General features: G+C 48.7%; 9 protein-coding genes and 1 non-coding gene across 17 annotated transcripts; 5 read left to right on the top strand and 5 right to left on the bottom strand.

The window, feature by feature from the left end:
• The first annotated feature begins 19,385 nt into the window (after nt 1-19,385).
• On the top strand, nt 19,386-22,190 carry Gp1ba (glycoprotein Ib platelet subunit alpha). Its single transcript, XM_051180136.1, has 2 exons — nt 19,386-19,509; nt 19,716-22,190. The coding sequence occupies exon 2, from the start codon at nt 19,722-19,724 to the stop codon at nt 21,768-21,770; it is 2,049 nt and encodes a 682-aa protein (XP_051036093.1). The 5' UTR covers nt 19,386-19,509; nt 19,716-19,721; the 3' UTR covers nt 21,771-22,190.
• A 1,972-nt stretch (nt 22,191-24,162) lies between these two features.
• Nucleotides 24,163-26,852, bottom strand: Slc25a11 (solute carrier family 25 member 11). Its single transcript, XM_051180134.1, has 7 exons — nt 26,629-26,852; nt 25,673-26,032; nt 25,394-25,484; nt 25,220-25,310; nt 25,034-25,133; nt 24,903-24,954; nt 24,163-24,768 (listed from the first exon to the last, which is right to left on the bottom strand). The coding sequence occupies exons 1-7, from the start codon at nt 26,721-26,723 to the stop codon at nt 24,613-24,615; spliced, it is 945 nt and encodes a 314-aa protein (XP_051036091.1). The 5' UTR covers nt 26,724-26,852; the 3' UTR covers nt 24,163-24,612.
• A 167-nt stretch (nt 26,853-27,019) lies between these two features.
• On the top strand, nt 27,020-31,138 carry Rnf167 (ring finger protein 167). Its single transcript, XM_051180132.1, has 10 exons — nt 27,020-27,149; nt 27,285-27,773; nt 27,855-27,935; nt 28,927-29,052; nt 29,152-29,239; nt 29,373-29,463; nt 29,661-29,766; nt 29,904-29,997; nt 30,503-30,583; nt 30,658-31,138. Exons 2-10 carry the CDS (start codon nt 27,690-27,692, stop codon nt 30,951-30,953), a joined length of 1,047 nt encoding a protein of 348 aa, XP_051036089.1. The 5' UTR covers nt 27,020-27,149; nt 27,285-27,689; the 3' UTR covers nt 30,954-31,138.
• A 420-nt stretch (nt 31,139-31,558) lies between these two features.
• On the bottom strand, nt 31,559-34,253 carry Pfn1 (profilin 1). Its single transcript, XM_051180133.1, has 3 exons — nt 33,985-34,253; nt 32,424-32,616; nt 31,559-31,907 (listed from the first exon to the last, which is right to left on the bottom strand). The coding sequence occupies exons 1-3, from the start codon at nt 34,114-34,116 to the stop codon at nt 31,810-31,812; spliced, it is 423 nt and encodes a 140-aa protein (XP_051036090.1). The 5' UTR covers nt 34,117-34,253; the 3' UTR covers nt 31,559-31,809.
• Nucleotides 34,254-36,945: 2,692 nt separating this feature from the next.
• Nucleotides 36,946-41,469, top strand: Eno3 (enolase 3). 2 transcript variants are annotated; one of them, XM_051180130.1, is made up of 12 exons: nt 36,946-37,022; nt 37,518-37,716; nt 37,979-38,074; nt 38,214-38,272; nt 38,417-38,486; nt 38,826-38,959; nt 39,678-39,900; nt 40,017-40,214; nt 40,411-40,612; nt 40,946-41,054; nt 41,176-41,234; nt 41,319-41,469. In XM_051180130.1, the coding sequence occupies exons 2-12, from the start codon at nt 37,632-37,634 to the stop codon at nt 41,386-41,388; spliced, it is 1,305 nt and encodes a 434-aa protein (XP_051036087.1). In that variant the 5' UTR covers nt 36,946-37,022; nt 37,518-37,631; the 3' UTR covers nt 41,389-41,469. The 2 variants fall into 2 exon arrangements, with proteins under 2 accessions (XP_051036087.1, XP_051036088.1); XM_051180131.1 differs by having other exon boundaries at nt 36,962-37,022; nt 37,630-37,716.
• A 1,362-nt stretch (nt 41,470-42,831) lies between these two features.
• On the bottom strand, nt 42,832-48,064 carry Spag7 (sperm associated antigen 7). Its single transcript, XM_051180129.1, has 6 exons — nt 47,897-48,064; nt 44,097-44,164; nt 43,705-43,878; nt 43,498-43,587; nt 43,239-43,395; nt 42,832-43,146 (listed from the first exon to the last, which is right to left on the bottom strand). The coding sequence occupies exons 1-6, from the start codon at nt 47,979-47,981 to the stop codon at nt 43,037-43,039; spliced, it is 684 nt and encodes a 227-aa protein (XP_051036086.1). The 5' UTR covers nt 47,982-48,064; the 3' UTR covers nt 42,832-43,036.
• Nucleotides 48,065-48,181: 117 nt separating this feature from the next.
• On the bottom strand, nt 48,182-66,367 carry Camta2 (calmodulin binding transcription activator 2). Of its 7 annotated transcripts, none has more exons than XM_051180127.1 (23): nt 66,217-66,367; nt 64,745-64,839; nt 64,468-64,571; nt 62,006-62,073; nt 61,792-61,927; nt 61,174-61,260; nt 60,814-60,967; nt 60,370-60,504; nt 58,872-59,809; nt 57,915-58,041; nt 56,638-56,772; nt 54,005-54,120; nt 53,120-53,304; nt 52,726-52,804; nt 52,341-52,563; nt 51,722-52,023; nt 50,566-50,762; nt 50,130-50,313; nt 49,739-49,810; nt 49,620-49,640; nt 49,302-49,489; nt 49,073-49,147; nt 48,182-48,985 (listed from the first exon to the last, which is right to left on the bottom strand). In XM_051180127.1, exons 2-23 carry the CDS (start codon nt 64,773-64,775, stop codon nt 48,922-48,924), a joined length of 3,621 nt encoding a protein of 1,206 aa, XP_051036084.1. In that variant the 5' UTR covers nt 64,776-64,839; nt 66,217-66,367; the 3' UTR covers nt 48,182-48,921. The 7 variants fall into 7 exon arrangements, with proteins under 7 accessions (XP_051036084.1, XP_051036079.1, XP_051036080.1 ...); XM_051180122.1 differs by having other exon boundaries at nt 64,745-64,834; nt 66,217-66,295; XM_051180123.1 differs by having other exon boundaries at nt 61,174-61,245; nt 64,745-64,834; nt 66,217-66,288.
• A 485-nt stretch (nt 66,368-66,852) lies between these two features.
• Inca1 (inhibitor of CDK, cyclin A1 interacting protein 1) lies at nt 66,853-76,423 on the bottom strand. Its single transcript, XM_051181504.1, has 7 exons — nt 76,211-76,423; nt 73,113-73,200; nt 69,139-69,252; nt 68,885-68,924; nt 68,443-68,636; nt 67,658-67,817; nt 66,853-67,209 (listed from the first exon to the last, which is right to left on the bottom strand). The coding sequence occupies exons 2-7, from the start codon at nt 73,154-73,156 to the stop codon at nt 67,066-67,068; spliced, it is 696 nt and encodes a 231-aa protein (XP_051037461.1). The 5' UTR covers nt 73,157-73,200; nt 76,211-76,423; the 3' UTR covers nt 66,853-67,065.
• A 237-nt stretch (nt 76,424-76,660) lies between these two features.
• Kif1c (kinesin family member 1C) lies at nt 76,661-106,331 on the top strand. The gene is made up of 23 exons (XM_051180120.1): nt 76,661-76,863; nt 78,564-78,669; nt 78,891-79,022; nt 79,404-79,480; nt 79,850-80,029; nt 80,624-80,689; nt 81,025-81,203; nt 81,295-81,406; nt 81,786-81,863; nt 82,021-82,086; nt 82,177-82,252; nt 82,835-82,913; nt 83,089-83,234; nt 85,056-85,225; nt 85,353-85,432; nt 85,518-85,593; nt 95,163-95,242; nt 96,334-96,428; nt 100,782-100,865; nt 101,395-101,581; nt 101,702-101,774; nt 102,510-103,124; nt 105,015-106,331. Exons 3-23 carry the CDS (start codon nt 78,917-78,919, stop codon nt 105,690-105,692), a joined length of 3,303 nt encoding a protein of 1,100 aa, XP_051036077.1. The 5' UTR covers nt 76,661-76,863; nt 78,564-78,669; nt 78,891-78,916; the 3' UTR covers nt 105,693-106,331.
• Nucleotides 83,946-84,049, top strand: LOC127219924 (U6 spliceosomal RNA). Its single transcript, XR_007834343.1, has one exon. It is a non-coding gene; the product is annotated as a U6 spliceosomal RNA (small nuclear RNA).
• Nucleotides 106,332-109,267: the final 2,936 nt, after the last annotated feature.

Here is a 109,267-nt window from a genome sequence, read left to right as displayed (position 1 = left end):
ACTACACTGGTCTCAAACTCAGAGATTCACCTGTATCTGCCTCCCAAGTGCTGGAATTAAAGGCATGAGCCATCACACCCAGCTTCTTAGTTACTCTTCTATCACTGTGCTAAAACACCATGTCCAAGGCAATGCATGAAAGCACTTAATTTGAAGACCCATGACTGCCATAGTGGAGAGCATGCAGCAGGCAGGCAGGCATGGAGACGGAGCAGCAGCTGAGGGCTCACATCTTTCAGAAGGCAACCATGAGGCACAGGGAACCCAGTTCTTTAGAAACCTCACAGCCCACCACCCCAGTGACACACCTCCTCCAACAAGGCCACCCCGCCTAATCCCACTGGGGACCAAGCATTCAAACATGAGCCTGCATGTATGTGGGGGGGGTGATCATTCAAGTCACCACCAACCCCATGCAGAATACATGCTATCATACCCTGGCAAGTCACACTAATACAGAGTTAGACGAAAAGCAGTCTCCATAAACACCTGTATTGGGTCAACTCCTTCAACATCACCCCAGGATAAGCCCATTTTGACCCCCTTATTTTGAGCAGGACACCTGCTAGTTCCTGTCTTTCTTACCACCTCTTTATCATAAGTGATACTACTGTCTTTCCAACTGCTATCCCAAATACCTTGGTGTTTCTGTGTAACCCAGGCTGGCCTTGAACTTGTGAACTTCCTGCATCAGCCACCTGGGTGCTAGGATGACAATCATGAGCCACCAGGCCTGGCTGTCTTTATTTGTTTTTAAGACAAGTCATGTATATCTATCTCAGGCTGGCCTTAGACTCCTTTGGTGCCATGAGGTACTCAGAATCTGCATTTTAAAAAAGTTATCCAGGTGTTCCTCATGGGGTAAGAAGAATAGGAATAATTTTGACTTTTTATTTTGTTGGCTTTTGAGAAAGGGAATTTCTTGAGACAAGATATCAATATATATGCCAGTCTAGTCTAGAACTTGTTGTATAGACTAAACTACACAATCCTCCTGCCTGATCTTCCAGGCACGTGCCACAATGCCCAGTTGGAAGCTCTGATGCCTTATACTTTATATATCACCTCAGCCAAGCAAAACCATCACTTCTGTCCTAAATTTGTGAAGAGTCTATAGTGGAGTGTCATTCACACAGGTGTATGGGTGTATGCATAAGACTTACTAATCAACTTTATTCGTCATGTGCCTCTGTGATTATTTCACATTTCACAGAACATTTATGGTCATTTCCTCACTTCTTTGCCTACCTGTGAAATTCCCTCAAACATCTAAGGCCAGCAGAGTCATGTGGTCCCTTGTCTGTCCCTCACACTCTCTTGAAGCCCATTTCTCCTGGTACCTGGGTTATTTCTACTTTTCCACTGCGGATCCCAGAAAGGATTTGTGGAAGTCAACTCACCATCTCAATGAGGGCCAGGGTACTGCTGCTTCATCCAGTCTCTGAGTTAGTGCTTGGGCCAAGCAGCATGGTGCTAAATGCAGACATCCGTGGGCATTTGATTCCAGCACTTGGGAGGCAGAGGAAGGTGGATCTCTCAGTTAAGGCCAGCCTGGTCTACAGAGTGAGTTCCAGGACAACACAGAGAAACCCTGTCTTTAAACCCAAGGTGCTGCGCTGAGCTATCGGACACCACAAGAAGTGAAGAGGAAGCTGCTGCTCTTTATTATAGACAGTAATGGGCCTTTATACCCAAGCCAGAGGACGGGCTAAGCATAGGAGGAAATCATGCACCACCCACACCTGGGGTCAAGGCACCGGCACTGCACACCGGAAAGTTATGAGAACAACCTTGTTTGATCAACCTTGAGAGCACTGGAGTTCTACAGCTGGGTGGGGAGGAAGAGAACTGTAAGGGACAAGTACTTAAATTTCCCAACGCCAAGGGGCTGGAGAGATGACTTGGTGGTTAAGAACCCTAACTGATCTTCCAGAGGACTCTGGTTTAATTCCTAGCTCCCTCATAGCTACTCACAACTGTCTGTAACTCCAGAGTCTGACACCCTCACACACATACATGCAGACAAAACACAAATGCACATAGAATAAATTATTAAAAACCAAAAGAGAGGGGGGCAGGGAGGGGACTTCTAGGATTTAGTAGCAGGGAAATTTATGAGGAGAAACATCTAGAAACCATGTGCAATGGTGAGATGAGCCATCAAGCTGTTGGTAGATCAGCCCCTCGAGGACCTATCAAAAACATCAAGGCTTCCTTATAGGTTTCCTGTGAACTTACCTGATGGGAGATATCATTCTGTAAATATGTTTCTCTTATTGGTTAATGAATAAAGCACTGTTGGCCAATAGCAAAGCAAGATAGGTGGGACTAGGAGACAAGGAGGATTCAGGAAGTGGTAGGAGATTAAAAATCTAGGACCAAGAGAGCAGAACTCTGAACCCTCTCTCCAGTAAGCCAAGACCACGTAGAAATACTTTGATAGAAATGGGTTAATATTTAAGACACAGCTAGCCAATAAGAAACACTAGTAACAGGCCAACAGCTTTATAACTAATACCGCATCTCTGTGTGTTATTTGGGGCTGATGCAGCAGTGGGACCAGGCTGGCAGGAAACTGGAAACTGCTTGTAACACTTACATGGTGGCTACAACACTCTGGAGCTGTGTCTGCTGGGAACTGGTCGGACCCTGCCTAACTTTCTACTGCTGCCTGGTGCTCCCCTCTCTGCTGACCAGGGTACCAGCTCCCTCTGGCCAGTCTTTTTTTTTTTTTTCTGTATACTTTCTGCCTCCTCACAATATCAACATCATTCACCATGGTCTTGGCCCCAAAATGACCTCTTGGCTTCTTTGCAGATACAGCCAGTTCAGGCTTGATTGTCATCACCACCTGCCTGAAGCCATGAAGGCAGGGATGCAGAAGCAGAAGTCATGGAATTGCTTTAAGACTCCCACTTGGCCACACTGGTGAGCTCACTGAGCTCCATAGGATAGTTCCAAACCCATGGTCACAGGGGCAGCCTCAAACCAAAAAGATACCAATGTGGGCCAGTGAGATCTCTCAGGGTAAAAGGTACTTTCTGCCAAACCTGATGACTTGAGTTTGTTCCCCTGGACACATGAAGAAAGGCGTGAGCAAACCAACTCCTGAAAGTTGTCCTCTGACCTCCACTTTCATGTACAGATAGATGTCCATCCCTGAGCATTAGGAGCAGAGCAGGAAAGGTGATAGGGATAAGCTGGGGTGTTGGAAACATGCCTGTGAGCCAGCCTTGGTTTTTGTATTTGTATAATGAAAACTCCAGTTTCCCTGGGGGTTGACTTACAAGCTAGCAAAGCTCCCTGCTCAACAGGAAGCCACTCCCTTTGCCAACTACTCTTGGCTAACAACTCTGAACAGCTGCAGCTGCCCCTGCCACAGAACTTTTGGGTTGCTTCCTAGCCACTAGGGCCCTTCTCAAAGTACCATCTCCCAGCTAGCCGCAGGAGTGCTCCCTCTGTGTTTAACACAAATAGCTGCTTCCTTTCAAAGGAAGTGGGTTAGCTGAGCAAGGCCCCCCAGAGTAAGTATCTGGTAGACACTGAGCACCACTTCCCTCATTAGTGCTCAAGCTGATGGCTGAGACCTGCTGGTTTGCTGTGTTCCAGGCATTTAGAGTCTGGCATGCTGCAGAGGCTTGATAATTATGTACTGGACAAATAAGCAGACTAAATGAACTGCTGGCATCTTTCACTGAGAACTATTTTCTCCAACCACATGTCCAGAGGGTATGATTGTGTGCTGGTTTGAATAAGAATGACCCCCATAGGCTCAAATATTTGCATGCTTAGTCCCCAGGTGGTGAACTATTAAGAGATGTGGCCTTGCTGGAACATGTGTGGCCTTATCACTGGAGTGGGCTTTGAGGTTTCAAACGCCCTCGCCAGCCTCCCCCCCCCCATCTCACCAGTGGATCTCTCAGCCACCATGCCTGTCTGCTTCTCACCATGATGATCGAAAATTAACCCTCTAAAAGTGTAAGCAAGCTCCCCATTAAATGCTTTCTTCTATAAATTGCTTTGGTCATGGTGTTTCTTCACAGCAATTGAACAGTGACTAAGACAGTTAGCCACTAAGACACTCCTACGCCTTGACCAGAAGTAACTAGTTCCAGGGAGGGTGGACACAGTCAGGGACTGTCACTATGTAGTTCTGGCTGGTCTTGAACTCAAGAGATCCACCTGTTTCTGCCTCCTGAGTGCTGAGATTAAAAGTGTGCACTGCACACCTGGCTGTCCTGACACTTCTTTTGGCTAAATGAATTACCTCACCATGTTTCCATTAAGTCCCTCATCATTAGAATTTTTAGGGTTGGGATAAAGTTCTTTGGTAAGGTAGTTGCCCAAATATCTGAAACTCCGGTTTCTTCAGCACTGGGGAAAATGGGATATTTTCTTTTCATGGTACTGGGGATCCAATTTAGGCCTCATATATCTATCATTGTTCTGTATTTCTAGGGCTAAGAAGCAGAATTTTTCTTTTTGTTTATTTGAGACTGGGTCTTTATATGTAGCTCTGGATCCTGGATGGTCTGGAACTTGCTATGTAGACTATGCTGGCCTTAAACTACAGGCCTGCCTCTGCCCCTCAAGTGCTGGGATTAAAGTCATGCACCACCATGCTGGGTGTTGGTGGTACATGCCTTTAGTCCCAGCACTCAGGAGGCAGATGAAGGCAGATCTCTGTGAGTTCGAGGCCAGCCTGGTCTACAGAGCTAGTTCCAGGACAAGCTCCAAAGCAATACAGAGAAACTCTGTCTTGAAAAACCAAAAATAAATAAAAAATAAAGATGCACCACCATGCCTGGCTAAAAAAAAAAAATAATATTTTTGCATAATAAATGTGGCTACATTTTATTTTTCAAAATATATATATTCTGAAGTTTTATGGTATATGCAAAATATTTTAAATGTCAAGATATGGAACCCATGAATCAAAAGCTTGGATTCAGAGCTGAATAACACCAACAGATTGAATAAAATGACTTCCACAATCATTTGATTTTGGCTGGGTCAGTTATGAAAGTCCTTCTAAGCCAGGTGATGATGGCACACACCTTTAATCCCAGCACCTGGGAAGCAAACACAGGTGGAGTTCTGTCACTTTGGAGCCTGGCTGGTCTACAAAGAGTTCCAGGGTAGCCAGGAGAAGCTGCCTCAAGTAAATAAATAAATAAATAAATAAATCCCTTCTAGAACCTTCTAGAAGGCAGCTTGCCTCACTGTTCTGTCCCTTCCCCCCCCAAAAAAAAAAAAAAAAAAAAAAAAAAAAAAAAAAAAAACTACTGTGTACTGCCTTCCCCCACCTGAGGAACTGCCACAAACAAGGGACCACAGGCTGGGCCCTTCAATAATGTGTTCTTTAGATTGCTCTTCAGAAAACAACATGACAGTAAAGCCCAGCAGTGAGGCTCTGGGAGTGGGTGATGGTAAGCAGCTGGTGAGCAGCTGGAAGGCAGGGAAAGTTGCTCTGGGTACTACAGAAGATATGGACCAGGGTTGCACTTTGTTTATTTGATTTTGTTTCCCTATTAGGAGACCCAAAACTAAACGCCTCAGAGGGATAGACCTAACTCCAAGGAAAACTGTTTTGTAGTTTGTTTCTTTGTTTGGTTTGTTTTTTGAGATAGGGTTTCTCTGTGTGGCTTTGGAGCCTGTCCTGAAACTAGCTCTTACAGACCAGGCTGGCCCCGAACTCACAGAGATCCTCCTGCCTCTCCTCCTGAGTGCTGGGATTAAAGACGTGCACCACTACCGCCAGGCCTGTTGTAGATCTTAATCCTAAACTAAAGTTAGGATTATTTTGCCTGACCATGGTAGCACATGCCTTTAATCCCAGCACTTGGAAGGCAGAGGCAGGTAGATCTCTTGTGAGTTTGAGGTCAGCCTGGTCTATAGCGCAAGTTCCAGAACAGACAGATATATAATTTTTTTAATGACATCAGACCTCATGCTACAGTACAGAGAAAAGGCCTTAAATAAAAAACACAAGAGCTAGATGTGACTGAGGCCCACCTTTAATCCTAGCATTGAGAAAGGAGGAAATTCTAGAGCAGCCTGGGCTACATAACAAGACTTAGTCTCCAAAAAGAGGAAATATGAGGGAGGAGCACTCAGTAGTCCCTTTGGGAATCTGAGTGCAAGCAAGGAGTCCCCAGGCCCAGAGCAAAAGTGTTTCCTTTCTAGAAACTTACAAAAAGAAAACAAGCTGGAGAAATGGCTCTATCCTCAAAAAATTCTGGCTGCTGTTTCCTGGAGACTAAAGTGATCCATTCTGAAGGGGAGCTGATTAAGACAAAAAATATACACCTCAAAATAGCTTCAAGACATCCTTGAAGCAGACAGCATTCGGTATGCTTAACCCCTATGAAGAAAACAGAGAAACCATGCCACTTAGGAGAGGATTTGACAAGCTGAGCCGCCGAGAAGATGCTCTTTAACCTGCAGCCATTCGACAGGTGTGTATATACTCCAGGTGTCCACATTTTATAAGCTGGATCTCATGCTGTTTCATGATAGCAACTGCCACTGAGTCCTGTATGCTCCATTAGGCAACTCCTTCCCCCAGAAAGCTCATTGGATATGTACACACACACACACACACACACACACACACACACACACACACAGAGAGAGAGAGAGAGAGAGAGAGAGAGAGAGAGAGAGAGAGAGGTCCTGGCTTCCATTCCCAGCACCCGTTTTCAACTCACAACCACCTGTAGCTCCCAATTCCAGGGGATCCAACACCCTCTGTTGGCCTCTCAGGGCCAGGCATGCATAGATGCACAGACACATATGCATATAAAACAAGTACAATAAAAGTCTAAAAAGAAAAAATTCCTCTGGACTTCTTCAGTACAGAAGTGTCTTGGTGAAGGATATCTCCAACCAATTTTTCCCCTCAGGTCAGAGGACTAACACAAGATGATGTAATGGGAAGGGGGTCTCATGTAGGCAGAACTGGATGGCACATTCGTAGGGAAAGCCACGGCATCACAGCTTGGGTTCAGAGAATGAGATGGTGATGGTGAGACTTCGGAGGTAATGTGAGGACTCTGATAAGCCTGAAAGGCAGGGAGGTAACAGTTCAGCTAGAACAATTAAATCCTAGTCAGCAAGCTGGGCATGTCCCCATGTACTTTTAATCCCAGCACTTGAGAGGTGGAGGTAGGAGGATCAGGAGTTCAAAGCCAGCCTGGACTACATCAGACCCTGTCTCAACAGACTAACCAACTATAGTTACCAAAGTAGTTTGAGGTAAATAAGAAAGGGGTGCAAGAGGCAATTATAAATGTGTTATAGCCTTGTGTGCTTTAATATGCTCACTACCAATATTGAGTATTTATGCTACTCATATTGAAAGTAGGTGATGCCAGGGATAATGGTACAGGCCTTTAATCCCAGTGCCAGGGAGGCAGATACAGGCCAATCTGAGTTCAAGGTCTGCCTGATCTACCCAGGTCAGCCAGAGCTACACAGTAAGACCTTGTCTAACAAATCAACAAGCAAAATTAAGTTGTATATGTGAACTGAACAGCCACTTTGGAAAGTTGATAGCTTCCTACAATGTTAAGCAAGCATTTCCCCACAGGGTCGCTCACAATCATGTTTCTCCAGTTCCAGTAGATCCTACACCCCCTTCTGGCCACTGCAGGCACTGCATGCATGTGGTGTACAGTCATTCAGGCAAACACTAAGACATACACACACAAAAAAAATTTTAAAGAAATTAACAGAAGAGTGTATATAAATAAGTGATACCTGTGTCAGTGAGTTACCTTGATATTGTAAAGATGTCCATTCTCCATAAGGTAATCTAAAATGGTTTTTAAAAGAAACTTGATACTCATTTTAAAACGTATGTAACAGTGTAAAAGGTCCATGGACAGCTTTGTCAGTTTTGAAACAGACCGGACTGTAGGAGGGACTCAGCCTACTCGATGTTAGAACACATCACACACACACACACACACACACACACACACACACACACACACACACCCACAGCAATCACTCAACAGCAGGAGTGAAGTGCTGGGACCTGGGAGAACAAGGAGGGACCCAGAGCACCTCTCTCAGGGCATCAGTGGGAGAGGAGGTTATCAACACAGCAAGGGCCTCTGTGGTGAGAAAAGCCAGTAAACTACTCCCACACCTCACACCAGATACAAAGTAAACCCAAGTGAATTAAATGTTAACAGAAAAGGAAAACTAACTGAAGAGACTGTAGGAGTCCTTTCTGATTTGGGGGTGAGAATTTTTTCTTTAAAAAAAAAAAACAATGTATCAAAACCACTATTATAAAAAAGAAACACCAGTGGTGGTGGTGGTACAGGCTTTTTAATCCCAGCATTTTGGAGGCAGGGAATCTCTGAGTTTGAGCCCAGCTTGGTCTACATAAGGAGTTCCAGGACAGCCTGTTTCAAAACCCAAAAGTGGGGTGGGGGTGGGGAACAGAGAAGAATTTATTCTGGGGCTGGAGAGATAGCTAAGAGCACTGGCTGCTCTTCCAGAGGACCTGAGTTCAATTTCCAGAATTCACATAGTGGCTCACAACTGTCTATAATAGAATATGGTGCCCTCTTCTGTCACGCAGGCATACCGGCAAACAGAGCACTCATATACTTAAAAAAATAATAAAAGCTTGGTGGTGCTGCACACCTTTAATCCCCACAGCATGCTCAGAAGGTAGAGACAGGTGGATCTCTGTGAATTCAAGGCCAGCCTGGTCTACAGAGAGCTAGTTCTAGGCAGGAAGACAGTTCAGCCAGTGTGTACAATCTGACACCCCAGGTCAAGTCCACAATATATGGAAAGATTGAAAGAGAGAAGTGACCCCACAAACTTGCTCTGGGACACCCACATACCTTCACTCACACCTCATACACATAAATAATGATTTTTCTTTTCTTTCTTTCTTTTTTTTTCCCCCTTTGAGACAGGGTTTCTCTGTTTAACCTGGAACTCATTCTATAGACCAGGCTGCAGGCTGGCCTCAAACTCTAGATCTGCCAGCCTCTGCCTTCCAAGTGCTGGGATTAAAGGCATATGCCACAACTGCCCGGCAAAATAATGTTTTTTCCAAATAGTAACATTATAAAGTTGAAGCAGTAGGTCACTCCTGCTGTTTTAGTGGATTCTCTAGAGGAACAGAACAGGGCATATAGAGAGCTTTAAAACAAACATCGCCAAGTCCCCCCTGAGCTGCCGAGAACTGGGTACCTTGTCCTTAAAGTGGAACTATAATGTTTGGAGCAGTCCCAGAGTACCTGTCATTTACTGGTGGGGGTGGGGAAGTGGGGGGGGTTACTCATTTCACAAGGTGGGGTGCCTCAGTAGCTCCAGCCTGGCCCTAGAAGCCTTTCCTGGAGAGTCGCTGGTTCCTATTCCACAATGAAGGCTTGGAGTGCTATCCAGGCAGGAATCAGCAGCAGAAACAGGAGTCAGGGCAAGGGGAAGGCTAACCTAACACAAGGCCAGAGAAGGAACATCCTTATGTCCTGCAAACCCTTTTCATCTGAAGGTAGGGTTCACAATCCAGGTGGATCTTCCCTCATCAATCAAAGCACTCAGGACTGTTCTTCAGGGTCCTCCCTACTCAGGTGATTCTAATCTGTGGCACACTGCCACAGGAGCCAATGGTAATTAATACCTGTAATCCTCCTGGGGAGACTGGGACAGGAAGATCCCTGTGACCTTAGGACTAGTGTGTTCAAGGTCAGCCTAAGCCAAACAGTGAGAGTCTGTCTTAAAAACAAGCATGATCAGACAGAGATGTGTCAGATAGAGGTACTCAATGCACAACCCTGAGACCAGATCCCCAGAACTCAAGTGACAAGCCAGATGTGACCCACACCCACCATCCCAGCATCCTCTCGGTGAAATGGGAAGCAGACAAAGACTCCTAGAGACTCTGAGGTGAGATTGCCCAGGGTACACAGCCCAGCAGCAGAGACAAGAGAGGCTGCTTCAAGGTAGATGACAAAAATCAACTCCTAGAGTTGTCCTCTGACTCCCACACGTGCACTGTGACATGGATGTACTGGTGAGAGCACACACAGTCAACAACAAGCAGGACGTGGCCTTCAATCCATGACCGGAGGCTGGAGGTCAGCTTGGCCTATGGAGTGAGTTCCAGAACAGGCAGGGTTATGGAGGGAGAGAGAGAGACAGAGACAGACAGACAGACAGAGAAGAGACGAGACAGAGACAGAACCTATCTCAAAAATAATTGAAAACAAACAAGACAGTGAAATTTCACTGTTTAGCTTAGGCTGACCTTGAGCACACTAGTCCTAAGGTCACAGGGATCTTCCTGTTCCAGTCTCCCCAGGAGGATTACAGGTATTAATTACCATTGGCTCCTATGGCAGTGTGCCACAGATTAGAATCACCTGAGTAGGGAGCCCCCTGAAGAACAGTCCTGAGTGCCTTGACTGAGGGAAGGCCCACCTGGATTGTGAACTGTACCTTCAGGCAACGTCCAGATTAAAAGGGTTTGCAGAAGGACATAAGGACATTTTCTTCATTTGCCTTTCTTTCCTTTTCTTTTTCTTTCTTTCTTTCTTTCTTTCTTTTTTTTTTTTTTTTTTTTTTTTTTGGAAGGGGGAGCAGTGGTTGAGACAGGGTGTCTCTGTATGACTGCTCTGGCTGGCCTTGAACTCAGATCCACCTGCCTCTCTCTAATGCTGGGATTAAAGGCTTTCTTTCTTTCTTTCTTTTTTTTTTTATTTCTTTTTTGTGTGTGTTGGGGGTAGGGTAGGCCTGGATTTAATAAGGATTTTTAAAAGCTTTTGTGATAGCAGGAGGCCCACACTATTTGGAAACCCACAAAGATGGTAAGAGCCTCCAGATAACCCCAAGGCTGGGTTTCTTCTGGCTTCACCTAGCAGCTGATCACTGTGGTTTAGCTAATCAGGCTGCTTTCTAGCCTCTAATTAGCTGCATGTGACTCTTGTTTCGCAAGCTTGGTTCTGTAAAATACTGGGCAGTAAATCCAAGGATGCTGTCTGTTCTTTTCAGAAACATCTCTAGTTTCACAGGCTTAACCCATTCTGTCATGGCCGTATTTACCGTGCTGCAGCAGCTGAGAGTCCTGGGGGCAGGGGCTGTGGGTTTATTTTATTTTATGTGTATGAATGTTTTGCCTGCATGTCTATCTATGTGCCATGTGTCCACAAAACAAGAGCTGAAAGAACTGGAGTTGCAGACAGCTGTGAGCCACCATGCGGTGCTGGGATTGAACCCAGGTCCTCTGCAAGAGCCGTCAGTACTCTTTCCCACTGAGCCATCCCAACCCGAGAACAACTTCTCCTCCTCCTCCTTCTTTTATTTTCAAGACAAGGTTTCTCTGTGTCCTGGAACTCACTCTGTAGGCCAGGCTGGCCTCAAAGTCACAGATCCACCTGCCTCTGCCTCTCGAGTGCTGGGGTTAAAGGCAGGTGCCACTACCACCCATTGAGACAGAGAATTTCTTAAATTTAACTTTATGTGTATAAATGTTTTGCCTGAAAATATCTCTCTGTACGCATCATGTGCATGCCCTATGCCCAGAAAGGTCAGGAGAGGACACTGGATCCCCTGGAACTGGAGTTACAGATAACTGTAAGCTACCATGTGGGTGCTAAGAGTCAAGTGCAAGTCCTTTGCAAGAACAATAAGTGTTCTTGCCCACTTAGTGTTGCTCCTATGTGCATATGTACAGAGCTGACTACCTGGACAACCAAATAGGGGACTCATCCCTGGAGAAAACTAATTCTCCTTCCCTCAGCAACCATTGATTTTAACTTTTCATCGAAGGGTGGGGACTTGTGACATTTCCCCATCAACACTGGCATGTCAACTAGTAGGGCCATTATGCAGGTCATGTTTATCCCCTCTTTGGCCCCCAGGGGGCACCAGACATACATACGTGAAGGCAAACATCTATATAAAAATAAACCTCAAAAACAAAATACCTAAATTCAACCCTAGTGACCCCTAACCTGACCCCCCCAAAAAAACTATGTTATAATAAAATGACGTTAGGGGAAGCATAAAAAAGACAGACACAAAGTTGAGTGTGGAGAAATGTCTGTAATCCTAGCACTTGAGACTTAGGCAGGAAGATTCTGAGTTTAAGGTCAGCCTGGGCTGATTTTAAAAAATGAAAACAACAGCAAAAGAAACCCCATACACAGTGAGGGGGAAAAATGTGTCCTTGGGCAGGGACAGCAGTTGTAAGAATTTATACAGTAACTAATCTGGCCCAGAGCGAGCAAAGTGCAGTTTCCCTCCTGGACATGACCCAGGGCTAAAGGCACGGAAGCACAGAGCACCTTGCTGAGAGACTGCTCCTGTTTAGAGTGCAAAGAGACCCAAGCAGGTCTCAGGCCACAGCTTAATTAGGAACTTAGTCATGCAGACACTTGCTGGAGACATTCTACTTCACAGATACACACTCTGACTCAGAATTGATCCCCTACACCCCACTTTTCCCCTCCCTTCTCCCGCCTTTTTCCTGTCTCTTTTAGATAGGGGCTTGCTATTTTGCCCAGGCTAGCCTCCAACTCCTGCTCACAGTGATCTTTTTGCCCACACTCCCAAATGTTAGAAGTAGCTGTACCAGCTCATGGAAGGCAGAGGCAGGTGGATCTCTGTAAGTTCATGGCCAGACTGGTCTACATAGTGAATTCCAGGTCAGCCATAGCTCTCTCTCTCTCTCTCTCTCTCTCTCTCTTTCTCTCTCTCTCTCTCTCTCTCTCTATATATATATATATATATATATATATATATATATATATATATGACCCTATCTCAGTGAATTCCAGGTCAGCCATAGCTATATATATATAAAAAAGACCCTATCTCAGAAAAACAGCAACAACAACAACAACAAAAACATTAGAAGGGCAACAGGTGCGAGCCCCACTGCAAATACAGAGCCCAGCCTCTCCCCTCTTCTCGGCAACTGGGTAGAACATCCTGCCACGGAGAAAGCAGTACCAAATGAAGGCAGCCAAAAGAGAGGCCTGAAATACACATCTCAGGAAAAGTGGAAAGGGCTTCACTGATAATAGGTTATCAAATCAAGAACCAGGAAGGTTTAAAACTAATGAAAATAGTCAACAGATCTCAAGCCCCAGAAGACGAAGATATCAGGCTTATCAAAAAACAAAACAAAACAAAACAAAACAATACATGTTTTGAAACTCCATGATGAAATCCACTTATGAGGTTAGGGATATGGTACGTGTGTGAGGGCCTGGGTTCAATTCCCAATCTGGATGGATGGGGGCAAGGCTATAGCAAGATGGAGCTGGGGGAGAGGGGTGGGGAAGAGGAGGAGGGAAAATAACACCAGGGAGAATACACTTAACCCCAGCATACTCGAGGCTGAGGCAGGAGGACTGAGAGTTGTAAACTATCTGGGCTATATAGTGAGACTTCCTAAGAAAGGGAAGAAAGAAAGGAAGGGAGAGAGAGAAGGAAGGAAGGAGGAAAAGAAAAGGAGGGAGGAATGGAGCAAGTACAAGGGAAATGGGCTCAGTGGTTAGATATCTTCTCCTCCAGAGGACTGGGATTTGATTCCCAGTGCCCACCTGGTGGTTCACAACCATCTGTAACTCCAGTTCCAAGGGATCTTGGCTCTTCCGGCCTCAGAGGGCTCCTGCACATGTGATTCATATAGGTTCACACACATATGCATGAATTAAAAAGAGTGTAAAAGCTAGCCACACACATGCCTACAAGGGAGGCAGAGAGGCAAGCCAACAGTGGAGTTCCTTCATGGTTTCTCCTTCAACTTCCTGTTTCCGCTCCTGATGACCCCTCTCAGTGGTGGACTGTGGCCTGGAAGTATAAGACAAATACATCTTTTCCTCCCCCAGGTTGCTTTTGGTCAGGGTGTTCTATTATACAAACAGAAATGAAACTATGACCTCAAATGAGCTAAGCCCAAAGAACTCCATTCCCAGACATCATGTGCCGGGGTTGGCCCAAAAGTCTCACACTCTTCCTGCCTCAGCATCCACAGTGGTGGGATTACTGACTAGGATGAAGATGCCTGGCTCATGATTGCATTTCCCCCCCCAAACTAAAAATCTTTTCCAGAGCCTGGCAGTGGTGGCGCACGCCTTTAATCCCAGTACTACAGAGGCAGAAGCAGGCAGATCTCTGTGAGTTCAAGGACACCCCAGTCTACAGAGTGAGTTCCAGGGCAGCTGGGGCCATTACACAGAGGAACCCTGTCTTGAATCCCCCACAAAAAAATATTTTCTAAGTCTTCCTAATTTTATTTTATGTGTATGTGTGTTCTGTCTACATATATGCCATGGCATGCTTGGTGCATGTGGAAGTCAAAAGAGTGTCCGATGCTCTGGGACTGGAGTTAGGGACAGTTGTGAGCCATCACATGGGTGCTAGTAAGCAATAGCCCCGCAACAGCAGCAAGAGTTCTTCACCACTGAGCCATCTCTCCAGCCCGCCTCACCTGATCTTCTGCTTCCATCTCCCTAGGCTGGGATCACATGTAAGTGTGCACCACCACTCTCATTGTGTTCAGGGCTGGGCCCCAACCAGGGCTATATGTGTGGCAGGCAAGCACTCTACCAAATAAACTGCTTTTCTAGCCCTAGCACAATGTTTTTTAAGTGCTGAAAAACAAAACAAAACCAGAATTGCTAACATAGAATCCTATTTCCAGCGAAAGTATTCTCAAGGAATGAAATCAAGATTAAAAAAAAAAAAAGGATCCTAAATGTGTTTATTTTTTTTGTTTGTCTTACTGGCTTGCCCGGAACTCAAGGTGTAGACCTGGTTGGCCTCACTGTGAGCACCAGGTATGTATAGGATACACATACACACATGCAGGCAAAACATCTATCTGTATATATAACATGAAATAATTTTAAATTAAAAAAAAAACAGCAACAAAAAACCTATGCAAGACTAATGAAAGAAACAAAAGACCTAAATAGTAAGTTCACAGCTAGCCTGGGCTAGTGAGGCCCTCAAATAAAAACAGAAACCATAACAGAGCTAGTGAGGTGGCTCAGTGGTTAGATAAAGCATGTGCTCTTCCTGCAGAGGACTCAGTAAGGAGACAGCAGTTTTATTCTAATTGATATACAGATTCAATAAATGTATATCAAAATCTTACTAAGAGCCAGGTGTGGTGGCAAATGATTTTAGTCCCAGCACTTAGGAGGCAGACATAGGTAGATCTTTACGACTTCAAGGCCAGCCTGGACTACACAGCAAGTTCCAAGACAGCCAAAGCTACATAGTGAAACCCTGTTTTTAAAAAAAGGGGAAAAAAAACTTAAAAAGATATTTATTTAAAAAATTTTTTTTGTAATAGCCAGGTGCTGGTGGTGCAAGCCTTAAATCCAATTCCAGCACTGTGGAGGCAGAGGAAAGCAGATCTCTGTGAGTTCAAGGCCAGTTTGGTCTACAAAGAGTTCCAGGACTGCCTGGGCTGCCACAGAGGAACCCTTTCTCATAAAAAATAAAATAAAAAAACAAAACCAACAAAAAAAACCCAACTTTGAAAAAAGTATGCATGGGTATTATTTTATAGGCACTACAAAAGCATTCCAGGCCAGCCAGGGCTACATAGTAAGACCCTGTGTCAACACAAGAAAACAAGCTAGGGAGAGGATTCAGCTGTTAAGAACACTGGCTGCTGCTGGGTGGTGGTGGTGCAAGCCTTTAGTTCTAGCACTCAGGAGGCAGAAGCAGGAGGATCTCTGTGAGTTTGAGGCCAGCCAGGAACATGGACAAAAGACACAAGAAGGCACTGTAACAAATAAGATACCTAGGATAAACAAATAAGTGGAAAAGTTTCACCATTATTATCATTAGAGAACTACATATTAAAACCACAATGAGCTGTCACTGCACATCCATCACAGCATATGTATAACATGTGTGTATGTATAACTATATGTATAACAGCACAGTGGCCAGGAGATGGGGACTGGAAAGTGTCTGCCAACTCTGGAAAGTTGTTTCTCTTCTTTTCCTTCCTTTCTTTTTGTTGTTTGGTTTTTCAAGGCAGGGTTTCTCTGTGTGGCCTTGGCTGTCCTGGAACTAGCTCTGTAGATCAGGCTGGCCTTGAACTCACAGAGATCCACCTGTCTCTGCCTCTGCCTCCTGAGCACAGGGATTAAAGGCATGTGCCACCACACCTGGCTCAGTTTCTTTCTTTTTAAAATAGCATTTCTTCTTTAATTATGTGTATATGTGGTGTCTGTGTGTGGGTATGAGCATGTGAGTCCTGTACTGCCTGTAGAGGCCAGAAGAGGGTGTCTATCATAGAAAGCTGGAGTTAAAGACAATTATAGATTCTGGGAACCAAACTCTAGTCCTCTGAAAGAGCAGTACCACTCTTAAGAGCTAAACCATCTCTTTAGTCCCAAAACAGGACCCAGAAATTGTGATCACCCACTTGTAGGAGTGAATGTGATAAAAGCAAAACAGAGAGTACTGTGTATAAGCCTACAGATACCAACATTCTTTCCCAAGTCAGAAGCCACTGCTCACCTCCAAGGTGCCCATCCCTGGTGTCTTCCAGTCACTTCACATAGTGTACCTGGATCCAAGCAAGCTGACCAGTTTATAAACTGATGGAATGGTGGCATTCCTGGAGGAAGGGGTACCAATAAATACTGAGATTCTGACTATCACATCTTCAGCTCCTAGATACAAAGGTTTGAACAAGTGAGAATAAACGAGCTATCAAAATGTCTTACCTGGCTGGTTGTAGTGGCACACACTTTTAATCCCAGTACTCAGGAGGTTCTGGAGCAATGTCTGGCTCAGCGGCTGGGGCCATGCAAGCTTCAGTATGGTCAGTATGGTCAGAGAGAGAGTTCTACTCATCAGATTGGTTCTACAGCATGGTTCTGGGAACTGTCCTTGGCCACATAACTCCATGTCTGGTTTTTCTGGCCAGAAAGCCTTTGTTTGTTTGTTTGTTTGTTTGTTTGTTTTTTCAAGACAGGGTTTCTCTGTGTAGCCCTGGCTGTCCTGGAACTCGCTCTGTAGACCAAGCTGGCCTCAAACTCACAGAGATCCGCCTGCCTCTGCCTCCCAAGTGCTGGGACTAAAGGCGTGTGCCACCAATGCCCAAACCAGAAAGTCTTTGAAAGCCAATGTTGTTTTGTTTTGGAGGTTCGGGACAGAATCTTGTTATGTAGTTCAGGCTGGCCTCAAACTCATTATGTAGCCCAAACCAACCTCAACTTGGTGACCTTCCTGCCTCAGTCTCTTCACAGTTGCTGGGGTTACAGGTATGAATCATCACATGCACACAAGACATGGTATTGCTGTTTTGCCCAGGCTGGTGTGGAACTTCCATCTCAGGCTACAGAATAACTAAGGCTACAGGCACATGCCACATTGCCTGGCTCTAGCCAATATTTTTTTTTTAAACCAAGTGCTGGGGTTAAAGATGTGTGCCACTGCACTAACCTAGGTGGTGTCTTTTTCCTGTGGCTTATGTCTGAAAAGCGATAGCAATGCAGTTGAAAACCCTCCATCCTCATCATCACAGCTTCCATCTATGCTATCCTCTGCCTCAGCTCTTGATACTCCCTTAGTTGTTCCGTGCAGCAAATGAAGTAAGTGGCAAGTCTACGAATTAGCTGTATTTAGCTTGTGTCTACCCTTTGTCCAGTCATCAGCAGGGAGAGGCACGGTCATGTTCATGATGCCCCTTCTGAGTAGCTACCTCACATCTGTTGGGCAGTGGTCCAACAGACATAATGGCTGACTTCCTGCAACAGACGACTAACCCAGCCTTGTAAAATCAGAAGTCTCCAGAGGAATGAATTCTGAGCTGGAACATGCCAGATATGTAAGAGTTAGGAAGAAAGTAATGAGTGAAAGCTCAAGCACAGGAAAGAATGATCAGGAGAGGGGAAAGCTCTGAATAAGGGCTAAGGAAGTAGGCATGCAAAACTCAGACTCTGCAAGGCCCTGAAGGCAGTGTTAGGTACCTCAGATTGCCTCCTGAGAGCCTTCATCAGCCAGTGTGAGTTCAAGTAGTTGACAGATTAGCACACTTGCAGGTCTCCCATGGAAAACAGAAGGGAAGTTAGAAATTTCAGAAATCAACCAGAAGACTACTGCAGGAAAGGGGACGATAGTGCCAGTTGGGGGTGGAAGAAGCCAGAGTTAAATGAGCAAGTCTTGATAACAGAATCCGAAGAAGGCAGTGGTATTGGGAGTGTTTAGCATGACAGGGGACATGAGTAGTTGTGGACAACAGAGGAGGAGTGCTATTTTTCTATGGGTTTGTTTGTTTTGAGATAAAGTCTCAGTATACATCCTGGACTGGCCCTGAACTCATGATCTTTTTGGTTTTGCTTGACAAGAACTAGCAGTATAGACAGCCGTGCACCTCCATGGCTAACAAATGAAGCTATTTAGAGAATGAAGTCGATTTCTGATATTATTGGAGTTTTGGTTTTAGTTGGTTTGTTGTTGTTTTAATGAGAAGCTGGCTTCAAACTCATGACCTTCCTATTTGATCCTCTCAAATAAGTACACTGTTGCTGTACTTGTCCAACTCATAAAAAGAGAGTCCAAGAGACAATCAGACATAAGTATCTAGACCTCATGAAAAAGAGTCTAGACCAGAGATTAAAAACTTGGGTCTGGGGGCTGGAGAGATAGCTCAGAAGAGCACTGACTGCTCCTCCAGGGGACCCAGGTTCAATTCCCAGCACCCACATGCCAGGTCACAATTGTCCAGTTCCAGGGGACCAGACACCCATGGCAAAACACCAATGCACATAAAATAAAAAGTAATAAAAAACAAAACAAAAATTGTAAAAAAACAAACAAACTTGAGTGTGGGGCAGAGGTGGTGATTAAAGCTGCAACAAAGTGTGTCCCAGGCACTTGTGGAGTCCATGTTAAGAAAGCCCAAGAATACTCCGGAAACAGGTTTACTACTTCAGAAAAGTAGAGGAAGAGGGAGCCACAGAGGAGTCTGAGAAGGACCAGCCACATGAGCAAAAGGAAAACCAAGAGTCACTTGTGGTCCCCAGGAGGGAGTAGCCTTGGGTATGGAAGCTGCAGAAACAGTGCAGAGAGTACCAGCCGAGTGTCCAGTTGACACAGAACAGAGGGTGCCACAGACCCAGGCTGGGGAGGGGATCAGTTCAGGGCTAGCAAAGGTGACAGTGGGGTAAAAGGAAGCAGAGAAGGAAAATTAGGCATCTCTAAGAATCGCTATGGAGGAGAAAGGGTAGCATGTGGTGGTTGGGGAGTCTCTAGATCTCCCAGGGTGGAAGGAAAGGGAGAGTGGAAAACCAAAGGAGGGCTCTGGGAAAAGCTGTGGAGAGAGGTGATAAGGGCCTATGCCCAGGAGGGAGGGAGACTGTTTCCTGGGTTGTCATTTCCTCCCCATTTCTATCTCCTTCCTGCTCTTGGCCTGGATCTCCTTGGAGCTGGAAGAGAGAAGGACCAAGTCATACCCTGGAAGAAGCTCGGTGCCTTCAGAGGTCTTTCTGCCTGACTGTAAGCTGGGGCTGGGACCAGAGAGGGAAGATCTGAGGAGGGAATAAGAACTAAGGACAGGGGCAGAAGAGAAGGGAAAAGTCTGGGAGGTATTAAAGCTATTTGTGGAAGAGATCCTGAGAGCTACTGCAGTGGAGGACTAGTGGAGCCTAGGAAAATTATGCAAAGGCCAGGGTGGCATCTCTTTAAACTCCCATTGTCCACAGGTTCATATGGCTCTCCTCATCTTCCTGTTCCTGCTGCCAAGTTCCTTACATTCCCAGCCCACTTGTGACATCTCCAAAGTGACCAGCTTGCTGGAAGTAAACTGTGAGAACCAGAAGCTGACGGCATTGCCTGCAGACCTGCCAGAAGACACAGGCATTCTCCACCTGGGCAAGAACAAACTAGGTAACTTCTCCACAGCATCTGTGGTGCATTTCACTAAACTCACTCAGCTGTACTTGGATGAATGCGAGCTGACTAGCCTGCAGACCCCTGAGAAACTGCTGAAGCTGGATACCCTGGATTTATCCCGCAATAAACTGCAAAGTCTGCCCTCCCTAGGATTGGCATTGCCTGCACTCACTACCCTTGACATCTCCTTCAACCAGTTGGGCTCACTGTCTCCTGCTGTCCTGGAAGGCCTAAGCCAACTTCAGGAGCTCTACTTGCAGAACAACCATCTGAGGAGCCTGCCCTCTGGGCTCTTGATGTCTGTAACCAATCTGAAGAAACTCAGTTTAGCCAACAACAAACTGCGTGAGCTGCCTCCTGGGCTCCTAGATGGGCTGGAAGAGCTTAATACCCTCTACCTTCAAGGGAATTGGCTTCGTACAATACCAAAGGGCTTCTTTGGGAACCTCCTCTTGCCTTTTGTTTTTCTCCATGCCAACACCTGGTATTGTGATTGTGAAATTCTCTACCTCCGTCACTGGCTCCAGCAAAATCCCAACAATGTCTACTTATGGAAGGCAAATGTGGATGTCAGGGCCATGACCCCTAATGTGGCCAGTGTACGATGTGCCAATCTGGGAAATGCACCTGTCTACTCCTACCCAGGGAAGGACTGCCCTAGTAATGGTGATAGCGATACCATGGACTATGATGACTATGATAATTTCTCTGATGTACCTGCTACAAGGACTGTGGTTAAGTTCTCTACTAACACTGAAGCCCATACTACCCACTGGGGCCTGCTTGTAGAGTCTCCTACTTCTCCAAACAGCCAAATGCCTTCTTGGTTTTCAACCCACAAACTTACTGAGAGACCGTCCACACCCACCCACATACAGATCCCAAAACAGACCATGGAATCCAAAACACCCCTTTATAGTTTAAAACTCAATACTCTATCCACCACCATCCCAACCACCCTAGGACCTACCTTTACCCTGACTATCTCAGAGGCCAGCCCTACCACCCCAGTGCCTACCACTTCCACCCTGGTGACCCCAGAGCCCAGCAGCAACCCAGTCCCTAGTACTGCTATCCTGACTACCCAAGAGCCCAGCACCACACCAATGCCTACCACCTCCACCCCGACTACCCCAGAGCCCAGCACACCAATGCCTACCACCTCCACCCCGACTACCCCAGAGCCCAGCACCACACCAATGCCTACCACCTCCACAATATCTACCCTAGATTCCACCAGCACTACCCCAACCATTCCAGTGTCTACTATCTCCCCAGTGTTCACTACCATCCTCACCACCCCGGCATCTACCCCAACTAAGACCACTTTAGAACTATTTTTCACCACAGAACTCACTTTATTCCCTATCTTAGAATCCACCACAAGGATCCCAGAGTTGAACAGCTTCCTAACTTTCCAAGCGATTGCTCAAGCAAATTCTGATACTTCCAAAAGTGACCCTTTTCTCAATTCTGACTTTTGCTGCCTCCTCCCCCTGGGCTTCTATATTTTGGGTCTCCTCTGGCTCCTATTTGCCTCTGTGATACTCATTTTGTTGCTGACCTGGATCTGGCATGTAGAACCACATGCTCTGGACTTCAGCCAATCTGCTGCATTGGCCACAAGCACACATACCACAAGTCTGGAGGTGCAGAGGGCAAGGCAAGTAACTGTGCCCCGGGCCTGGCTGCTCTTCCTTCAGGCCTCATTCCCTACTTTCCGTTCTAGCCTTTTCCTATGGGTAAGGCCTAATGGGCGTGTTGGGCCACTGGTAGCAGGACGGCGGCCCTCAGCTCTGAGTCAGGGTCGTGGTCAGGACCTACTGGGAACAGTGGGTACTAGGTACTCAGGCCACAGTCTGTGAAGGTGGGTACTTTGGAGATACTGAGAAAGACTCCAGTGAATTCTAAAGGGACCTAGCTGGGGTGGGGGCCGAAACAGCCACAGGGATATTCTATTTAATTCTCCTTCATGTGAAGGCCCCACTTTACATTCAGACCTCAAATCAAGACAGGCAGTGAGGTAGTCACAGAACCAAGCTCCCTATGTTTCTTAGAGCATTGCCAGGCCACATAGTCAGTGCTACCATTTTAGGGAAGAGGTAGAAAAAACAAATAGAAATGGAGCATGGCTCCCATATGTTCATACATGGAAGAAAACTCGGGAAGTCATTTATCAGGACAGCAGCACTACCCCTAAGCATCATGAATAGATTTTCCCTGTTTAACATTTTCTTGTTCTTCACCAGCGCTATCTGTATAATAAAAAAAAATTTTTTTTTTTTAAAAAAGAAAATGTAGCTTTCTTTGGGGGATGAGAATGGCTGACGCACCTCTTACAAGAATTCCCAAGGTCCTAATTGACCACACCCTGGTTCAAAATACCCAAGAAGCCTCCAGTTGTAGCTGAGGGTGGGTGGGTTGGACCAGGGATCTTTCCTGTACCTTTGCATTCTTCTGCAGGGTTTGAGTACCCCAGGCCACCTTAAACATCAACTTCAGACTAGAACAATGTTCTAGAACTGACAGGCAGTGCTAAAGTCTGCCTGCCTCAGCTAGGTAGCAGAGGTGGGTACATTCCTCACCACCACAGCCTCCAGAATACAATTCTCCTCACTGGCCAGGTCAGGACTGGGAAAGGGTGTGTCATCCTGGTGTCTTAGGTAGGTCTGCTGTTTTCAAAGCTGGATGTAACGGGGCCCTTCTCTCCAAATCCACTGATTCTGCCATTTGCTAATCTCACCGGCAAGGCCTTCGTCCCTGCCTCATGTCAGTTCAATCCAGGGCTTGGGCCCAGATAAGGGAAGAAGGGCTGCATCTTTATGGCTCTACAGATCACTCTTCTCCAGATGGCTCTAGATCTTCCTGTGAATCTGACTGAATCTCCTTCCTGCCTTAAACTCTTCCAGGTAGAGGACACACCTTAGAAGTTAGCCAGTAAGGACTTTTCTTCATAGACTCCACAAGCCAGTCCAGCTTCATCTCCATGTCACTGCACATCTCATGGGTCCCCTGTGCCAGCAAGGTTCCTCCTCTGAGCCTCTGTCCTCACTTCAGCTCAGAGCTCTGCTCTCCTCATTCTGACAGGTACCACAAACAAGTCTGGGCAGGGTGCAATCCACTGCTACAGACATTTCCATGTTCCTGTCATCTTTTTTAGTTTGTTTTTTTTTTGAGACAGGTTTCTGTGCGTGTAGCTTAGCTTTTTGGCTGTCCTGGAACTCACTCTGTAGACCAGGCTGGCCTGGAACTCACAGAGATCCACCTGCCTCTGCCTCCCAAGTGCTGGGATTAAACACATGCCACCACTGCCCAGCCTCCTGTCATCTTCATGCTGGACTTTCAACTCCTTAAGAAAAGGTGCAGGCTTCAAATGTCTCCACATAGCTACATGTGGCCAGGACACAATGTGCATGAAGCATTAAGGAAAGGAGCAGCAGGACAGCAGGGATGCACTACCATCTTTTTGTGTTCAGTCTGCCAAGGGGACAGCTCACACCTGCTGTCTGCCTGTTTTCTGGTCTGGCATGCAGCCCTCAGGCTGCCTAGCACTCCACCCAGTTTGACCTTCCCGTATCTTTTATGGTCCAAGGAGTTTGTAGGATCCTTGAGGGCCTTGGAATCATACTTAAGAAATGGATTGGATTTAAAAAAAAAAAAAAAAAAAAAAAAAAAAAGTCACTTTTCCCAGCCAGCCCAGTTTCTGACCAATATTCTTTTTTTGCTCAATCCTTGGGTTTGACTCCACTGTGTACCGAGAGCTCTGAACTGCTCTTTCTACCCCTGTGGCTCCAACCAACAGAAGTCCAACTTAGATTCTTTTTTTTTTTTTTTTCCTCAAGACAGGGTTTGTCTGTATAGACCTGGCTGTCCTGAAACTCACTTTGTAGACTGGGATGGCCTTGAACTCAGAAATCTGTCTTTCTCTGCCTCCTGGGTGCTGAGATTAAAGGGAGGGCCACCACACCCTACTTGCTTCAATTTAGACTCATTACCTCCTCCCTGTGCTGCAAAGGCAATCATGAGATCCCAGAGGCCCTTTCTGAGAACTGATAGGATTTGTGAGCAGTGCACAAGGCCCAGATTTCTTTGTATCAGATGCTGAGGTAGGACTTATTTACATAGCATTTTCATAAAACCAGTAGGTGATTTTCTTTAATGTTTTTTGGTTAAAAACTCCAGTTTGTTTTCCAGAGACATCAGCTTCTTTGTGGAGTTAGCTCCCACTAGGATCCTCAAGACTATCCAGATTTGGGGTTGGTGTATCAATCCAATTTATTAATTATGTCCTCGGGGAAGAAGAAGCCACAGCCTTCCACCACAGACCCTTCTGGCCATCTGGATAGCTTCTGCTCTCGCCTGTCTCCTCAGCTCTGTCTTGGTTTCTCCAGAGAGAGAGAGGTCTGTCTGTCTTGTGTGCCCTGAAACTAACACCCAAGAGGTGACTAGAAATCCTCAGGGAAATTTCTCAAGTCCTCCTAGGAATAGCCAAGGACAGAATGATCCTAAGCATCAGGCCAGGCATGGCAAGCTTGAGCAGGGGTAGAACAGGTTAAAGTTCTTTACCGCAAAGGATTAAACCACACTGTAGAGGGAAAATAAATAGAGGAGTCCAGAGTAGTAGAATCCAGGAGCCCAGGGCACATCACTATAGGAACAGTGGGTGACATGGGGGCCCTGGTTCTCTAGTCCCAGGACCTTGCCACATCAGCCACTGAGGAAGAGACGCTTGTAGGCCTTGTTCATCTGTTCCAAGAAGATGAAGGTGAGGACAGTGTGGGGACCCAGTCGGGCATAGTATGGTGTGAAGCCCTTCCACAGGCTGAAGAAACCCTCATAGCGGACGACTTTCATCAGCACATCCTAGACAGACAGGCAGGTAAGCGCTGGGCTAGGTTTGGCCTCTAGGACTCTGTCCCCTAGGCCCACCTCCCTTCATGCCCCTCCTAGGGTACCCAACACACTCTGACCCAAGCTTGCCCTCCCTGCCTCCTCACCAGCCCATTCTTGTACTCTGGCTTCCCGTCGATCATGCGCATATTTTGGATCCTGAAAGAGAGGAGGTATGTGAATGCAAGGCGGAAGGAAGGCCCTCCTAAAGCTCTCCAGTCCCAGGCTACAGGCTCACCTAGTTTTGACGATGTCCACAGGCATGGAAGCAGCAGTGGTGACGAGGCCACTGATCATGCTGGCACAGAAGTGGCATAGAATATTGTCAGAGAAGTAGCCTGGGAGGTGAAGCAGAAGGTGGTAGTCAGTCCTCAGGCAGCTCAGACCAGACTGGGCATTGAGTATTCTGCTCTGGGTCTCTTACCTGAGTCTAGCAAGAACTGCTTGGATTGGGAGTAGGAGGCAAGCTGGGCAGCATTGACGACAACAGCTCGAGCCATGGTAGGGATGCAGCCCTAGAGAGTGGAGGTAATGGAGAGGGAGTCAAAAATGCCAGACACTTGACCCCACATCCCAAGACTCTGCCCCTTTTGCTCACCCGCCACAGTGTGGGGACTCCCTCTTCCCTGGCAATTCGAATTAGGGCATTAAACACGTTTTTGTAGCCACGGCGCTGGTCAGCTGGAAGCCTGGGGAAAGGGCAGGGAAAAGCCAAGATCAGGACCGCTCGCTCGGGGTCCACAGGAACAAAGAAAGGGAGGCGTGAGCAGGTAAGTGCCCTGCTGTAGATCTTGGCTAACAAAAACATGTAAAACCTAGTCCTTTCATTCTAGATTACAGGAACGGGGCTGGAGTTAGGCTCAGACCTGTAACTCACCGGCCATCAGCAGTCATCCTGATAAGAGCCACCTCAGCAGGCGTTCCCACAAATGCGCCAGTTGCACCTGCAGTCATGCCAATCAGGGCTTTCAGCAGAAAGCCAGGGGGTGTACCATCAGCCCCAGTCAGGCGCTCAAACAACACAGTGTAGATGCCAAGACGAGTGGTGGTGTAGGTGGCCTGGCGCAGTAGGCCAGCTGACAGCCCAGTATAAATGCCCTTCAGCCCTTCTGCCTTCAGGATGCTGGTGAGGGCATGGAAGCTGGTTTTGTACTCTCGAGTCTTGGCCCCTTCACCACTCAACTGCATCCGGTTCTTCACCAAGTCCAGAGGCTGCACAAACACTGTAGCGCCCATCCTGAAGTAAGGCAGGAAAAGGAATCAGAGCTCAGCTGTTCCAGCTCGATTAGTGTCCACTGCAACCTGGCAGCAAGGTTACAAAGGTTGGGACCTGACATGCAGCTAAGGAAGGATTCAGGAGGCTGGTGAGCACCTATGTGTGTGTGCACGAAGGTCAATGTGCCAGAAAAAAAAAAAAAGTTCACTTGCCAAGTAAAAACCATGCAAATCGAAATACTTCTGCCAGTTAGCTCCTTAGAGTCCAAGTAGTATTAGACTACAGGCAGTCTGACTAAGGAGGGGTGGGAAGGGCATTCATAACCTAGGACTCCAAGCAGACCTCCAACAAAGCGTTTAAATACCTAGATCCACCACACAAACAGGCACAGTTAAGCAATGGTGGTGGAAACACGGGACTCTTGAACGAAGCCAGCCCGTAAGGGGCCTTGCAATGGGTGACTAATTCTGGCAGCCCATCAGGGACCTCGCAATAGTCTGGACATTATGGTGACCCTGCACCAGCTCAATTTACTGCAACATACCCCGAAATGCACTGGGCCCAGTTACTTGCGCCCGTCCCTTCCTCCTTTACCCAACCCTGGGGCCTGAGCTTACCCAGCCAGGCCCCCAAACAGGAACTTGACCGACTTAGGGGAGGTACGGGGCTTCCCGTCCATCCGGCCAGCCCTGGGACTCGCCGTCGCCGCCATCGCCCCTTGATGGCCCTCGGCTTTGGGTCCCGTGCACGTACAACCCCGCTCGCGCCCAAGGTGACACCAGCGTGCAACAGAGCGAGGGCGCGCGCGCGCGCACGCCCCTCCGATAGGCAAGTCTGGCTTGAGCTAAAGCTGGAAGGGGGGGCGCGCAGGCGCGTAGCGCAAAGGCGGCCGGGAATGAGGCGGGGCTAGGTTGCGTGAATGAAGAGGCGGGGCTGATTTAGGAAGCCTCTCTGTAGCCCCCGCCCTTCCAGAATTGGAATCGCGGGAAACTAGTGTTTGAAAATCTCGCGAGAACGAGTGAGGCGGTCGAGTCAGGGCCAGCAATCCTCTCGCGATAAACTTCAGCTTAGAGATGGGGTGGTAGTGGTAAGCACTCTCGCGATACTTGAGGTACCGCAGCGACCAGACGGAGGAGAGGTTTGTAAACAGGGCAGCTCCAAGATCTCGGACGCCGAGAGGAAAAAAATTAGATTGTCTCCTGGGCATCGGAGCTCCCTCCATCTCCGCAGGAACTCTCCCCATGTCTAACATTGCTTTCAACCGGCCTTTTAGGACCGGAAGTCCTCCGTCCTGAGCGTCCAATACTGGAAGCGGCCTTCCTTTACCGGAAACCCTTTTCCAGGGGATCGGAAGAAGGCCTACCTGGCCGGAAGTCCCACCTCTTTGAGATTCCCCCACCCTTCCTGAAGTTTTTCTGTTACCTGTTTGCCTTCGTTTCTATTCTCCGTTTTATTTCTGTACCAGAGAAAGATACATTGTCTCCCTCCCAGCTCCACTAAGCTGGTTTCATACCTCACTTCCCGAGTCGGAGTTCTTCCCCGACGCCCCCATGTAGCTGAGAAAGTGGGACCTGGGGGTGGTTGGACCCCTGGGATCCTGAAGTAGAGGCAGAGAGGTCGCAGAACTCGGCTTCTGCTATTAGGACGCGACCTCCTCAGCCTTCCCCCTCCCGCTGCCATGCACCTTGCAGCCTTCCCGCTTCCTGTTGTTGTGGCTACTGTGCTGTGGGGAGCATCCCCTATCCGAGGGCTTATTCGAGCGGTGAGTCTAAGGGTCGGATGGGGGAAGGGTGCTGAGAGGGGGTTTCAGGCTGAAGAGAAAAATGGAGTATTTTGTTTGCAGACCTCGGAGCACAATGACAGCATGGACTTTGCAGACCTCCCAGCTCTATTTGGGGCAGCCCTGAGCGAGGAGGGACTCCAGGTGATGGATGCTCTCCCCATTCCCTTATAGTCTATCTTGGGCAGGGGTTGAGTAGCTGTGCTCTGGATCAAACTGGATGTAGGAAATAGTCGAATTAGCAGTAGAGCTCAGTGGTAGGGTGCTTACCTAACATGAGATCGAATCACCAATAACACCCCCCCACACACACACACACAAATACTAGTAAGTACAGGACCGTGTCCAATGCAGAGTCTAAAATCTAGAGGTAGAAGGCAATATCCTAGAACTCCCAGGTTTAAGAAGTGTGAATTAAGATAAAAAAGCAGGTGCTTATCAGTAAGGTCTCCAGAGCTATTTACTGTTTGTATAGATGGCTGTGGGTGGTATTTCGTTGACCCTTAGTAAAATGGGTAATGGAAATAAACTTAGAGATGTTGCATTAACTAATAAATGAGGTAAGCATGTCTGTTGTAGTTTATTACAAAGTTCTTGCCACATAGAAAAAACTCAGTTGGAGCACAGATAGCAGTGAAGTGAAGCAAATGGAAAGTGCAGTATGTACATGAAAAGACAAATGTGAAAAAACTTGGTGAAAATGACGTGGATGATTAGCAAGCTGAATTATTATCAGTGGGAAACTGGAAAAACAGTCTAAGCTAAGAATTTGAGAAGTGAAGGGAGCGTCTGGTAAAAGGATGATGTGTACTGTAATTGCATCTTCGGGAAGCTAAGAGATGTAGATTCTGCTTGTTTGTTTTTTTTGTCCAGAACTCTGTGTATACCAGGCTGGCCTCCAACTCAAAAGACCTGCCTGCCTAACTCTGCTTTCCAGTTGCTGCAATTAAATGCTTGTGTCAGTCACCATGCCTGCCTGAGATGTAGATTTTGATTCAGGTGGGATGCTTAGAACTCAGGAATGAGTGATGAGGGTAGAGTTGTGTGTGTGTGTGTGTGTGTGTAACTACAGATAGGCCCTGTGGGAGGCAGAATGTAAAGGTGGAAAAGCCAACTGTTTGCTTTTATCCCCCAGGGATTCCTTGTGGAGGCCCACCCAGAAAATGCCTGCAGTCCCATTGCCCCACCACCGTCAGCCCCGGTCAATGGGTCAGTCTTTATTGCACTGCTTCGAAGATTCGACTGCAACTTTGACCTCAAGGTTGCTGAATGTGGAATGGGAGCTGGTAAACATGGTAAATGACACTGGGGATGAAGAAAGGCAAGGTTTTTGACTGCTATTCTTGCTTTGTCTTTTTAGGTCTTAAATGCTCAGAAAGCTGGGTATGGTGCAGCTGTGGTACACAATGTGCATTCCAATGAGCTTCTGAACATGGTGTGGAATAGTGGTAAGGCTGGGGAAATTGTACGACTGGATTTTCAGTAGAGGCCAGTTCTTTGGGTGGGATGGACAAAGTGTCAAATGGCTAGTTCCAGGGAATTGAGTGGAAGGCTAAATCCCTAATATCCTGCTCCCTACAGAGGAAATCCAACAGCAGATCTGGATCCCATCTGTATTTATCGGAGAGAGAAGTGCAGAGTACCTACGAGCCCTTTTTGTCTACGAGAAGGGGTAGGACGTATGCTTTCTTCCCACTCTTCTTCTGCCCTTTCCGTGGCAGCACGGAACCAAGTCTCACTACTATACCCACTCAGGCTCGGGGTCTTCCTTGTTTGTTTACTTACTTATTTAGCTCTCTTCTCACCAGTGCCCCGTCCCAATCCAGTTACCTGGTTTTGCCCGGCTTGAGACTTGTCTTACATTTTCAGGGCCCGGGTGCTTCTGGTTCCAGACAATAGCTTCCCCTTGGGCTATTATCTCATTCCTTTCACTGGCATAGTAGGACTGCTGGTTTTGGCCATGGGAGCAGTACTGGTAAGTAGCCATAGGAAGAACTTAAAAGGCCAGACTGGGTCTGGAGATGGGAAGTGAGGTGATTGTTGGATTTTCCACTTTTTTTTTTTTTTTTTTAAAAACACACTTAAGTCTGGTCCACACTCCCTTATTCCTAGGTAGTTCGTTGTATCCAGCACCGGAAACGGCTCCAGCGGAACCGACTTACCAAAGAACAACTGAAACAGATTCCTACTCATGACTATCAAAAAGGTAAGGGCAAGGAAACAGGGCCCATCTTAAAAGGTGTTTTGAGCCCAGTAGATAAGGGGTATTAAAGAACAGTGAGGTGTTCTTCCAACAGTGAGTTGGAAGATGCCACTTTTGCATCTCTTTTACACACAACCAGCCACAAGCAAAGATCAAGTAAAAATTTTGACCTTGTGTCGAGCATAAAGAAAGAGCTGGTGGACTCAAAGCAGGTGAGGGTTGGGTTATTTAGCCCAGGAGCCTCCAGTGCCATATAAGGTTATAGCAGAAGCCTTGTCCCTCCCACTTCTGCTTTCTCTCCCCTACCCTCCCCCCCCAACCCACTTCCCTTCTTTTATCTGCTTGTCCCCTCTAGCCCCAAGCTTTTCTATATCCTACCCTGAGAGCTTGCATTGGCTTGGTAAAACCTGGGAAAATAATTTTTACAGGTTTTAATTCTAGCCTTCCATTGACTTCTCTTGGGCTTGGTTCCGAAAGGCTCAATGAATCCTTTCTTTCCTCCTTCCAGGAGATCAGTATGATGTCTGTGCCATCTGTCTGGATGAGTATGAGGATGGGGACAAGCTTCGGGTACTTCCTTGTGCACATGGTGAGGCCACTACCTCTGCCTGTGCCCCTGCCCTACCTGCAGAGACCAGGTGTTTAACATTTTCCTCTCCATAGCCTATCACAGCCGCTGTGTGGACCCCTGGCTCACCCAGACCCGGAAGACTTGCCCTATCTGCAAACAGCCTGTCTATCGGGGTCCTGGGGATGAGGAGCAAGAGGAAGAAACTCAAGGGCAAGAGGAAGGGGATGAGGAAGGGGAGCCAAGGGATCAACCTGCTTCAGAGTGGACCCCACTCTTGGGCTCTAGCCCTACCCTTCCTACCTCCTTTGGGTCCCTAGCCCCAGCACCCGTGGTCTTTCCCGGGCCCTCCACAGATCCCCCACCTTCTTCATCTGCTGCCCTGGCCTGAAACTCCCCACACTCAGCACCCCTGGTGAGCTATTTGCACAAACTCTTCCTCCAGTCTAATAAGCTGAGGGATAGGGGACATTTCCAAGTTCTCAAACCCAGCCTCATCCTTTTGAGGTGGCTGGGAGCCATAGGGACATGGTCTTCACTTCTTGGGTTAATAAAACTTTTTGTGGACAAAAGAAAGGGTAAGACCATTTTTATACAGGTGAAATTCTGGAGAAAGAATCACCTCATGAGATAAATTAATCAGGGGGACAGCCCCAGCTGCATTTGCTATGACTCAGGGAGGGGGAGCCCCACCTACACAGGATGACTCAAAGGCCCCGCCTCACCCGCAGGCTTGGACCCATTCTCTAGTCTGGATGGCTGTGTTCCATTACACATAAATTCAAAGGGGCCTGAAATGGAAATGCCACTCTAGAAGGGCCTAGGCCACCTAATTGGGTACATGGAAGAATACCTACTTAGTCACAGGGACTAAAAAGCAGAAAAATGGAAAGGGATACAAAAGGTTCAGCCTGGACAGCCAGGAAACAAATAGCTAAGCTCAGTGGAGATGGGCCACAGTGTCTCTAATACCTCAAGTGCAAACCACACAGGACCTTGTTAGTAGAATCTTTTTTATTCAGAAAAAAAGGAAAAAAAAAAAAAACCCAAAAACAATTTTTTCCAAACACACACAGGAGGGGGTATGGGTAAGGGGAGGTATCTGTCTGTCCAGCCCCAGCCCCCAGCCCATGTGGTTTTGGCAGCAATAAGGGAAATGGGGTAATGGCCCAAAAATAATGGTGTGTGTGTGTACGGAAAGAAGGGGTGCAAAAGCTGAAAGGGGCGGTGGGGAGGGACAGATGAGGTCAGTACTGGGAGCGCCGCAGGTGGGAGGCCATTTCATAACATTTCTTGTTGATCAAACCACCGTGGACACCTTCTTTGCCCATCAGCAGGACTAGCGCTGGAGGAGAGAGAAAGGAGGCTGGAACCCAGGTGTCAATTCAACCCTGCCAGCTGTTCAGCAGCTGTCCAGCCCTAGGGGCTGTAACCTAACCTCATTCCTCCCAACCAGCTCCCCCCCCACACACAGACAGGCTGTCAGTCACCCTAAAACAATAGAGCTTTTCAAAGGGGGGGGGACTATCAGAGTAAAGGCAAAATTTAGAGGTCACGGGCTGTAAACTGCTGTGGCTAGAAATTCTGTGGACGAGCTTTCTACCTTGTCTTTACGGAACTCAAGACTGAAGCCAAATGCTGACTTAAGATCTCAACAATCCACACCAAGTAAACTAATCTCAAAAAGCTTAAGGCAGGAAGGGATTTAGGAAGTAATATTTCTTTACAAGATGGGGAAACATCAGCAGACCCTAAAGGACTCTCCAAGGTCCCCACCTCCAGCAGACTTCACCCCAAACAAAAGGAGGTAAGATACATTAGGGAATTCAAGGCTAGAGAACCCCTCAAACTGAGAACTCACTTTTGGCAGTCATGGTGACAGTAACATTGAAGGTAGGGGCTCCTCCGGTGCTCTTGGTACGAAGATCCATTGTAAATTCCCCGTCCTGCAGCAGTGAGTCCCGAATCACAGAACATTTCTGGCCCCCGAGTGTCAGCCCATTCACGAAAAAACTTGACCGGTCTTTGCCTACCAGGACACCAACCTCGGCTGGCTAGAAGAATCAGAATCAATCACCTGGTTAAGTTAGTGCACCGTTTAACTTGTTTTCCAAGAATCCACTTACTTATCCTGGAGTTGGAGGTGAATGTGCTTCATACACACCATCAAAACTTGGGGGAGGGAATGCAGAGGAAGACCATGGTCCTAAACCCTGATAAATGTGACCAGGGAAGGAGTATTTCTCTGAAGACTAAGACCTTGATGTTAAATAGGAAAAACAAATGAGAAAAATCTGGGTACCAAAAATCAATCAATGATCCAGGAGGAGCATCTGGATGCTCAGAACAGTCCCTTCAGGAAAAGCAGAAGCGGAGATGGTGAGGGAGGGGGCAGGGAAGGAGGAGAAGCAACTTTGTCCTTATTTGGTCAAAGGTTCTGCAGGCGTTGTTAGGAGCCCGGACGCCTGGGTCTCCCGGTAACCAAGAGTTTGGGTCCAGGTATCTACACCCCAAGATGGGGAAGCCGACCCCTGGGGGCTCTCTAGGACAGTCGAAAAAGTTTTAAGGGTTGGGGGACTAGGCTGTCTTGAGTCTAGACATCCCGGGGAACCTTTCTCCTTCTCCCCCCTTAAACCCCAAACCCCTATATCCGGTACCCTCCCGCCCGGAAATCCCCTTCTCCCCCATTCGAACTTCCGCCACCCCTCCCCACTTCCGGGCAGTGTGGTCAGGGAAGGTGGTGGTGGGGACAGCAGCAACCTTATTCCTTCACTTTTACCATCTCAGAACTTCTCACAAAGTTCTCCTACTCCAGGCCCGGCCGGATGGCGGGAAGGGAGGGTGAGGGGACTTCCGGGATTGGCCTCACAGGAATGTTGAGGCTAACGTGCAGAACTGGGGGGGTGTGTGTGTCGGCCTCGCCCTCTCTAACGGAGTTGGGAGGGGCAGGGAGGTCCGGCAAGGGCCCAAGGCCACGCGCCTAGAGCTCCCACCAGCATAAGGGAAACAATGGTGAAGAGAGCGCGAGCAGGCGGCCCAAAGGGGAGTCGAGGCTCCCCAAGCCCCCTTATCAATCATAATCCCAGGCTAAAATTGCAGCGCGTGCCTGCCCCGCCCTGGAGGAGGCGGAAGTGGGCCGCCGCACCGGGCGGCGCGCCCCTCCCCGCCCTGTGCCCCGGATGTAACGCCCCGTCGCAGAAAGCGGGGTGGCGGGCGGGATGGGCGCCGCTGCCGAGGGGCGTAGGGCTTGGGGGGCAACAGGGGCACCTAGATTCATGCAGCCGCCATTCGCGCCGCTTCCAGGCAGAGGACCAGATCACGGCCTCTCTCTGCCTTCGCTAGACTGCGCCCGCCCCCACCCAAGTCTCTCCCTGAGGGTCTAAGCCCGGTCAATGCCCGGGACCGCACAAGCCTCGCAGTACCGTAATGCTAACGAAGGTCTTCCCGGGGACGGCGGCCCAGACCGAGGGCGAGTCCTTGTAGCCTACGATGGCCGCGTCCTGACAGGTCCCGTCCGCCATGAGGCTGTCGATGTAGGCGTTCCACCCGGCCATGGCGCTGCTGCTGGGGCTGCTCTGCGGGCTGCTGCTGGGGCCGCGGGCTGGGCTCGGGCTGGCGGGCGGGGGGGAGGCAGAGAGCTCGGGGCACGCGCTGCCGTCCGGAACGCGGCTCTGTTAGCTGTGCAGCAGCCCTCGCACCGCCACTTCCTGCTCCTCCCCCCCCCTAGATTTTTATTTGCAAAGGGCGACGGGGCGGGGCCTGCTCCCCATTCCCTCCCTCCACCCCCCTCCTCCCCTTGCCTGGCCAGATAGCTAACTTTTGCAAATGCAATTTTAAAAAGCCCTTCCCCCTTTTGCAAAATTTGCCGAGTTCGATGGAAAGCCATGCAAAAGGCTGGAGTGGTGTTGGCAGGAGCGAGGTTAAGGTTAGGGCTCGCTCCAATTCATACTGAATTCAAACCCCTTTGGCATAAAAGGAGGAAGACGGGAAAGAAAAAGGGAAATTAGTAAGGTTGAGCAAATTAAAGTGGGTGTGGGGAAGCCAGGGTTAAACCGAATGATTCACACACACACACACACACACACACACACACACACACACACACACACACACACACACACACACACACACACACACACACACACACACACACACACACACACACACACACACACACACACACACACACACACACCCACACACACACACACACACACCACCTCCGCGGGAGGGCAGGAACGGCGGGCGGCGGCCCGGCGCGTGCGCCCGCGCCTGCGCCGGGGTAGTGAGAAGACAGCGCGTGGGGCGGTTGGGGCTAGCGGCTGGCTGCGCGAGCGCGCGCCTGGCGGGACCGATTTGGACCTTCCTAGGATGGAAGACGCGACCCCACTAGGCGGAGCGGGCAGATGCCCTAGGTGGTGCGATGCTGCCTTCTCCACCTTTTAGTTTTCATTTAGATGATAAGGGAGCAAAACTAAATTTGATATAATTCTCTGGTCAGTTTCAGTGATAAAGGTGCCCAACCAGGGCACCTGTCCCAGCCTTTTGCCGGGGACGCACATGTTGGGCTTAACATGTGCTTATTCGAGTGCATCCCTCTATATTCCAGGGGAATCGTTCCTTCGCTGGATTCTCTCCAGCTCAGAGCCTCGCCCTATTCTTGAACCCTCTCTACAGAGGTCACTGAACAGGGGAGCCAGCCGGGTGACACAGGCAGGACTCTTTGCAAGGCGGAAGAATACGAAAGTACCAAGGATGGCAACTTTCACAAGGAGGGGAAAATCCCTTCTACTTCGGGGCCATTGGGCTTTTCTTCCCCCCCACCCCACCCCGAGAAACTTTTGCTAAGTACTGTGTGCGTTCAACTCACTAGCCGCCCAGCGGGGTGGGAGTGGGGGAGGTGGCGGACGGAACAGCAGGCCGGTGTGGCTGGCGGGAGTAAATGAGTCACTCGGGACCCTTGCCGCCGAGGGGCTCGGCCGCTTCCGGTGCCTCGGAGGAGGGACGCCAGGGTTTGCAGACCCTCCCGATGTAAGAACTTTGTTCGCTGCGTCTCGGGAGCCCTGTTGCGTTCCCTGAAGTCCACCCCCAAAATCCTGGCTTCCCACGCCCCCGGAGCCCAGGTTCTTCGACAGCCGCATGGCTGAGTCACAGGCGGGGCTGCGCTGGGCACGTGGCGGCGCTCTACGCCCGCCATCCCCTGACCTCTGGCCAGCGCGCCTCCCGCCCGGGGGGTGGAAAAGTCCTGCAGGGAGCGGCAGGAGATAAGGGGGGAGGGGCGGTACTGGGACGCGACGGCAGGTGGGGACCCTAGGGTGGAGGTGAGGAGGGCGACCCCGAGGGGAGGGCAGACGGGGAGGAGCGCTCAAGAGCCGGTCTGCGAGTGAGTCACCCGCCCCAGCGCCCGAGGGTGAGAGGCCGAGGCGCTCTGGGACACTGGCCTGTTGGCTTGCCAGGCTTCCACGGAGCTCGGGACAGATCCGCCACACTCGCCACCAAGTGGAGTTACCGAGTGCAGAGACTCATTTCCTGCGGTGCTGCAAATGCATGGACAGAGTGGCCGCCAAAATGTCATCCCTTTCTAGAGTTCATGTTTTTTTACCCCCACTCGTGATGCAACATCATTCTTTGATAGTCAAGGGTTGACCGCTGAAGCGCCCATAGTCTGTGGGAGAAAGGGATCCTGACCACTATGCTTCACACTGGGCCGTCCCCAAGTGCTGCCCCAGCGCAATCTGTCAGGCGCCAGGCCAGTGCTCAGTGCCGGTCTATATTCGTCTCCTGGCCTCTCTCATCATGCTTCTCTGGCCGGGAGAGGGTAGGGTGGAGTGGTGCCGACATGGCCCTTATGAGGACCCTGAGAGGTGAAAGCGCTCGCCTTCTCTGGCAGAGTGGTGTCAACTTTAGACCACAGAGCTTGCTCAGCATCACTGGTTCCTTCCCCCAACTGTGTGGCCTGCACTGCCTGCCTCCGAGTGAGTGGAGCACGTGTCCATGTCAGTCTCGCAGCCCCTTTTCCAGGCCCCCTCCTCAGCCCGCAAGGCTCAGATTACCTCTGGCCTTTCCCAAAGGCCACTGGTTCCTCTTTAACCTTTGCAAAAGGGGAATGTAACCTTAAGGAGGGGAAAGACCCTCCTATCAGAAGCCCCTCTCCTGCTTCCTCAAAGAGTGGACTTCAAAGCAGAGACATTTATTGGGGGGACAGAAATAAAATGTAAGAGGTATGCATTAACTTTTGAGAAGGGGTACAGAGGCCAGAGGCTTCTGCTTTAGGCAGTAGTGGGCATTTGGCTGCAGGCCTGGTGTGGAAGGGGGGGGGGATGGAATGAGAGAGGCGGGGCTGGCTGGGGGACAGGGTGGCTTGGGGATAAATGCCCAGCCTGAGGGGTGAGCTGACACTGTCCCAGAGCTGCCACCTAGACGAGAAGCTTCATTCAAAGTCCCAAGGAAGACATCGAAGGTTTGATAAAACTTCAGTTACATGATGTACAGGTGTCGGGTGGTGCTGGCTTGGAAAAAGGGGAAATGTGGGCTTTTTTCTTTGTATGGCTTTGTATGGCTAGAGTACTTAAAAGAGGGTGGTCAGGTTGGAGCAAGCAGGATTGGGGAGTACCGGAGCACTGACAGATATAGGAAAGGAGGCTCTGAGCGCTGGGGAAGTAGGTAAAGAAGACAGGAGACAAAATTTGGGGTCTAGGAGGATTTGGGAATAAAACAATAGGAATTTGAGGGCTAGGAAGATGGAGCAAGCAGGCACTTAATCAGAAAAGTGGAAGAAGGCATAAGCTTGGTGAAGTATTCAGGGAGTGGTGTCATCTGGGGAGTTTATAAAGTCGTGAACCCTTCATTCTCAGAACGGGAGGGTGGAACAAGAGCCATTCTGAGTTGGGGAGGGTGGGGGAGGGGCCCCGCCTGCCTGCCTCTGGTCTGTGACCTTTTTATGGGGTATTTTTAGCTCCAGCACCTGCCTTCTTGGGGTGGAGAAGACTCTTAAAAGGGCAAGGGATTTCTAGTTCCTTAAGGGATCAACTGTCCACGCTTGCTCACTCACATCTCTTGTGGTGCAGTCATGGCCATGCAAAAAATCTTTGCCCGAGAAATCCTGGACTCCAGGGGTAACCCCACAGTGGAGGTGGACCTGCACACTGCCAAGGGTAACACTTGCCTGTTGAAATTATTTGGTTTGCCTTGGAAAACCCCCAACCTCACCTGCTCCTTCCCAAGAGTTCTATACCACATCCTGTCCTTTGTCAGAAGTTCTGTTCCCCAAACTCCTTCATAGGCCCGCTTCTCTTCCTGGCCCCAAAGCTGGGGGAGGCAGGAGGTTCTCTGTATTTTCTCCTGTCCCTGAGTCTAGGGAGGTGACCCCAGACCCTTATGAATGGAGTCCCTGATTTGCCCGTTCCTCATGCCCAGGTCGATTCCGAGCAGCTGTGCCCAGTGGAGCTTCCACGGGTATCTATGAAGCGCTGGAACTAAGAGATGGAGACAAATCGCGATACCTGGGGAAAGGTAAGCAAAGACTAACCCAGCATAGGAGGAGCCTGTGCAGGTACATGCAGGGCAGGGTAGAGGACTGGAACCCAAAGCCAAGGAGGACCCCACTTGACCTAATCCCCTCAGAAATCTGAACCCCTTCTCTGGCCTCCAGGAGTGCTGAAGGCTGTGGAGCATATCAACAAGACTCTAGGCCCTGCTCTGCTGGAAAAGGCAAGTGGAGGAGCCCGCTCCCTGTCCCCTCCCTCCCTGTGACCCTGTTCCTCACCCCAGGTAGCCCCACCCCAAATATTGTTGCTTATCCGTTATCCTGTACATTTCCTGGCTCCTGAGAAATCTGACCTCTGCCTCTTCCAGAAACTGAGTGTTGTGGATCAAGAAAAAGTTGACAAGTTTATGATTGAGCTGGATGGGACAGAGAATAAGTGTGAGTGACATGCTAGAGATGGGGAGACCGTGGCGTGCCTGTGGCAAGGGTGGGAGAGAGGCCACTGATGGCTGACTGGGTTGTTTCTGTGTCCCACATCTTGGGGCATACGGTAGCTGGATAGCCCTTTATTCATTCCACAGGCATTTCCTGGTGCCTGTCTTCTGCCAGGCCTGGCTGGCACTAGACACATGTGAACCGCTTGGCCTAGGGAAGGTGGGGGTGAACTCAGTGTCCAGTGGGTTAGGAAGCTTCTTCCTGGGGTGACCAAAATAGCCAGGAATTAACTGAAAAACCTGGGAGAGCTCTCATCCTTTTTTCCTGTTTGCCTCCCTCCAGCCAAGTTTGGGGCCAATGCAATCCTGGGTGTGTCTTTGGCCGTTTGTAAGGCAGGAGCAGCTGAGAAAGGGGTCCCTCTCTACCGACACATCGCAGATCTTGCGGGGAACCCTGATCTTGTACTTCCTGTGCCTGTGAGTATGGTTGGCCCTTCTGAATCCCTGTGGCGCCTGCCCCTCCCCAGCCAGGAATGTCTGAGTAGCCCCCCACCCCCAGAAAGTCTACCTTTCAGATCCGGCTGCAAAGAGGCATTGAAATAAGAGCTTTCCAGGCCCTCCCTCTTTCCCACAACCTAAAGCTAAGCCTCTTGATGTTCCCTTCCCTTGCCAGGTCTCTTAGTTCCTTCACATTCCTGGCTCAGGCTGGTGGCTCAGACCTCATTCCATCTTTGTACCCCATTCCTCCAATCAGATTTGAAAGCGTCCTCAGGTCAAGGACCTCAGTATCTCTGTGTATCTTCTAAGTCTGCATGAGGTCACTTCCCTCTTAATACTAACTTTGAATTGTGTAGGGTGCAGAGAAAGTCCTGAGTATATGAAGTCCTGGGTGAATGTGTGTGTTGACATGGACCAGCCTTGTCAAAGATCCCAGAGCCTCAGACCCATGGCTGAGGGATGGCAAAGCCTGTCCCCTGGGCTAAGGTTCAGAGGCATGGTAAAGCCTTCCTTGGTGTACATAATATGCCCACCATAGCTCCCTCCCCATTGGATGTTTACAGCCTGAAGACTGCTGCCTTACAGAGACTACTCTTAGTGAGATCCTCTAACCCTGTCCCCTTGGTCCAGTTGTATACCACCCTCTCACCTTTGACCCCTCATGCCACCCAGTTCTGAGCACTGCCTCCTGTCTCAGGCCTTCAACGTGATCAATGGGGGCTCTCACGCTGGAAACAAGCTGGCCATGCAGGAGTTCATGATTCTGCCAGTGGGAGCGAGCTCGTTCAAGGAAGCCATGCGCATTGGTGCTGAGGTCTACCACCACCTCAAAGGGGTCATCAAAGCCAAGTATGGGAAGGATGCCACCAATGTGGGGGATGAAGGAGGCTTTGCACCCAACATCCTGGAGAACAATGAGGGTTAGTGTAAGCATCCTGGGGCATAGACCACCTAGGTCCCCATGAGGTGGGAAGGAAGAGAGGCTACAGATACAGGGGGCAATGGTATCTCAGGTCATTACTTGCTCCTCTCCTAGCCCTGGAGCTGCTAAAGACAGCCATTCAGGCAGCTGGTTACCCAGACAAGGTGGTAATTGGCATGGATGTGGCAGCATCTGAATTCTACCGCAATGGGAAGTATGATCTGGACTTCAAGTCACCTGACGACCCTGCACGGCATATCAGTGGGGAGAAGCTTGGGGAGCTGTACAAGAACTTCATCAAGAACTATCCTGGTGAGACTTCCATGTGCTTTTCCCCGCCTTAGTCTTCTGCAGTTGCCTGACACAGGTTTCAGTGTTTTACTTTGTCACAGTTCTCGTCCTTTCCACCCTTAGCACCATCACAGCCTCCATTTAACTTGTACTTCTTGTCACCCCTCCATCAGGCCCCCTGTCTCTAACCCCAACTGTGTTCCCACACCCCTACCAGTGGTCTCCATTGAAGACCCTTTTGACCAGGATGACTGGGCCACGTGGACCTCATTCCTGTCTGGAGTGGACATTCAGATTGTGGGGGATGACCTTACAGTCACCAACCCCAAAAGGATCGCTCAGGCTGTTGAAAAGAAGGCCTGCAATTGCCTGCTACTGAAGGTCAATCAGATTGGCTCAGTGACAGAATCCATCCAGGCGTGAGTGTCTTCTGACTCAGGCTCAGAGTGGCCATGCTCAGCTCCAGCTCAACCCACTGCTGCTGTTCTTGCCCTAAGTCTGCCCTTCCCTGGGAACCTGACCCACCCAAGGCTATGACTAACCCTTGGCTTGTCCCTAAGACCTTTGCCATTGTGCTCTGCCATGTCCCTGCCATCTTCTGACCACCCTAATGATCGGAAATCTCTCCCCTCCTGTTTCCCAGAGAACTTAGGCACTGCATTCCCTGCCCAAAATGAAGAGAAAGTTCTGTCTTGCCCCTAGCTTTCTTACTGAGGTCACCTAAGGCCTCATCAAATGTCATTCCCATACAGCTGCAAACTGGCACAATCTAATGGCTGGGGGGTGATGGTGAGCCACCGCTCCGGGGAGACTGAAGACACTTTCATTGCTGACCTCGTGGTGGGACTCTGCACAGGACAGGTACTCAGCCTGTATTTAACCAAGTTTCCTTGGTCACCTTGATGTTAACCTAAGTTGGATACCACTACAGCCTGCTCATTTGAGTCCAACCCAACCCCTCCAAATCCCTTTCCCACCTCAGATCAAGACTGGTGCCCCATGCCGTTCAGAACGTCTGGCCAAATACAACCAGCTTATGAGGTATAGTGGGTACAGAGGCCTGGACAGTGGGGAGAGGAAGGCACTCCTGTGTTAGAGGTAGCAGCTCTGATTTTTGTATTACAGAATTGAGGAGGCTCTTGGAGACAAAGCTGTCTTTGCTGGACGAAAGTTCCGTAACCCAAAGGCCAAGTGAGAAGCTGAAGGCTCCAGGACTCCCAAGAACAGACACAGGCCTTCAAGCCCTTCTCCCTGAAATAAACACTGCCAAATGAGACCATGTCGTGTTTCTTGGAAGAAAGGAGAGGCAGGATTATTAGTTAGCCGGAGAGAATGGAAGTGAACAGGAGGAAGAGGCACAGAATGACATGTAACCTGCTGTGACAAGGAAGTGATGTAAAAACAGAGAAATCCACATTTTGGAATGAAGCCAGAAAAAAAGCAAATTCTGCCACCTTTTTAATCCTAGTGCTCGGGAGATAGAGGCAGGCGGCTCTCTGTGAGTTCAAGACCACCCTGAACTACAGAGCTAGTTCCAGGACAGGTTCCAAAACAATACAGAGAAACTCTGTCTCCAAAAAAAAAAAAAAAAGAAAGAAAGAAAGAAAGAAAGAAATAATCCTGTATGTGAAAAGGAGCTGGAGAGATGTATATGGGATGAGGAAACAGCTACTGAGTGGGCAGCAGTGGATGGAGAGGGAATCAGGGTTCTGATGCTTCCAGCATGAGGGATCTGGAACAGGATGCAGCCAGACTGAGTGCTTTGTAAGGATAACTGATAATGAGATCATTTACAACTTCAATGGAGCTTGTGAGAATCTGGAAGTGTTCATGATACTTGACATTGTTGACCTACATACACTTTGAAATAGTCCTATCAGAGAGTTACCATTCTTGTCCCATTTTACACACAAGAGAACCAAGATATAAAGAATTAAATGTACCCTATTCAACACAGCAGAGTTAGCAACACAAAGAGCTACAACACACAGCCAGGCTATTTGGCTTCAGCCTTAAAATACTATATCTTAGCTGGGTGTGGTGGTTCACATCTATAACCTCAGGCCTTGGGAGATAGAGATAGGATAACAAATTTCAAGGCAGCTTGAGCTATGTAGTAAGACCCTGCCTCAAAATTCCAAGCTTAGGGGGCTAGAGAGATGGCGGCTCAGTGGTCAAGGGTACTTGTTGCTCTTACAAGCACAAGGATTCAATTCCCAGCACTGACCTAGTGGCTCACAACTATCAGTAACTCCAGTTCTAGGGTTCCAGTGCCCTCTTCCGACCACCACAGACAACAGGCATGAACATGGTGCACATCCTTACATGTAGGTAAAACACTCATACACATAAATTAGAAAGAACCCCACCCCATCTTAGTGCTGCCCAATATTCATGAGGCCCTGAGTTCATTCTCTAGCACCACAAAATAAGAATAAACTGGAAAGTCACAATAACAGTGAGAATAATTGGCTTCTCTGCCTATGGACTGAGTATCCACATTCCTATGTACAAATCAGAACACTGGGTCAAACAGTGTTTATTCAATGTAAAGTAACCCCAGCCCCATGGGGAAGAAAGTTCCAAGGATAATAGAGAATAATACAGATTAAATACCCACCCACACATTTGCATTCTTACACACACACACACACACACACACACACACACAACCATACATCCAAGTTGTAGCAGTGATAAACGCCTGCTTCTCTTCCAGCCTGAGTGACAGCTGGTAGGACCTCAGAGTTTAGAGGTGGGGCTCCAGGATGGGTCCGATAGCAGCAGCCTTGTTCCTCCATGCCCCTGTCTTGCTGGAGGTAATTGGGAGTTGGGTGCAATGCCTAGGAGGTAGTTGGCAACTCTTCCCCACTCTGCCGCAGACGTTTCTTGGCTCGGATCTCATTCATGGCCTCTTCTATGGAGCGAGTGTCCCGCTTGTTGGCTACGGGCACTAGCAGCAGAGGGGAGAGTGGGCAAGACCTCAATCTCTGCTCCCCTCCCCCAGCCACGCTCTCCTGCCTCCCAGTTCCCACCATGGCTCACCACAGCCATAGGTCTTGTTGGCCTGTAGCATGTGGGCTGCATCTTTGGCTGCTCCTTTGCCAATAAGGTGGCTATACTTGTCCTTGTAGTCGCTGGCAGGACTCACCACCGCGGGTCCCTGCTGGGCTGCCTCCTCCTCCTGTTTCTGAGCCAGCTCCTAAGGGCACAGAGGTGAGGCACCTGTGCTCAAGTCCCTGACCCCAGCTGGCCTCTTCCAGGTGATGTTTACAGGCGCCAGGGCCTGCAAAGCACAGCTCACCTTTAGCTTCCGTTTCTCCTCAGCCTTCTGGGGGTCCCACTCCTCTCCATGACGGTAGGAGTCCAGCTCTTCATCTGAGGGTGCAAACTCCTGAGGATGAAGGAAAAAGCAGAATCAGAAGTCTCGGTATATGTACGACCTCATTCCTCTTCCTCCCTCAGGTAGCAGGGACAGGCAGAGAGGAGAGGGAGGAACCGAGGCCTTTACCTTTTTGAAGATCATGATATAGCGACAGTCATCATCTTCTCCAAAGGAGAAGGATGTGAGGCCTGCCACTTCTACCACATCATGGAGTATGCTCCTCTCTATCTTGTTCATAGGCTGGAACTTTTTCTTGATCTGTCCACTGTCCTGGATGAAGTCGGACACCTCTTTCTCCATCTTAGGAGAAACAAAAGGGGGACATGAGATGATAGCTCTACCCGAAACTCTCCTGGGCCAATGCCTTTCACACCTCCCACTGCTTTCCCAATTCCCAAGCCACTGGCTTTTAGTTCCACTTCTCTGGAGACGCTGTCCATACAGCCAAGTCCTCAGTCTTCCAACTCTTACTGAAAGTCCTTCCAGAAGCTGCCTTTGATCTCTCCAGTTGTTCTCACCCTTTTACGGAACTCCACTTTTTGTTGTTTGTCTTGCTCTTGTAGTTTCTTCAGGCGGGCAGCCTGCTCTAGGGTGAGAAAGGAAAGCATGAGGCCGGAGCATAGGTAGAGAGTTGGTCAGGCTTCAGAGAATGTCTGATAACCACTGGAAAGGGTTATGCTTGGACCATGAGTGGGATTAGTGTTGATTTGCCAAATATTCTCTGATGTTCCCCGTGAAACAACCTGACACTGTGCTAAGCCTCAGAGAATCAAGATGGCTGAAACACTTTCCCCCTTCCAGAGCTCAGTGTGGTAGGAGGCACAAAGGCTAGAATCATACACACCCCACTTATCAACCCTACAGAGAGTCAATTAGCATTCACTTAATGCCCAGGGTATAAAAGGAACTGTAAGGCACCCAAGGAAGTGAGAACAGCCTCAGTGCCAGGTTTTCCAACTCATTGTCTACAGGCAAGAGGAAATGATCTGGTTTTATAACTCTCTATATAATTATTATTTTGGAGACAACATTTCACTATGTAGCCCTGGCTGGCCTGGAACTCACTATGTAGACCAGGCTAGCCTCAAAAACCACAGGCACCTGCTTGCTTCTGTCTCTGGAGTGATGAGATTAAAGCACACACTCCCACAACCAGCTTTTAATTTCACATATACTATGTATATATTGGAGACATAGGGCCTGTCGCTATGTAGCCCTGACTGTCCTAGAACTCTCTATGTAGACCAGGTTGGCCTTAAACTCAGAGATCAGCCTACCTCTGCCTCCAAGCGCTAGGTTTAAAGGCATGCACCACCACCACCCAGCAAGCTTCCTATACGTATAGCGCTCCTCCAATACTTCTAAGGCCAGGATGATGCTGAAGTGGCTCATCTGGTGCCCGTCTCACCTGTCCTGTTTTTGTCAACTTGACACAAGGTGAGTTATCTGAGAGGAAGGAACTGTAACTGAGGACACGCCTCCATAAGACTGACCTGTAGGCAAGTCTGTGGAGTACTGTCTTGATTAACGACTGATGTGGCGGGAGGCAGCCCATTGTGGGTGGTGCTACCCCTGAGCAGGTGGTCTTGGAGTGGCTGGCAAGCCAGTAAGTAGCACTACACGGCCCCAGTTCCTTCCCTGACCTCCTTCAATGGTGGACTGTGGGTGGAACTGTAAGCTGAAACAAACCTTTTCCTTCCCAAGTTGCTTTTTGTTAAGTTGTGTTTTAGCACAGCAATAGAAACTCTAACAAAGACAGGCACTGGTACTGGAGAGTGAACTATTCTGACAGGCCTGGCCATTTTAGGGAGCAGGGATTACTGAGGGACTATAGAAGAAATTTGGAACTTTGGGCTAGAATGCCCATTAAATGCAGTCTTGGTGTTTTATCACAGCAACAGGCACCCTGACTAAGATATCACCCTTTCTTTGGGGAGGGGACAGGTGTCCAAAGTTAGTGAAATAAACTCTTCTCTCTTACTGAATGTTCTGCCCCTTCCTCAGATGATCCCCTCTGCCCTTAGTGGGCAGACATAACTTTTTAAAAGAGGAACACTGAAAACTGAGGGCAGGGTCTTATACTAAAGATGAGCGCCCTGCCACTGAGACACAGCCCCAACCACAAAGGTAGTGCCTGCCTGCCTTCTCTCCGTACCCACAACTTTGAGACTGGATCTCATTCTACATCCCAGGCTGGCCTCAAACTTACAGACCCACCATACTAGCCTAGGATTGCCTGATGTATTGAGGCTTGACGCTAGGGCCTTCCACATGCTAAACAACATTTCCAGCCCTCAGACTACCTTAACCTGGTCCCTTACCCTGCCTGTCTTCTTCCATGATATTTGTTTACTGCCTCTTTCTCCTGATCCTCAGCTTGAAGTGCCCCTTTCCCTCTTTTGGTATTTCAAAATTCTAGGCTCACTTCTTCCACAGGGCTGGAGTCCCCAATGTGGCACTGAAACTTCCTAATTACACCATGCCTTCATATGTTGTTCCTTCTAGTTGGAATGCTTTTCCTCCTCTTGCAAACATCGATTTCTCACTATGAGTCAAGACTTCTTCCTGTAGGTTCCAAGCACATTCACTGAAAAAGGCCTGCGTTTTTGTGTCCCCTCTTCCAGGTTATAAGCTGCTGGAGGACAGAGATCCTGTTCACCTTCTTCTGCCCAGTTATACTATGGGGCCCAGGGCCTGACAGACCCGAGGCTCTCACCCCTCTGGCTTCACTGCCTTTTTGTGTGTGTGTGTGTGTGTGTGTGTGTGTGTGTTTGAGACAGGGTTTCTCTGTGGCTTTGGAGCCTGTCCTGGAACTAGCTCTGTAGACCAGGCTGGTCACGAACTCACAGAGATCCGCCTGCCTCTGCCTCCCGGGTGCTGGGACCAAAGGCGTTCGCTACCGCCGCCTGGCTGGCTTCACTATCTTGACCATTCGTTGTTTTCTAATTGGTTTTCCAGGCTTTTCTGCATTTTGGGAGATGGATTAAGATTATGCTCAAGAACACAGGCTAAAAATGTGACTAAGAAGTCACAACTAGGTTCCAAATTCAGCTACTTAGTAACCTGAGACCCCAGGCAAATAGCTTAAGACCCCTATTCTGTCAGCTGTGAGCCATTCATCTGAACATAAGTAATTCCAACTCCTGTTTCCTATTAAACTCTGCTTTCCTGGAGCTTCCGAACGGACTTCATTCTCTTTAGCGAGTTACCTTTTCTTTAGTGCCCAGCTCATTTCAAAAAAGCCTGGGACCCCCCTCTCCATCTCAACCAATCTCTTACATATATTATTTCTCTCAGAGCACTTAATTGGTTATTAAACTGTCTGTAACTTTCTTGATAGGTATCTTTGGCTCCACAAGTTTTGAAAATAAGAGACTACAGATAAATTTAACAGTCGTCGAACATTTTGAAGGCATCCTGCCTGTTCTGCCTCCTTTGGGCAGTTGGGGAGCAAGTGCCAGGTGTGAGACTTGTCCATGGCCAGGGCCACCTAGTTGGGAGCTGTGTGCACCCAAGGCTGTCCTTCTTCTAGGGTCCTTCATTCGCCAGAGCATGAACCCCAGAGCATGAACCCACACTGAGTAGGCCTCTTCGGGCCGCGCCCTACCCTGGCTGCCAAACTCCAACAAGCTTTCTGGTTAGCTACTCAGCACAGGGGGGGCAACGGGCGAATCGGAACCTGCGATCCATTCTTAACCCTCCAATCAGCATCACGATCCGGTTGGGCAGCACAGGAATTTAAGGATATAGTTAGGGAAAGGCTGTTGAATAGTATGAGGGACTGGGTTAACTCAAGGAGGAGGGGCATAAAGAAAGGACCCAGCTAGCCAATGGGAGATGCTGAGGTTGAGGTAGGTCAGAAGGAAGGAGAAACAACACTTGGGAGGTAGAGCTTTAAGTTGAGCTAGCCAATAGAGGGGAATAGATTGTGGATGGGCGTGCCCTGAAGCTAATCGTAATAGAACTGGAGGTACATGGGACCGATGCGATGGATACAACATCCTCCAATCGGAAGAAAGGCATCCTACTAATCAGAGCTCGCCAACAGCAGACAGGCGGGCCCGTTGGCCAATCGCAAACAAGGACTGCAGAAGGCCAGGACGGGAAGAAGAGGCAGGAGGCAGGAGACAGGCTGAAGTAGCCAATCATTGTTTGCAAAGAACAGCGGGCAGGTCGGCAGGCCTTTTAGGGACTCTGAGGGTCTCAAAAGTGGCCTGTGAGGGTTTTTTTAGGGCAGGAGGTGGCATTGTTCAAAGAGGGAAGAGTGTGGTTCCAAGAACCGGGCGAAGGTATGCGGTTGTGAATTTGGGATCCTCACCTCGGGCCTTGCGCCGACTCTCCTGGTCACCGAGGCTTGGTGGCTTCTCCATGGAGCTCAGGATGGAGCCCAGTAGGTCCGCCATCTTGGGAATAACTGAGAGGGGGCGGTGCGTCTTAAAGGGAAGGGCGAAATGCCTTTAAGGCCGGAAACACGTCGGAAGCGAAAAACCGCGCTGCCCCGCCCCGCTTAAGGCTGAGAGCCCAGGCCCACCGACTTGCGTGGCGATCTTCCCGTCCCGCCCCGCCCCGCCCCGCCCCCAGCAGACATAGGCCGGAGGCTAGCTGGTGCAGAGATGTTTAATGGCAGTTCGTATAAACCAAGCCCATGCACAAGTAGAAAGTGCTCGTGGAGCCAGCCGGGGGCCCCCGCCGCGCCAGGGAACCAGACGCCCGGCCGCGCAGCGCCTTAAATAGATTCTTCACTATACTCTGTATGTTACAGTATGTACAAACCCCTCCCCACGGGAGCGGGACTCCGCCTCGCGATCCTATGTACACCCCCTCCTCTTTGGAACCCGAAGTGGGTGGCCAGAGTCAGGGTGACGGGGAAGACAAGGGCCAGGAAAGGAGAAAACAGACGCAAACATGCGGAGTCAGGGTGGGGCAGTCACCCCTGAAACACGAGGGCGCGCGCAGCGAAGGCAGCGGTGGGGACCGAGGCGGATACATTCATCATAGACTCGTCGAACAAATAAATAAGGCAAGTCAGGAAGGTCCGAGTCAGGTGCAGGCAGGAGCGGGGTTATGGAGAAGGTGCAGGCAGGGCTCCGTAGGTCACAGCTGAAGATGCAGATATGTGGGGCATGGGTCTTCTGGAGCCAGGGACCGAAAGAGGAGGCACGACCAGAAGGGAAGGAAAGTGTAGGACTAAGGCTGGGGGGACGGGCAGGGGTTCTACGAAGGGCTCCCAAAAAAGGTGAAGGAGAAAAAGCTGCCGACAGGGGGCTCCCCTAGTCCCGAAAGCCTTCTCCTTGTTAAGACAGCCCAGGAGCCCCCAGGGTGTGGAGAAAGGCGGTGGAGAGGTCAGGTGGCCAGTCCTGGCTGGGGCAACCCTTCAAGCTCCTGGTTCTGCTTCAATTCCCTCATCCTGCGGAGAGACAGAGAGGAGTCAGAGGATAGTGGTGGATAAGAAAATGTGGCAGGGCAGAGGTCCAGGAAGGTAAGGGATTAGAACCTGTGTCGGCAGCGCCGCAGGAACCTCATTATTTTCCGGGCTGCCTGGTCCTGCTTCTTGGTGAGAAAGGAGCCCCTGGTGGAAGAGAGAGACCTCACAGAACTCGGGCATTCCCGGTCTCCCACCTTAAGACTTTGGAGGGAAAAGCAGGCCGACAGACAGGCAGGAAGAGATCAGAGTGGGCATTATCAAATAGGTAAGCAAGGAGCTGTAGAGGGGTGGTCCTTACTTGCTTCGGGCTGGCAGGGGGCCTGAGGGCCTGTGAGCAGGCCCTGGCCTGCGGCGGTAGGAGCGGTAGTGCTGCTGGATAAGTACAGCCGCTCTGCGGCTCTGCTGAAACCGCTTCTGTTCATAGTAGCTTCGGAACTTGCTCTGAATGAGAATGGCCGCCTGAGTCATTTTCTTATAGAGTGCAAACTGCAGAGGAGAGGGGACAGGAGCTGAAATGGAGGGACAGAAATCCAGACCCCCGAAGGTCACCCATAGTTAGGTTGATGCAGATCCCTTTCTCTAATCCAAACTCACACCCAGGTCTCATGCCTAATACCTTAAGTGCAATCCAGGTCAGCTTGTGGAGAGAGAGGGGAAGTTAGGGCTCTCAGCACAGGGACTTGGTTAGACTGGGTAGATGTGTGTGTTGGTGTACCTTTGAGAAAAGACTCTAACCTGCTTGTACTTCCGATAACAGCGCTGGATCACAGCTGCGGCTACCTCCTGCTGCTCCTTCAGCCTCCGGCCCTACAGGAAAAAAAAAAAACGAGGCCTCATCTCAGCATCTCCCTGCCCACCTAGTAGACTCTGGACCTACTTCTTCCTCCCGAAGTCCCCTCCTCAAAATGTTTGTTTTTTACATTTATTTATCTTGTGTGTATATACAGGCATGCCTGTGTGTGGACATCAGAAGACAACTTGAGGAAGGCAGCTCTTCCACTGTGAGTTTCAGGGATCCAAGTTAGGTTGTTAGGCTTGGTGACAACTACTGGCCCCCTTGGTTCTTTCTTAGTCCTATTTAGGGCCTCTGAATGGCTAACTTACCCTGAGACCCTGGCTTTCTGACCTTGTACTTTCGGAAGGCCGTCTGGATGACTCGTGCTGCCTCATACAGTTCCCGCTGCTCATGATCTGAGAGTGTCAGCAGGGCAAAGTCACTTTCCATCTTGCCACTGGTAGAAGCAGAGAGGAACTCTGCCCAGGAAGGTGCTGGAGGGATAGCCAGACGACCCCGCTCAAAGGGCAGTTCACTGTGAGAGATAGGGAAAAGCATCAGGGAGCATCTTAAATCCCTCTTATCCCAGCTAGAGGTGGCTATTGAGGGCCCGTCCTCAGCAATAAAATGTGAAAAGAGTGGCTCTAGAGTTCATCACCCAGCTCAGGTCCCTTCTCAAACTCCCAGGGCCTCCACCAGGATGGCACTCTGGCTATAAGCAAGCCCACTTCCTCCCTCCCACCCTTCTCTGAAAAAGAATCTGGAGGCTTTGTTCTGGGCTGGTCACCTAGTAGGGGCTGAGCTGGGGAAATGGTCCACATTCTCCAGGTAACTGGCTAGCCAGGACATGGTCTCACTGAGCCCCACGGTGCCTGCCTGCTCCCTCGGTGAAGCTGCAGCTTCAGGTAACCCCGAGAAGTCCTCTCGTTTAATCCGCTCTGGTGTGGCTTCGATGATCTGCTTGGCTAGTGAGATCATGTCCACCTGGATGAAGGGAGATGCATGAACTTTCTGGGGCCCCAACTACCGATGTTCCAGTACCGCCTATGCTGTAACCTTAAGTCCCTGCTCCCTCATCTTCTTTCTAGACACCACTTCTTTTCTGCTCACTAATTCTGAACTAAAATTGCTCATTCTTTCTTTCTTACTGATTCCCTCCACACAGTTAAGTTGTGGACAACATAAGATGTGAAGGATGAGGATCTTAGTACCCTTCCTAATTGCCTACTGTCTCTCTTGGATCTGCTCCATTGCTCCTGACCAACATATATCTTCACAAGTGTAGCCCAAGCTTATGACTCTACCTTCAAATTTCCACCACATAACTCTCTTGTGAATAGCTAGCTAGCTATGAGGCATATGGTACTTCCCACTTGGTCATACTCCATTTTTGTTTTTTATTTTGAGACATTGTCTCATTGTGTAGTTCTGGCTGTCCTGGAACTCACAGAGAGCCTCTTGTCCCTGCCTCCTGAGATGGAGTTTTGATTTTTGTACTTAAACTGTTCCCTAATTATTCTCTGCCTTTCTAAAGCCAGTATATCCACAGGTCCTATCATACACCTTTAATCCCAGTACTCGGGAGGCAGAGGCAGGTAGATCTCTGGGTTTGAGGCCAGCCTGGTCTACATAGTGAGTTCCAGGACAGCCAGGGCTACATTGTGAGACACTGTCTTGAAAAAAATAGAAAGAACCTTTCCCTTCACGGGTCGACAGGTGATAGCAGCAGTACAATTCTAACTGAAGATAAAGATACTTCCCAGAATCCTCAACCTCATGACTGCTGAGTACTCAGTCTGGAAGGAGCTAAGCAAAGGGGTCCTGTGCCTATACTCAAATAGTACATGGTCTTAATTCTGCCTCATGGAAATCTGTCTCATCCCACCTCTGTACCTCTCTCCATTCCTAGCCTTTATGAACCCAATCCCATCAATAAATAGTACCGGGATCACATCCACAGCTGATGGGCTATCAGCATCCTCTGGAGGAGCCCCATCCTTCTGGGCTGGTGGGGGCCCAGGAAGGGAGAGGACAGACTCTTTGGAGCTTGTGGCTTCATAGTCCATGAGGAGTAAGGGTGTCTCGGGGGCACCAGAAGAAAGCTGGCCTGGGTTTGTCTCCATAGTAATTTCAGAGGCCAGCAGAGGAGCAGGGGGTGGACTGCCATCTGGGGCACTTGAGTAGGCCGATGTGACAGAGAAGGTGCCATCTGACAGTTCTGAGGGTGAAGAGACGCTGCTCAGACCTGAGAGAAGGGCAGAATGGGTAAGGAGAGCAGGAGCAGCAGGCTACCCTCATCTCTTACCTCAGCTGTCTCAGCTCCTCGGTCCTTTTTAAAGACTCGTTTTTATTTTATGTGTGAGGTTTTTGCCCAAATACAGGTCTGTGGTGAGCTACCCTGTGTTGCTGGGAACAGAACCCAGGTCCTCTGGACTAGCAGCTCTCCAGCACTTTCCCTGCCAGTTCTTGGCCTATTACCCCATCCCTCTCTCTGTCTCCCACCCTTTGCTTTGGGTGTGTTTTGGCCATATGCCTCTGAAGGGACCCAGACGCAGCTCTCACCGGTGTCTGGGCTAGAGGAGGGTGGAGATAGAGCAAGTGGGTGCTCGAGTGAAGGCTCCTGCCTCTGCAGTTCCTCAAGGCAGCGGGCAAGGCGCACATGACCCCGAGAATGAGCCACAGATAGGGGCAGACGGCCCAGAGAGTCAGGAATGCTCAGCGCTTGACGGTTCCAACAGAAAAGGAGCACAGCAGCCTCCAAGTGTCCCAGAGCACAAGCCCACATCTAGGGAGAGGAGGTGGAGGTGAGGCCTCTCCTTTACAGGTAGCCAGTCCTCAGGCCCTGGCCCACCCTGGTATTTCCCTGCTTTCCTCAAAGAATCACTCCTTTGAAGCATCTATTCCCATTGCTTACTGCACTGAGGAAACTTGGAAACAACATCCTCACCAGAGGGGTGCAAGAGAAATGGTCCACGTTGAGTGGGTCAACCTCTTGCTCTAAGTCCAAGCTTCCAGTTTCCACACTCCTAGAGGTTAAGGACCAGAACAAAGCCCAGTTAGGAAAGAAAAAGGGGGTGGGGGTGGGGAGAACAAAGTGGGGCAGCAGAAGGACTGGAAATGACTGTCAACTTAGTTGGTCAAGAAGTCGTGTCATAAGTCAGGATTATTAGGAGTCTTCCAAATGCCAGTCTTCCCAAGTGCACACCTTTCTATAGGACCCTAATCCTTCTAGGCAGGGATCCAAGTTCCCACCCTTTGGTGCTTCAGTCTCAATAGCTGCCCAGTGCCCCTACTCCCCAACCCACCCCCAGCACTACCCCAATCCTGGCTGTCCTGCTCACCGCCACTGGCTCAGAGTCTCAATGAGTCGAGCATAGCCCTGGGCAGCAGCTAGATGCAGAAGGCTCATGCCTCGGAAGGGGCTTCCATGGATCAGACGTTCGGCACCTCTCCATGTGGAACGTGGGATCATGCTCTCTACCAAAACCACCACACGTGCCTCGAAACCAGGACCCTGGCCTTCATCCTGCAGTACACACACCCACATGCAGATTTATGCATTTGGTCCCTGCTTTTTAGCTTCAGCTTTTAGTTCTTGTGTTCTCTCTCTCTCTCTCTCTCTCTCTCTCTCTCTCTCTCTCTCTCTCTCTCTCTCTCTCACACACACACACACACACACACACACACAGTTCCCAGGCTCTCATAGTGTAAGTCCCTATGTGGCCTCACCTACCCCTAAACCCCTCAGCTCACTTCTGACAGTTCTGGAACTGACCATATACTCTGCTGCCCATGTTGTGTGTCCATCCTAGCACTGACTGATGCCATATCCACATATGGTTTTCTCCCGAAGGAGCCATCATCTTTTTTTTTTTTTTTTTTTTTTTTTTTTTTTAAGGAGCCATCATCTTCTCTGAGCTCCCAGCCCTTTTCCTTCAGAGACTCAAAACCCACAGTTCTTAGGCCCACCATTCCTGATTCCTTCCCCTCCCTCATCTTCACCTCTACCCCTCAGATCAGAAACTACCCAAAGCCTGTCATGCTAAGGGTACCCAGAATAGTCAGCCACTCTTGCCACAGAGTGGGGGTAGCAGCAAGGTAATATCAGGAAGAGGGAAGAGTACTGGCCGATGAGGCTGGGGATAGGTGGGTATGGAGTAGCATATACTAGAATCACTCTCCTATGGAGATTCTGTGTTCCCCATTGTAGACCACTATAGAAGTACCTGAATTGGAGGAGCCTCTGGACCCTGGCCAGGTGCCTGCCCAGCTGCTGCAATCTCTGCCATCCGCCTCTCCATTTGCTCCAGCCGCTCCAGGATGGACATCCGGAACTGACTGTCTGTGGGATGGGCATGGGAGGGACAGGATCTAGGTGAGCTAACAACACTACTTGTTGTACTCAAGATCTGGGGGATGAAGAATGGGATGATCAAGCCTTCTCTTCCCCTACAAATCATCCTCCTTACCCACTCATCTACATAGAACTTACCAGGAAGACTCAGCTCTTAAACTAGGGCTCTTAATCTCATGCATTGACTAGAACCAGGATTAAGAACCAAGGCTGTTTCTTCCAAGACAGAGATGTCAGGAATTTCCCAATGCCCATCCGGTCCTCAGCTAATCATGCCACATATTGGCATGTCCTCCTCCAGCCTTTTCCTAAACAGAATGTACCCTAAATTCTTGTTCCAGATACTACCTTTGTCCCCCATGATGGGCTGAAGTACTCCAAGGTCCCCCTTCCAGGTTAACTACTACCCCCAAAGAACTTGAAGACTATAGTTTGAAAAGCACCTCCTACTAGCAGGTCCTTTGCAGCTGTCCACAAAGGATGGTTGGAAAGGGAAGGTGACAGAGATGGACAGCCATGTTCATTCATCCTCCCAACTCCCTACACAAGTCACACACACACACAAACTATATCTGCTCCCTCTTGAGATCAAATAAGGACAGGGAAAGAAAGTGAAAGGGGACCTGAGCCTGGAGAAAACAAGCATAGAAAAATAGTGAAGACTGGGGATGTTCCACAATGCCATGATAGAGGGAGTGATGAACAGAAACTCAGATAGAACATATCCAGGAAAGTCTCAACCAAACAATTAGAAAAGAAAATAATCTTGACCAGATAGAGTTCAAGGAAAGCTGGGAAGAGAGGAGGACCCAGCAGAGAGATGGCACAAAGATTAGAAAGGGGTAAAAAAAAAAAATAAAGTGATGACCATCCAGAACAGGACAAAGCAAAACTGAGAATGCTAGCTATCAAGGTCCAAAGATAGGCAGATTAAAACCACAGACGACCCAACACACTCACCGAGGCTGTATGACAAGTGTGACCGCCCCTCCCCCCAAGAGGGAGGCAAGCAAGAGTAGGAACAAAAGCCTCTCAGAGGAGGAGGAATGGCAGGAGACAAGAAAACTAGCAGGGATGACAGTATAATTGAGAAGAACCAAGAAGCAACAGAGAAAAGTAAATCTTGAAAAAGCAGCAGACTCAGGAGAGGAAAACAAGTAAAAGGAGCAGAAACAGGACCAACTAAAACACAGATGAGTATATGATGTATGCATGCCTGTATGGGTAAGAGAAGACAATTTAATAATAGCAATGTCAATAGTATTACACATTTCTATTTTACTCTATGTGTTTTCTGTAATTTTCAGCAATCCTATAATGAATACATCTTTACCATCCAAAAGAAAAACATAAAAATAAATGACCTATAGGTTTTTTTTTTTTTATTTTAATTCTTGTTTTATGTGTATGAGTGTTCTGCTTGTATGCATGTTTGTGCACCACTTGTGTGCCTGATGCCCAGAGAGGCCAGAAGAGGGCATCCAATCCTTTGGAATTGGAGTTGCAGATGGCCGTGAGCCACCATGTGAGTGCTGGGAATCAAACTTGGATCCTTTGCAAGAGCAGTCAGTGTTCTTAAAAACTGAACCATCTCAGCCCAGCAGGGCAGTGGTGGTGCACGCCTTTAATCCCAACACTTGGGAGGCAGAGGCATGCAGATCTCTGTGAGTTCAAGGCCAGCCTGGTCTACAGAGCTAATTCCAGGGTAGGCTCCAAAGCTACACAGGGAAACCCTGTCTCAAAAAACCAAACCAAAACAACAACAAAACAAAACTGAACCATCTTTTCAGCCTGAGAGGTCTCAAACTTGAGGTCCTTCTAACCCAACTCCCAGAGCAGCTAGAATTACAAGTATACACAACTTCTCCTTGCTCAACTTTATATTTATTTAATGATGAGAAGGGTTAGGGTGATTGGACACTTATCTTCTGACCTCTGTGGATACATAGACACATATGTAGGCAAAACACCCATACATATTTTTTAAAAATGACCAATACCAAAACAAACAAAAAACAAAAAGATAAAATATTTAAGAAGCCAATGGTGGTACACTTTTAAATCCAGCACTTGGGAGGCAGAGGCAGGCAGATCTCTGAATTTGAGATCAGCCTTGTCTACCCAAATTCCAGGACAGCCAGGGTTACACAGAGAAATCCTGTCTCAAAAAATGAAACAAAACAAACAAAAAATACCAATGGAGCTGAGTGTGGTGGCACTTGTGTGTGAATCCCAGCACTCTGGGAGGCAGGAGCAAGAAGATGGCAGCTAGTTTTAGGCTAGCTTCATCTACAAAGAAGTTCCAAATTAACCAGGACTACATAGTAAGATCCTTTCTAAACACACACACACACACACACACACACACACACACACACACACACACACGAGAAAAAGTAGTAATAGTGGGCATTAATAATGCCCCTGAAAGATAGGGGAAGCATGTTATACTCAAATATGTCATGCTTATGCTTAAGTCCTTAGGTCAAAGGGCTCAGTACTTACCATCCAGTGACAACCAGTCAAGTTGTGTACTAGGCAGAGACAGGAATCGGCGGGCTCGATACTCAAAGAGCACAGAAGCAGAGAGGGGCCCCTCCCGTCCTGCCACCTGCAAAGACACCAGCCCTACTTCGTGGGCTGGGGAGAACCTGTCAGGGAGAAGGGCCCTTTGCCTGGCTCCTTTCCTGGCTGATCAGCTGTATCAGAGCCAGTTAATGATAAGTCTGTGTTTCTCCAGCCCCCTTGCTGTGGGTCAAGAGACCCCTAGCTTCAGTGTGTAGCCTTTGCACTCATAGGGAGGGGAGACTATTTATTCAAGAACTTAATACTGTCTATGGACCAGAGAATTCCTGGCTATAGACTCTGAGTTAAGGGTATTGCTCAGCAAACTTGATGGTGTTTAACTCTTTTAGTCCTTTGGACTGAAGTTCAGAGGTCATGACCTTTACTGAAATGCAGGAAAAGGAAGTTGTCTGTTAACCAGCAGTGTCCAGTAAGAGTCTCAGTGTCTATCACCCGGAGGATAAAAACTCAACCTCAAGACCAGGGCCTGAGACTTTTCTCCCAATTACCAGCTTCTCTGGTCTTATTTCCCCTTCCCCTTCATACATGGTTGACTGAGGCTGTGGAGACCAGGAGAGAATATACTCCTAAATAACAATACTTCCAAACTGGAGTACCTCAAAGAAGGCAACTGTTGAGGGCTAGGTTGCAGGGAAGGGTGGTACCAAAAGTCAGTGAAGTCAGTCTAGACCAGTGCTGTCCAGAAGAACTTTCTACAGTGATGGGTATGTTCTACATCTAAACTACTCAGCATGGGAGCGCTAGAATGTGTGATGGTTAAGCACTTGAAATATGGTCAGTGTGCCTGAAGAAATGAGTTTTAAATTCTATTTAATTATATTAAGTAGGTACATATGGCAGATGAACTTTCTCTCTGGGTTGCTGTAGAAGACCCTGGCTCCAACTAAGCTACAGAGACAGCATGAACATTAAGCGATCCCTTTGGCCAAAGAACACAAGGAAGGTGTAGAACTAGCTAAGATCTTTGGTTAGGTAACAGCAGACTTCTTAGATCAGATCCTAGATTTGCTGGCACTAAAGCCATGCTCTTCTCCCTGCTGAGGGCACTGGGCACTCAGCCTCAGGGCTAGAAGTGGTCTTTGTGCCTTCAGAATAATGTTACTTGTTTCCACTGCTTCCTGGAAGCCTGGAGGCCCTCACCCATCCTAACTGTCCATAGTGACAGTCGCTTCCCCTATAGTTCCCAATCTCCATACCAGGGCAGTAGCAGCGTAGGACACCAGGCTGGACTAGTGAGGCTGGCACTGCGATGTGATCAAAGACACAGGAGTAATGCTCTGCGGCTTCTGTCCAGGGGCCTGTGATGAGCACCTTGACCCCACCCTGCAGACAGAAGTCAGACAGCCACTTCACTGGAGCTGGGCTTTCAGTCACTCATGTTTTTAGATCCTTAGAAATTAATACTATATGGCAGGCCCTGTGCTAGAGTCTGGGGGTTCAATGATGAACAGGACCAACCTTTTTGCCAAGTAGTTATTTATCTCATCAGAACTAATTTTCTTTTTAAAAGGATCTCATGTAGCTTAGGTTGGCTTCAAAAGTACTAAGTAGCCAAGGATGGCCTTGAATTCCTGACCATCTGGCTTCTGTCTCTTATTGGTGTGAACCACCCTGCCCAATGAAAAACCTGTCCCCAGTGCTAATGCTCCAGCCCAAGGCCTTGTATATGCTAGGCAAATATTCTACCATTGAGCTACATCCTTAGCCCTTTCCTAGAATATTCTGACTTTACTAAGAAACAGAAATCAGGACCTCTCCTAGAGTATCAGTCAGATAACTGCCATCAGGAAGTTGTGTTGTGGGTCCCTTCACGCTACTGCAATTCCCCATTTCCCTCTAGAAGTGGAACTTCTCCACCGCTGAGCACAGACTTTTTGCTGTCCAGAATCTGAAGTCACATCTCATTGTATATTTTCCCTCTGTAATTAGTGGCCCCCGTGGCCCCCCACTTAAAATAGTCACCAAGAGAATGAGGTCCTTGGAGGGGCTCTCGAAACCACAATAACAAATGGAAGGGAGACAGGGAAAATATGTGGATAAGGGCTATTAAAATGAAAACTGAGAGAACGTAGATCATAGACTATGAGGGATGAATTAATAAACCTCATTTTTGAAAAATCTGAAAACAAATGGGAGAAGAACCCAAGACTCACCTCTGGGTAGGACCACTCTGGGGAAAAGTCTGTGATGGTGTTAAGAGCAGGAGAGAGCTGGGGGGTTGGGGCAGGGATGCTTGGAGCTTCATCACTGATGAGTTCTCCCATAAGGTCTGGGAATGATGAAAGACTGAAGGGCTCTAGCTCACTGGTGCCACCAGAGCCCCCGAACAAGGCTTCTCCTCTTGCTACCCTGCCTGCCGGCTGCAAGGCGGCAGGTGAGGAAGGGGATGAAGGAGGGGGCGAAGGTACAGGTGGCACAGTTCCCTGGCCCTCGAGCTCCTCCCCACTATCATCATCTTGGATAAAGAACTGGTTTCCTCTTCTCCCGCTTGCTCCCAACCGTGAGGGGAGACCTCGAGCAGCTGCCTGGGGCTCCAGGGCAGCTGCAGGCTCCAGGGCAGGACAGGGAGTGTGAGTGCCCTCTGCCTCAGGGAAGTCTGGATTTACTCCTTGGCCCCCTCCATATGTCTGGCCCCTTTGGGGACTGTTGAGAAAACGATCAGGGTCAAAGGCAGGGCTGGGAGGAGCTGGTGGAGCAGAAGGTTCAGAACCTACCACCACAGCCAAGCTCACAGGTCTAGGTTCAGCCTGGGGAGCCAAGTGCCTGGTGGGTGTCAGGCCCCCAGCACGCTGCTCTAGTCCTGTCAGGAGGAGGATGGCAGTGCCTCCTCTTGACGAACCCCCTCGAGTGGTAGGAGGACTAGGTCTGATTTCTAGGGGTTCTGCAAATCCTGAGGAGGAGGAAGAGGAAGAGGAGGAAGATGGGGAGGTGTGTGCCTTGGGGAGCTCTTGAGGGAGAGGCGCTATGAGTGGTGGAGGTTCGGGGGGCTGGGAGTGGGATATAGATGCCAAGGTTAAAGCCCGGGGCTCCACTTTGGGAGAGATGATGCGGTGTTTCGTGCTACTGCATTTGTGGGTAAGGCTCCCGGAACCTGGAATGGAGAGGAGTAGGAAGAAAGAAAAGGATGTTGCATCCTTTTCCAGCAGTCCCTTCTGGAAGCTGCCCCACCCCCCTCCAAGTAAGTAAAACTACTGTGTAATACTGATTATGACCACTGGGAGGCATCAGAAGTGAGTCTCCCCTTCTCCCTTCAGTTTCTCCTCAAAATAAACGGGACTAGAGAGAGGAACAGAGCAGGGGAGGAGACCTGGCTTAAGGCAGTAGCTGAGAGCAGAGGGTAAAGGCAGAGCAAAAGGACAAAAGAATCAAGGGGTCCTAAGGAAGCCCAAAGCTAAGGCTGAGTGTAATTGGTGGTGTGGGGTGATACGGGGCAGCAATTACTGAAAGTAGGAGGTAGGAAAGTTATGGGCTGCCAGGACTGTGGCTTATACATTTCTGGGGCCAGTGCTGCTAGATGGGAAGTTCCTTGCTCATCTGGCCCATCTTCCTGGACATACAAAGACTTGCAAATTAGTATGCAAATTCCATCAAGGCAGTTGTTAAGCAATGTGGCTAAATGGGAAAAGAGTTCCAGAGTCTGGCATCTCTTACCAAGGCCCCCACTACAGAGACAAGCATGGGTACGGGGTGCTGGCTTGGTTGGGTGGGTGTCCAGGATCTGCTGCACCAGCTGTTCCACAGAAAATTCCTCTGACCCATTCCCACAGCTCCACTTGATGCCGTGAACTACAGGAGATTTGGGGGAAACACTATGAGACTTCCAATGTACCCTGGCAGCTCCTCTAAAGCCCTGGCATGCTGAACTTAAAACTGCTCAGACACACAGCTCACGGCTGTCTCTCACCCCCTCTCCATACTCCACATCTTAGACTGTACGTACAGTCTCAGTGTCTAGCGTCCAAACAGGAAAGCACCCTCCTGGCTCAGAGAGAACTAGTTACCCAGAGGGTTTACTTGGGCACGGAGGAGCCCTAGTGCTTTTGGGAAGCTCCACTCTCCCTCTCCCTTAGAGCATGATCCATTCTTGTTCCTTACACATGGGCTTTAGCTGTCCCAACAGCTCCTCACGTGACCACTTCAGCCACTCCCTCCGGTCACTACTGATGGAACAAAAGATGGGGCTACAGCCCTTTCCACAATCCTCCAGGGCTGGGACGTTCAGGTAGTGCACAAGGACGATGTCAGGGTTCTGCGCACAAAGGCACACACACAGCCATGGGGCTAGGACTCAAGGGCTTAACTTCCTATCCTCACTTTCTTCCAAGCAGCACCTCCAGTTCTAGTCACCCCCTTTCTGCTTTTCCCACCCCAAACCTATCCCACTTCATCTTCTCAGACCCCATGTTCCTCAAAGAGCCAGAAATCTGGCTCCCTGAGTGTGTTCTCAGTTCTTACCTGGAGCAGCCAGTAGCAGCGCCGATGGAATGTGGGGACGATGGAAGAGTGAACGTAGCAGCCATAGAGACACTGCCAGGAGACAGGCTGGGGTGGGGGGAGGGCTAGTCTGCTCCCCAACTCTTCCTCTGTTCAGTCCCTTTGCAGGAATCCCAATCTTTCCACCAGTTCCTCTTCAGCCCTCTCCCTACCCCAACCTCCCCACTCCTTCCAAATGCCAGCAGGCCTTAAGTCATGGTTAAGGGACAGAGAGAAGAGAACAGAGGAGCTGAGGGGTCTTATAAAAAAGGGCCCAATCTGAGGTATGGGGAAAAAAATCTAAGGGCAGAGAGGAAGTGCAAAAGAACAATGGTTTGGGAAAAGAAACCTGTGTTTAGAACATCACTACTTGGACCCCTGAGGGAAATGCAAGGGTCGTGAGGGGACTGTACATTGGTGCCATAAAGCTGGGTCGTGGGGGGCCAATAGGAAGCTGAGAGTGAGCTCAGCAATCAGTCAGCTGGTCCAGAGTGATGAGAGAAGACTGACTGAGCAGGAGAGGCAGACAACGTCCCCAAACCATGCCTCGGGGACTGGAGTGTGGGCAAGGGCAGATGTGCGGATATCTGACACTCTTACCTCCATGCCCTGGACCTTGAGTTTCATATGGTCCTCTCGGGTGGTCTTCCCATCCTTCCGCTTCTTCCAAAGGTAGCCATCCTTCCGGTATTTCACCTTCTTACGATTGTAGAGAATAATGGAGCCATTCTGAGGCCTGGAAGGGCGGTAGGTTTGAGTTTTGTGAACATAGCCCAGGATTCCTGTTATTCTCCAAACTGGAGAATCTTCTCACCTTGTCTTTGGGGCACAAGACAGCCACTCATCATGTTTCTCAAAGGTGATCAGGTAGGATGCGATCTCCTGGAGGAGAGGAAGCACTTGGGTCATCCCACCTTGATCATTGGCTTGGGGCCTCTGCACAGGTGGCACCTACTGTAAGACTCTTCCAGTATTTGGACCAGCAAGGTCTCACAACTCTTAAGAACAGCAGGTTCAGGCTGGAGAGATGGCTCTGAGGTTAAGATCACTGGCTGCTTTCCCAGAAGACCTGGGTTCAATTCTCAGCACCCACATGGCAGCTCACAACTGTTTATAACTCCAGTTCCAGGGGATGCAACACCCTCACACAGAGAAACAACCAATGAACATAAAAACAAACAAAGAAAGAAAAGAACAGCAGGTTCTATCTCAGATGAAACTGAACCTCAGGCTGGGGATGTGTTCCAAAATAGAAAAAGACAGTGCTTGTTTAGCATGTGCAAGGCCCCAGGAGCAGGAAAAAACCCAACCTAACCTCTTATCTCTCCAACCCTACTGGGGCCCATACCATGGAGCCAGCTTCATGTTTATCCTTTGTTCATATTAGGTATTTTCTCTGTGACCCTTTCTGAGAAAAGTCATTGACAAGAACTCCAGCTTCTCTCTGACTTCAAGGCTTTCAGAAAAAGTATTAATTCAATTCATACTATTTACTCAAATTCAACCCACTAGTCCTGCCAGATGGGCTCACTGGTTCCTTCCTGAACATTCCTCCAACCAATTACATCTTTCATGTTAGTGTCCTACAAGCCTAAAGTACCATGTGAATGCCTCTCTATGTTTGGAAATCTCAAATATCATACATGCTTCCCAAAAGCTCTGTGAAGCCCTGTTGCTTCTCTGAACTTCCTGAAGGTTCTAAAGCACTTACAATAACCATATGCAAACACACCCAATTTTATTGACAGTACACAGTCTCACTATATAACCTTGGCCTGCCTTGTACTTGATATATAGACCAGGCTGGCCACAAGTGTGTGGTAATCCTCTTGCCTCTGCCTCCTGAGTGCTAGGATTACGGATATGAACTATTACCTCCGGCTTTACAGATAATTCTAATACTGAATCAGTAATCATCAACCACCAACTAAATATGAGGTAATATGTATACAGAATATAAAGAGTATGTAACACAAGAACTGCCCCCCCCCAGAAGGTGGTAAAAAGCAGGGTCTCTGAGACAGATATACACCTGTCACCCAGCACTCAGCACTCAGGAGGCTGAGGCAGGAGGATCAGGAGTTTCAGGCCACTTTAAACTGGAGAAATGTTTCAGTCAGTAAAGTGCTTGCTGTCTAATGTGGACATAAACTCAGATCCACAGCACCCACGTTAGAAGCTGTGCACAGCCTGGTGCCTGGAATCCTAGTGCTGGAGAAAGAGAGACAAGATGGTTCTGAGGCTGGATGGCCAGCTAGTCTAGCTAATCAGTGAGCTTCACGATTTTGAAAGGCCAGTGGTGGTACACACCTTTAATCCCAGCACTTGGGAGGCAGAGGCAGGTGGATCTGTGAGCTTGAGTCCAGCCTGGTCTACAGAGTGAATTCCAGGACAGTCAGGGTTACACAGTACACAGTACACAGAGAGACCCTGTCTCAAAAAACAAACAAACAAAAAAGGAAGACTGTGTCTCAAAAAATAGGAAGAGTGAAGAGTGACTGCAGGCCAATAATGAATAAGGTCAGCCTGGGCTATAAGGCGAGACCCTGTTTAAGGGAGAAAAAAAAAAGCTAGACAGAGTAGCACATACCTGAAATCATAGTACTAAAGACAGGGAAGCAGGAGGATCAAGAGTTCAAAGCCAGGGCTGGGAGTGTAGCTCAATTGGTAGAAGGTTTATCTAGCATGCACAAGGCTTTTGGTTCATTTCCCAGAACCACATTAACTGGATTTGGTGACATACTTTTAGAATTCTAGCACTTGAGAAGTAGAGGCAGGAGGATTGGATATTTAAGGTCATCCTTGGCTACACAGTGAGTGTGAGATGTTCTCTTAGGGAAAAAGAAGGAAGGAAGGAAGGGAGGAAGGAAAGAAGGAAGGAAGGAAGGAAAGGACGGACAGAATAGTAAAAAAAAAAAAAAAAAGAGTTCAAACCAGTCTTGACTACATAGCAAGTTCAAGGCTAGCTTGGACAACATGATACCCTGTCCAAAACCCACCAAGCAACACACAGAAACAAACCAAATCACCTTTCTCTTCATTAACATCTATAATGATAGGAGATAGTGCATGTCAGATACAAAGCATGTTGCTCAATATGAAGAAATACTAAGCTATTGTTTTTATACCAAAGAGAAATGGACTCCTATAAGGTCCAAGTCTGTAATTCTATCATCCCCAAAGCCTAGATCAGTGCTTAGTAGTGAATGTCCATAGACACACCCCTCCAGCCCACTAGGTCTTGCCAGGCCCTAACCCCATGTTCCCTAGGAAAACCTCATTTGTATTCCACCGGAGCCGCTCTGGAGGCAGCAGGGCACATCGAGGAAGACACTCCAGCAGTTTCTTGGGGAGGAAGATCTTCAGGTGGTGGCTGTTCTCTAGAGGAAACAAGAAGGGAGGGTTTTGTTAGAGGCAGTCTGGAGGAAAGGGGCCAAATATAACCCAGAGCACCAGGGAAGACTACAACTAGGGCCAGAGAGACAGGGAGCAAAGGACAGCAGGAGAACATATAAGACTGTGCCCAAATTGGGAACCTGTTCTGAGAACTCACCAGCAACCTCAGTGGCGTCCTTGGTATTCATGGTGAGGGTTCCAGGGGGCAAGGTCACCCCCGGCCTGAGGGGCCGGGGGGAGGGGGAGTCTGTACTGGGAAAGGAGAGAACAAGGTCATGGAAGAAGCCCCCATATGAATTCATGATTAGGAGCTTCAGGTGGGGTAAGAGGTTATAGAGTTCAGTCCTGATTATCTGGGAAAGATAAGCAAAGCTGGAGTAGAATGTGACAACAGAACCAGAGGACAGAGATGAAAGAGGACCCAGGCATAAGTGCCAGGGACCAACACGAGTGAGGAGGCGAGACAGAACAGAATAATTGGGAAGAAAGGGAAGAGTGGGGGAGGCTGTCAGTGGCAGAGCATTCCCCAGGACAGGAAGCTGGGTCCTGCGTGTCTAACCCAGATTCTCCCAGGCCCTGCCCAACCTGAAGGAGAAGGTAGGTGAGGTCAGTTATTAGATCTTTCCCATTTAAAAAAAAAAAAAATCAAACAGAAAAAGAACTCAGGGAACATCTGGGAAGGGAGAGCAAGTCTAGGGCTAAGCGTGGTTGACAACCTGGACGCTGGAGGAAAGCAGATATACAAGCTGGGCCTTACAAGACACACCCCAGGTTCCTTCTCTATTTGATTTTTTTCTAAGGGGAAGGGCAGATGTGATAACTGACCTCACTTACTCTCTGACAGGTTGGTCATGAGCTGGGAGAATTTGGAGTAGACATGTTGGACCAAGCTTCCGGGTGGAACATTCCGGCTTTCCCTTGCAGCTAGCATTTCACTTCACCTCGGTACTCCTATATCCCCAACCTCCAGCCTACCATAGCCCTTCTACTACTGCTCTGGCTTCAGCCTGAGCCTCCGCCCTCTTGGCGAACAGATGGGAGCTGGAGGAGGCTCGCAGCGGGCTCTGCCAGGTGTCCAGGGATGGAGAGGGGGATGGAAGCCCATTCAGGATCGGTGGTGTGCAATGAGGCTAGGCTTGGGATAAGGAGTCCATCACAGGGTGCAGGTGCGCAGCCCTGGCTAGGCAGCTTGCCAGGGTGCAGAGCAGAAGGATGAGACTGCAGACCCGAGGGTGGTTCAGGTCTATGACACGCCTGGCGCTGGGGTGGGGTGCTCCCCCCAAAGGGGGCGGGGGTCCTGGGAGAATCTTCGAGGTGGGAGGGTCCCACCCGCAAACCCGGATGTTCTGGAGTAGCAGCTGAACAGAGTTCATGAACACCTGGCGGGCAAGGGGCAGTGCGGGAGCCCTATGCGGGGGTCGGGGGGACAGTTCCCGCACTCTCTGGTCCGTGATGGGGCCCTGCGCCTAGCGGCGCCCCCTGGCGCGGTGAAGGAGGACGGAAGCAGCAAGGTGGAGGCGTACAGGGAGGAGGGACGGTGGTCCCCGGCGCCGTGCTCCACACCCGGTCCGCGAGGAGCTGCGCCCCCTGGCGCGGGGGTGGAGAGGCGGGAGAGGCCCTGGCTCTTACCTCCCGGGGTCCCGCGGGTGACGGCGGCAGCGGCCATTCTACCCCAATCCGACCCCCCCTAGCGCCGGCTGACAGCGGCGTTCGACGTCAGTGCGCACGGGGCGGGGCCTCCCAATTAAGGGAACGGGGTCGAGAAGGGAACCTGGGGTCAGCACACTTGGGATTCTGGGCCAATGTAAGAGACACGTTGCAGGATCGTCTCTAAAGGGGCAAAAGCGCCGAGGAACTGGGATCTGGATGCGGAAGCTCGGGCGACTGATGTGATTGTGGGAGCATGAGGATGGGGCATGGGCAGAGCCAGAGCCCTGGAGGCGATGAAGGCTGGACCTGGGCAGAACTCTTCTTGCCTCGGGAGAGACTCTTCAAATTTGGGGACCTAGGACTGGCGTTGATAACGCCTTTAATACCAGTAGGAGGCAGAGGCAGGTTGATCTCTGCGAGTTCGAGGACAGCCTGGTCTACAGAGTGAGTTCCAGGACAGCCAGGACGTTTCACAGAGAAACACTGTCGAAAAAACAAAAAAAGAAAGGGGGGGGGCTTGAGGGGTATCTAGCTTGATTTTACTGTAACTGGGTCCTCAAGAAAATCAAAGGAGTCCTGTTTTTTCCATTTCCCCTTCATCACTGCCGCACTCAGCAAGACTACACCGGGCTCTTTAATAACAGAACAGAGAGAACACAAGACCAGGGTCCGGCTGTGAGGGGATGGGGCTGTTGGACAGGAACTCAAGTGGGCTGTGAACAAGTTAGGGTTAGGAGAGGGAAACACCCGCCTTGACGTCACCAATGAGGAGAGTCTCCCGTTTGAATTGGTCTTGGGTCCCGAAGCTTAGGCATGGGTGATTTCCCTCTACTCCTCAGACTCCAACTCCATCCTCTGAGGATTGTAAGTGGGGTTCCTCCTGGCTGTAACAGTGCTGTGGGCCAGAGAGCTTAGCTGCCCAGAAGCATAATGCCCCTCCTGGCCTAAGGGAGTCCAGGGAGACCAAAGCAGCTGTAGATGAGAAAAGTGGAGAAGTGAAGGGAATGGGGATGGAAAAACGGGTCTCTCCAGACTAACTTCCTTCCTTCCTTCCTTCCTTCCTTCCTTCCTTCCTTCCTTCCTTCCTTCCTTCCTTCCTTCGGTTTTTGAGACAGGGTTTCTCTGTGTGGCTTTGGAGCCTGTCCTGGAAAACTAGCTCTTGTAGACCAGGCTGGTTTTGAACTCACAGAGATCCTCCTTCCTCTGCCTCCCGAGTTCTACCACAGCTGGGCACCTCTCCAAATTTCTTAATGGCCAAATCTAGGCACACCAACCCCCCCCCCCCAAATGCTCGGATTCATGACTACTTTTTGTTCTTAAACTCAGCTATCCAACTTGGCTCTTGGATTCTGCCACCTCCCCATTCGAGATCATGAATTGACATCCCCTTCCACCCTACCAAGTTAATCTCCAATCATACCTGATCCCTGGGAGTGACAGAATAATTCTCTTCCTGTGGATAGGCTGCCCTCTCTTGTTCCTCGTCAAGGTATTCAGTGGTGCTGAAGAACTCATAGCCCTCTTCTAGTACTGGGAGCTCGGATGTAGCCTCAGAGCTGCCCCACTGGGCCTTCTTCAGTCTGTGGAGACAGTTGGGTTAACATTGAGGTGCCAGGAGGGCAGGCTTCCAGCTTCTTTATTCTTTGCCCTTCTGGGCTGAAGCAGTTCCTACTGGGACTCATAGGTGTTACTATTTGACCCTCAACTCACCTCAACATTTTGGTCTCCATAGACAGAAGCATTTTCAGTTCAGGGACCCATCAATGACCCCCTAATTTCCCCTAGTTCAATGATGTGCTTTCTTGTCATCAGGGGTCATCTCACTCCTTCCAGCTAATGTGACTTATCTTTCATCCCTCAATTGCTTCTTTCCATATTATAGAAATCATGTTTGAGCGCCAGCAAGATGACTTAGCAGGTAAAGGCATTTGCCACCAAGCCTGAAGATCCAAGTCAGGACCCAGATGATGGGAGAAGAGGACCAATTCCCATAAACTATTCTCTGACCTCCACACACATGGCATGCAGTACATATGTACACACATAATTAAATGCTAAAAATAAAGAAATTATGTTGCACTGACACCAAGGGCATAGTTCCTTTTCAAGAACAAATGAATTTTCTCAAAGCTCTCAACTTTCTTTAGTTCAAATTACCACCAATCCCTGTTCAGCTCCCAGAGGCCAGAGGCCATGCCTCCTTACTCATTGACAATTCTCTGCCGCCTCCTCAGGTCCTCCAGATGATAAGTAACAGCTCTAACACGGGCTGGAATGTTTCCAGGGCCCTTTTGCATTCTTTCCAAATGCAGCTTCTTTCTCTTTCTTCTCCAGAGCTTTTCAGGAGGAGGGAGACCCTCAAGAGGGTGCAGGCCGGGCTGGGAGCAGCCAGTGGCCCTCTGTGCCAAGAAGGAAGAAGAGTTGCTAAATGGGTAGACAGACATTGGTTTCAGGGAAATTTGGGATGAACTAGAGAATCAGGGATCATTGGAAGTTCAGGTACCATCTGGAAAACAGGATGCTTGGTTTACAGTAAAAACGGCCTAGTTAGTATACTAGTTGGAAAATACCAGATAAAAAGGGTAATAAGGATAGGAAGGCAGTGGGCAAAATTTAACAGAAGGTTGAGGAGCAGAATCTGTTATACCAGTATTGGTGGAATGTGCTGTTCTTCCATCCAGTTGGAGCTGAGAAGAACAAAAACAGGAGCTGGAGTCAGGATACCCTAGTGAACACCATTTCTCTCATAAACCCTCCCAACCTCCTGTTGGAGTTACAATTCCCATCAAGTAGTGTGAAATAACCTCCAAACACAGGCTTATTCCTGTAAGGATTTATAATCATTAAAAATAGTCTAGTCTCACCTTCCCACCTCCAGCTTCTGGTTTCTTCTCCACTCACCTAGACCTTTGGCTAAGATTCTCCCAGAAGGTATCTCCATAAGGCTGAGGCATTGGTCTGCTACTCTGGGAAGTCAGGCTGCAGGGTGAAGATCGGCTGACCACCCTGGAACACCTGAGGGGAGAACAAGGTAGGCAGGCACATGTCTCAGAGCAGCGATTCTCAACCCGTGGGTCATGACCCCTTTTACAGGGGTTACTGAAGACCATCAGAAAACACAAATATTTACATTATGGTTCATAACTAGCAAAATTACAGTTATGAAGTAGAAACGAAAATAATTTTATGGTTGGGCTTCACCACAACAGGAGGAACTGTTAAAGGGTCACAGCTTTAGTAAGGTTGCGAACCACTGTCTTAGAGCATCTACTCTCCCACTGGATTCAGTAGTGGTTCTTTTTTTTTTTTTTTCCCTGACCTGGAACTTGCTCTGTAGACCAGGCTGTCTTTGAACTCACAGAGATCTGCCTGCCTTTGCCTCCTGAGTGCTGGGATTAAAGACATGCACAACCAATGTCCGGCTTCAGTAGTGGTTCTTTTCCATGGGATCCTACAGCTGTTCACATGCTTGCAAACCATGCATTTTCATCCATCCTCTCCCTTCACTCCCTCCCTCCCACCTCTCTTTTGAAACTAGGTCTCATTATACAGCTCTGGTTGTCCTGGAACTTGCTATATAAACTAGGCTGACCCTAAATTTAGGGATCTGACTGTCTCTGCCTTCCAAGTGCTGATATTAAAAGCATGAGTCAAGATGGGTATTGGTGACACATATCTTTAATTCCAGCGCTCAGGAGGCAGAGTCAGAGGCAGATGGATCTCTGTGAGTTCGAGGCCAGCCTTGTCTACAGAGTGAATTCCAGGATAGCCTTATAGGGGTGTTGAGGGAGGGAACATGAGTCACAATGCTCTCTCTGCCCAACCTTTTTAAGACAGGGTCTAATATATCCTAGGCTGGCCTCAAACTCAATGTGTTTCAGAGGATAAGCTGTTGCACTTAAGATCCTCCTGCCTCAGGTGGATCTCTGTGAGTTCAAGGCCAGGCTTGTTTACAGAGCAAGTTCTAAGACAGGCTCCAAAGCTACAGAGAAACCCTGTCTCAAAAACAAAAACAAAACAAAACAAAAAATCCTCTTGCCTCAAGGGGTGGAAAGATGGCTCAGTGTTTAAGAGCACATGCTGATCTTGTAGAGGACCTGAGTTCAAATCCCAAGGTTCAGATTAGGTGGCTCACAACTGCCTGTAACTCAAGATCTGTGGAGTCCAACCCTTTTCTGGCTTCTGCAGGCACCAACATACACATAAAAATTAAAGTAATAAATAAAATTAAAAGATTTTCCTGCATCCTCCTCCTGATCATAGGCTTGTACTACTACACCTAGTTTTTATTTGTTTTGTTTTGTTTTTTGAAACAGGGTTTCTCTGTGAAACAGTCCTGGCTGTCCTGGAACTCGCTCTGTAGACCAGACTGGTCTTGAACTCACAGAGATCTGTCTGCCTCTGCCTCCTGAGTGCTTGGACTAAGGCATGAGCCACCAACGTCCAGCTGGATATATTCTTTTTATTTTATGGATGTTTTGCCTGCATATATATTTGTGCATTACATTCATGCACTGCCTACAGAGATTGGAATAGGACATTGGGGTCCTCTAGACTTGGAGTTACAGATGGTTTTTAGCTGCCATGTGCTTGCTGGGGAATTGAACCCAGATCCAACAAGGGCTCTTAACTGCTGAGTCATCTCTCAAGCCCTTGCTTATATTCTTATTCTATTCTTATTGTGCTACTATACAGAGCACAAGAAAGTAATCCCCCCCCCACCTCTGCCTCCTGAGTCCAATGAGAATAATCTTTTAAAATGGTATCATATTGGCTCAGTGGTTAAGAGTATTTATTGCTCTTTCAGAATGCTGAGGTTTGGTTCCCAACACTTACTACAGGCAACTCACAACTGCCTGTAAACTCTGGCTTTAGGAGATCCAGCACCCTTTGATGCATGTGTGTAATCTCAGCACATGGGAAATGATGACATAACAATCAGTATGAGACTAGCTTAAACTATATATGACAACACTTCAAAAACAAGCAAAGGGGCTGGTGATATGACTTAAAGAGTTAGTGCTTGCTGTTCAATCGTGAGGACTGGAGTTCATATCTCAGAACCCATGTAACAAGCTAAGTGTCCCTCACACACCTGTAATCCTACACCTGAAGGGGCCCAAGAGAGGACTGCTGGGGCTTTCTGGCTTCTACTCTGAGAAAAATGTGAACTCCAGGTTCAGAGGGAGACCCTGCCTCAAAGGAAGAGATGGTTTGGCTGGAGAGACATCTCAGCAGTTAAAAGCACTTGTTACTCTTGCAGAGGACCCAGATTAGGTTCCCAGAACCCACATGAGATACACACACACACACACACACACACACACACACACACACACACACACACACCTGTAGAACAGGCTGGCCTCAAACTCATAGAGATCTGCTTGTCTCTGCCTCCTGAGTGCTGGGATTAAAGGTGTGCACTGTCTGGCTGATAAATAAAATATTTTTAAAAATTTAGAGACTAGGTGGTGAGTGATAGAGGATACTCCACACCTTCTGGCACCCATGTGGCAAACATGGTGCACACACTTGCACATATATGATAAGAGATGTCGTTCTGTAAATATGTTTCTCTTATTGGTTAATGAATAAAGCACTGTTGGCCAATAGGAAGCAAGATAGGTGGGACTAGGAGAGGTGGAGGATTCTAGGAAACGTAGGAGAGTTGCGATTTGATCGTGGGAGGAGAGGACGAGTGAGTCTGGCATTCTCGGGAAGATAAGACCATGTAGAAATACATATATTAGTAATTATGGGTTAATAATTAAGACAGAGCTAGACAATAAAAAACACTAGTCACTGGCCAACAGTTTCATAATTAATACAAGTCTCTCTGTGTTATTTGGGGCTGACATGGCTGTGGGACCAGGCTGGCGGGAAAGTGCTCATAACACAAATATGTGAGAATAAATTTACATATATATACATATATATAATTGAGGGGGTTAGGGGACTATCCATATAATGAAAATTATTGAATCTCACTGAAAAGAGTACATCAGAACTCTTTTTCAACTATATTTATTTGAAATTTTCCATAATAAAAAAGGTTGAAGGAAATAAGTGTGCTTATTATATTTCCTTGAATAAAAGTTCCTATCCCCACCATCTTCAGAATAAAAATACAAAATTTCATCTATGGCCTACAAGGTTTTCTATGATCTGGCTTTTGTCTAACACTCTTAACTTTATTCTTCACTTTTTTTTCAGTCAATAAGTTTATAGTACATTGGCCTATGCTGTTACTAGAACATTCCAAGTTTATTTCCTTCTTACCTCCACCATCCCCATTGTGCAGACAAACCCCATCTCATTTCCAATTAACTTCTACATAATAGTTTTCTACAGTGACCCTATCCTTATATCCCCTCTATGCTCCCTTACTCGGTACTTGTGTATCTTTTTTGAGTAGTTCTCATAACTAAGTGTAACGATGCTTATTTACACATTGTTCTGTCCCTAGCCCTGTGAGATAAGGACCCCTTTCTTTCTAATTGTTGAATCTCCAAAGTCTACTATAGTGCCCAGAATATTACAGTGTTCAAAACCTCTTGGGGCTAGAATGCTGGCTCAGTGGTTAAGAGCGCGCATAATGCTGTTGCAGAGAACTGGAGTTCTTTCCCTAACACTCATGTCAGCAGACTCACAACTCTCCGTAACTCTAGTTCTAGGGCATTCCAAGCTTTCTTTTGGCCTCCATATAAAGTAACAATAGTAAATCATTTATTGAATAAATTAATGAGCTACCAAACCCCTAAACACAGGCACTGAGGTTCCTGTTCTTTCTTACTCCTTTCTGAGAAGAACCCAAGTATACAATATTCCCAGTATCACATTCTTATCCTTCCCACACAATAGGGGGGACTCACTTGGCAAAAGGGAGGATGTTGTCTCCATCTTCCTGTCCCTGCATGACTGGACTCAGTTGGGTAGCAGGACCGGATCGCCTCCTTGGTGCTGGGAGGATAATGGATAGTGAATCATTCACTCATGGGACCAGACCATCAGCAAGTGTGGAGATTGGAAAGGGACTAAACATCCTACCAAGAGAGCTTAGCATCTCTAAGAGCAACAATAGTGCTATAATATTAACAGAACACCTAACGTTGGAGATAAAAAAAACAACAGAAAAGGTGGATAATGTGAAGGAGGAAGTGTTCTGGAGCTAAAAGTACAGAGTAAGTGAAAATTACAGATGCAAGTTATGTTAATTGTAATACAAGATGATGAAACAAAAAGCACGACAGGTGGACATTGGGTGGGGTAGAGGCCTTTGCCAATAGGGCTGGTGACTGGGGACAGACAAATGGAGGAATCGAGGATTGCTAATACATTAGATGTGAAAGGTTAGTGAAACTGTGGAAAGAGTAACAACAAAGGAGGGTGTAACTGAGATTGTCTCCGTTAGTGGTTCTCAACTTGCTGGTCTTGATCCTCTGGGGGGTGGGGATCCAATGACCTTTTCACAGGGGTTACCCGAGACCATTGGAAAACACATATATTTACATTATGATTATAACAGTAAAAAAATGACAGTTATGAAGTGGCAACAAAATAATTTTATGCTTGGGAGTCACCACAACACGAGGATTAAAGGGTTGCAGCAGTAGGAAGGTTGAGAGGACTGGTCTACAGTGAAGTGAAGAGAGAAGTCAGTTGCACAGAAACTTTCCTGAGAAATCTATACCCATCCTTGGGTGTATACAGTCCTTTTACTGAACTCTTCTCTTCTTCCTTCCAAGATTTACTTACTAATTTTTTTACTTATGTGTATGTGTGTAAGCCTGTAGGAGTTTATGCATATGCAGGAGTTGGAGAAGGGCAGAAGAGGTCTTCTTCAAAAGGAACACGGGCTCTTAGTCACTGGGCCAACTCTTCTGCCCCCATCCCTTTTTCTTTTAATGCCTATGGTTAAATCTATTTTAGAACCTTTTCTTAATAAACTCCACTTATTTTATGGAGTTTATTAAGAAATAACTTAATATTTCTTATTATTAAGCTCAGCTCCAAAGAGAACTTGCTGCTCTTGTGGAGGACCTGGGTTTGGTTCCCGGTCCCCACATGGTGGTTCACAACAATCTATAACTTCATCTGATACCCTCTTCTGACCTCTGTGGGCACCAGGCACACACATGTGCACTTATGTATATTCAAGCAAAATACACATAAAAGTGAAATAAATAAAACCTCAGTTGAATAGAGCCAGCATTTGGGACAAAGATGGCCTGGATATGGTGAAAGGTATGTGTGTGTGTACTTATATAGCTATGAGGGCCAGAGAGATGGCTCAGCATTTCAGTGCTTGCTGCTCTTGCGGAGGACCTGAGTTTGGTTCTCAGCATCCATGTCACACAGCTCACAACCACCTGTAACTCTGGCTCTAGAGGATCTTCTGACCTCAGGTGCTCACATCCTCAATAGATCCCCAGGCACAAACAGGAGCACACATAATTAATTTAAACTATTTTTTTTTTCTTTTCAAGACACAGTTTCTCTGTGTAACCCTGGCTGTCCTAAACTCACTCTGTAGACTAGGTTGGCCTTGAACTCAGAGGTCTGCCTGACTTTACCTGTGGAGTGCTGGGATTAAAAGTATGTGCCACCACTGCCCAGCTTAAAAATAAAATCTTAAAAAATATACTAGTTATGGACCAAGGAGTTGTCCAATGGATAAAAGTGTTTGTTTCCCCAACCTGATGACCTGAGTTTGATCCCTGCATACATACACACTACAACAATCAAATCTTAATTTTTTACAAAGCATACTACAAAAATAACCCCAGAAAATAAAATAAAATAAAATAAATGAACAAATATTAGATAAAAGCCAGGCGTGATGACACAGGTTATAATCCCGAGGACACAGGAGGCTTGTGAAGGAGCATCATAAGTTTGAGTCCAGCCTCGATCATAACAGCAAGTCTTTATAGAAAACAAAAAAGCACTAGAGATGTAACTCAGTGGCAGAGCAGCTGGCCTGCATGCCCAAGGCTCTGGACACCGTAACCAATAAACTACTAGGTAAGTTAGGAGTGACTGTAGACCTGCACAAAGGACGGAAAAGGTTAACCACAGCCTGTCAGATAGCAAAAGGGTATCCAAAAGTGAGCTAGGCATAGTTTTGAAATCCCGTGATTCCAAAATTCAGGAAGTTAACTCAGGACTGAGAATTTAAGTTCAGATTGTAGTATGGGTTACAAAGAGAGACCCTGAGAATCACAAAACAAAACTCACAAACCCAACAAGAATAGCTAAACTGAGCTGAGACAGGGTGGGGAAGGTAAAAAACAAAAAACAAACAAACAAAAAAAAACCCCAAAGAGTTTCTTGAAGTGGCAGATGGGGGTAGAGTTGGGCTGAAAGGGCATGTGAGGTCTAAACCGAATGCCCTGAGTTAGAAGGGGGCCTAAGAACTAAGGGAGCAATTGGGAACTGAGGGGTATGGGGCCTTCGGATACTTGGGTCTGAGTGGGTGAACTAGATCTTAGTAAGGGGCAGGACAGACTTCAGGCAGCCAGACAGACTCAAGACCTTGGCAGCAAGACACAGCTAAGAGGGGAGGGAGATGGGCACCTAAAGGATGGTGCCCTGGCTGAAGAGCCTGGTGGTGGGGTCGTCTTGCGGGGAGAAAAGGACCAGGCCTGAGGGCATGGCTAGGGCCTGAAGGGGCTGAGGCAACCTTTGGCATTGGCAGGTGGACTGGGGTTCACAGCTAAAACTTTGGCAATAAGCAGGAGGGCATAACTGGGGCCGTGAGATAGTGGGCCCATGCTGAGGGACATGGGCAGACCAGGCAGGGTGAGCAGGGGTCTCCAGCCCTGAGAAGGCAGTTGCGGCCTAAAAGACACCTGAGCCTGAGCGGGCTGACAGGGGCTGAGGTGGCGATGGGCGAGTCAAATTTGAAGGCTCTCTGGGAAGAGAGCATCCGAGCGGCTAGGCCGGCGACGCCTGCGTTTGGCCCCATCACCTGAGGTAACTGCAAAGCGAATTCTAGAACCTCTGGTCGGGCAGGACGGAGCAGCTCCGCTGTGACAGACTGTGGTCGCCCCACTGGCCCCGCTCCCCAGAAGGCCGGGCTGAGCGGACCGCCTCCTGGGCGTGGTCTGCCAACAAGCCCCGCCTACTAGGAGCGCCTCTGACGGCGGCGACGTGCGCGGCTCCGGCCTGAGTCCCCTCCGTGGTCCGCCCCCACCTTTCCAGGCTCCTCAGGAGCGCTAGTTTCCCCACGTTCCGGCGTTCTGCTCTCCCCGTGTGCCCGCAACTCAGTTCCCTTGTCCTTGCGCGCTGGGCCCTACTGTCAGAGTGCATTGCCCCTTTAACTAGAGTGGACCCGGTGGCGCCTTCCCGGGACAGCGCGTGCCCGCCTGCCCGTCCGCGCGCGCGCCCGTCCGTCCGTCCCCCGCCCCTCGCTCCCGCCCCAGCTCGCGCTGCCCGGGCGGGCGCCGGCCGCTGGCGCCGCTACTGCTGCCGCCCCCGGGGCGCGATCCGCCGCCCGCCGCCCGGGGACCCGGCGAGGGGCGGGGGCAGCCCCGAACTGGCCCCGGGTGTCCCCGTCTCCGGTCTCAGGCATCCGGGAAAGTTTGTCCCTTTGCTTTCCGCCGGGAGTCCTGCCGCGACGAGGTGAGAGCCGGTGGGGGGCAGGGAGGGGACGCCCGCGGAGGAATGCGCTGGGGGGGGGGGCGGGGAGCCGGGGTTCCGAGGTCCAGATTGCAGGACCCAGCCGGGCAGGCTAGGCGCGAGAGCTGGGATCATGTGCTATTTATCCCGCGGAGGCGCAGAGAGGTGCCAGGCCCCGGACAGCCGTCGGTTGGCTGGACTGGAGGACCGGGGAACTCATGGCCGCCCAGAGCCGACAGGCGGGGTCCTGTTGGAGAACTGCCGGTGGGCAAGGTGCAGGTGACCCGAGACCCCCTTTGGGGTCTGTTGGCCCTACCCCAGCCTAATAAGCTCTTAAAACTGTACCAGCGGACTCTGCACCTACTCCGTATTTCTTTACCCCACTATGCCCTAGCCTTGCCACCCAATTCCCTGTTTTCTTAGTTTCGGAGGTGTCACATTGCGTGTCCGCCCTGGTGTCCTTCCCTTCCCTAGTTAGGGTTTTGGGGGTCAGGGCTATTCTTCCTGAGCCGGTCTCTGATTTTGGCTACTCCCTTCCTGTGGTGGGATAAATCAGCCCTTCACCCTCCCCTGCTCTGCCTAGGAAGGCTGGTGAGGGGGAGAGGCCCAGTCCAGCATGACAGAAGTTGGAGGTCTTTGGGGACCACAGGTGGGGATGTGGCATCCTTGAACCCTTTTCATAAGTCTTCACCCTGCCATCCGTAGGCGTGGGCTCCTTAGACTCTCCTCCCAGGGTGTGGGCACCCGGATCACCCACATTCCTAGGCTGCAGCCTGGCACCTTCTCCAGGCCAGTGGACGCCATAGCACTAGCCCCAGGTTGGGTTTGGGACTAGTCTGTTTCCTTTTCCCTTTGCTCTCCTTTCAGGAAGGCCCCCCCCTCCCCAAGCCTTGCCCACAGTTCCTGCCCCTCAAGGTACAGGTATTCTGGGTCTCCCTGTCGGTGGAGTCCTGGGGGTTGTGCAGACAGGATGACTCCACCCTCCCCTGTCCATTGTCCTGGATCCTGAGGAGGAAGTACTGGGGGCTGGGCAAGGGGTTTGGGGACCACAAGGCAGGCCCTGTGGATCCTAGTTCCAGGCTATACGCTTAGCTCTTGGTCTTTCTCCCATGTGTGGGGTTGTCAGATGTGGGAACTGATCTTTGCCTTTCCCTTGTTGACCCTGGAGAAGAACTATAGATTAGTTTTATGATTGGAGTTTTTGTCTCCTCTCAGCTTCCAGTTTGTGCTTTGGCCCCAGAACCCGCTCCCTGTCTTTTCAACATCTCTGTGTCGCTCCTTCCTTTTCTTCTGCTGGCCTTTCTTTTATAGCCTGACCTCGATCTTGTCTTTTGTCTGATTCCTCCCATTTTCCTAGTGTCTGTAGCTTTCTGTCCCTCTTCCTCCCCTCCTGCCACCCTCAGTGTCTCTGCCCATGTGTTCTACCCTCTGAATCACCCTCTGTCCAATCTGTGTTTCATTCTCTCTCTCCCTCTCCTCTAACTGAACGCTCAGTACACTTGTGAGTGACTAAGAATAAAAATATCACTGTCTCTGTCCTTGGATTCACATTGCTTTCAGTCACACCAGTGGGGTGGCTAGCCTTACTTTCCTAACATCTCCCTATCCCTTGCTCTCTAAACACAGAGCCCCAGACAGACCTTTGGAGCATCAGGTGCCTCCTGACTTCTTTCCCCCAATCCCAATCTGGGTTTCCCTTACAGCTTTACTGGTGTGGCCAGGCCCCAAGTGTAGGATGGGGCTTCCCATACAAGGGCAGGTGGCAGTCAGCACTGATACAGCTCCCCTGATCTGGGATCAGGACACCAGGTAACTCTGGGGTGATGGCCTAATCTCCTACAAACTGGGATCTGGTTGGGGATATTTTCAGGAGTGACATTTGGGAGGAAGGCCAGAAGAGTGGGGAACTGAGTCCTTGAATGATGGGTAGCTAGCTGGGGTGACGTGTGTAGACCTGGACTCGAGAAGCAGGGAGATGATGTCTTGAGTTCTCCCAGGAGCTCTGACCACCCCTTTTTTCTGTCTTCCAGCTGAGAAGGGCAGGAGTTCTGAAGCTATGGCTGGTGCCTCAGTGAAAGTGGCAGTGAGGGTTCGGCCCTTCAATGCCCGTGAGACCAGCCAGGATGCCAAGTGTGTGGTCAGCATGCAGGGCAACACCACCTGTGAGTGAGTCCAGAGGCCTAGCTGGGCATCAGAGGGGAAGGCCAGGCCTGCTGGGTTGTCCTGGGAGGAAGGCCATGCTGGGCATAGAGCATGTGCTAGTACAAGGGGGGGGGGCAGACTGGCCTTTGCATGTTCCTGTCCCTGGGAGGGGGAATGTTGGCCAGCAGCCCTCCATTGCCCAATCCAGGGAGGCAGCTCAATTGGGGCGGGTCCTGTGAAGCCAAAATTAGCTTTGGTGGCTGGAGGGGGTGGGGATTATTAAAGGGAAGAAAGGAGTTAGGACAGAGATGGGGAGTGGATCCTGGATCCTCAGGGCTTATGGAAAAGTGGGCAGAGGTTGAGCGTACCTGACCTTGACTCTCCTCTCTTTGTTTTCTCAGCCATCATCAATCCCAAACAGAGCAAGGATGCCCCCAAAAGCTTCACCTTTGACTATTCTTATTGGTCACACACTTCGGTGAGGCTGTTGGGGCTGGAGGGAGAGCTTAGCCAAAGGAGATGGGGGAGTTGGGTCCTGAGAAGAGGGGTTATTGCTGGGAAATAAGGATACCCAAGGATTGGATTGGGAGGACCAGTACCTCTGGGTGGAAAGAAGAGTACTCTTGGGTTGCATTTGGAACCTAGAGGGGGGAAAGTAGAATCCATCCAGATGATTAGGACCAGCGAGGGGCTGGATAAGAACTTCGGGATGATAAGAATGATGTAGTGGGGGTGCGGGTCACACGGACCTTTGGGCAGTCCCTGAGTGGTCAGGATGCTTAGGCCATAGACACAAAGAACAACCTCATCCATGGCTCCTGTCTTTCTCTGCCTCCATTTCACATAGGTGGAGGATCCGCAGTTTGCATCTCAACAGCAGGTGTATCGAGACATTGGAGAAGAGATGCTGCTGCACGCCTTTGAAGGCTACAATGTCTGCATCTTTGCCTATGGGCAGACAGGGGCTGGGAAGTCCTACACCATGATGGGGCGGCAGGAACCAGGGCAGCAGGGCATTGTGCCTCAGGTACACGCTGCCACCTGACTGAGCAGCCGGGGAAGGGGCTGGGGGGGCATCTTCAGTTACCACAGGGGAAGGAGGACAGCCAAGACCTGACTATCTGCGACTGTTTGCAATTGGAAATGTGATGGAGTATAAGGCTTGGCTGTATCCTACCTCCCAGGTTCCTTCTGAGAGAGATAGACTTTGCACCCACCAGGACAGTCCAGGCATTAATATTAGAGGAGCCATGGTTTTACTGCTCACTACTATTCTATTTTGTCTTATAACTGGTTTTTAGTGCATTTCCCTTATGGATTTCAATATTAGATGATGTTAACTGTAATTGTGACTAATTAGGAGTTGTCTATAATTCCCCGTGTCTGTGATCTATAGTGGCCTCCATAGGATAGGATACATGGGTTTGCATCCTAGCGTGATGGATACTAGCTTGTGACTCTAGACAGATGTGAATCTCTGAGAGGTTATTTTCTATCATCTATAAAATGGAACTGACCCCTCCCTTGGGACTGGGGCAAGTGTTGTTTGGGACAAGGTCTGATCTGGGGCTGGGAGCTACAGGCATACCCTGAACAGGAGCTTCTCTGTGTTCCCCTCCAGCTCTGCGAGGACCTCTTCTCTCGTGTTAATGTGAACCAGAGTGCCCAGCTTTCCTATTCTGTGGAGGTGAGCCCCAGTTTCAGGGCAGGTAGGCAGGAGGTCTGGTACCTCTGGACAAGAATGTAGGAGAACAGTGATTCAGACTGAGGTCTGTCTCTGGAGTCAGCTTGGGACCTAGTTCTGGCTGTGCTGGTGACTACTGTGACTTTGGGTGGTGGTTTCAGCTTGTAGCTCCTGTGTATGTTCTCCTATGGGATGCTAATGATTAGACCAATGAGCGAGCATATTCAGCCTTATCACCATGCTTGCTGTGCCTGAGCTGCAGTTAACTTTGTCCTGAAAGTGGAGGTTAGGGTCAGTTTCTCCAGCAGCATCACTTCCTGTTTGCTTCTCACTCTCAGGTGAGCTATATGGAGATCTATTGCGAGCGAGTACGAGATCTCTTGAACCCCAAGAGTCGGGGCTCTCTGCGTGTCCGGGAGCATCCCATACTGGGCCCCTATGTGCAAGACCTGTCTAAATTGGCTGTGACTTCCTATGCAGATATTGCCGACCTCATGGACTGTGGAAATAAGGCTCGGTGAGGCAGGCTTACCTGGGAATGGGAAAGGAGGGACCAAAAATTGTGAGGGTAAGGGGCAGGAACCTAAAACTTTCCCTTTCAACTCCAGAACTGTGGCTGCTACCAACATGAATGAGACCAGCAGCCGTTCCCATGCTGTCTTCACCATTGTCTTTACTCAGCGCTCCCATGACCAGCTTACTGGCCTGGATTCAGAAAAGGTAGTGACCTCTCAAATGGTGTGATGGAAGGGGCTTGCACATTCCCTGCCCACTTATGCTCAGTGGTTCCTCCTCAAAGCTTCCACAGCCCTCTCTACTCTCCTGCCAGATAGTGTGTTATAACGTGTGTGCTTGCTTGTCCTTAAAGGTTCTCAGGGCAGGGCCCAAGTCCCTCTGTGCCCCTTGTCCTGGAACACAGTGAACCTATAAATATTTGAGTAACCAGGTCCTCACTATTGTCTCATTTATTTTCCTTTGTCCCCCCCTTGGGTTTCTCTAACCTTTGCTAAACACCCAGATTTTTGCTGCCTGTTCTCCTAATTCCCTTCCCATCCCCTACCCACCCCAGCCACAACCTGCTTTTTTCCTCCAACCCCAGGTCAGTAAGATCAGCTTGGTGGACCTCGCCGGGAGCGAGCGGGCTGACTCCTCAGGGGCCCGGGGTATGCGTTTAAAGGTGAGGGTGCTTTTTATTGAAGGATGGATGGAAGCCTTGGGGGTTATGTAGGGAGGGAGGTTCATCATTCTCTAGGACCTTTGCTGGCAAAGGAGAGGGGACGTGGATCTGGTTAATACAGGGAGGTCTCAATTCCACATTCCTCATCCTTTCCCAGGAAGGCGCCAACATCAATAAGTCCCTGACTACTCTAGGGAAGGTGATCTCAGCTCTGGCAGATTTGGTAAGCCCTGAGGGTCGGAAGAGCAAAATCTCAGGAAGAGAGGGCACAGGGAATGACTCAGCCTGACTACCTTCCCCCTTTATCCCTCAGCAATCAAAGAAACGGAAATCAGATTTCATACCTTACAGAGACTCTGTGCTCACCTGGCTGCTCAAGGAGAATTTGGGTGAGGGGTGCCTTCCCCATCTTTGCTAACCTGCCTTCATCCCATCTGGCAGAATCTTCTGCTACTCTTAGAATCTCTAATCTACTCAGTGTTGTCCCGCCCTTTCTCCCCCTGAACAAGGGATCATCATATAAGGAAGTATCCTATGGTGACATCATGGCTACACCCTGCCAAACTAGGGACCTCACTGACCTGTTTACCCCTGACCCCAAATACTGCTGAGTTCATCTCCCTCCCTGAGGCCTGTGACTGCACACATATACCTGACTTCTCCCTGCCCTCACCTTTCCCTACATTACTGGACTTCATGATTGGCTCCTCCACAGTTCTCAGCTTTATTCTACCTCAGACATTGGCTTCTCAGACCTTTGTACTGGGGCTCCCTTGTTTTATAATCCACTCTAATTTACATATTTATTTATTATTATTTAAATATAGTTAATCAATTTGAGACAGAGTCTCATGTATCCCAGGCTGGCCTTGAACTCTGTCCTCTTGCTTCCACCTCCTGGGTCCTGGGGTGACAGTCACACAGTACCTTACCCAGTCCAACTCACCTGTAGTTTCCCATCCTCTCTATAGGTGGAAACTCACGCACAGCAATGATTGCAGCCCTGAGTCCTGCTGACATCAATTATGAGGAGACACTCAGCACGCTCAGGTGGGGTTTCAGCTTTGGTGGTGTACCAAAAGTTCCCGGAGCTCAGAGGCTGGTTAGTCATAGGAGGGAAGCTTCCAGCCCAGTCACAATGCCTTGAGATCTGAGGAGGTGAGCAGGAAATAGACAGACAGACAGCAAGGGCCTGCTCTCACCACTTTTATCTTTCCTGGTTCAGGTATGCAGACCGCACCAAGCAGATCCGATGCAATGCTGTCATCAACGAGGACCCCAATGCCCGGCTTATCCGAGAGCTGCAGGAGGAGGTGGCCCGTTTGCGAGAGCTGCTGATGGCTCAGGGACTCTCAGCCTCTGCTCTAGGAGGTAAGGCTACTGGGGAGGGACAGCCTAGGGAGGTCCCTTAGCTTGCCCTGTCTCTCTTTCTTTGCCTTTGCCCAGTCCTGGGATGTGGGAAGATCCATTCACCATTAAACCCTTTGTGTGTTCAGTGATGTGGACACACATCTGGAGAAGGCACTTACATATTTTGATATTATGGAGCTGGGACAGACTTAGTTTCTCAGGAAGACTCAAGACAGGTGTCTAGAATGAAGGTACAAGGGTTAGGTACAATAGAAGGTACAAGGAATATATAACAAGTCCAATTTAGGAGACACTGGGGAATGTGTCCTGGAGAAGTTGGTATAAAATGGACAGGCCCTTTCCTTTTTTTTTTTTTTGTTTTTGTTTTTGTTTTTGTTTTTGTCTTGGATATCACTGTATGCAACCTTGACCTTTCTATAGTTCAGTGGTTCTCAACCTTCTTAATGCTGTGACCCTCCTACCTCAGGCTGTCGAGTACTGGGATTATAGGCATGAGCCACCATGCCTAGCTGTCCTTTGTTGTCTTGAGATAAGGACTAATTTATGTAGTCAAGATTACCATGTACTCACTATCCTCCTACCCCAGCCTTCCAAGTGTTAAGATTATAGGCATGTGTCACTATACCTGGAAACATCAGGGTTTTAATCAACTATAGCTTAATAGTCAACAACAGGATGGTTTCTAAATGTAGCACTCAGCTTAATGTCCATGTGTTCACGTCAGCAGCATGCATACTAAATGTGGAATGATATAGAGATTAGCATGACTACTGCCCAACGATGACATTAAAATTCACAAAGCATTCCATATTTATTTTATTATTAATTTTTATTTACATTTAAAACAATCTTATTTTATATACCAATCTCAGTTTCCTTTCCCATCCTCCCACTCTCCCCACAAACCCCCCTATCCCAACCACCCATGGGTAAGGCCTCCCATTGGGGATCATCATTTGGGGCAGGGCCTAGGCCTTCCCTGTGTATCTAGGCTGAGAGAGTGTCCCTTCATAGGGAATGGGCTCCCAAAGTCCATTCGTGCACTAGGGATAAATACTGGTTCCACTGCCAGAGGCTCCATAGACTGCCTAGGCCTCCCAACTCATACCTACGTTCAGGGGGCCTGGTTTGGTCTTATGTTGGTTCCCCAGCTGTCAGAGTGGGGTCCATGAGCTCCCACTTGCTCAGGTCAGCTGTTTCTTTAGGTTTCTCCAGCATGGTCTTGACCCCTTTGCTCATCACTCCTCCTTCTCTACAACTGGATTCCAGGAGTTTGGCTCAGTGCTTAGCTGTGAATCTCTGCTTCTGTTTTGCATTCTATATTTTTAAAAGGAAAAAAAAAAAAAAAAAAAAAAGGAATGTGAGTGAGAAGATACATAATATGTTAACTGGATCAGATGCTCACCCTGTGTCCACTCTTAAGGTCCATCTCACTGAGGATAGCATGCTGAGGGGCACAGTGGAGAGAGTAAAAGTTCTTGGGAAGGGAAGGAGGATAAGGTAGATGAGTTATCTTGTAAAGGAAAAGTGTTTGGGCAGAACTGAACAGGCTAGGCACACATGATGTGGGTGGGACCTCTTCACCTCAACACAGCTAAGAGCTTTCTCATGTAGAAGCCATTAATGGTAGAAAAAACGGGAAGCTTCACCTCATGCAAGAGTGAGGCTCTCCATGCCTGGGGTCTCAGCGGCTGCCATTGTCATTCAGGAGGGCCACCTCCCTGGTGGCAAGTTGCCCAGTGGTCTTGTGCAGTTCTCTGCGGCCCTCTGTTGTCTCTGATTGGTTCTATCTTAGCCTCCTTCTCCTCTTCTTCCTTCCAGGTCTGAAGGTGGAAGAGGGGAGTCCTGGAGGTGCTCTGCCCGCTGTATCATCTCCTCCAGCCCCAGTTTCACCCTCATCTCCTCCTCCACACAACGGGGAGCTGGAGCCTTCATTCTCCCCCAGTGCTGAGCCCCAGATTGGGCCTGAGGAGGCCATGGAGAGGCTGCAGGTGGGAAACGAGCTAGCACTGGCAAGCTGAAGTGGAGGAAGGGATCTCAAGAGTATAGTTGTCTCTGTGGTAGGTGTTTGTCCAGGACTGTCCTGAACTTGCCTTCTGTCTGTCCTGATGTCCCCAGGAGACAGAGAAGATTATCGCCGAGCTGAATGAGACTTGGGAGGAGAAGCTTCGTAAGACGGAAGCTCTGAGAATGGAGAGGTATGAGGGGCCAGGGTATACCTCTGCAGGGAAAGGGCATGGGCAGCAGTGATGAGGCTGATGGTTGTCTTTCCCTTGCTCACAGAGAAGCGTTGCTGGCTGAGATGGGCGTGGCTGTCCGGGAGGATGGTGGTACTGTGGGTGTCTTCTCTCCCAAAAAGGTGTGTGAGGGATTGGGCAGAGAGGCCTAAAGAGCTCTGGATGCCTGAAGAGGAGGGCTGGGTGTGGCAATGTGGAGCTTCTAACTAATCCTAATCCTTTGCTCCTTTGCCCCTGACTTGTTCCTTCATTATCTTTTCCCCATTCTCCACCTTCTGCTTATATTGTGTAGCCATCTCTGCCTTCTCCATCCATCAGCTAGTCATCCAGAAACTTCAGTGCATATTAAATGCTTGTGGCCAACTACTGAAGGGTCCATTAATGATGACAGTCCCTACCTAGAGGAAAGTCAAAGCTTCATAAAGCCTAGCTCCTTACATGCATGTGTGTATAGGAGTGCTCGTGCAAAATTAGTCTCCTGGCTGCTTCAGGAGAGGGGAAGAGGGCTGTGCATGTGCTGTCTACTTGAAAGCTAACTGAGCCAGGTGTGGTGGCACAGGTCTTTACTCCCAGCATTCAGGAGGCAGGGACAGGTGGAGCTCTGTGAGTTCGAGGCCAGCATGGTCTACAGAATGAGTTCCAGGACAGCCAGGACTGGCTTTGTTGGACAGAGAAATCCTGTCTTGAAAAATGGTGGTGGTGGGGGAGGTTGTTTTTTTTGTTTTTTTGTTTTTTTTTTTTTTTTTGAGACAGAGTTTCTCTGTGTAGCCCTGGATGTCCTGGAGCTAGATCTGTGGACCAGGCTGGCCTTGAACTCAGAGATCTCCTGTCTCTGCCTCCTGCATGCTGGGATTAAAGAAAAGTATATTTTTAAAAGGCTAACTAGGGAAGATGATTGGAAAAAAGATGGAGGAGGAGTAAATGTGACCTTGGTTGGAAGTGTAGGAGGGTTGGTTTTCATTGGAAGCATCCATATGGCTTAGAGATGCGGCAGCTGGATCACTTTGGAAGGTAGTTTGCAAAATGAGACTTGAGAAATGGACAAGACTTGGGTAGAGAGTGGTAGGAATAACATGAGGCTAAACAGACATAAAGCACATTAGGCTATAGGGGACTTGTGGGTGCCAGACGGGTAGTATGTGTATGGTAGAGCTTTGCTTAGGAGGAGAGAAGCAAGGCAAGCATATCCAAGGCCTAGGCTAGACAGTGGTGGTGCATGCCTTTGATCCCAGCACTTGGGAGACAGAGGCAAGTGGATCTCCCGGTTCGAGGTCAGCCTGGTCTACATAGTAAGTTCCAGGACAGCCAGGGCTACACAGAGAAACCCTGTCTCAAAAATAGGTAGATAGTTGGATGGATGGATGGATGGATAGCTAGATAATAAAAAGGAGTGGTCAGGCCCAAATAGGCACAGAAATAATACTTAAAATACTTCACCAACTGGCATGAGACTGAGCAATTAGGAGGAACACTGGCAGTATAAAGTCAGCATAGCTGCCATATGAGGTAACACAGTCTATAATCTCAGACCTGGGGATTGGGTGGCAGAGGTAGGAGGAACTCAAGTTCAGGGGCAGCCTGGGCTACATAGTTTAAAATTAGTGTGAGCTTTATAGTGAGATCCTGTCTCAAAAAAATAAAAGGCTGTCAGGGCCATGCCTTTAATCCCAGTACTTTGTGAGTTCAAGGCCAGCCTGGTATATGTAGTGAGTTTCAGGCTAGTCAGTGAGACCATGTCTAAAAAAGAAAAGAAAGGCTAGAGTTCTAGTTCAGTGTATGCCTTGCATACTCAAGGCCCTGGGTTAAATTCTCAGTAGGAAAGAAGTGAGAGGTAGAGATTGAGGGGGTGGGGGTGGAGACTACACACATACTTACAACAAAAAACAAGCCGGCATAGCTCACTGGTGTGTGTTGATGGAGGATGATATGGGAGCCATTTTGAGCAGAGCAGGAACTTCCAGTCCCACCAGGAAGCCAGCCTGGCCTGTCTGGTACATGGTGCAGAACAGGCCGGGATGAGGCCTTACTCAGAGGTGCTGCTCTGGCTAGTCAGTAGTCCTGCAAAGAGGTGGTTCCACAGGAATAGGGGCTTGCTTTATTATGAGGTCAAGACCTTCTAGAAAATTCTGAAAGCAGGACTCACTGAGCTTTAATTGTACTTTTGCACATGCACACACACATATAACCTTACTAATTTTTGAGGTTTATTTTTTACTTTTTTTTTTTTAATGTGCTATGGATGTTTTGCCTGCATGTGTGCCGTGTGTGTGCAGTGCCTGAAGAGTTCAGAACAGAGTGTTGGGTCCCTGTGGGACAGGAGTTAAGGAAGGTTGTGAATAGCCATGTGAGTGCTGGGAACCTGAAGGGCAGTCAGTATTCTTAACAGTTGAACCATCTCTCCACTCCCATCTCATCACCTCATTCCTTTTTTATTGCATTATTTGTGTGTGTGTGAGCAAGCATCTTTACTTGCTGAACCATCTTGTTGCTCCTGCCCTACCCCTTAAATTTAAACATTTTATTATTGTGTGTGGGCATGCACAAAATTCATGCCTCTGTGCTCACGTGGAGGTCAGTAACCGCTCCAAGTAGTTTGTTTGCTCCTTCCACCTCTACTCGGCATTCTCGTTTCATCTCTGTTGCTATAATAAAGCACCCAAACCAAAGACAACATAGGCAAGGGAAGGGTGTATTCAGCCTACAGTTCTACTCCATCATTTCAGGCAAGTCAAGTAGGAACCCACACTGCTCACATCACATCCACAGCGAGGAGCAGAGAGGCAGCGAGTGTACCCATAGCTTGTGATGTTGCTTGCCTCCAGCTTTCTCTTGTCTTATAATTCAGGATCTGCTGCCTCGAGAAGGCTGCCACCATGAGCCAGAACTTCCTAGTTCATTAATAATCAAGAGACAAGAGTCTGAGCCAGAAAATTCCTCATTCAGACTTTTCTTAGGTGACTCTGGGTGTGCCAAGCTGACAGTTAAAACTAACCAACATACCCAGGAGTTTGAACTTAGGTTGCCAGACTTAGACAGCAAGCAGCTTTACCCACCGAGCCTCTTACTGGCCGTGGCTTCATTCTTTGAACCTTCGTGTTTGCATACCTTTCTGTTTTAAAGGGTACTTGCTTTATTTCCTGGAGCCAGAATACTCTGTTGGATGAGGACGATTTATTTAAGTAAACTTCCTACTGGTAGGAATTTAAGTTTTTCACATCCTCTGATACTGTAATCTTACAGATAGGTGTTAAAAGCTGGGCATGGTGCTACCTGCCTATACTCTCAACACTCAGAGGTCTAGGCAGGAGAATCATCAGGAGTTTCAGGTCAGCTAGGGCTACATAGACCTATCCCCTTCCTTGTCCCCCAAACAAAAGATTGTTATCTATAAGAATAGACTCTTGGAAGTAGGTATTTAGAGTAAAATGGTGGCTCTTTATTTTTATTTTTATTTTTTAAAGGCGTGGTCTCTGTGTTGCTCTGCCTAGCCTGAATCTTAATGTAGACTAGGCTGGCTTTGGATTCACAGAAATCCACCTGTCTTTGTCTCCTGAATACTGGGATTAAAAATGTGTGCCACTGGCCTGGCTATTTTATTTTTATTTATTCATTTTTTTTAACAGTGCTGGAGATTGAACCCATGACCTTAATGTGTGTGTGTGTGTGTGTGTGTGTATGTGTGTACATGTACATGCACGCATGCAAGTACCTCAATCGCTTCTCCACCTTATATTTTTGAGACAGGGCTTCTGGGTAAATGTGGAGCTCACTAATTATTTTAACTGGTTGGCCAGGCACCTTAAGGATCCACCTGACTGTACTTCAACAAAGTGCTGGCATTACAGGCACACACTGCTGCCCCTGGTTTTACATGATGGTTGGAGATCCAAGCTCAGTTCTTCATGCTTGCAAGTCAAGCAGTTTACTGACCAAGCGGTGTCCTTCCCACCCTGTCTCTTCTAATTTTATTTCCTTATCTCAGAATCCCTAAGCGGTTCAGACTGGCCTTTGTATCAAGGAAAAATAAGGATCAGGGAAAACAGATAGATAGGCTGGATAGGTGTTATTCAAGAAGAAATAGCTTACAACAGAGACAGATGAACACCAGTAGGTTCCAGTCCTAAGGATGCCTCTGGATGCCCTCTGTCTCTGTCCAGGAAGTGAGAGAGAGCTCACCTAGTTCATGGCCCCCAGGTCATGGCCACACCTGTCCCCACCCCCAATGGGCTTGGTCAGTTCAACAGGTGCAAACAGTGAATATCTCACTACAATTCCCTTTTTAGTCTAAAGAAAAGATTTAGGCTTGATACAAAACTATATATAAAAACAGTGAATAACAAGTTTGCTCTAAGAAAAGGAAAATCATGAACATATAAACTTAAGACCTATATATCTAGTCCTAGGGTGAAGGCATAACAGAGATTATAATAGAGTTGTCCTAAGCTGGAAAGCTTAAGTCTAGTGCCTAATATTTCTATCTAGGAAGAGAGAATAATAATTGTGATAGTCTAATCTTCAACCTCATCAAAGACCTGAGAAGGAAGATAACAATACTAGGGGTAGGCAGGAAGTGCGGATGGGCAGTTTCCAAATGCTGCAGCAAGGACAGAAATGAAGGCTACCTGGACAGTCACACAAAGTCTCACAGCAACGTTGGTGCAACCAGTTTTGGCTAAGGCCTAGGGTATCTGACATAATACTACAGAAGCAGGGAGGTAGAAAGGCTGTTTAACCCTGACTTGGCAAGGTTCAGCAGTCTTCTATGTTTTGTCTCCTGCAAGCACACAGGACAGCATGTCTAAAGTCAGTGGTCAAGGTGGGGGCAGTTTTTTGCCCAAGAGGCCATAGCTGGACTCCAGAAGGAGCGACAACAGTGCCCAACACATTTTCAGGAAATGCGCGGTGCTGACAGGAGCAGCAGTGTCTCATGTTATCGGAGTACTAATATTAAAACATTTAAATGCCATGTTATGCAGGTCTATGAAGCATTTGAAGATTGAGCATCTATGTTTGACTAATCTCATGGGTATAAGAAACATGAGTGAAGATAATCTGTAATACTCAGGAACCTAGCTATAAAACTGGTTGAAACTTCTATGAGTAAAGCAGGAACAATTACTTTAGCAACATAGCTATGTATGTATATATACATGTAAATCTCTAAAACAGTAGAAATGTCTTGACCAGAGGTAGAACTGTATAAAGCATGCAGCATAGTAAAAAATATCCTAAATTGTATCAGTATACAAAATGTCTTGAACACAAGTAAAAGTATACATACATAGAATATGGTAAGGATGTTGTGCACAGGACATCATAAATGGAAAGATTTTACACAATATGACAAAATATAATATGCAAATCATCCAAGAAGGTAATTTTACATAGGTTACCACATATAAGAATCTATAACAATGTAAGTTGTATATAACTAATAATTACTAAGATAATTCACAAGAAGATAAGCTAATCTACCTATATCCCATCTAAACAATCCTATACCTGAGTCTGAGTATCACCTTCCATACCCAGCCCTAAGTAACTAAAACCAACCCTATGCAGATGAATATTATCCCTAAAAGCCAAGAGTAGGGAGAAGGGGCATTGTTAGATGTTTATTCAGGGAGGAATAGCTTACAACAGAGACAGATGAATGCCAGCAGGTTCCAGTCCCAATGATGCCTCCAGATGCCCTCTGTCTCTGTCCATGAAGTCAGAGAGCTCCAGGGTTCCCTACCCCAGACCTAGTTTCCCCAGATCATGTCCGAACCTGTCCCCACCCCCAAAGGGCATGCATGGTCAGTGCAACAGATATGGACAGAGTAAACATCTCACTACACCTTTGTCTTTTTTTTTTTTTTTTAATTCTTTAGTTCCTCCATGTGCTTAGTTTTAGATGTATTTCAGGTATTTATATTAGACATTTTTGAGATAGAGACTCAGTTATACTATAGCTCAGGCTTGCCTGGATGTCACCATGTGGTCCAGGCTGCTTCAAGACAATAGTCCTCCTTCCTTAGTTTCCCACGTTCTGGAATTACAGACATTAGCTACCACACCCAGCAGTGGCTAGGTGTCTTAGCAGGTAAAGGCACTTGCCACCAAGCCTGAGGACCTGAGCCTGTGACCCACAAAGGAGAGAACTGACTCTGACCTTCACGTGAGCACTGAGGTGTTAGTGCACTCTCACATGATTGATTAATTAATTAATAAGCATGTAGATAAAAATAACATTTTGATCTATATCGCTGAGGTTGCCCTCTGAAGATTGGCGCCAGGCCAATTCATACTCCCAAGAGCAACCTGCCAGAGGACCCATTTCCCTTCACTACTCTCTCCCACCCTTGCTTCTTGCTGTTGTTGGTTTAAGGTTTTTTCTTTCTTTTTTTGAGCTGTGTTTCATAGCCGCCCTTGAACTTGCTATAGCCCAGGTTGATCTTGAACTCACTATGTAGTTATTTTATTGTTGGCTTCAATGCCTGATCCATCCTTCAGCTTCCACCTCCCAAGTGTGACAGATATAGCCATGTGCCACCATGCCTGGCTTCCCTTATGCTTTTCTTTTCTTTTTTCTTTTTCCCAGACAGGGCTTCTCTGTGGCTTTGGAGGCTGTCCTGGAACTAGCTCTGGTAGACCCAAACTCACAGAGATCCACCTGCCTCTGTCTCACGAGTGCTGGGATTAAAGGCGTGTGCCACCACCGCCCGGCTCCCCCTTGCTTTTCAATACCCTCTGTGGCTCAGACTTTGCCAGTGTGGTTGGTGAACAAGTGTCTTGGGATAGTTTGCTTGTGCTGTCCTAAGGTGCGTGATGGACATTTCTCAGACATTTAAAAGAGCTGTGAGACTTACTGGCAGAACGGGTTTGGTAGGGCTGGCTATAACATAGGAATGGTTGGTTAGGTAGAGAGTTGGTGAAAACTGCAGTTTGTCCTGGATGGAGTAAAGACTGTTAGGGAAAGCCTCCTCTTTCTGGGACCCCTGTTACTAGGCCCAAGGGCTTCCTAAATCAGTGATTGTTCAAATCTGAGCTTCCTTCTCAAGGGCTAATGTCCTGGGAAGCGGGAGAGGTGGGACCTCCCTACCTCAGCTGGCACTGATTGGCTCCTTGCTTATCTGCTTGATATCCTAGGCTTCTAGATAAGGTTTCATTTGAACAAAGAGTTCCTGGGCTGAGCAGAAATTGAAAAGCACTGCCCCAAATCATGTCCCCTCTCCCTAGGGATAGATCACTTTCTGCTTCCAGGGCCCATCAGTGTTTGCCAGTTCCAGGACAGGTCCAACACTGCAATGTAGGAAGGAGATGTGAGTGTCCCTTGAGGCAGTTTTGGCAACAGCAGTTGTGAGACGCCTAGGGAGAAGCAGCCAGGTATTCTGGAGGCAATCCTGGGCTCACACCGCTGAGTGGGTCCCACAGAGATCTTGGGCCACTACTCTTAACTGTTTCCCTTCTGTGCCCTGTGCTTTTTGGCCTCCTTTTTTCTGCCAGACTGTTTCCTTCTGGAGCTTTTTCTTTCTACATGTCAGTGCCTTGTTGCCCAAGACCCACCCATGCTGCCTTTCCCACAAAGTTCTCCAAAGCTGGGAGCTCCCCTAGTTGCCCTTTGTTCCTCTTTGCATGTGAGTTGCTGCAGAACAGTGCCAACAGTCAGCTCCTTGGGAACAAATCAGTGAGCAGATAACCAAGGCAGGGGTGTGAGAGAGTCAGCAGTCTCTACGAGTTACTCACCCCCTACCCATTTATTTATTTATTGAGACAGGGCCTCCCTATGTAGCTTTAGGAGGCTATGTAGACCAGGCTGGCCTCCAGCTCAGAGATCCTCTTGCATCTTTCTCCCGAGTGCTGGGATTAAAGACGTGCCCATCCCTAGGTCATTTTCCTATTTGTAATGAGTGGTATTCCCACACCAAGTCTTGCCTCCCCAAGTTGGCTCTGACTTCCTGACAGGACAGCCAACCATGAGTATATCTGACTCATCCGTGTCCCACCCAGAACCTCCCTGAGGTGAGTTAGAAAGCTTGTAGAATGGAGGCTTCCTTGGCTGGAGGGCTTAGGAGAGCTTCATGGAAGTGGCATTTGAGACAGACCCAGAAGGACATGTAGTAAATGATTCTGGCTGGTGAGAGTGTGGGTGGAGGTGGTAAACAGGCTGTGCTGGGGAATGGAACCTGGCAGGGATAGCAGCTTCCTCAGCAGTCAAGGATGCAGAAGGCCTGTGTCTGGAGTGTTCAGCGGTACACTGGGCAGGAGCGTAGACTTGGGGAACAGACCCTAAAAAGAGGCTTGCACGTGTGGGATGGTACTCTGATATGGAGGAGGCCCAGGGAAACCAGAATGTAAAGCAGAGCTCAAGTCAGATGGGACTGTCAGCTGGGAGGTCTCTGGGAAAACAATGGCATGGCCCTCCAGTAGTGTGGATGGGAGGCTGCAAGAAGCCTGAAGAGGGCTGGTGCAGGGGGTGTGGGCCCCAGCATCAACTATACAGAAGGGTCTTTTATTGGACTGGCAGCATGTGGCATAGAAGAGTATGGAGGGAACAAGTTCAGTGTACTGCCCAGAGGTACATGCTTGGGTAGGGCAGGGGTGATGTAAGAAAGACACAATCGGGTGCTGTGGATGCAGGCAGTGGGTTGCATCTCCAGCATGAAGCAGCATAATGATGTTTAAGGTCAGTTTTACACTGAGATAGCCAGAGGCCTAGAAACTGCTGGGTGGTTTTGGTCTGGGAAGCTGGGGGCAGGGACAGGTGTAGGAGTAAGTGATCCTGGCCTTAGGTGAGTAGGCCCAAGGAAGGGACGTGGCTAGGGAAGATGAAGAGTGTGCTGCTGCAAGAAACATGTTTTCATTGTTTATAGACAGGGCCATGCCATGTACCCCAGTCTGTCCTGGAACTTGTAACCCTTTTGCCTCTGCTTCTAGAGTGCTGGGATTAAAGGCATGTGCCACCACTGCCAGGCCCATGGCTCAACTCTTGATTTTATAATGGAAAATGACTCTTGGCTTTTTTTTTTTAATCCTGTTTTACATGCATTGGTGTTTTGCCTGCATGTATATCTGTGTGAGGATTTCAGATCTTGGGGTTACAGACAACTAGCTATGAGCAGCCATGTGGGTGCTGGGAATTGAACCCTGGTCCTCTGGTAGAGCGGTCAGTGCTCTTAACCACTGAGCCATTTCTCCAGACACTTGGTTTTTAAATTATTAAAGGTAATTTTAAAAGATGGGGTGTACCAGTCTCCTGGCCTAGCCCCTTCTCTTACTCTCTGGAAGTTGCAAGGTAGATTTTGTGGTAAGAAGTGATGAGACTTGGGGAATAGAAAGGGCACAAAGAATGGTGTGGTGGTGTAGGTGAAATCCAAGGCTTTTAGTCAGCGAGTCTGCAGTGCTGAGGTACCCACAAAGAGACAGGCTTCAGGAAGGGTTAGCGCCTGGAGGGTGGGGTAGGTGGTCAGGATACTTTTGTAGCCTGGTTGTGAGAAGATGCTTGTGTGAGAGTTGGGAACCAGAGATGCTCCTCAGGGCAGGATGGAGGGCGGACAGCTCCCATACAGTGAGAGCAGGATGAGCAGCGGGCAGTACCAAAACCAGAGAGATATCTTCTCCTGCTCCTCCGTTCCCTTCTTCTCTGTGGCCACTCTCATTGGATATTATGACCCTTCAGCCCTGACCACCTCTCCCTCTTTACCCACAGACTCCCCACCTGGTAAATCTGAATGAGGACCCCTTGATGTCTGAGTGTCTTCTTTACCACATCAAAGATGGTGTCACGAGGTAAATACACTTAGTAGTCTTCGGGGTGGCCTCCCCTTTCAGAAGGGTGTGACTGCAGGACGGACATATTGGTTATTGTGACTCTCTTTGTCTGGTGGCCCCTGGAGATACTCTGCGCCTGTGGACAGCTGCCTCTGTTTGCTCTTTCAGCTTTCTTTTCAAAGATTTTATTTTTATTTATGTGTGTGTGTCTGTGTCAGTGAATGCCACACGTGTGCAGGTGTGCTCACAGAGACCAAAAGAGGGTGTTGGCTCTCCTGGAGCTGGAGTTTCCAGTGGTTGTGAGCTGCCTGACATGGGTACTGGGAACCAAACTTAGGTCCTCTGTAAGGGCAGTACAGGTTCTTTCTTAACTACTGAGCCATCTCTCCACTCCACTCCCCCTTCTGTGGCCCAGGCTAACCTCAATTTAGAAATCCTCATGTCTCAAACTCCCAGATACTGAGATCATAGGTGTGCACATCTAACTACTTTCCCATCTTGACAAGCTGTCGAGGCCCCCTGATCAGCAACCAGTCTTCATTTGGTGAAGGGCTGGTGCTTCTTGGCACCATCGTGGGGATGGCTCCTGTGGGAATGTTTACTGGAGCAGAAGAACTGTTGGGAAACAATGGATACTGCTTCCTTAGCTCCTAACACCATTCCTAACACCATTGCTGAGGCCCTGGGGGGGAGGGAAAAAGAAACCTTGCCTGGCCCCATGCTATTGAGGGCCAGTGCCCACATTGTAGGCTGTAGGGTTGGGCCAGGTGGTCTGAATAGCTGTTGCTAACCAAACCCCAAGGCTCTAAACCTTCTATAGTTAAAGGTATGAGGATGCCCATCCACACCAGGCTGGCACCCCCCTTTGCTGCATAATGTGCGGATGTAGGATATGGTCTTAAAGATCAGGGGTGCCTGGGCTCAAATCCAAGCTTCACTATTGCTTAGCTGCATGATCTTGGCAAGTTCCCCTCCCTGAACCCCAGCTTCCTTGTGTATGAAATGAGAATGACACTTGACTCATGGAGTTGGATGAGCTGGCAGTGCTCAGGAGGCACTTGGCAAAAATACTGAGCATGCTTAGAAAATGTTTGCCCTTGCTGCCCCAGGGTTGGCCAGGTGGATGTGGACATCAAGTTGACTGGACAGTTCATCCGGGAGCAACACTGTCTCTTCCGCAGCATCCCGCAGCCTGATGGAGAAGGTAATGGCTGGGACGGGAGAGTGGAGTGGCTATCGTAGAGAGGGGGTCTTGTGTCACACACACGGAGTCCTAAGCCTGGTACTGGGAAGTGAGCCATAAAAGGAGGGGTGCAGCCTCTTCCTCTGAAGCTCTGAGCTCTTGGGTAAGCAGTGTGCGGGTGGAGGGCTGGCTCTGTGCTTGGCTACAGGGCAACTGGAGTCTTGAGACACAGTCACACATTGCTGAACACCAGAGAGGGAGCGGGGTGGTGAGGGAGTAGACATACTGCCTTCCTTGATTTTTTTTCTTTTTCCTTAGAGAGCACAGTGGTTAGTGTGTTTGAAACCTATACGTGTTTCAGTGGGAAATCTGAATTTGTCTCTGATAAATGGGTTGATGCAGCTGGCTATGTTGATAAAGGTTCCTGAGAACTAAAGGACCTAAGTGTCTCTGTGGTTCCAAAGCTTTCGGGAACTTTAGCCCTTATTATAACTGTAAAGCTTTTAAGAATCCCAGGCTCTAGTCAGGCGTGGTGTTACATGCCTTTAATCCCAGCATTTTGGGAAACAGAAGTAGGAGAATCTCTGAGTTCAAGGCCAGCCATATCTACATAGCAAGTCCCAAGAAGGTCAGAGCTAAAAAAAAAAAAAAAAAAAAAAAGATAAAGAAACAACCAAATAAAGAATTTCAGGTTCTGAGGGTGACAGTGTGTTTGCATAGTAACAAAGTGTACGGTTTAGAGGGTTTGTTTTATGCTATTAGAGACTGAACCTGGGGCTTCAGCTGTGCCTGCTGGGCAAAGCCCTGAGCCCTGTGCACTACCAGTGAGTTCTTATCCCCAGTGCATTTTCTGTTTGCTTTGGGTTCTCTGTGCAGGCCAGATTGACCTCAGACTCTTAACCCTATTCCCTCAGACTCCTAAAGACTCCATACCTGGCTCCATAACTGGCTTTCAGCATTTTTTATGTGTAAGTGTGGTGCGTGTGTGTTTGTGTGGGTATGTGTGTGGGAGTGTTCATATGCGAGTGTGGTGTGTTTGTGTTGAAGACAGAGGTTAGCGTTAGCTGACCTCCTTAGTCATTTTTCCACCTTTTTTTGAGATAGGGTCTCTCAGCGAAACTAAAAGCTCACTGATGTAGCTAAACTAGGTGGCCAGTGGACTGCAAAGAGCCACCTTCTGCCCTTCCCCCAGCGCTCTGGTGACATCTCCACAGCCAGCTCTTATGTAGGTGCTAGGGATACAAAAGTCAGGTCTATGCTTGTGTAGGAGGCACTAAGAATAAGGCAACCATGTGCGCTTGCCTGGAGTCACAACTACATGAGGCAAAGGCAGGAGGCTCGCAGGAGCCCAGGAGCTTGGTGCTAACCTAGGAGTGTGTAGAGGCTGTGGTAGAGGAGGAGGAGGAAAAGAAGGCTGTCATGTGGCATACAGCTCAGGTTTAAGACATTTGATTTCAGTTCAGTTCGGGGTCAGCAGATTGACGCAGTTATTCTGGTCTAGTTCATGTCCCCAGTGGTGAACAAGTGCTTCCTGCGTTTGGGGCTGAAAGCTGTTGAATCAGTTCAGATCGGCGAATTATTGCCAAGTTCCTGTTCTGTGGTTATCTTGAGCCATAGGCTTGGGAAGGGAGATCTTAAAGTATGTGAGGCCTTATGGGGCAAGCCCATTTTCCAGGAGTGCATAATGTGGCAGAGGAGGCAACAGACATAACATGTACAAGACTGTTACATAAATCACAATGAAAAACTGGCCAAATGTTTCTGTTCCCTAGAGGTAGGCTGTGAAGGGCTAGTTCATCTGACCAGAAACAGACAGAGAAGACACAGGCATCAGGGCATTCAGTAGTAGTTATTTTCTGACTATTTTTCTCTTTGCATTGTCTCGCTTAGTTCACATGTGCCATAGCACAGGCATGCGGGTTAGGAAATTTGCCCTAGGAAACAGCAGAATTGGATCCCAGCACAGATTTATGGTTTCAGGGGCTGTGCCCTTAGCTGCTGAATTCCTGTGTGTTCAGGAACGGGGAGAAGAGGGCTGTGAATGTAGCTGAGGTAGTAGAGTGCTGTGTATGAAACGATGAGTTTGAGCTTCAGTATTGCACACAGCTGAGGGTGGTGGCAACAACATGGCAGCTCAAAACTGTCTGTAATTCCAGTTCCAGGGGACCTGACACCCATGGTAAAACACCAATGCACATAAAATAAAAATAAATACATTTTAAAAAAATTGTTAGAATTGCCAGGCAGTGGTAGTGTACACCTTTAATCCCAGCATTCAGGGGGCAGAGGCAGGTGGAACTTTTGGGTTCAAGGCCAGCCTGGTCTACAGAGCAAGTACCAGGACAGCCAGGGCTACACAGAGAAACTGTCTTGAGCCACCCACTCTCCAAAAAAGAATTGTTGGAATCATATTGTTTAAATATTGTTATGTAAATGTAACATGTTTACATTTACATGCTTGTGTGTGTGTGTGTGTGTGTGTGTGTGTGTGTGTTCTCTCCTTTTACCATGTGGTCTGGGAGGACTGAACTTGTGTTGTCAAGCGTGGCAGCAAATGCCTGTACCTGGTGAGTCATCTCACTGGCTTTAGATTATCCTATTCACCATCTGCCTTACCAGCCAGGTTAAGGACTATGAGAGCATGGATTTGGGGTTTTTATCTTTTTTACCTGACATATAGTAGGAACACAATGTTTGGGAACTTAAGGGTTTGTTTTGGAGCTTGGTAGGAAATAAGTTAAAGTAAGATAGGCTGCCCCCAACCCCAGACACGCAGTGATGCCCTTAGGTGTGTGTCTCCCTCTGGCCATTGACATCTAAGTGACCCGTCGTGCATCAGCTGGGAATTTCCACCCTCACTGGAACCTTACCTGTCCTCTGTCCTGAAGCTTTGTGCTACCCCAGTCCTCCCTCTGCATCAGTGGTAGACCAGTAGCCTGTTTCTCTGTCTGATGCTATAATTCGTCCTAGTTTTCATGTTTCTCAATTAATTTTAGTGTAAATAATAAAAAGACAGTTTGGGCTGAGAACCAGACTTGGTGGTATACACCTTTAATCACTGGGAGGCAGAGGGATCTCTGTGAGTTTGAGGTCAGCCTGCACTACATAGTGAGTTCCAGGACAGCCAGGGCTACCCTATGAGACTCTGTCTTAAAAAATAAAGTTCGGCTGAGGATATAGCTCAGTGGTAGAGCTCTAAATTCATACACACACACACACACACACACACAGTCAATAAATGGTTAAAGTCTTAAGCATGGTGGCACACAGCTTTAATTCTAGCACTTGGGGGCTAGAGGCAGGTGGATCTCTGAGTTTGAGGCCACTCTGGACTACAATGCAAGTTCCAGGACAGCCAGGGCTGTTACACAGAGAGACCTTGTCTCAAAAAAAAAAAAAAAAATAAATAAATAAGTCATGTTTGCATATTATGATTGTTATATTTTCAACTGCTCTGTGAATAAAGACTTCATTATCCCAATCTGTAGAAAATCCTCAAAGTTAGATAATTTGCTGAATGTCTCTGTCTTGACAGTCACAGACATCAGCTCTTGGGGACTTGTGGATCTTCCAGTGAAAATAGATACCACTTTTTTGTTTGTTGAGTCAGTTTCTCTGTGTAGTCCTGGTTCTTAGAACTCTCTCTATAGGCCAGGCTGGCCTCAAACTCAGAGATTGGCCTATGTCTGCTTCCTGAGTACTGGAATTAAAGGTGAGTGCCACCACTGCCTGGCTTGTTTTTGTATTTTTGAGGCAGGGTCTTACTATGTAGCCCAGGTTGAGCTCAAACTCATTAAGTAGTTCAGGCTAGCTAATCTCAAACTTTGAGCAGTCCTTCAGCCTCAGCCTCCTAAGTAATGGGGACTCAGATGTATGGCACCATGTTTGGCTAGAATTGGGTAGACTTTATTCTACCCTGTATTGGCTGTGACTTGAGAAGGCTGACTAGATGGCAGCCATTTGTAAGCTGCATCAGGCAGAGTGCCTCCTGGAGGCTTCCATCCTGACTAAGGAAAACGTTAATGAAGCAAGTAGGAATGGACACATGGGAGGCAGTGATGGGGTCTCTGACCTGTCTATTGCCGTTAAAGAAGTCTTCTGAGAATGACGGTTTCTAAACTGTGGTTAGGGAGCGTGGTGGTGGTCAGTAGGAATCGCTGCAGAGGCTTCTGGGAGTCATAGTAGGGTCTCTAACCCTCCTTCTGCTCTTCTTTTCCTGTGCTGCCTGCCACCAGAGGGGCTGTGGCACCCCTGCAGGTACGGGGGTGGAACTGGTGGTGCATGTGTGCTTTGGGGGTGAGGCGAGCTGGGGATCTGGCCATAATACAGCTTTCTGAGAATCTAATCTTCCCCATTCCTTTCCGCTCCACTCAGTGATGGTCACATTGGAGCCTTGTGAAGGAGCTGAGACATATGTCAATGGGAAGCTTGTGACGGAGCCGCTGGTGCTGAAGTCAGGTAGAAGACGCGTCGCAGAGGCTGGGGACATAGCTCAGAGGTAGAGCGCTTGCCTAGCATGCGCAAGGCCCTGGGTTTCGTTCCCAGTACCACACACACACACACACACACACAGCTCAGAGGTAGAGCACTTGCCTATGCCTAGCATGCGCAAGGCCCTGGGTTTCGTTCCCAGTACCACACACACACACACACACTCTGTTGGAGAGTACAGGTCTGCGCATGGCCTTCCTAGAAAGTGCTAGGGCAGGGTTTTCTGGGCACATAGGACCTTGGGATAGATGGGAAAAGCACAGCCATAGGAAGGAGCTGCAGGACCGACCAAGGGAGTTGTCTTGGTTCTCTTGCTTCCCTGAAGACATGGGGTCAGCAATGGTGTGTTGACTCTGACTGCTTCCACCTTTGGGGATAGTAGGAGACAGGGTGTGAGGCTTCTTAGAATCAAGGGGAAAATCTGTGTTTGGTTGGACCTGGGGATGGTTTGCTGCTGTGGGTGAGCAAGTCTATTCACCCCTCTTCCCATCTCCAGGAAACAGGATTGTAATGGGCAAGAACCATGTTTTCCGCTTCAATCACCCGGAGCAAGCAAGGCTTGAACGAGAACGAGGGGTGCCCCCACCCCCAGGACCTCCCTCTGAGCCTGTGGACTGGAACTTTGCTCAGAAAGAGCTGCTGGAGCAGCAAGGCATAGATATCAAGCTGGAGATGGAGAAGAGGTAAAGGGGGTCCCCCACGGGTCTCTCTAAGCCATGGGACCCCAGCATCCTGCTGTTGGTGATACTCACCGAGGTAGCCCCAGAGACCCTCACAGCTTCTCCTTCCCTGTCTGATCCCAGGCTGCAGGACCTGGAGAATCAATATCGGAAAGAAAAGGAAGAGGCTGACCTTCTGCTGGAGCAGCAGCGGCTGGTGAGGGGCACAGCAGGGCGGGCAGAGCCTGGAGAGGGACCAGCGAGACTGGCATCTTCTCAGCCTCCTAGCTTTGCTCTCACTATCGTAGGTAGCCTCTAGGAGGAAAAGTTAGGAGAGAAATGAGAACTAGAAGAAAGCATTGCCGTACACAGGGGACTAACATTCCAGTTGACAAAGCTCCCTAGACTCCAGTGACCCTGGGCCCCTTCAGATTACTTCCAAGTGCCACCATTTATGTAAGATTGTTCCTTAAGTGAACTTTAAAGTCTTTAACCTCATCATAGGAGTGATACATAGTTATTTGCTGCACAATGACAGTACCGTCAATGACAGACCCTATCTACTGGGTGGTCCCATGAGATCATATCAGCAAATAACATGTAGCTGCCTTGATTTGTGTCCATGCAGTCTGTGATGCTCACACAACGATAAGATCACTTTAGGACACATTTCTCAGAACACTCTGTATTTAAGTGGCACATGACCATATATGCACAAAGCCCCAGACTCCATTAACTGCTGCTATTACTCAAACTTGCCAGCTGCTGTTGTAAGTGGTTAATCCATCAGACATAGCTTTGCTGTCCAGACCAATCCCTGCAAGGGGCACTAAGAGGTAGAAAGGGTCTTGAGTCCAGGTATTCTAATGGGGTATCTCCCATGCCTTTAGTACAAGGGTGGTCTCTAAGGTGTCCTTAGCCCTCTTCCTCTCTTCTCTCTGGCCCACCCCAGTATGCGGACTCTGACAGTGGGGAAGACTCTGACAAGCGCTCTTGTGAAGAGAGCTGGCGACTGATTTCCTCCTTGCGGGAGCAGCTGCCTCCTACCACAGTCCAGACCATTGTGAAGCGCTGTGGGCTGCCCAGCAGTGGCAAGCGCAGGGCCCCTCGCAGAGTTTATCAGATTCCTCAGAGGCGGCGGCTGCAGGGCAAAGACCCTCGATGGGCCACCATGGCTGACCTGAAGATGCAAGCAGTCAAAGAGATATGCTACGAGGTGGCCCTGGCTGACTTCCGCCATGGACGAGCAGAAATTGAGGCCCTGGCTGCTCTCAAGATGAGGGAGCTGTGTCGTACCTATGGCAAGCCTGAGGGCCCTGGTGATGCCTGGAGAGCTGTGGCCAGGGATGTCTGGGATACTGTGGGTGAAGAGGAAGGAGGTGGAGGTGGTGGCGGTGGCGGTGAGGAAGGAGCCCGGGGGGCAGAGGTGGAAGACCTCCGGGCTCACATCGACAAGCTGACAGGAATTCTGCAGGAAGTGAAGCTGCAGAACAGCAGCAAGGACCGGGAGCTGCAGGCCCTGCGGGACAGGATGCTCCGTATGGAGAGGGTCATCCCACTGACCCAGGTAGGAAAGCCTGCTGGCCACTCCTTCCTTCCCCTCCTTCAGCTCTTGCTTGCCTTTTAGGATTCGGCAGCTTCCATCTCACATGCCAACTTCCTTTTCTGTCTTTGAGAAGGCTTCCTGAAGTTCAGTAGGCTTTGTTTTCTGATAAGAGTTTATGAATCACATGCTTCACAATCTCCAGAATGATACTAGAAATAGATTCTATATGAACTGGAGAGAAGACTCAGCCATTAAGCTGCTCACTTGGAGGACCAGAGTTCAGGTCCCAGCACCTACATGGCAGGCAGCTCATAGTTGTTTGGAACTCCAGGGCTCTTTTCTGGTCTGTAGGTACTATACACTTGGTGCAACATTCACACAGGCAAATAAATAAATGACGCAGATTCTACAGGCCTCCATTGCTAAGTGCTTGTCTCCTAAACATGAGGATCTGAGTTTGATCCCCAGGACCCACATAAACAAGTTGGGTACGTAGCTGGGTAGTGATGGCACGTACTCTTAATCCCAACAGTTGAAAGGCAGAAGTAGGTGGATGTCTGTGAGTTTGGGGCCAGCCTGATCTACAGAGTCAGTTCCAGGACAGCCAGAGCTACACAGAGTTCTCAAAAAAAAAAAAAAAAAAAAAAACGAAGTTGGGTATAGTGCTGCACACTTACAATCCTGCCGCTGGAGTGGACATGGATCCCTGGGGCTTGTTGGCCATCTGCCTAGTCTGCTTTGAGAGTTCTAGGACGGTAAGGGAGCCTTCTCTAAAAACAAGGTAGATGCACCTGAGGAGGATACCGAGGTTGTCTTCTGGTCCACACACACTTGCATCTACACTCATACATGCACACATATGCATACACCTGCACAAATGCACAAATGGTACAGATTCTGATTATGTATTCTTGGCACATGCCTATAATCCCAGCACTCAGGAGACAGACATAAGAGGATCAGTGGTTCAAGGCCAGCCTGAGTTACCACTCAAATATCAAACAAAAGGACCGATTGTGACGTCCACCAACCCTGAATACCTAAATTGTATTTTGGTGATCTGTAGCTAAGAAGCTCCCATGATGTTTCTGAATTACAGTGACCTTTGAGAGCCACTAATGGAGGGTACACAGTAGCTACTGGAAGCCTGTTCTTATGTGTGCATATAACTGGCCCCCCGCTGACTGCTCCTGTAGAGACTGAAGGGCGATACTGTCATCTCTCCCTCCTTTCATGCATTCATTGGACATTGGAGTGTTTGCCATATGCCTGGTAATATGGTAGACACTGAGGTTATGTCACAAGCATGTTCTGTTTCGTTCCAGGTGCCTTCTAAGGGACACCACACATGATTGTAGCTATGACTTGAGGTTACCAAAGACTTCCTCCCTAGTGTGGCTTCTAGGCCTGTCCCCTCACCTACGTCATTCCAGCCCCTCCAGCTTGTTGGGCGTGCTCATATCTTAAGGCCTTTACACCTGCTTGTCCACTTGCCTCGCTGGTTTCCCTTCAGCAGTCATACAGCTTGCCTCTTACTTCCTACAGGCCTATGACTGAAAGTACTGACTTCTCAGTGAATTCACAGTGTCCTTCCTTATTCTGTTCTCCATCTGAAGTGGAGCTCAGCTAGTTTTTCCAGCACTTGGTAGCAGGTGCTATTATTACTGGTGTCTTTACAGAGGTGGGGCTGCTGAAGAGAGGGGTTACTAGCAAAGAGACCACACAGCTAAGAGGTTGCAGACAGGATTGAGTTCATCCATTTAGTGGGTAGGCCATTGTCCTAGCTTCATTGTCTCCAAACTGTACTCTAGACCCCATCCAGTCACTCTAGGTTCTTCTAATGTCCTTCTTGAACCCATATGTCCTCGGGACTCAGTGCTCTCTTCTCTTTTCTCTTACATCTTCTCCCAGGATCTTGAGGATGATAACGAAGAATCAAGTATGGTCACCTGGGGCCCACCAGAAGGGTCAGAGGCAGTAGAGGAGGCAGTGCCCAATGACCACTCACCAGCTGTCAGGCCCACCTCACCACCCCTGTCCAGCTGGGAACGGGTGTCCAGGCTGATGGAAGAGGATCCTGCCTTCCGTCGTGGCCGCCTTCGCTGGCTCAAGCAGGAGCAGCTGCGGCTGCAGGGACTGCAGGGCTCTGGGGGCCGGGGTGGGGGACTGCGCAGGCCTCCAGCCCGCTTTGTGCCCCCCCACGACTGCAAGCTGCGCTTCCCCTTCAAGAGCAACCCTCAGCATAGGGAGTCCTGGCCGGGAGTAGGGAGTGGAGAGGTCCCAGCTCCCCAACCCCCTGAAGAAGTTACTGCACCCCCAGCCCCTCCTGCCCGTAGGCCTCCAAGTCCCCGAAGGCCCCACCGTCCTCGCAGGAATTCCCTAGATGGAGGGAGCCGATCTCGGGGAGGGGGTTCTACACAGCCAGAACCCCAGCACTTCCAGTCCAAAAAGCACAACTATTACCCCCAGCAGCCCCAACCTTACCCAGCCCAGCGGCCAGGGCCCCGCTACCCACCATATACTACCCCTCCACGAATGAGACGGCAGCGCTCAGCCCCTGACCTCAAAGAGAGTGGCGCAGCCGTGTGAGTCCCACGTGCTGGGCAGACAGGGCCTAGTGGGGCTCTCACTAGGAGGAAGGTGCCCAAGATGCTGCTTCCCCAAGAAGCCCTAGGACAGGGAGGCCAGAAAGCAGAGAGCAAGAGAGAGATGGTCCGAGTAGGTGATAGAAGATGCAGAGTAACTGAGCTGGAGGCTGAGGGAAGGAAGAGGATGTGGAGTTGGCCAAGAGCAAACCAAAGTAAAGGAAGAGCCATAGGAAGTCACCTTGGGGCCACCCGTTGCAAGCGGGGTGGAGGTCCCCACAAACGCTGCTATGGGTGGGTGGGTGGGTGGGTGGGCTTGGGTTTGCATAGCCAGTGTTTGACTTTCTTTTTGAGTGGTTGCAAAGGGGAGAGAACTAAGAGTGAGGTGGGTTCTCCTCCCCAGCTCTTGTCTGTCCGTCTGTCTGTCTGTCTGTGGTGGGTTTCTGTTTCCAGGGAGGTGTGGTGGGATCCTAAGTCATTCCCTTCCCCTCCAGGCCTCCTCCTATATTTAGGGGACCTGTCTGGTTTGGCTGGAGTCCCATGAGAATGTGGGACCTCGTAATGAGGGATAGCAAACAGGAAGCTTGTGGCTGGTTGGGTTTTAGTAGAGGTACAGGTTGTATGAGTAAAATGAATCATTTTACTAAGTGTGTCGTCTCACGTCATTTCTATGTCTGTGTTTCCATGCTGTCACCATCCTGAGCACACAGAAGACTGCCACCCTGTTTTCATGAGTTCAAACCTGTTCCCTCTCTTCAGGGTACATAGCTTGTTTTTAAATTTTCGTTTACTCAAGTGGTATGCTTTATGTGTCCGTGACAAGGAGGGATAGATGTGAGGGGAGATGGGGTTCTCTCGCCTGTCTGTGCCTAGGTGGAGGATTTGGGATTCTACCTCATTGACTCACTGCTGGCTTGAAAGGTCACCTAAGTGTTCCTTTTCTCTGGGTGGTGAATGTTGATACGGTTTCCTGCACCTACTGTGTATTTGCATTGTGCTTGTGTTACCTGTCTTTCTGCAGGTCACATTCACCCTCCTGGATAGCAGTATAAGTCTCAAACATGGTTTGTGGTGCACACTTTTAACCCCTGCAGAAGTAGGCACATCTCTTGAGTTTGAGGCCAACCTGGTCTACAGCGTGAGTTCCAGGACAGCCAGGGCTACACAGAGAAACCCTGTCTCACAACAATGAATCACTTTCTAGCTAGATGTCTGTTTTGTTGTAGCATTTGGATGCTGAGGAAGAGAATTGCCACAGCCTAGACTACACAAGACCCTGTTTAAATTATCACCCACTCCCCAAAAAACAAACAAAAAACCCAACAACAACAAAAAACCCGACCCTGAACTGTTAAAAGTTAAAATAATTTAAATTATGTGTATGAGTGCAGTGCCTGTGAGGGACAGAACAGTGCATCAGGTTGGTGGAACTGGACTTGGAGGCAGTTGGGAGCCATCTGGTACTGTGCTGGGCATTGAACAAAAGGATTTCTCTGTAGCTTTGTAGACCAGGCTGGCCTCAAACTCACAGAGATCTGCCTGCCTCTGCCCCCTGAGTGCACACTGACCACATGAGCTATCTGTCTAGTCCTGATTTAAAATAATAATAATTCAGAAAATAAACTGTCTTAGACTCTGGCTTGAGCAGCAAACAGCCATGCCATATGATAAGCTTGTGGGTTAAATTTTGTCGAGCACAACCCCAAGCTTGCTAAATTCTGGAGACTCTGTTTTTATCTTGTTACTTGAATTTGAGCTGATTCCCTACTGCTTCCTGAGGTCAGATCTGTCCAAGTAGCGGGATTGCTGTTCCTCCAGGCTGACCCAGGGCTCCCAACAGGTAAGATAAGGTTTGCAGTTGCTTTCTGTACTCTGCTGCCGGGGCTACCTTGACTCTGACACCTCTGACTGCTTGGTTTCCAGAAACCTGTTGACTGTGATTTAAGACCTAGAGTGTAATGGATAGTTTGGTTGCTGTGTTTACTTCAGTGGTTTATGATGTGGTTGGGGAAAGTAATGTGAGCAAGAAAATGATAGCCTACAAAGGCCCCTGCAGTCAGACAGAGCAAGCTGTGTAGTGCAATGTAGGACTCAAGATGGGAAAGGATGCCAGTGGCAGCTACAACTAGATGGCTTTTTTCTAAGGACTCCACTAAGTAAATAGGTATTGCCTGTTTGTTTTTGTTTTGTTTTTTTTTTTAATCCACTTCAGTTTTCCCCATCTGTCTTTAATAATGTGAATGGACAAGATTTTGTTCATGAGTCATGTACATGTGTCAACTTGTGTGTGAATCCTGTTTAGTCCTTAACTCTATTCCCATTTTCAGATGGGAAGATGGGTTTGATTGGGATGAACTATCCAAATGCATAGTTCTTCAGTGGTGAAGTTAGTGGTCTAACCTAGGCCAACCCGACTGAAGCCTGGACTCTGTGGATTCTGTGCTATTTCACTGCTCTGGAATCACAGGGCATTGCCCGAGCAGTCTGCCCGTTTTCTGGCTCTCATAATTGGCACTGCAACAGTGTCACCCATGGTTTCCTTGGTAATTCAGCCTGCTTTTCTTCCTTTCCCTCTTCAGAGGGCTCTTTTGGTTAGTTGCACATTCAGATTCTTCTGTCACCTGAGCTTTTTGTGTTGTGAATAGGTTTAGAAATCTTTGGCCTCCCCCCACCACACACACACACACACACACACACACACACACACACACTTTATATTTTTTTCTACAATGATTTATGTTCTTTTCCTTTAAAAGAACAAGTGGATGTGTTTGTTTTTTAAAGTAGGAGACATCTATGTAGTCCAGATTGGCCTCAAACTTGTGGTCTTCCTGCCCCAACCTCTCAAATCTGGGTTCACTACCATTTCCAGCATTTTCTTTTTAAAAAAAGATTTATTAATTATGTATACACTGTTCTGCCTGCACATCAGAAGAGGACAACAGATCTCAGTATAGATGGTTACCAGCCACCATGTTGTTGCTGGGAATTGAACTCAGGACCTCTGAAAGAACAGTCAGTGCTCTTAACCTCTGAACTATCTCTCCAGCCCCCCTTTGAGACAGAACCTCTGTATAACCCTAGCTGACCTGGGATTTGTTATGTAAACGAAGCTAGTCTCCAAATTTCCTGTCTTCTGAACTCTGAGATTATAGGCATGTGTCATCACTCCTGGATGCTTTGCCCCTTATTTTAGTTTGTAGTGGGACAGGGTCTCTGCATCCCTGGTACTGGCCTGGAACTCTTTATGTGTGCCAGGCTGGCCTTGAACTCATAAAAGTCCACAGGCATCTGTCTCCCAAGTTCTGGGATTAAAGGTGTGAACAACCATGCCCAAACTGCTTTTATTTATTTTTGTTACATTAAAACTATTTTGTGTGCATGAGTGCATGCAAGTAAAAACTAGAAGGCTTTTCTTCCAAGATGAGGAGCCTAGGATGGAATTCATGTCATTGGGCTTGGGAGGCAGGCACCTTTACCTGCTGAGCCATTTCACTGGCCCCTGCTTGGCCCCTCTGAAGAGTTAATGTCACCAGCTACCTGATACTGTTTTGCTTTGGGATTGTGGGTGTATTCTTA

The sequence above is a fragment of the Phodopus roborovskii genome, unplaced genomic scaffold (genome assembly GCF_943737965.1).
Source record: "Phodopus roborovskii unplaced genomic scaffold, PHOROB, whole genome shotgun sequence".
Lineage (NCBI taxonomy): Eukaryota > Metazoa > Chordata > Mammalia > Rodentia > Cricetidae > Phodopus > Phodopus roborovskii.
The sequence above is the reverse complement of the archived record's forward strand: the minus strand, read 5'-3'. Positions and strand labels throughout refer to the sequence as shown.

What these genes read in the sequence shown, in the direction of transcription:
- Gp1ba (XM_051180136.1), top strand. Translation starts at nt 19,722, where the DNA reads ATGGCTCTCCTCATCTTCCTGTTCCTGCTGCCAAGTTCCTTACATTCC.
- Slc25a11 (XM_051180134.1), bottom strand. Translation starts at nt 26,723, where the DNA reads ATGGCGGCGACGGCGAGTCCCAGGGCTGGCCGGATGGACGGGAAGCCC. An exon ending in AGGATGACTGCTGATGGCCG is followed by an intron (nt 25,485 to 25,672) that starts GTGAGTTACAGG and finishes CCCTTTCCCCAG; the next exon opens with GCTTCCAGCTGACCAGCGCC. An exon ending in GTGGACATCGTCAAAACTAG is followed by an intron (nt 24,955 to 25,033) that starts GTGAGCCTGTAG and finishes CCTCTCTTTCAG; the next exon opens with GATCCAAAATATGCGCATGA.
- Rnf167 (XM_051180132.1), top strand. Translation starts at nt 27,690, where the DNA reads ATGCACCTTGCAGCCTTCCCGCTTCCTGTTGTTGTGGCTACTGTGCTG. An exon ending in TCCGAGGGCTTATTCGAGCG is followed by an intron (nt 27,774 to 27,854) that starts GTGAGTCTAAGG and finishes TTTTGTTTGCAG; the next exon opens with ACCTCGGAGCACAATGACAG. An exon ending in GGTACTTCCTTGTGCACATG is followed by an intron (nt 30,584 to 30,657) that starts GTGAGGCCACTA and finishes TCCTCTCCATAG; the next exon opens with CCTATCACAGCCGCTGTGTG.
- Pfn1 (XM_051180133.1), bottom strand. Translation starts at nt 34,116, where the DNA reads ATGGCCGGGTGGAACGCCTACATCGACAGCCTCATGGCGGACGGGACC. An exon ending in AGACCTTCGTTAGCATTACG is followed by an intron (nt 32,617 to 33,984) that starts GTACTGCGAGGC and finishes TGATTCTTCTAG; the next exon opens with CCAGCCGAGGTTGGTGTCCT. An exon ending in TGTCACCATGACTGCCAAAA is followed by an intron (nt 31,908 to 32,423) that starts GTGAGTTCTCAG and finishes TCTCTCCTCCAG; the next exon opens with CGCTAGTCCTGCTGATGGGC.
- Eno3 (XM_051180130.1), top strand. Translation starts at nt 37,632, where the DNA reads ATGGCCATGCAAAAAATCTTTGCCCGAGAAATCCTGGACTCCAGGGGT. An exon ending in GGACCTGCACACTGCCAAGG is followed by an intron (nt 37,717 to 37,978) that starts GTAACACTTGCC and finishes CCTCATGCCCAG; the next exon opens with GTCGATTCCGAGCAGCTGTG. An exon ending in ATCGCGATACCTGGGGAAAG is followed by an intron (nt 38,075 to 38,213) that starts GTAAGCAAAGAC and finishes TCTGGCCTCCAG; the next exon opens with GAGTGCTGAAGGCTGTGGAG.
- Spag7 (XM_051180129.1), bottom strand. Translation starts at nt 47,981, where the DNA reads ATGGCGGACCTACTGGGCTCCATCCTGAGCTCCATGGAGAAGCCACCA. An exon ending in ATATCATGATCTTCAAAAAG is followed by an intron (nt 43,588 to 43,704) that starts GTAAAGGCCTCG and finishes CTTCATCCTCAG; the next exon opens with GAGTTTGCACCCTCAGATGA. An exon ending in CAACAAGACCTATGGCTGTG is followed by an intron (nt 43,147 to 43,238) that starts GTGAGCCATGGT and finishes CTCTGCTGCTAG; the next exon opens with TGCCCGTAGCCAACAAGCGG.
- Camta2 (XM_051180122.1), bottom strand. Translation starts at nt 66,253, where the DNA reads ATGGCCGCTGCCGCCGTCACCCGCGGGACCCCGGGAG. An exon ending in TCTCTGTAGTGGGGGCCTTG is followed by an intron (nt 59,810 to 60,369) that starts GTAAGAGATGCC and finishes TCTCCATTCCAG; the next exon opens with GTTCCGGGAGCCTTACCCAC. An exon ending in CAGAGGCTCCTCCAATTCAG is followed by an intron (nt 53,305 to 54,004) that starts GTACTTCTATAG and finishes TGTGTACTGCAG; the next exon opens with GATGAAGGCCAGGGTCCTGG.
- Inca1 (XM_051181504.1), bottom strand. Translation starts at nt 73,156, where the DNA reads ATGCAGGGACAGGAAGATGGAGACAACATCCTCCCTTTTGCCAA. An exon ending in AATCTTAGCCAAAGGTCTAG is followed by an intron (nt 68,925 to 69,138) that starts GTGAGTGGAGAA and finishes TGTTCTTCTCAG; the next exon opens with CTCCAACTGGATGGAAGAAC. An exon ending in CGGCAGAGAATTGTCAATGA is followed by an intron (nt 67,818 to 68,442) that starts GTAAGGAGGCAT and finishes CTGTCTCCACAG; the next exon opens with ACTGAAGAAGGCCCAGTGGG.
- Kif1c (XM_051180120.1), top strand. Translation starts at nt 78,917, where the DNA reads ATGGCTGGTGCCTCAGTGAAAGTGGCAGTGAGGGTTCGGCCCTTCAAT. An exon ending in ATCAAAGATGGTGTCACGAG is followed by an intron (nt 95,243 to 96,333) that starts GTAAATACACTT and finishes TTGCTGCCCCAG; the next exon opens with GGTTGGCCAGGTGGATGTGG. An exon ending in GCCGCTGGTGCTGAAGTCAG is followed by an intron (nt 100,866 to 101,394) that starts GTAGAAGACGCG and finishes TCCCATCTCCAG; the next exon opens with GAAACAGGATTGTAATGGGC.